Source organism: Dipodomys merriami, unplaced genomic scaffold (genome assembly GCF_024711535.1).
Source record: "Dipodomys merriami isolate MVZ:Mamm:240054 unplaced genomic scaffold, mDipMer1.0.p SCAF_24, whole genome shotgun sequence".
Lineage (NCBI taxonomy): Eukaryota > Metazoa > Chordata > Mammalia > Rodentia > Heteromyidae > Dipodomys > Dipodomys merriami.
Genome location: NW_027203826.1, coordinates 4,560,386 through 4,704,564, shown reverse-complemented (window position 1 = coordinate 4,704,564; position 144,179 = coordinate 4,560,386). Strand labels below are relative to the sequence as shown.

At 37.9% G+C, this 144,179-nt stretch overlaps 1 long non-coding RNA gene across 1 annotated transcript; it reads left to right on the top strand.

Moving 5' to 3' along the window:
* Positions 1-49,419: 49,419 nt before the first annotated feature.
* Positions 49,420-125,304, top strand: LOC138835584 (uncharacterized). The gene is made up of 3 exons (XR_011374658.1): positions 49,420-49,521; positions 111,795-112,037; positions 125,098-125,304. It is a non-coding gene; the product is annotated as an uncharacterized lncRNA (long non-coding RNA).
* The last annotated feature ends 18,875 nt before the right edge of the window (positions 125,305-144,179 follow it).

Below are 144,179 nucleotides of genomic sequence, written 5' to 3'. Positions count from 1 at the left end.
CTGCTGGTACTGAAAATAGAAATTTATTTCCTTACACTTTGGGATGCTAGAAGTCCCATAGTGAAGTGTTGGCAAGGCTGTTTCTGTTGAACTTTCCCTCCTTGGGTTCTACCATCTACAGATGGCTGATTCTTTGACATGTCTTCACATGGTGTTTTCTCTGTCTATGTCTGTATTCTAAATTCTTCTGTAAGGGTAACGGCCCTGTTGGATTTGGGGTTTATCCTCTTATGACTCATTTTATCTTAATTACCTCTCTAAAGCTCCTGGCTCCAAATAGTTACATTCTGAAGGTATTGCTTCAACCTACCAATTGAAATCATAAGGAGGCTTCCATACCATCCAGAAAAATGCCACTCCATGAATATGTAAGCTAAATAGATAATTTTTAAAAATCCAGAAGTCGCATTAAAGAAGAAATAAAATGGCAGATGAAGTTTTATAGTTGGTGTTGTAATGAAATACCTTAGACTGGGTAATTTTTAAAGAAGGTAGGTGTTCTGTTCATGGTTCTGGAGACTCGAGACTACTTCTGCTTTAGAGATGGCTCCTTCCAGCCATGAGCTCAGGTGACCAAATGGACAAATAGGCTTCCATTAATATGGTTAGAATCTGCAGGATCTAAACACTTCTCAACAACCTTACCTTCGAATGCTGCCACCTTAGGAGGTAGTTTCAAACACATGTTTAGAAGAACACATTCAGATCACAGAAGTTGCACTGGAATTGGACAGTCCGAGTACCTGTCATTAACTATTAGTGTCCTTCTTTGAAATACCAATGCTCCCCGTGTCTCCACCACTCTCAGTGAGGCTCCCATTAAATATACGTTTTATGTGGGCATGTATGTGGAGGGGAGGTGGGGGTTGTAAAGCCTAACAAACAGAAAAATCCCCCTTCAAAAGATAAAATTTTGAAAAAATATTATTCAACATTACCTAACTATTTCAGATTTGAAGTGCTCATACCACATTTCTACATCCTCAGCCCCTCCCAGGAACTTTACTAAAGACTATCCCTTGGGACTTACAGGCTGGGCTCAGAGCCAAGTCTTTATGTACTTCCACCCCACCTGCCCTCACTGGGTACTAATGTGTGTGGGCACAGCTAGAGATCTCATATCCTCACAGCAGGAGATGGGGGTCTCTTCTCCCTGCCCACTTCCAACTCCTCAACCCCACTGGAGTGAGAGTCTTGAGAATGATATTTTTGTCATAGCTTGCAATATGGCCCAATGTTCCAGGTGCTTTGTGGGGTACCTATATTTTTGGAGCTCTGAGGTTCTGTCTAAATCTAAAATGGTATTTCTGGAACATGAAAATGGCTACTCTAATGTTTCTTACATTCATAGACCATCTAAGGTAAGAAGTCATGGAAATTCACACCAAGAGGAAGATCAGAAAGGAGGAGTATTATGTCTTTATGTAAACACTGTTTCTTCTTGAAACTGCAGCAGTATAGATGGGGAGAAACTTTCAGGGTTTATATATTTATTGTGGTCTGAGCTTTGGACCCAGAACTGGAAGCATGCTGGGCAATTCCTCTACCACTGTGTAATACCCCAATCCCAGAAGTGCTTCTTTGAATGCATGAGGTTCATTCTTTCTTGAGATAATCAAAGGAATGGAGCTTCTACATTCACACTATGGTTTTCAAAGCCAGGAAAGCAAGAAATGCAAAATTCTGTCATTAGCATTTCTGGCCAACTAAGCAAATTTTGACATGATATTATTCTGCTCTTGGCTATACATTCAATAGGATCCGGAACTGTTCATTGTTTGATGGATGCCATGGCCATAATGAGGGCCCCATCCTTATAGTGTCATATCCCAGGGCAGGAGACACAACACAAAATATACACCAGAAAGCTCTATTAATACTATAAGAACAAAAACTAAAACACAAAATCCATGAAGAATGCAAGGAGAATATTTATGACTCTTCATTATTTTCTACCATGAAGTCATCTATGAACTCGTATAGTGCCTACTATCTGCTAGGTCCAGTTGAAAAGGATGGACTGAATCTAGTTCCTGGCTCAAGAATCGAGTTTCTGCCTTATACTAGAATTTACAGGTTAGGTGAGAATTCTTTTTGAGAGCTCAGACTCTCATCTTGTGTATTCTTTGTCTCCAAGATCACTTAGTAGATGTTATGTAATGACGTTCAGCAAATCTCTATATTGAGAAGGTAAATTAATGAATGAATGGTTTAGGAACAGGATTAAGACAGGTGCTGCAATGAGCCTAAGGCAACAGCTCAATCACACTATTTTTCTGGTATAATTGAAAAAAATGGGCTTAAAATTATGGCACATGAGTTTCTTGTCCCCTCTACTTCTTACTAGGTGGCTTTGGACAGCTCCTTAATTGTTTGAACTCACATTAATTTTCTGCTTTCTTTTTCTTTCTTTCTTTCTTTCTTTCTTTCTTTCTTTCTTTCTTTCTTTCTTTCTTTCTTTCTTTTTCTTTCTTTCTTACTTTCTTCTTACTCTCTTCTTTCTTTGTTCATTTCTTTCCTTTGTTCCTTCTTTGAGAGAGGGAGTGTGTGTGTGTGTGTGTGTGTGTGTGTGTGTGTGTGTGTGTGTGCATAGACTTGCACGCACATGTGTGCAGCACCAATACTGGGGCTTGAACTCAGGGAGTGCCACCTGTCCTATAGCTGTTTTGCTCAAGGCTAGCACTCATCACTTGAACCACAGCTCCACTTCTGGCATTTTGGTGGTGAATTGGAGAAGTTTCATGGACTTCACTGCCCAGGCTGGTTCTGAATGATACTTGTCAGATCTTAACCTCCTGAGTAACTAGTATTACTGGTATGAGCTACTATTTCATGGCTTGCACTTGAGCTTCTTTATCTGTAAAATGGGGCTTATAATTGTTCAATGTAGTGGTTAAGAAGAGCAAATGTGGCAGTGTTTTGTAAATGCTAAAATTCTGTGCAATGTTAATAGGTTATTATGTGTATTAAAGCATCCCTTCATTGATGGAGCTAATTGAATACCAACTCCACTAAAGGGAATTAAAATTAAACAAGCTGCATTGGACAATCCAGTGTAGAAGCTCAGTATGACAGGGGTTTGTATTAAGCCAAATGTATCAAGAAAGAGACCCTGCCAGAGAAAAGCAGCTAGATTTTGCTGCTAATTAGTACTTTTCCTTCAGGAGGTGGAATCTTCTCCCCCTTTTACAGATCGAATTACTCATGTGCTCCTATAAAAAGCATGTCAAAGTCAAGAGTGCAAGCAGACCCAGTGTAATTTGTGGTGGGAATGGTTGCAGTGAGAAGTTAGCAAGCCATTAATTCCCAATTAAGTGCCAATTGGCACATTGCTGGAAAACAGTGGCAAACTCTTTTGTTTCTCCCCTTAAATATGTCATTTGAATCTAAGGGAATCAAAATCTAGTAGGCAAGGATAAATAAAGACAACTAGAGATACAATCAAGGTTGTGCCAAGTGCCACAGACAGATCACTCACAGCACCAACTTGCTGGATCCCTCCCTGTCAGCAGGCAGTCTAATAAAACAGAGCAGCAGGGTAGATATTTATCATATCCATTGGCAAGAGAAAAACTCAATTCTAGTTAAGATTTTGCATTTAAGAAAGCTTCCAACAACCCAAAGCAAAGACATTGCAAATTTGTCTCGCTGAGAAGAACACATTCTTTTCTGCCATGGTCCAATCTGCTGTATAAATCCCAGAGTTTTGTTTGCCCTAGAGTCTAGTCTAGGATCTGTCCAAAATCACAGGCAAGTTATTTGCTTTCAAGTCAAAGGATAAAGTAGGGGCAGTGTCCTTATTCACACTGCTGTTAGGACCTGTGTTTCTACACATGTTTAAAAATCTGAATAAGATGAGTGCAACTGGGTCTTCAAATTAGTGAAACCTTTTCTCACTACAAATGTATTTATTTTTATTGTGAAAATACCATACAGAGGGGTAACAATTACATGGGGAAGGTAATGAGTTCATTTCTTATCAAGCATTGTTGCCTCCTCCTTTGTTTCCCCTTCCCATCTCCTCCACCACCACCACCACCACCACCCCACTCTTCTCTTCCCCCCTCCCCCTGGCCAAAGTTGTAAAGTTCATTTTTCAACATAATGTCTTGTACATCTCATTGTTGCAATGGGCCCAACTGTATCCCTATTTAAACAATTTGTTTTTTTTCCCTTCCCCTCCACAAATTATACCAACATCAAATACAGTGAAAACAGGGGGTATACCCTGGGGAAGAGACATACAAAACAACAAAGAAATAATCTTATAAATGTGTTAGAAACAATCGCAAGAAAGAAAAAACATTTGAGTCCTTATCTTGGGATTCATTTCGCCTAACATCAACATTTCTACTTGTCTCAGAAATATACTAGTAATTGCAAATAAGGAAAACCATGGGACCTATGTTTCTTTGGGCCTGGCTTACTTCACTTAATATAATTCTTTTTCCAAGTCTTTCCATTTCCTAACAAATGGAGCAATGTCATTCTTTCTGATGGAAGCATAGAATTCCATTGGGTATATATTCCACATTTTCTTGATCCATTCATCTACTGAGGGGCATCTGGGTTGGTTCCATATCTTAGCTATGGTAAATAATGCTGCAATAAACATAGTTGTGCTGGTAGCTTTAGTATGGTCTTGTTTTTGATCATCTGGGTAAATGCCCAAAAGTGGGATTGCTGGGTCATAGGGATGCTCTATGTGAAGTCTTTTGAAGAAGCTCCATACTACTTTCCAAAGTGGTTGAACAAGTTTATACTCCCACCAACAATGAAGTAAGGTTCCCTTCTGTCCACATCCCCTCCAGTATCTGTTGTTATTAGAGGTTTTTTTTTTTTTGGTCAGTCGTGTGATTTGAACTCTGGGCTTAGGCACTGCCCCTCAGCTCTTTAGCTCAAGGCTAGGGCTCTACCACTTGAGCCACAGTACCCCTTCCAATTTTCTAGTGGTTAATTGGAGATAAGCATCTCATGGACTTTCCTGCCCAGGCTGGCTTTGAGCCACAATTCTCAGCTCAGCCTTCTGAGTAGCTAGGATAACAGGTATGAGCCACCAGTGCCCGGCTTTGCTAAATTTTTGACCTGGCTAGTTAAGTTTGCTTGTTTACAGCATATGAAAATCTCAGGCAATCAATACCTCCAAAAAGATTAACTGGTTCTTCTAGTTTTCCAGTGGTTTATTGGAGATAAGAGTCTCACAGACTTTCCTGCCTGGGCTGGCTTTGAACTATGATTCTCAGATCTCAGCCTCCTGAGTAGCTAGGATTACAGGCATGAGCCACTGGCGCCCTGCCTAGAGTTCTTGATTATACCAAATTTCAAACTCTACTACAAAGCCATAGTAATCAAAACAGCTTGGTACTGGCACAAGAACAGACCTCAGGACCAATGGAATAGAATTTGAAACCCAGAAATGAACCCACAGACATATAGCCATCTAATCTTCGATAAGGGAGCTAAAAAAATAGAATGGAAGAAAGACAGCCTCTTCAGTAAATGGTGCTGGCAAAATTGGTTAATCACTTGTAGAAAACTAAAGCTAGATCCTTATATATCACCCTGTACTAGAAAACATTGCAGGATGGAATAAGAGAAACCCTAGGTCTCCTTGGCACAGGCCCAAATTTTTTAAAAGAGACCCAGAAACACAACAAATCAAAGAAAGGTTGGACAAAAGGGATTGCATAAAATTGCAGAGCTATTGCATGGCAAAGGACATAGCTAGCAAGATCAATAGAAAGCCTATAGATTGGAAGAAGATCTTCACTAGCCATACAACGGGCAAGGGACTCATATCTAAAATATACCTGGAACTCAAAAACTTAACTCACCCAACAACAAAGTCTCAAAGAAACAACTGCCCAATAAATAAGTGGGCTAAAGACTTAAAGAGAAACTTCTCTGAAAAGGAAAGAAGGATGGCCAATAGACACATGAAGAAATGCTCAACCTCGCTAGCCATAAAAGAAATGCAAATGAAAACAGCATTGAGATACCACCTCACCCCAGTTAGAATGGCTATAATCAAGAACTCTAATATCTACAAATGTATTAAGCATGAGGCTCAACTATGATTTTTTATTCTTGTATAAGTTTACTGCATTTCTGTTCTGAGCATAGAACTAAAAGATAGAAAAGAAACAGTCTACTTCCCATCTCCTTCCCAACAGCCTACAATTTAAATGGACAGTAAATTAAAAAAAAAACTTGGGTCTTTAGCAAGGGAAAGTATTATTCAGCTGTTGCTTGCCTGAAAGATGCCCTGCAAAAGAAGCGTGTGGTTTGTTGTTAGCCTGAGTCGGAGAGCACAATAGAAGGAAAGAAGTCAAGCAGAATTGTCTTGTGACTTTGGGCTTGCTTCCTTCTCTATCTCCTTCTCCAGTTACCTTATTTGCTTTCTTAGATTCTGATCTTTGATTTGGCTCAGCCACTCCATATTTTAGATAACCTAGCTTCTCTTCATATCCCCTAGTTAACTTGTGGATGATTCTTTGCTTTTTCTCTCATGCTACCAGTTAGCTACTTGATGCATGCATTGAGTCTGTGGATAATGTCCACCAACTCTCTTTCTTCTCACTATGAATTCCTGGATTTGATCATGCAGAATGCCATTCTTGTCCTATAAAAATAGTTCTGGAAGGTTCCTCTATAAAACTTATATAGGACTTAATGGTTTGTACATTAGATAGATAGATACATAGATACATAGATAGATACATAGATACATGGATAATAGTGGCAAACAGACAAGGGTAGTCACATTGCCTTCCAGCAGAGTCATCCAGGACATTATGTCTTTCTGGGTAGAAATAAGATATGTCATCCATTTTGTTATAGTGATTCAGGAGTAGAGTTGCTTCACTTTTTGTAGTGGGAAGTCATGCAAATAGCATCATGAGTCCTTTATAATTCCAACCAGCTGGGTATTTCAAACATCAAGTACACAACCCTTCTTCTTGGGATGGGAAATGTTTCTAACCTGCCTTTAGAAAAAAATCATAACAGTAAAATGACTGAGATACAGTGGAGCAATGAACAGACATGAGAATTTATGCTTAGCCATTTATCTTAGTTTTGCTGAATCTATGGGGCCTGAGACAACTCAAGCAACATATGTATAAGATAAAAACACACATCAAATTACCCCATGACTACTGGATGATTGATTTAAATAAAATCACCTGTGTAAATCAATGGGTTCTAATGTGATATTTGTTTTTCCACATTGCTGTGTACTCAATTAGGTCTGCACATTAAAGTGGTGCTATAAAACACGACTTAGTCCTATAAGTCCTATAAGACTTAGTGGTATGATTTGATGGGCTCTGGGGAAGGTCCTTTGTTAAAATGACTTCTTGTTATGAACTGAAACCGACTAACAAGTCAACTGAATTAGTAAACTATTAAGGATACATCTTATATTACCTCTTGATTTTAATGCCAACAAAGGAGGTAGATATTTATATTTACTGATTTTACAGGTGGGAAATACTAAATGATGACCCCAAGTTTATTCAAATAGAAAAGGCCAAAGACGACCTTAACACATCGTGTCCTCTGAGTCTGAGTCTCACATTTCCCTATTCCACCCTTCCAACATGAGAGAAACATCCTGGTTTAAAGGATTATCTTCAGGAAACTGTGAACATTCATGCTTTCATATTGATCTTATCCTCTCTTCTATCTTAACTATTTTCTTTCTTGCCAGTCACAGTGTGATTGGTTCATGACAAGTTGTGCTGCCATTGCCTGAGGAAGACATTATTAGAAAAGTAAAATTTCAGACTCTACCCCAAAACCACCGAGAAAGCAAAGGTGACAATTTGAAAGAGTGAAACAAGAAATTTCAGATGTGACTAAGTCAAATTTTAAGCAATTCATAAGGCTTTTTAAATTTTTTTTATTTTTATTTTTTTGCAGAGTGATCAATGATCCCTTGCTTAAATTTCCTGACAATGGAAACATTTTCTTCTAACTCCCCACACGCCAGGAAACTAAAAAAGCTTATATAGTCTTGGTACAGCCTCTTAACTTGTTCACTCTTTGCTCCTTTCAGGACACTGAAGCAGATTTGATGTATGCCTTTCTCTGTTTTCCTGTTTAGATTGAGGGCCATTTGGTGTGGTATTTGGAGCAGAGTGTAACATTTAAGAAGCATTTAGACATACTTATCCTCAATGTTCACGGAAGGTAATGATGTCTCTGAGATAATAACATAAAAACTGAAACGGGAAGAGAACAAGTTAAAGCTTGAGGAAGAAAAATTGACTATACAGAACAATTATTCACCACCCAGGATTTGTTGAGAAAAAGATAGGAGAAAGGTATGAAAGATGGACTAGTAAAGATTGTTTACAAAAACCATCAGAAACATGGGTCCCATTTCTCCAATATCAAGTCCTATTGTTAGATCAATATGCCCCTGTTCAGTATTTAGAAAAATCTGGTTGCCATATGTGTGTTTGATAATGACCATAGTAATCCATTGCCAGGATCAAAAGTGCTCTGGGAAGTCTCACAAGCAGTAGCCACAGTTTGCCTGAGCTGTATATCATTCATGTCCAGCTTCCTTGAAACTAAAGTGTTTGCAAAACACTGCCTATTGTTAGAGGGACAGAAGTTATTAGAAATGAGTATTACCTTCTTCTCTACAAATTCAAAGGCATGCGGTGGTTGCTTATTAGACATATGTATGTGTTACGACTGGACTGGTATTAAAGCAATGATATCCTTAAATCTCTGTAGTCCTGGAAGGAACAGAGTTCCAGTCTACATTGTAGTTTCCTGTGGCTGCTTCTATTGAGCAAGACCTATGGGTTCTGCACCCATAGAGGAAAGTACTGCTGCTATAGCTGACAAAAGAAGCAAGAGGCAAAAGAAAATCATACACTTAGCTTTGAGCTCAGAAGGTCTCAAGTTGTCATACCCAGGTAGAAACCTGAGGCTGGACTAAAGAGTCCAGATGTCAGGCTGCCTGGCTCATTACACTTATGACCCACTTCTGGCCACTGGAGGGCATTTCCACCCAGGATTGGCAACTGTGCACAGCGCTGTATTCTCTCTGGTTGGGTACCGCTTTCTCCCTGCTGCTCTCTTCTTCTTTTAATTTCTTTAAAAAATTCTTTTTTTGCTCATTTTTTTTCTTTGTGGTCTCAGCCTTTTCAAAACCTGAATATTTTTTTCTCTATCTAGAGAATCTCCCAAGCACAATTTCTGCTGTGACAGCAATTCATATCACTCACTCACTGGTGCCGCCTCATCTTTGCTCTCTGGGGTTGATAAATATGTAGTTCTAGCATGAAAGAGACTGGATGTAATCACTGGAGACTTCTTAGAGTGAAAACATCAGTGCTCTGTGAAGATACTGCCTAACTGAGAACAGCTTGAGAAAATAAGTCCTAGGAACAAAACAAGGTAGAGTGAAGGGGCTAGAAAAGAGGGAGGAATGAGTAAAATGCGGGGAATAAAACCCATTTCATACAAAAAATAATCTAACCCACCAGTATTCATTGTTTAAGAACTCTCTCTTAGGTGTTCTTTTTTTTTCATCCTTGTTCTACTAATTGAGTAATAGAGCTATCCTGAAAATAGGGTCTATTTTTCTTATATTTGTTAACATTTTATTTAGAAGGTAGGTTCTTATTTTTTAGAAAGACAATAGTGTGACTTAATTATAACTGAACCTTGCCTATTCATGAAAATCTAAGAGAGGACATATTATTTGGAACAAAAGATTCCAACATTTGCATAGCAAATTATTCTAACAATATATTCATTCAAATGTGATATAATACACTTTTCCCTGAAATAGATTATTATTCAAAGGGTTGTTTTGTTTTTGGTTCTAGTTCTGAGGCTTGTACCTGGGCCTAGACTGTGTCCCTGAGATTCTTTTTCTCAATGCTAGAGCTCTACCACTTGAGCCACATTGGATCAGAGGTTTTGTTGTTTAATGATTTATCTTTTCTTTAGAATTTATTTTATTCAGTGTGCTCTGGTTTTGCCATTAACAAAGCTAACGTATCACAGTGAAAATTCATCTATTTCTTGAAGGTGATTGAGTAGAGACCAGTATAAAGTCTATTCCACAGGATTTTTGGATAATCAGGGATTTCTGATTAGTGATTGAATACCATTGGCTATATTCAATCCCCATTGCTTTCCCCTTTGCTACGAATTATTTCATCCCCATCATAATCACTGAGCCTGCCTTTGTCATATGGTGCCAATATATCATTGCATGGAGTGTGCCCAGTCCACTGGGTTTTACTCCCTTTTTACCCTGGTTGACCAGCTGGATTAGGGGTAAATTAGAAAGCTAACAGAAATAACAATCATATTGGAAAACATCTAATATTCAATGAATGAACATCTCCTTTGAAAACAGTATTTAAAACTTATGATTCTGTCAGGCTGCTTGATTTTCCAGAGGCTTCCAAGTCCTTTCCTCTTCAATACTCTGAGGGAGCACTGATCAAAGGGCTCTCTCCTTCGCATCCCAATACAAGTTGGCACCTTTTCAGTTCCTTTCTTCTGCTGAAAGCTTTCATGCTTTGTAATCCCTTTTGTTCCAGAGATCTTTGGCCTTCTCTGTGGAAAGATAGTTAACCATGTGCCTTGGGAGACTGGAGCATGTGGCCAGCAGGAAGTAGCAGCCATTTCCTATGCATTTGCCTCACTAGAAACATCCAGGATTATTGTTGCAGGGAGGGTATGGAGTCTTGACATCCTGCCTAGAGGAGTCTAAGAGCCACATATATCGATGGTTTTGGAGGGCATTACTAAGACTAACTTTGCTAAGAAGTTAAGTGATCTGTTGTCTGGGCATTAAAGCAATTATTTATGTTACATAACAACTCTAAACTCCTGTATAGTTCTGTGATGTTGAGTTCTATGAGCCTATCGAAAAGTTAAGTAGAGCTATGCGAGGCTTTGATTTGAAAGATCAATTAGTACTTATGCTATTTTAGAGCTAACTATATATGTGGTTTTGCAGGTTAGATAGCAACCTTGAACATAAGGTTGAGAGGCCCACATGACAAGAAAGGACACATTAGAAAATCTTAAATAAAAGGGGGTTTCTTGTCTTGATATGCAATGTCAGAATAGTTTTTTTTAATGAAAGTTTTTAAAGTCACAGACTTCAGTTTGAACCTAAAACTTTTATTTAATTAATTAATACTCTAAAAATTGAATTTCCTCAGCCTTAAATTTGAGAAAATTGTATACAAGTTCAAAAGTTAAATAAAAATCTGTATCGTGGGGCTGGAAAGGTGTCTCAGTGGTAGAGTGTTTTCCTTGCATGCATGAGGCCCTGGGTTCACTTCCTCAGCACCACATAAGCAAAAAGAAAAAAGCCGGAAGTGGCGCTGTGGCTCAACTGGTAGAGCGCCAGCCTTGAGCTGAAGAGATGAGGGACAGAGCCCAGGCCCAAAGTTCAGACCTCATGACCAGCAAAAAAAAAAAAAAAAAAATCTATATTGTATACTTTTGGGATTGTAACAAATTGTGCAAACATATTTCTTATTGCCATCTTACGTAGCTAGGTCTGAACTTAAGAAAAGGCTGAAGGTAGCCAAGTTTGAACTTAGGAAAGACTTGTACCATCTTACTAGGTGTGCATCCCCTTCCTGTTTTCTGGCTTTCTGGTTGAGTGAACATAAAATGAGAAAATGTTCAAACATTTAATTTCTCCTGGGGTTCATATGGACTCCATGCTAGATACCTCCATGTAGATCAACTTAGTTCTCCCAATAATATTGTATTTGTGCTGCTGTCCGTACCAAAGCCCTTCCTGGTCATGTCAACCACCACTACAATGAAGGAGCCAGAGCAGGCCTAGTGTTCTAACACTAGCACAGGAAAAAAATTTTACTGTGAGTAACTTGTCCATTCATTGCAAGCACCTAGCTCAAGCCCTAGGTATTGCAGAGCACAGAAACACCAGGAAAAAGAGAAGTGAAATCCTCTAGCAAGGACTTAGCTTGTCTTCCTGGGTGCAGCTCTGCTCCACCTTCAGTGTACCATCTGTGGTTCATATAGTCTGCTTGAGCCAAGGTTCTTGTGTTAACATTTGTACCAATAGATTCTTTCTGATTATTGTCATGCTTTAACTCAACGCCTTTTTTTAGTATATATACAGAACCACCAATACCTGATGAATTATCAGTGCATATGCTCATTTCTTCTCTTACCCTGAACACTGGTAGGTATATATGTCACCTGTGTATAGGGCTGGGTTTGATCATCCTTTTTCTACTTTGACACTGGTGAGCCATGCTGGTGAACTTTCCGGTGGATGAGGCCTTTCACTTAAATTGTCATTGAGAATAAATTTCAGTTCAATCTCTGGGAGGTTTGTGAGAACAGGGAGGGACCATAGCATTGTGTTGCTGTTAGGAGGGACAATGGTAAGGGAACCATTGTCTGCAGTTGGGGGAATCGGTCCTGCATCTTGTCAGAAGGTCTTATCCAAAGGTCCTCGGCATTTCAATTTCCATCTCAGAAGTTTGAAATAGTATTTGAACAGATTACTTGATACAGATAGAGCATTTCCATGGCATTCCTGAGCTTAGCAAAATGCTGAGCATAGATTATAAAGTCAGAGTGTCTACACTTGTACTAATGAAAATGAAGAGTCATGTGCTGTAGTCTTTTTATAAAACCCAAATATTGACAGGTGGCGAGCAGGTGGAGGCATTCCTCACTTGTCAGTGATGTCTCTGAGCAGGAGGCAAGGGAGGGGGTGAAGATATGAGTGAATGATATCAGCTCAGTTGCTCCTTTCCTGTTGTTGTTGAGTGACACTTGGATATATCACTAAACATATAAAAATAGAAGCTCTGTGTCAGCCTTCTCCTTGTATAGGGTGCTGTGCTGCAGCATTTAAATCTGGATGTCAGTATGCCACTATCGTTATTTTTAGAGGAGCCCCATACTCACATTTTGAGAGAGGCAGAAGAAAGAGAAAGAGACTTCAGAGGACAGGTGCTCTGACTATTGTCTTGCATTAATTGAAAATGGAGCTTTCATCTTAGGTGAAATAAAAACTCGTTTCTATAGAGGACTGGCCATTTTGCACAAACACTTTCAGACACCTCCACAGTGGAGTCTCATGAAATTCTGTGAGGTAAAGCAGTTCCCTCTTTGCCGAAGCTCTGGGATATGGAGTTACTCATCTTAATGAGGTTACATGACTCATATCAGGTATCATTGCCTCCATATAGCAGATGAACAAAGGGACCTATGGATTGATAAGGGGGAAAATGAACATGTTCTGTATATATGGGCCATGACATATGGCATTCTCCTAGGCTCTGTATGAAAAACTGAACAAAGTCTTGCTTGTTACAGAGCTAGCATCCTGTGACTGTATTAGACGATGTTTAGGATTCTACATCTCCATAATGTGTATTTAGGTACAGAGTTGTTTCATACTATATTTGAAAATAATAAACTGGGTTAAAAAGTCATAAAACAATAACATATTTAGTGTTTTGAAATATTTAGCTAATATCTAGAAATTGTTTGTTCTTTCATCTTTGGGTGTATAGATTCTATACTGGTTCCATGCCATATTTTGCTATTCTGCTCAAGTTTATACCGTATCACTGAGCATTTTAGTAGTTACCCCATGGGATTCCCTGAGATCAACAAGATCCCTCCCTATAGTTCACATTACCTAAGTGGCTACAGATAGTCACTCTCAAATGTCTGTGAACTTTAGAATTACCTGGTAGGCTTCAAAAAGTACAGATTCCTTTGTCCCACTCTTGAAACTGTGATAAAATTGATTTAGCATGTAACCAGAATGTTTAAAAGGTCACTCTAACATGGAGACAAGTTTAGAAACTACTGAAGTAGTAGTTGGCTAGTGGGATGTTGGCAGGTGTTAGCTTATATAACAGACACTCTCATTTTCTTCCTTGCACACAGAACTTTGTTTAGCACAAAGAGTGCACAAAATTAAAGACTATCCCAGTTTAATGTTTGAAGAATGACTGTTCTAAGGCAACCATGAAAAGTGAATTCTTTCTGATAATGATTAGCTTAGAAGTATAACTCAGAGCTAACTAATGGGACAGGAAATCATATCTATGAAAAGGAATTATGGGAAAAGTTTCTTTGCTAGTAACAAAAGGCATTTGTGAGAGAGGGAGGTCATAATATTCATATTAGGATGGATATTATGTTCATAATATGCAGTCATAACATTCAGCATACCTATGTGAAGATGGAACAATGAATTTTAAGAGGATGGTTGCAATTGGGAGAATATGGAAGATGGAAGGGATGAGTTTGATCACAGTACATGGTACTCATAAAGTTATTTGTTGAACTATAACTCCTTTGTACAACTACTTAAAGATAATAAAACATAAAAATGGCATTTATGAGAGTAAATAGTTTTCTACCTTTGGAAATAATTATGTTGGAAAGTATGGTAGCATTTATAGACCTTGAGGGGAAAAATAGAGAAAGGATTAAGGTCACAGATAAATACAGAAAATAAAAGGTAGAAATAAAAGAATTTATTCTGTTAATAAATTAATGACTTTTTTTGTCAGTCAGGAAGCTTGAACTCTGGGCCTGGGCACTGTCCCTCAGCTCTTCAGCTCAAAGCTACCTCTCTACCACTAGAGCCACAGAGCCACCTCCAGTTTTCTGGTGGTTAATTGGAGATAAGAGTCTCACAAACTTTATTGCCTGGGCTGGCTTTGAACCACGATCCTCAGATCACAGCCACCTCAGTAGTTAGGATTATAGGCATGAGCCATGGGCACCTGGCTAAATTGATGAATGAATCAATATCACATATCTCCTTGTTTCTTGTTATTCATTATTTTTTGTTTTTTTGTTTTTTTATTTTATTGTAAAGGTGATATATAGAGAGGTTAAGATCAAATAAGTAAAGTAATGAGCACAATTCCTTTTTTTTCTTTTAGGAAGCAGAAATTTTTTTATTCTGAAAATACCATACAGAGGGGTTACAATTACATGAGCAAGGTAATGAGTACATTTCTTATCAAACATTGTTGCCTCCTCCTTTGTTTCCCCTTCCCTTCCCTTCTCATCTCCCCCGCCCCACAACCCTCCCTGCACTGCCAAAGTTGTAAAGTTCGTTTGTACATCTTATTGTTGCAATGGGTCCACCTGTATCCCTATTTAAACAATTTGTTTTTTCCCTTCCCCTCCACAAATTATACCAACATCAAATGCAGTGAAAACAGGGGTTATACCATGGGGAAGGGACATACAAAGAAACAAAGAAATATCTTATAAATATGTTAGAAACAGTAGCAAGAAAGGAAAACCATTTGAGTCCTTATCTTGGGGTTCATTTTGCCTAACATCAACTTGTCTGACCATTTCTGCTTGTCTCAGATATATACTAGTTATTGCAAATAAGGGAAACATGGGACCTATGTTTCTTTGGGCCTGGCTTTATTCATTACTTGTGTTACTTCACTTTGTATATCTGGAATTCATTTTCCAAATGTTCTAAATGATACAAAGAATCATAATTTTGGATTAAATCTTGCAAGAATATTGTGTCTCCTATTCAATAACTAAATAATGGCTGATCTAAATAATGTCTACTATTCAAGAACTAAATAATGGCTGTATGTTATTCATGAAAAGTGGCCTATCTACGTTTCAGAAAAAGATGATAGTTTTCCTTATATAGCTATAAATTAAAAAATCATGAATTTATTCAAAATCTCCTAGTTATTTTATTTGCTTTAGATCTATCACAAAACTTGACTAAAATTCTTTTTGAATTTCTTGACATTTTCTTATTGTGCCATTTAAAATGTTAATGAAAAGAACTACAGTGAAAAGACAAATACATCCTGAGATGCAACTTCTCAACAAGGTCACTGGGATATTTTTAATATCAGTTAAGATGTATTACTAAGGGGCAAGTGACTCTCTTCCACATTGCTTCCTCATAACCAAAAGAACAAAGAATAGTAAATGCTGATTTACTGGGGCTTGAAAGAAATTTGAGAGATGATGGTTTACCAGGTCTTAGATTTCAAATACTGCTTTCCCTTAAGAATTCTGTAATGCCAGCTTTCTGTTTCCCCATAGGATACCTTTACAATGATGTAAATAATTATAAAGCATCATTGTTGGATGATCACCCTGTAGCATCCATCATCATGTCTATCTTGTTATATACATCCTTTCAAATACTCCCCACAATCAAACTATGAGGACCATGTGTCTAGGGGAGCTGAAATGACTTGTGAATGTTTGTTTAAATGACTTGTGAATGTTCCTGAGTAGATGCATTGGGACTTTAGCCTGTCCTGTGCTCTCATCAACAGCATGGTATTGTTTTAAATCCACAGTAGGAAAAACCCAAACTTGGAGATCAACTCTGTTGTTTACTTATATGCATGTCTTTGAGTTTTCTTCACATGGTCCCTGTGTAAATTATATAATGTTCTTTTAAACTGGAATTCCTGTCCAAATGGAATGGAATATTCCAATACATGAAATTTGGATAATTAGTCAATAAATATTTAACATTCCTACTATGTCCTACACTGTAAGTCAGGGTCTAAGAGCACAATAGTATATAGGACATGAATTCCTTCTCAGACATTCCTGAACCCTGGCAGTTAGGTAGAGACCATGCTTCCCATTGCAGACAGGATGGGGGCTGTCCCAGTTCTTGCTCTCAGTTGCTAAGCCAAGCTAGCAGAAGCTTGTCAAGAACTGACACCAACAGTTCCCCAGCTGCCTCATGTTAATGTAATCAGCAAGAAGCCTGCACACCTGACAGTGGTTCAGAATATGAGGTGAATGATTAAAGTTTAAAAGGTCGTATACCATTGTAATACGGAAAAGAAACTTTATGATTCATCATTCCTGATGTAATGTCATCTGTTTAATAAAGCTGTATTTCACTCACAGCTCATTTTTAATGGGCCTATTTAAGTAATGGCATTAGGGAAGAGTTTTCTTCCCTTGCCTTTCAAGAAAGGTTTCTATGGAGTATACTTGAATAAAACAAAACAAAAAAAGGCCACAGTAGTTTAGCACTTAGATATTTACAATGTCTTTCAGCCTTTAGCTGACTGGGGATTATTTATGCCAAACCACCTTACGTACTTGGACTGAAATATCAGGCACAGGCAAACAAGCAGCTGGATATGCTAATACTCAGATGAACCATGGATCCCTTAATTGTGGATGGGGATTTATACTGTGGGCCACTACTGTTATCTGTAAACTACTGCAATGAGCAGCGGGCAGGATACCTATGGCCCAGGGTGCAGCTTCATGGATTGGAGGAAATGAACCCGTTGGATGGACTTCCTTATCTTAGACCAGTGCTTTTCCACTGGACGCAAGTTTGTTCACCAGGGAACATTTGGCAATGGCCAGGGAGATATATTTTAAGTTGTCACAGCTGGAAGGAGCAGAAGATGGCACTGCTGGAACCCAGTGGGAAGCAGCTAGAAATGCTGACAAATACTTTGTATGGCCTAAGACAGCTCCATGCTTCATGAACTGAGGTTTAGGCTTACAGGGTAAGACTTTGTACTGACTGCAATAGTGACGGTGGGTCTGATCTCATTTTCTTGGTCCTAATTATTATTGTTGGGTTTTTTTTTTTGTCAGTCATGGGGCTTGAATTCTCAGCGTCAGCACTGTCCCTCAGCTCTTCAGATCAAGGCGAGCACTCTACCACTTGAGCCACAGCTCCTCTTCCAGATTTCTGATGGTTTATTGGAGATAAGAGTCTCATGGACTTTCCTGCCCAAGCTGGCTTTGAACCACTATCCTTACATCTCAGTCTCCTAAGTAGCTAGGATTACAGATGTGAGCCACCAGCACCTGGCTATTATTATTATTTCTTTTACTTTGCCTAATGAGGCTTGAACTCAGGGCTTTGTGTTCTTCCTTTTTTTATTTTTACTTAAGCCTGTTGCTCTACCACTTGAGTCACAGCTCCACTTCCAGCTTTTTGCTGGTGAATTTGAGAAAAGAGTCTCCCAGAATTTTTGACTAGCCCAGCTTCGAATTGTGATACTTAGGTCTCAGACTCCTGAATAGCTAGGATCATAAGTGTGAGCAACTTCTACCTAGTTTCTTGGTGCTAATTTTTACTGATAACTTACCATCTCCTTAACTGAATGCCTTGAAACCAGATTCTTCTTATCTATTAACCTGCATATGTTGTTCTGTGAACATGGCATAAAGTGAGGATAATAGAGTTAGAGTAACCATAATCTTGAACTTCTAAAAACATTGAAAGTTGAAAGTCTGTACAAGGCTATCTAAATGCTGACAGAGAAAGAAGAAACAGGAGATCCAAAAAGGAGGAACTTCTGTCACAAACTAATCATGCTATTTTTGTTCTGATTTTGAAACCAATATGGTCTATCCCACACATTACTCCAGTTTCTAAATGCAATATGCGAGTCAACATCTTCTCCCCTAGCCTTCATTTTGCACTTCTTTTTCCATGCCCAAATCTGCTCCCTTCAAATTCTGTTTTTAAATACAGCATGACCCAAAACAAACTTGTTCTTTGCTAGTTTGGTTTTTGGTTTTTGTTTTGGGGGAGATTTTTGCTAGTTTTCTTTGTGGACTGTATTGGTAGAGGAATTGCCATTGCTATTTTCTGGATTTCTTTTTGCACATAATAGCTGGTCTCTGATGCTGAATACCATAAACTTTGTGATAATCTCTGAGAGTTATAAAATAAAGAACTCCTTTAGTCACAAGAGAGAGAAAGTGTGTACATTCTTCTGGCTTACAGAACTGGCATCATTTGAACTTTAGATTTATTTATGTATTTATTTATTTGCTGGTCATGGAGCTTGATCTCAGGGCTTGGGCACTGTCCCTGAGCCCCAGTACCACATCCTGTTTTCTGTGAATAATTGGAGATAAGAGTTTCACAGGACTGTGAGGCAGCCTCACAGCCATCAGCCATCTCCTTACCTGATTTTCCTCATTTGAGGAAAACAGCAATGTTAGGAATGGAGGTTCTCAAGCAAAAAGACTTTTGGAGATATTTCTTACCTTTTTGGTCCTCTTTCTACATCAAAATCAGTGATAAATCTGCTGGCTGTATCTTCAAATTGTTGCCATAATTTGAACACTCTCCCTGACCCCCACCCTACGCTGTTTGTAGCCACTCAAGTCTCTGCTACCCCCCACCATGTGACATACTATGATAATTTCTCAATTTTTCTTCCTCCTTTGACTTGGCTATCTTGTCTCTTCTCCATAGACAACTGGTACAAGATTTTAAATGTGTTCTTCAGCTTAAAGCTAGTGCTCTACCACTTGAGCCACAGCGCAACTTCCAGTTTTCTGGTGGTTTATTGGAGATGAGTACCATGGACTATCCTGCCCAGGCTGGCTTTGAACCATGATCCTCAGATCTCAGCCTCCTGAGTAGCTAGGATTACAAGCGTGAGCCACCGGCACCCAGTTCATTTTTGTCTTAAAATAGTTCTTGCCTCAAAAAAGGTAAAATACAAGCCCTTACTTAAACTTATGAGATGCTATTAACTTTTGTTTAAAATTGTGAAAATACCGTACAGGCGGTTACCATTACATGGGCAAGATAATGAGTACATTTCTTATCAAGCATTGTTGCCTCCTCCTTTGCTTCCCCTTCCTATCCCTTCCCAGCTATTAACTTTTATGACTATCTGATCTCAGCTCCCAAGAGATTTCTTTTTGTTTCCCCTACTGTTCCTTGTGTTCCTCAAACTTGCTTTCATCTCAGGACCCTGTGCATTCCTTCGCCTCTGTCTGCAACACCCTTTCTCTAATCACACTCTATATAACTGAGTCTTTTGTTTTTTACATCTAATATTGGGTTCCTGTTCTCCACAATTCCACCATTGACAATCATATTACCTTGCTCTACTTTACTTCATAATAGCATCTCATGATTGTGTCTATCATAGCTGGGGGGGGCAGGGAATTCATATTTGCTTTATTTGCAGTACTTGTGTAAAACAGTGACAAGCTCATGGAAGGCCCACAGAAAATAGTTTTAAGAAAAAAAGAAAGAAAGAGAGAGAGAGAGAGAGAGAGAGAGAGAGAGAGAGAGAGAGAGAGAGAGAGAGAGAGAGAGAGAGAGAAAGAAAGAAAGAAAGAAAGAAAGAAAGAAAGAAAGAAAGAAAGAAAGAAAGAAAGAGGAAGGAAGGAAGAAAGAGAGAAAGGAAGGAAGAGAGGGGAGAGAGGGAGGAAGAAGGAAGGAAGGAAAGAAAGGAGGAAAGAAAGAAAAAGATGGAAGGAAGGAAGGAAGGAAGGAAGGAAGGAAGGAAGAAAGAAAGAAAGAAAGAAAGAAAGAAAGAAAGAGAGAAAGAAAGAAAGAAAGACAAAAAGAAGAAAGAAAAAGATGGAAGGAAGGAAGGAAAGGAAGAAAGAAAACGATGGAAGGAAGGAAGAAAGGAAAGAAGGAAGGAAGGAAAGAAGGAAGGAAGGAAAGGAAGAGACAGAGTGAGAAAGAAGGAAGAAAGAAACAAAACCTCCTGGTAGGTCCTCAGGAAATAGTTCTTGAATGAGTGAGTGAGTGGACTAGTGATTTACTTGCGTTGTGTAACTGCTACTATCTCACGTTCTTCACATTTTATTCTTCTTTACTTTTTATAATAGTAAATTGAACACCTAATTCAACCTTTTAGGCATTCAGTTAGTTCTAGCTAGCTAACGTTTGAAAGAGCTGCTTCTGTGGCAAGTCTTGAACTTATTTATTTATTCCCAGGGATTGTCATTTGGCTGTAACCATGTTCATAAATCTACCTTTATTAATTTCTTTTTATTATTTGCCTGACCTTCCATGAGATTTTATTATACATTTATGCGTCACCCACATATTGGATGATCATGACCCGAAGTGTGCCCTATTCAGGACCAATGATGATATTACTTAGTATCCTCAAGGTGCAGCATTCAGCATCCTGGTCCCACTCGTTGACTCTGCCTTTCATTATCTCTCTTCCTTCAGTCCAATGGAAGCAGTGAAGCCCATTGGAACTGGCAAAGGCTGATAGAAAAGAGCTTTGCCACTAACATTTTGTGAGAGCGCCTGTCGCTAGTATTTTACAAAAAGGCAGAGATAGAAGATCCCTTGCCTTCCTTTCATCTGCTAATTTTGAAATTACATTGTAAAAGGCTATGAAGTTTGTCGGGTGTGATTTGTTCTTTAAATGCCCTTGCTTCTTAATCTTCACAAAGTCCTTATTAAGATGCTGAACGGTCCTTAAACAGTTCCTTTTTTTTAATGGCACAAAAAGAGGATGTATAACAACAGCATATGTGATGAGCAAACTGACATTTATCTGGAATAAGTGGAGAACTCTAATGAACCAACATAGTTCACCTCCAACTTCTGACCTTGGTGAAAGTTTAGTTAAGGACAGAACAGTATTTTGAAAATGAGTATGGCAACAACAAAAAATATCTGAAATTTCCCAAGTTTAGTGAATTCTCTTATTTGCTGGCCCCAAGATTTATATGCATTTGTATTAAGCTTTTAATTTTTCACAATATATGTTTCATCTGGTATGAAACCAGAGATAGGCCACTGGATTGGGTTTCAGAAAACTTAATTCTACTCCTGGTCTTGCTGCTTATTGACTGAGTGGTTTTTGATGGAAAGTCAGCGATTTTTTTTTCCATAAAGCATGAGATGGAAAACATTTTAGGCTTTGAAGGTCATATGGTCCCTGCTATGAACTGCTCCACTCTGCTTTTATAGGATGAAAGCAAGCAGAGATGATATATAAATGAGTGGTGCCATTGGTGTTTTTCAATAAAAACTTATTTACAAAGAGAGGCAGCTGGCCAAACTTTATTTATGAGTCATAGTTTGTCAACTTTTACTTTAAGTAATCAATTTAACTTCTATAGGTCTTATTTTTTTTCAAATAATGCAATTGAACTGGAAAGTGTTCAAATGATACAGTTATTTAACCCTACATCTTTGGCCTCATCTACCAAGAGTTTTTCTAGTGCTTGAAATTATGGTACACTGTAAGTCCCACTGGCATTATTATGACTGGGATTGTTCAACACCCAATCAGAGAGCAAATCTTCAATAAGGAGCTTTCTTTGTCATCCAAACACACAATGGGCCCCATCCCTGGATAAAGACCAAACATGTTTGGACTAAGTATTCATGACTATCATAGAAGGAAAAGCTTGAGGATTCCCCAAGAATTGTGGTGAAGAGATAATTGAGATGCAGAGATAATGCAAGAGCTCCTCATTTTAATAGCCTTTCTTATTTAATCTTACTTAACTTCTACCCTGCCATTTGGCTGAGCTCCAGCATTCCCCAATCAGGCTATTATATTTGAACCATGTCTCCACATGCTTTCAGATGATTTTTTTTAACTCACTAAATGTTGAATTATGAGGACAAAACTGTCACTCAATTTTTTTGTGTGTGGAGAAGGCAGGCAGGAGGTTTTCTCGCCTGTCATTCATTTGGAATATGAGCATCTTTAAACCCTTGAGTACATCATGTTCTCAGACCTCCAAGTATTCCAAGGCCTATATTCTTCTCCAATTCATTCTTCCAGTTAAAGGACCACAAGGAAGTACAGTACTGGAAACTTGCAGGAAATGCCTTCATTAACCAGACCCATAATCAAAGCAACCATTCTTTACTCTTTCTGCTAGAGAGAGAGAAATGTTCAGAAAATACCTTTTATATAAAATGAGACATTAAAACCTCTAGAATAAGCCAAGACGTCATGTAAGACTTGAAGAAGGAAAGGAGAAAGTTGACAGAGAAATGAAAATTTGATATATGCTGCTATTATGTTTTTGTTTTCGGTGTGCCCTGCATGAACAGTCAGTCTTTGGTGCTCATGAAGCAGTTACATTTTCCCATTTCACAGATTGGCAAACTCAGCCCTGACAATGATGAGTCAAGGCCAGCAAGACTTTAAATGACAGGACAAGATTTTAACCCCAGATCTCTCTAGACCCCTCAGCAATAATGTGTGCATGTCTAATAGTACTAAAAGACTTCTAGTGAGAACTAATGTGATTTATAGGGATCTGATTTCTCAATAGGTATTGATTGTATCATGGATTCCATTTTTGGTGGCAGAAAATGCCATCTTAATAAACAAAGGTAGTAACTGATTTCAAGTAAATAAAAGTAAGAGTAAGCTTCCTATGCTACTGGGGCAGGGACTTCTAAATTGTGAATGCCATTAAAACTTTAATTTTAATTAGGATAGTAATCTTCAGTCTGTTAGAGTGTCCACTAATACATCAACAGGAAAACTTAAGAAGCTAGATCTGTTGGATTTGTCAATATGGAGTAACTAGACTATATCCATATTTTTTTGATACAAAGTCCCCAGGTTTCTGCTGCACCCAGAATGCATCTCTTTGGTGTAAGAGATTGCAAAGAAGGGCAAGGAAGCTCTCCAAGACTAGATGATAGTGTAATGCAACCCCGAAATGTTTGGCAGAGAAAGTAACTTGGATTGTAAATACAGCTTGGACGAAGAGAGAGCATGCCCATATGCAGATTTGCCTTCTGCTGGCTTGCTAAGATCTTCCTCTCTCTAGGCTAATTATGTACTTACTTGTAGCTTGTAAGAGTCAAGAGTTAGATTATTAGTAATTGCAAGATGGCAACCTGGAAACCAAATTTACAAATCAGTCTTTAATACTACAAATGTTTTGCATTTCAAAACGGTGGTGTTTCCATCCGGAAGGGGTTCCCCAGTTCTCATGACTCAACACTCCATTGGCCATATTCCATGTATGCAATCTGCCCAGCCACTAGCAATCCTTTCCACCATCTTCCCGGAGGTCAGGTTTCCACAGAGCTACTATGGTTTATCATTCTCTAATTTACATGGCTTTACCTGTTTAGTAAGCAAAGGTCTGGGGACTAGATTCTGAAAATAAGCTATCTGGAAGTTGATATAACAAGAGAAATATCCTCATTAAAAAAACAAGGAAGAAATTCACTCAGGCAACCACCCCCCAATCCCCACAAATGCGTTCTCTCCTGGCAGTGGCAATTTCCAAAGGGAAGACAGGAAGAGAAGCATCGTGCTCTCAGTGAAGCTAAAACTAGAATGATGAGAAGCTGAGTGGAATTACCCAAACTGGAATTTAGCCCAGACCTAGGGCTATCACCTGGGCAAGTTGAAGTCACTTGACTGAGGAAATGATTGTAGTTTTCCTTTGATAAACGGGACTGTGGAGAGCTCAGGCACAGGGAGCCCATGCTGGGCTCTGTTAAAGCTTTGACAGAATACTTTCTTCTGAGCAGCAAGGGCCACTTGACCATCAACCTCACCAAGGAGGATTCATTTCCCTTAGTCAGCCTTGCTAACTTCAAGTTTAGTGAGATCATTTTTCATCAGCTTTCTTTTGGTATCCCCCGAGTATGGTTAAAAAGCTAGAGTACCCTTCCAAATTCCTGGGTATGAAGGGCTGTGGATCGCTCAGATCGCACTACTCTTAGGTTTGCAAACTATTAAATACACAATTTCATCCCTCCCTCCCCCCAAGACTAAGGTAGGTAGAAGAAGTACAGGGAGATTTGGTCTGCAGGCTGCAGGTGATTAAATGCAAAATCAGCTTCAGAGCCAGAACTTAATGTCTATTTCCAAATTTGTTATAGTGAGATAGATCTCTGTTCTACCATGGCACAAGTAACTAGAATTGTGCCCAGGCTCGTGGGAGTAGGCAGGCAAGTTATATCTGCTCAAAGTCAAAGCAACAAGAATAATCCGAACAAACAGCTAAAAATTAATATTGGGATTGGCAAGCACAGCCCTGCCACTAAAGCCTCAATCACGATTTCCTTTCTTGCTTTCCTTGCACAAGTAAGTGAAACCACACTATTAATGACTGACTTACCAATGCCAGAAGTCTGGAGTTCATCTTCAACTTCTCCTGCCCCTCCTGGCATAGTTTCCTGGTGATGTCCATGCTCTGCAGAACCATTTTCCCCTTCTTTCTTAAGAATGTCTGCTCCTCTTTACTGACAGTGTCAGTACATCGGACCATGCTATTTCTTCCAGAGCCTATTCAGATAGTCATTTTTTTTCTGGTGCTAAGGTTTAAACTCAGGATCTCATGCTCTTTCTAGGCTTGTTTTGCTCCAGTGGTGCTCTTCCATTTGAGCCACATCTCCAGTCTGATGTTTTGCTGGTTATTTTGAAGGTGGCATTTTGCAGACTTTTCTGTCTGGGCTGGCTTTGAACCACTACCCTCTAGCTACCCTGAGTAGCTAGGTACAGAAGCAAGCCACAGCTTGGAGAATATCTTTTGAGTGGTCTGTGTGGCTTCTGGCTGGAACTATACAATCTTTCTCGTTGTGAAACCTTTCTTGGTACCTTGTACCCTTCCCGGTGAAATGGACCTTTCCTGAATTGTTTCTACCTAGGATCCTTGTTACCAGTGCAGCATCTCTAATACATGTTGCATACAATCTTGACAAATCATTCTGCTTCCAGCCTAGGAGCAACTATAAAAAAGAGACTCCAACATATTTCTCATTGTATCCTTATTGGCTAGCTCAGTCTCTGGTGCTCATTTCATGTTTGGTGAATAAAACATATTTAAAACATCACCCAATAGTCCAGGCACTTTGAGAGACATGAAGGCCAAAAGCCAATGGTGGATAACCATGATAAACTCAGCAAGAACTGTTACAGAATTCTGATGAGGGTTTGGTAGGAACACAGGGTGGGATGCGAGTTTGCACCTGCTTTATTTTACCTTTGTCCAAAGGGAAGGTATGTGAAGGCACTTGCTCCTTGAAGCCCTTTGGCTACCTTGTTCCTCCCTGTTCCTCAACCAGAACTCCAGACATACTCCCAACAGGTTAAACTGAAGCATATCTCTGAAATGCTTGACTCTTCGTAATCAGAAATAGCTCAGAACCTCATGGTGAAATAAGAAAAAGGACTGCCCAGACACAGTCAGAGGAAAGATATCAACATTTCCTTTCATAGGTAGTATGCTCTCTCTCTCTCTCTCCTCTCTCTCTTTCTCTCTCTCTCTCTCCTAGTCTTTGCACTCTCCCCCCACAAGCAGCAAAATAAATGTTTTTCAAGAATCTATGACAAGAGATTTGAAAGTAAATCAAAACCTGGACAGAAGGTCAAAGAAAAAGGATAAAGCTGCCACTTATACATGTCTAAGGCAGTAAAAGGGGCAACTTGTTATATTATTTACAGTCTCCATAAAGACAAGGCCCTCGTTGCTCAGACAAAGCCCGGAGCTGGTTAATTGCCCACAAGGCCAACCCTACTCCCAGGTTTTCTGCTGTTCATGGGCAAAGTAGGGAAAGGGTTAACTCTCCCTCTTTCGCCTCTCTTTATTTTTTCCAAGCAAGCTTTTGGGGGCAAGGGGAAAGGTTTGTTAAGCCTCCAGATTTCTCTGCATTATGTCCAGGTGGCATGACGTGTGAACAGACGAAAGATTAAAATCACCGAGGAAATCGCTCTGTCTGAGTCCAGATCACGACGCCTGTCAGTGACCCAGCGACCCAAATGCTATCTGTCAACTTGTCCTTCCAGCGACTTTTCACCCCATGCTCTATGGCTGCTACTCCAGAAGAAAAAAAAAAGAAATCAGGAATTGGAAGGAGGGGGAAAAAGGGAGGGAGGAAGTGAGATAAAATACTGCCTTATTACTAAGGACTCTGCAATGTAGGTCAAATTCAGGGCGCCGAGCCTTTTAACAAACTAAATACTTTTTCCAGACCCTCACTCCCTAATATTTCCTCCATCTTGACTGAAATTCTCAGTTCCCTTAGGAAATCACAATCCCTGGTTTTCCCCAAAGCACAAAGTAATTCCTGGAGAGCCTACCAAGGCTGAATATTTGCCTAAGGCTCAAAAACTTTCCACAAGATCTGCTTGGCTTTTGCTTGGGTTCTCACAAGTCAGGAAGGCAACCAAGCTCTCTTTATCTTCCCCCTGCCCAGTGTTACTAGAGTTAGGATGCTAGTTTGGAGTGAGTAGTACCATGGAGAAAGATGAGGGATGGAGGTCAGTATCCACACTATGCAGATATTTCTGCAAGGTTGTCCACTCAAGTGGAGAGCCTACCAATTAGGAGCCTGAAGTAAACCTGGACTGGCAGCAGAGCCAGATGGAGATCTGGAGATGCCCAAACAGCAAAACATCAGGCTGCTCATTCCTCAAATATGTAAGGTTGAACCAAGTGCAGTTACATTTTTCAAATACAAAAACCAGTCAAATATTGACAATTTCCTGTGGCTCAAATTCATTCAGAATATAAATGCAGCCTCACTGCAATAAGTTAGAAAAATACCTTTTTCTTTTTAAATAAATTATGTTGGTGATTTGTCTCTCGGGTCACTTAAATCTGCGCATTGCCTGCCCTTTGGGTTAACCCAGCACTAGGGGGCAAACTTCTGCTATAGAATATTATAACAAATAGATCCACTTAGCTTTCTAAATAACCACCCTCCTTTCTCCCCCCACCACCCCCCGAAGACTTTGAAATGTAGTGATGGTTTGCTCTTTTCCCTTGGTATTATTCTCTATTACAAGATTCCATCCAGGATGCCATAGTACAGTTTTCATTATGTTTCTTCACGTACCTGTTAATTAGGACATTTTCTCAGACTTTCTTTCTTTAAACGACTTTGACACTTTTGAGAATTGGTCAGCATGTTTTCCATTTATTTATCATGTGTTTTTATTTAACTTAATGGGAGACATTATTTTCAAGGTGCTAGTGGGTTTTAGAAGCTTCATTTTTAAAGACTGCATGATATTCCACAGGTAATTGTGCTATTCAGATTTTTAAATTATTATCTTTAGGTAGGTGTACAAAGGAGTTGACATTTAACAAAGCAGTTTATGAATATAATACATCTTGATCAATGTTACTCCTTTCAACACTCTAGCCCATCCTTGCCCTCCCTACCCCTTTGTTCACTCTTCTTAATTTTGTTGGATATAAATTGGATTCTCTTTTGTTGTTGTTGTTGTTGGGTGAGGGACTTGAACTCAGGGTCTAGTTACTGTCCCTGAGCCTCTTTCTGTTCAAGGCTAGTGCTCTACCATTTGGGCCACAGCTCTACTTCCTGTTTTTGAGTGGTTAATTGGAGATAAGAGTCTCACAGGACTTTTCTGCCGGGCTACATTTGAACTATAAACCTCAAATCTCAGCCTCCTGAGTAGGTAGGATTACAGGCATGAGCCCCAGCACCCTGCCACATTGGATTCTTGCCTGCATTTTCTTCCTCCTCTCCTCTTCATTTGTCTACCCCTTTCCATTTGACTCCACTCCATCCCCCCTTTTAGAGTATCCACTTCTTGGTGCTGTATTTTGCTAAACTTTGGTTTTCCCCTTCTAATTAATTACATTATTTAAGATCCCCTTTGAACCTACCCTGTTTCAGTTAATTCATTTGTGTATATTTGCATACCACCCAATATATTTACTTATGAGATATTGTTTTTCTTTTTTAAAAAAAGCAAAAGGGTCTTTTTACTGTGTTTCTCAAACATTGAGTTCAACACTAGCCTTCAAAGAATAACACTCACTGGGAAAACATAGCCAAGTAACAAATAGAAACTGGTGGTGATCATTCTGATGTGCCTGTTTTTAACTTGTCCAGTACATAAACATAGGCAGACATATACACAGAAAATAAACTATCATCCTAGGGCATATTATCTTTATTCCTAACCCTAAAACTGTCCATCACCACTGCTTGTCTTCTGTGGCTATGCTCAGGGTTACAGAAGGTCAGACTTTCAAAAGTAGACAAATAGTGTTCAAATGGAAGAGAGTGCAGATCATTCCTGTGGACTTTTCATAATCTTTTACACTTTGCTTTTTAAAAAAAGGTTATTGTAAAGATGATGTACAGAGGGGTTACAGTCACATGAGTAAGGTAATGAGTACATTTCTTGTCACACATTTTTAGTCCCTCCTTTCTTTTTCTCTTACTATCCCTTACACTATAAAAGATGTTACACATTGATTTTTCTGGAATTGTTTATTCTTGGGCTTGGGATCATTCAATCATGTACAGTCATGTTCACCTTCCTATGAAAAGCTTGAGAGTAACAATTTTAAAAGATCTCTAAGCTATTGAGCGTCTCTCATGGTAACTACCCCTTTAAGTGCCTCAGCTCCTGTTCATCCTTGCTGATTCTCTTTCTCATTTTGTATTATCAAGCCTGACCTGCTTGTCCCTTGATATACCTTGTCTTTCTGCCATCAGTGTCATGCTCTCATCCCATCTCCTCTTTCTGGGATTATTACACTTGATCTCTAGCTGGCTCTTCTTTTTCTTCTTTTGATCACCTTTCTTTCCTCAAGCCCATGCCTGTTTTATATATATGTACATGTGTGTGTACATGCCTATGCCATGAACAATCAATACTTTCATACTCATGCACATTCAACTCATATTCTCATTCATATTCACAAGCATTCACATGTGCTAATGTTCACACAAAAACACATATAATACTCATACTCACATACAGCACACACATTTAAACTCACATATGCTCATGCACATTCATGTACATACATTTACACACATTCACAGACACACAGACACACAGACACACACACACACACACACACACACACACACACACACACACACACACACACACACAAACACATACTGGCTCTCTATCAATGCCTTGGTTAAGCTGTCTGCTATATTTCAGGTCCTGAACTTGATCTTTAAATGATCTTGGGCAAGAAATCTAACCTTCCTTGTCTCAATGTTCTTATCTCTAAACTGAAGAACACCATACGTGCCAACTGACATTGTTATAGGGATGAAGACAGGCTCTTAAGTGCAGACTTTCAACACAGTGCCTTGTGTGTGGTGTGCAATCTAGATGGTACCCATTACTATGACTGCTATTTCCATTGACAGATAAAGTATGAACTTCTGCTGCACAGAGGTCTCAGATTCAGTGACTTCTGTCTCCTTCAGCCTTACATTTCTTCCTGGTCATGACTTTGCTTCTGAGTTTTCCTATTCTCATAATTAACATTGTCTACCACCTCCTTTCTTGATGCCATTGGGAACAGCTTAAATTCCTTTTCCAAACTCATATTTGGTACAGCTTCCTTAAGAGGGAGGAGAGAGAGGTGGGGGTTACTATCTAGCGTTCATGGAGGTGGGGCTGGGGAGGGGGACTCTAGCAAGCTGAAAGTAAACAAATGATGTTCCCATCACCACATAGCTTAAAACAGGTAGTGAAGGTAAAGCTCAACCACAAGTTTTGCTAACGATACGTACTTTCCTTTGGAAATCACTAAGCTCCCAATATGGCATAATTGGCAAGGCCATCCTGGAAATCACAAAGCTCTATAATAGCTGTGGTTTTCATTACCTCACGGGACCAAAGGTTTTGACTTCAGCTGCTTGGGTATGGAGGGAGCTGAGCAGGAAGGGTTCTGTTTCCTCATCTATGAAGAGAAAATAGCAGAGATGTCTTTTCTGTGGTCTTCTGTGTTCATGTTTAGTCATGGTGTCATAAACCCAGGTGGAAATTGGGAGCTTCATATCTGCTTTGATATTGATCTGGCCACCTTTTCTTTGTAGTTCCTTGCCTCTCTTCTCTCATTCTCAGTCTTAAATAAGGGGCTTCACTCAGAAATACCTCCTCTGGGGAATGGAGGGGACACTTCCAGAGCCAGGTCCTGTCAATAATGTCTCCTAATTCCATTAGAGCAAATTCCCCACCCCTGCTGCTCTGATATGTATAAACCCCCCATTCTCATAACAAATTTGGCCTTAGGTCATCCTGAGACCATTTCACACCCTGCTGGGGTTTATTGGCTCAGAGGATCAGTGCACAGACCTGCTTTGTTCCTCCAAGTGAACTCAAGCACCAGGCTCCCCGATCAGATAACAGGCAATCTGTACCTTGTCACTGGCCATTCCTGCCCTCTCTATCAACCTCCCTTTCAGGGCCCAGTGATAATATTAATTACAACCTCTCATTTCAAAGGAGCTCCTGCCTGAAGGTCTCTGAGCATAGTGGGAGGGCGGGTGGGGGATTCCTTTTTTTTTTTTTTCAAGAAAGAAGAATCATTCCTGATTAAGTCACAAAGCAAAGGAGCAGCTGGGCATGCTTTTCTACAACTAACGTGGCCAGGCAGCTGGGATATATGTAAGAAGGAAGGAGACAGACACTGCTCTACACAGGAAGGAATCTATCCAATTTAGAATATGTTCCTCTTATTTTCAGTACCTGGTATATATTTTCCAGGGTGATTTCTTTACATAAATACACATATATTTATATATAAATAGATAAATAGAGATAGATATATGAGGAAGAGAGAGAGTGATTTTGACAACTCAATAGCCATGTGATAGGGAAAAGCATTTTATCACTGTTTCACTGTACCACTGTGCCACACCCCAGTTCTTAATGTTCTTATTTTTAACAAAGACTTTTTAATCTAGGTTATTCTTACCATCCTGGTATGTTGACCTGGGACTATTTTGTTTTTCCCATTGGCAAAGCCAAATAGAAGTACAAAAAAGCTGTGTATTTCCTGCTTCATCAATCTGTTTTCTTCTGAATTCCAGCTCTTTCATTTCTTTGCTCTTTAAGGTGAAGTCCACTAATAGGCCATTCTCACCTAAACCTCCTCCACCTTCCTACCTATCAAGGTAGAAGTTTTCTATATGGACAGATGATGGAAAAATACATTAATCCTAATCACAAGAAAACAAATTTAGTGATTTTTTTCAATCAAAGGGTAATGAGTGATCCTCATTTTCACATAGATTCACTTGTTTCATTCTTAGGGAAGCCAGAAAGATGCTTCCAAGTCCATAGGATGATGGCAATGGCCTAAATTAGGATCTCTTCACATACCCCAAAGAAAACACATAAGTGACACAAAAATCCAGATGAACAGAGAGAATGTAAAATCACCACAGCTTGTCTTGCAACAACAAAAGTAAAGAACGTCACAAATTTTCATCTACAGCTGACTGGCAAAATAATAAGTATATTGGTAGGCATTGGTCTTTGTTTTGGATTAAAGGGTTAGGTGAGGAAAATGGAAGAGAGGAGAGTGGGGGAAGTTAGATATAGAGTGTGTCATTTAAAGCTGAGCCAGAACAGTCAAAACAAGAGAGAGAGAGAGAGAGAGAGAGAGAGAGAGAGAGAGAGAGAGAGAGAGAGAGAGAGAGAGAGAGAGAGAGAGAGAGAGAGAAACATCCTAGCCATTATTATAGGGATTAGTATGATACAACAATGTAGTCACATTTATGAACTTTCCCAAGAAAAATAATCCAAAGCAAAGCAAAATCAGGAACATCAGAGGTAGGAGAGAAGGAAGTGGGAAGAAGAAACAGAAGCAGAAGAAAGAAGCAGAAGAAAGAAGCAGAAGGAAGAAGCAGAAGGAGAAGAAGCAGAGAAGCAGAGGAAGAGGAAGAAGAAGAAGAAGGAGGAGGAGGAGGAGGAGGAGGAAGAGGAGGAGGAGGAGGAGGAGGAGGAGTAAGATGAAGAAAGTATATATGATAACCAGTTATATATTGAAACTAATGTAACAAAGTTGAAATAAATCATTCTGGTCATGCCAACTAATGTAAATGGATTTAATACACAGATTAAACGAAAAAAACATTTTCAACATAGATCACAAAGCAAAATCAACCATGTTCATGATACAACATATGCACCTCGAATAAGATAGTGCAGAAAGCCTGAAAATAAAGAGCTGATTATATGCTGGATACTTGCAAATAAAATGAAATGAGAGCTTGTGATCTTGCTGCTGACAATTCAGAACTCAGGCAAAAAAGAAAGAAACAACACTGAGAGGAGAGCTTTAAAGGCAAAGGGCAAAATTTGAAGGAAAGATAAGATAAAATTTTCTACATATCAGTCACTTCCCTAAAGCAGAAACTACAAGAAATGCAAAGAGACAGACAAATACAAACCTTGTGAGAAGTAATGCAACTTGCTTAGCCTGAGAGTCATCCTGCAGACAGAAAGGTAAGGACACAGAGACCATAACAAAATAAATAAAACACATGAATTTGTACTTAATTAATAGTCAATATTTCGTAAATCTTCTTTCCTAAAACATATTTGACATTTATGAAAATTTGCACATTCATCACATATTAGATCATTATAAAATAAAACCTCAATAATGTATGCAAAGCATTAACAATTTGAAAGTATTTGTATAAAAAATACTTAAATTAGGAAACACTGCAGTCTCACGAACATCGCAAATATAATAACAATGATATATATATTAATCTATAAGTCTTTAATCCATTCAGTTAAAGCAGAACAGAGGAAACTACATTGCATTAAATACATGTCAGCAAGAATGGACAATGGCAGCAAATGAATTCAATTCCTAATCTCAACTTTTGGGAATCTGAATAATGTAGTTAATAAAGAGAAAAAAGGAAAGGACATACTAAGAATAACAGCAAAAATTAATAAAAGAGAAAGAAGAAAGATAACCACTACATAATTATTGGTTTAAAATTGAATAAAGTAGCTACTGTAATAAAAAAGAAATGTAAAATTATTAATTATGGGAAGGAACTGAGAGAAGAAAACACACAAAAGATAAACAATGACAAAGATAAATAACTATTGTAATTGGAGAAGTTTTAAGTAATGCAAGAGTGAATAATTTCCTAAGAAAACAATTTGCCAAAAGTCATCCCAATAAAGAAAATGAAGTGATTATAGAAGAAATAGAGAACATGTAAACCATGGTAAGTAAATAAATATTGATTATTGTTTATGTGTTTTATTGAAATAGGAGTTAAATTTTGCAAATGCTTTTTCAGTGTGTATGAAGATGTAAATACAACTGTAATCTCAATAGAAAAATGAACTTGGAGGACTTACATTTCCTGGTTTGAAAACATCACAAAGGAACAATTTTCAGAACATTTTGGTACTGGCATAAAGACAAATGTATAAATTGTTGGAATAAAATAGACAGCCAGAAAAAATCTTTTGAACAGCAGTGCCATGCTCAGCTAATGGGAAAAGAATGGTAACTTTAATAAGTGTTATTGGGAAAACCTTACATGTGTTTAAAAAGAATGATGCTGGATTCTTAATTTACCTCTTTAAAAGAAATGGTCTGAAAATAGATTCAAGATCTACACATAAGATCCAAAAATTAAAAGCAAAAAACAAAAAAGGAAAAAGATTGAGAAAGAAGTGCATGATAATGGATTTGTCAATGTGTGCTTGGCATAATCAGTGAACTAAAGAAAAAAAAGTAGACAAAATAGGATATATCAAAGTTAACTTTTGCTTGTTAGATGAGATGATTAACAAAGTGAAAGGCAACCTACAAGAGAGAAATATTTGCGAACCATTTATCTGATAAAAGTGTAATATACAGAATGGTTAAAATTCTACAACAGCAAATCAAATGACCCTACTTAAAACTGGGCAACAACTCTTCAATGAACATTTCTACTAAAGGCCAAAATGTGTGGGGAAAGATGTTTAACCTCACCAACCATCAAGAGAATTATAAACTCAAACCCCAATGAGGTTATCAGCTAACACCCAGTAGATGTTTAATAGAAAAAAATGAAAATACCAAGTGCTCACAGAGATATGGAAGAGTGGGAACCCATGTAAGAGAGGACTAAGAGCTGCAGCCTCTGCTACCAGAGATACGTGAAACAAAGATGGCAGAACAAATGATTAGACAGACCAAGTAATGGAACAATAAAGTAAGTCCAGAGGTCAATGGGCAAAATAGCCCATTCAAAACAAATGTAGAGACCTAGAAGGCACTTAGTAAAATATAACAATGGCAAAGCTTACACTATCTATCCATCAGCACAATTTCCAAATTAGTCAGTCTAAAACTTTAAAAAAAAAAGTGTTAAGAAATGTTGGTACATTCCCATATAAACTGAGAATAGAAGAAATGTTCCTGAATATGACTAAAACTTCCATGAAAAGACCAGAAAGTAGTGACACTCTATAGCAATAAGCACACTGAATCAGGGCCAAACATTATTTTATGGGTATTATTTCTCCTCAGTGAATTCTGGCAATTTAGAGAAATGGCTGGATCCTAATCTGGGGCAGTGAATAGATGGAGGAAACATCTTGTTTGTGGGCAGAGGAGACAAGAAAGCTCTCCAAAGGGCCAAAGCCATAGCACTTCGATTGGCACCTGGTTCTAACCATCCCCCATGGCTAACTTAATCTAGGAAAATCTGTACAGAAACATAATAATCACTGTATATGTTTATAAAATAACAAACAAATGAAAGTCTGGGAGTTTATAGTGATTTCTTTCACTCAGTATAAAAATCAGTTGTGATTATGATGGCTCTTTCCTTCTTAAAACTCCACCATGATTCCCATCTGTGACCTTTAGCATCTTCTATGACATGTTTCATATTTAGCTACACCTTTATCTCCAGTGTTCTCTGTCTTCCTCAGTGAACTCTAAAGAAACAGGCTTTCTTTGTCTTTCTAGAACAAGCCAAACCCCTTTGCTCCTTGGGAATTCCAGGCCTCATTTATTTCCTCTGTGACATTTATAACAATATTCAATTATCTGGTTGCTTCCTTTGTTTGTTTATTTGTTACTTTACTGTCCCGGGGGAATATAAACTCCAAAAGGGCAGGAAAGTTTGTCTTTTTCACTATCATGTTTCAGCCAAGGATGGTAGACTGGCAAGTGGTACTGAATATTTCCAAATAAATCATTAATGACTGTTGAATACATGAATGGATTAGTTATTCTGGCTTCTGGTTTCAGTGTTCTTCCATAATAGGTTTCAGTTATTTCTTCTCCCTCTTTAGTTCATCTCTGGATGTGTAAAAACCATTTGCCTATGAAATAAGATCTTTTTATGCAACTATCAATGAAATCACTATGTGTTATTCCTTAGTTTTCTTTTAGAAAACTTGAATCTACATATAAGAAAACTGAAGTTTTCTGAGTTATGTATATTGCCTAAAGTCACATAGCTAATTTGTCCTATACCTGAAATTACAACCCATATCTCAGAATTATCTAATATGTTTCTCTTCTTCATACTGGTTTGTCCCTTTACCCTGGGCTTCTTATTTCTCCCCCAACACTCAAGTGAACACAGGAGGAAATTATATAAGTGGGAATTTAAGTCCTCACAGTGTCTTAAAATCATCCGATGCCCCCAGGAGATAGAGTTTCATTGTGTTCCTAAACATCACTAAACTCCTTAACAGCATTTTTGAAATCACTAGTGTGTCCTCCAAGTGAGGTTGGCCTCAAACGACATTGTGTCTTAGGAGGCTAGATGCCAAGACATCCCCAGTGTAAGCATTTATGTCATCTGCTGTTCCCAAAGAACCATTTTGCCAACTGCAGAGATGGAAACATTATACCCAGAATTCCATGGCAATTATTTCTGTATTTCCCATGTTTGTTCGAATGATAAATGTAAAACGATCATCTATTTTTAAGCTATTTAAATCTATTGACTCAAACAAACAGGAAAGCCCTGTCAGGACATTTCTTTTTGATGAAATACTATGGGTGGGGGCTTTTTCTTTTTCTTTAAATAAGTAAAAAGTTTAAGGTTATTTTTCGCACAAGATTTGTGTGGTGAATTGTAGTTGAATGTCCTTGCCTTTCTCCTCAGTGAAGCCCATTCTCAAGATACAGTTGCTAATCCTAAAGATTGGGAAGTCTCTGAGACAATAAAGTATAAGTAAAACAACATAGCAGAACTATGCTATTCTGCCTGAGCACTGTTGGCTCATGCCTGTAATCCTAGCTACTCAGGAGGCTGAGATCCGAGGATTATTGTTTGGTACCAGCCAGAGCAGACAATTCAATAGACTCTTTTATCTACTTATGCACCAAAAAGCCAGAAGTAGAGGTGTGGCTCAAGTAGTAGAGTGCCTTCCTTGAGTGAAAAGCCCAAATGAGATCAATCATAAGCCCCAGTACCAGCAAACAAACAAATAATCAAAATTCTAAAGGCATGGTTCCCATCAAGAGAGCATGGCGTTATCTTGTGAAAGAAAGTTTATTTTGTTATTCATCTACTGTCCTATTTGGGGATCCTTTTCTCACTCTCCATCTAAACTCAGCAATTCACGTATCAACTGCTGCCCTAGATCATTTGTGCTGAGGGAAGCTCAGGCAAAAGCAGAAGGCTCTATTTGAGAAACACATTAAAAGTAAAAGGAATATGGCATGGCTCAAGTAATAAAGTGCCTTGCGAGTGTGACACCCTGGCTTCAAGACTCACTACTGCCAAATAAGTAAGTAAAGTTTCTATTATAGTTGACATTGAATAAAATTAACCCTCTAGACAATTTAACCAGTAATAGATAAGGTCTTGGGCAAGGCCTCTCTGCCTTAGCTGAACAATTGTCTGGAATCTTGTTTTGATTCCAGAGCTTTCTTCACTAAAGAAATGTAGACTACTTCAGACATTTGGGATCTACTGATTAAGGATCTTCCTATAACGTTTAGTCTGTGGTCTCTGACAAGTTTTATTTTTCACATGAATAGATCCCTCTTGAACACAAAATGTCCTATGTTTTACTCATTTTATTTAGAGAACAAATGAACCCATAGAATGAGAGAATCAGTTTAATGAGTGAATTACTCCTAGCTCTTTCACGCCTCCTCAAATGCAAATAGATTGCACTTGAGACTCTGGTTATGTTTCCACTTGAGACTTTGGTTATGTATCTACAGTTCTATTTGACCTTCTATTCTCCTGCAGTTTCTGCTAATGACAAGATATTTTGGTCCATTAAGGCACTTTTTTTGGTTCAGTGGTGGTTGGATAATTTTTAGAGTCCTAACTCCTGAAAACTAATTGTCCTCAAATAATGATAAGTGAAATTTTTTAATTTGCCTTTTGACTTCTTTTGAATTGTGTTTGAGGTGACAAGGATGTAAAACTTCTAAATGATGGAAGTTCTCTTTTCACCAATTTCCAGTCATTTGATTACAATCTAATGCTTGCCTTTATACTAGATTTTATACAAGATAAGAAATGGAAGACCAAGAAATAAATTTCTCTCAAATAATAACTCAACTACAAATACCTCGATACTTCATCTACTGTAACCTCTGATTAGAGCATTGACCTTAGTCCTAAATGAATTATTTTCTAGTATATTGGCTTTTGATTAGCTAAAATAAGTCTGGCTGGATGTTGTAGCACTCACACACCTGCAAACCCTCATACTTGTAAATACTCACAAAGTTAAGATCAGGAGGATTATAGCTGAAGGACAGCCAGGGGAAAAATTTGCAACATCCAACTGAACCAGTAAAAATTGGCACCCATCATCCCAGCTACAGAGGAAGGATTAATAGAGAGATCACACTCCAGGCTGTCTGGAACAATAAAAAAATGCCTATTCAAAAAATAAAAGCCAAAAGCAGTAATATCATGGCTTACGTGGTAGAGCACCTGCCTTAGTAGACCTAAGGCTCTAGATTCAAGTCCCAACAATACCAGAAAGTCAAGTAAGTGAGTCCCAACTATGGACAATATATTATTAAGTATCACGGACAGTTTACGGGTGTGAAGCAGTGATTTGTTCCTTAAAGTAGCTTATTAGCACAGCAGGGAAGCCATTCCATGCATGAAAAAAAAGTATTAGTGGGAAGTCAGTAATAACTGAGAGTTAGCCAGGATACAGACAGCATGAGACCTTTGTGTTTAGGGAAAAAGTCTTATAGGGTTGGGATAGCAACAGTTAGTATCAAAGAAAGGAGGCCATGCTCCTAACAGGCAAACAAGTTGATAAAAATGAGCTCAGATAGTATAATTCTTTAGAAATGCCAAGTCAAAGCCCAATGAAATAAGTACCGGGGAATAGGTATTTGCAAGAAGAGGGCTAGAGCCAAGGAGAGAGAGGTAGACAAACAAAGGGAGGGAAAGAAGGGGAAATGCAGCCAAAATTCATTGTATATACCACAAGATAAAAAGAAGGGAAGGGATAGGTTAAAGGGCAGGTAAAAATGTTGAAGGGATGGCACATCTGGGTACATTCTATACATAAACTGCTTTGTTAAATGGCAAAAAAAATCAATACATACTTTAAAAAACAAGATAAGTGCATGAAGGAGTGGGTTGGAAGAGGTGAATGACAATGTTGAAAGGGGTCATATTGGTCAAGATGCACTGCATTCATAAACTGCTTTGTTGAATGACAACTCCTGAGTATAAACTACTTTAAAATAATACAAACAATATTTTAATAAATAAAATATTTCAATAGATAACCTTACCAAAGGTACATAGATGGACAAAAAGCAAATGAAAGATGTCTAACATTGTATTTCAGCAGAGAAATGCAAATTAAGATAGTGAGATACCATTGAACAAGGATGATAGTGACTAATTCAAAACACCTGCAACACCAAATGCTGGTGAGGGTCTGGTAAAGGAGCTTTTGCTATTTCTTGAGGCCATGCAAAATGGTGTAATCATTTGCAAAGACAGTTTGGCAGTTTCTCCCAAATCCAAACACATTCTTATCATACAACCTTGCAGTCACATTTCCAGGTGTATATGTGAAAGAGTTAAAATTTTATGTTTGCACAAAACCCTCCACACAATTAGTTTATAGTGGCTTTCTTCACAATTTGCCAAACCTGGCAACGACCAATTTTCCATTCAATAAGTGAACTGAAAAGTGAACTATGTATGATATGATGAAACGTTATTCAGCAATGGTGTGAGTCTAAAGTGAAGTGTGCCATGAAAAGACAGGAAAGAATCTTAAAATACAAATTTTCAGTGAAAGAAACTACTGTAAAGGCTACCTTCTCTACAATTCCAACTTTATGACATTGTGGACTAGAAAAAACAATAAAGGTTGTTACAATGACCAGTGGTTGCCTGGAGTTGTAATGGAGGAAGGGAGGGACAAATAGATATAGGTTTGGATGTTTATGACAGTAAAGTACCTATGTGACATGGTAATGGTGGATGCAAGGCATTATACATTTGTCAAAATCACTAGAACATACAACACAGATTGAACATTATTGTGAACTATAGACTTGAGTTGGTTCTAATGCATCAATGTTGGTTCATCAGTTAACAAATGTGTCACACTAATACATGACATAAATAATAGAAGAGTTGTGCAGACAACTCAAACCTTCTGCATTTTCTCATCAGTTTTTCTATAAAGCTAAGATTCTGTAAAACAGACATGGAACCAACCTAGATGCCCCTCAGTAGATGAATGCATCAAGAAAATGTGGTATATATACACAATGGAATTCCATGCCTCCATCAGAAGAATGACATTGCCCCATTTGTTAGGAAATGGGAAACCTTGGAAAAAATTATATTAAGTGAAGTAAGCCAGGCCCAAAGAAACATAGGTCCCATGGTTTCCCTTATTTGCAATAACTAGTATATGTCTGAGACAAGCAGAAACGGTCAGATAAGTTGATGATAGGCAAAATGAACCCCAAGATAAGGACTCAAATGGTTTTTCTTTCTTGCGATTGTTTCTAACATATTTATAAGATGATTTCTTTGTTGCTTTGTATGTCCCTCCCCCACAGTATAACCCCTGCTTTCACTGTATTTGATGTTGGTATAATTTGTGGGAGGGGAAGGGAAAAATAAATTGTTTAAATAGGGATATAGGTGGACCCATTGCAACAATGAGATGTACAAGATGTTATGTCGAAAAATGAACTTTACAATTTTGGCGGAGGGGGGGAGGGGTGAGATGGGAAAGGGAAACAAAGGAGGAGGCTACAATGCCTCATAAGTAATGTACTCATTACCTTGCTCATGTAATTGTAACCCCTCTGTACAGTATTTTCACAATAAAAAATGAAAAAAGCATTGTTTTAAATTATGATTTGTAAGGTTTTTTTGGCATGCTTGAGACGAATATAGAGCCAAGGGTTTGGAGGAAGTATCAGGCAAGGGACTCAGCAGAGTCTAAAACCTCAAATGAAGAGGCTGTATCTACAGTGGGACAGAGAGGAAGAAACATCACCATACATCTAGTTCTGCTATTCCAGCCCCTGATGTTCTCAGCATTTCATACTTGGCGTCATAAGAGCTGCATTGGGTCCTAATTGTACTTATTGTGGCATATAGGTGACTTATAGGAATGTTTAATCTTTCTGAACTGCCAATATGGAGAAAATAATGCATATACAGGATGCTAGGCAGGCTCAGGTAAGATAATGTATGCAGAATTTCATTTTGAGTTGCATGCTGTAGAAATGTTTTATCATAAAAGATGATTACTTTCTTGGTGGTTCTCTTTTGGCTATCATGTGACAGAGACAATGTATCTAGTTGTAATGGAATCACCTGTTTCATCTGTTTTACAGTGAAGTTTCTCCTCAAGATTGTCTTCGCTCCCTTTCAATATATATTTGGCCAATCTCTTGCTGGCACTCAATTCCCTGGTGGCCTCAGATTGTCCCAACATTAACTTCAGGGATATTAAGAGGTATAAACTTGGAAAAGCTGGGTACAGACTTTGAACTTGATCATTAGTTTCACACTTACCCCCCTGTTCTTCCCAATTATCATACTCTGTACTCCTTCCTTCTACTAGCAGTTGTATAATGTTCTCTTCTCAAACCTCTGTTTGTGAAAGTACAAAAAGATAACACACACACACACACATTATCTTTAGATATTTTTAAAATCAGGGCAACACTTCTGTTTTACAATTGAGAAATTACATCCAGCCAAAGAGTTCAAAATTACCTATATGTAATCTCCACAAATGTAGCATATCCACTACATGAGAAACTAAGTGATCTCATGTCATCTTTACAAACCTTAGGCCAATGTGTGTTATTCACCAACTAAATTCTACTCATTGTAAAGCAGGTTCAGTTCTCCTCTGTGATTCACCTTAACTTTAGACTCATTCCACAGAGAGGAAAACCTCACTGCACCTCTGCTGCCTCTAAGACAGTATCCTGTCTGGTACAGTCTTACTCCACTACTTCTTTCCTACATTGTGGTCTCGCAAGCACAATAAAGAAAAAGAATCCCAGCTAATTGAGCAAGATATGTCAGTATTTTCATTCAACATACGACAGACATTTAAAGAGGTCTACTTTGTACCAAACTTGTAGTAAGGATTGTCGTTTTAATGGCAAACAAAACATGCTTCCTGGTATACTGAGACTTTCACACTTATTTCTCAGAAGGTCATTGAGGAATACAGTTTTGTGACAAAGTCAGCCAAAGACTGTGCTTATTAAGAACAAGCAAGAGGGCAAAGAAATGGTTGTGTGTAGGAGTAGGAGCAATGAGAGAATGAAGACAAAGTAGACGGGTGAGTTGGTGAGTATATGTAGATGGGGTTTTGATTTCTGAACCATGAAAATATTGTACATTTTTTTTTTTTGTTGGTCATGGGGCTTGAACTCTGGGCCTGGGCACTGTCCCTCAGCTCTTCAGCTCAAGGCGAGCGCTCTACCACTTGAGCTACAGCGCCACTTCCATTGTACATGTTTAAAAAGGAGCCTGACTTAAGAAAAAGAATGTGAACTTTAACGTCAAAGCTTTTGTTTGTGTCATTTTCAAAAGTAGCTTTCAGGTGTTTTATCATAGTTTAAAAAAGATTAGTTAGGCTGGGCACCGGTGGCTCATGCCTGTCATCCTAGCTACTCAGGAGGCTGAGATCTGAGGATCGTGGTTCAAAGCCAGCCCAGGCAGGAAAGTCCGTGAGACTCTTATCTCCAATAAACCACTAGAAAACGGGAAGTGGCGCTGTGGCTTAAGCAATAGAGCGCTGGCCTTGAGCTGAAGAGCAAAGGGACAGTGCCCAGGCCCAGAGTTCAAGCCCCATGACCGACCAAAATAAAAGATAAGTTAATGACTGAATGGTGAAACTACAGTCATAAATTTCCTCCAATCAGACAACAAAACTATGCAACCTTCTCAAATGAGAGATTGCACAAGGAAGGGCAGGGCTGAAAAAAAAATAGAAGAAAAAGATGCTTTGCTAGATTTTAAAGTGTGATCACTGGCAAAACCTTTTATCTCTTTCAGAAATACTTATCAATGGAGCATAACTTCCTGGGTAGTCTTGCTCTACCCATTGAGTCACAGGGCGACTTCCGGTTTTCTAGTGGTTTATTGGAGATAAGAGTCTCACAGCCTTTCCTGCTTGAACTGGCTTTAAACCATGATCCTCAGCCTCCTGAGTCGCTAGGATTACAGGTGTGAGTTGCCGGCGCCCAGCTTCCCAGTTAGTCTTAATCATTTTCTCTTCTAGGAATCTATAGTGAATTGCCCCAAACCTATTCCCTACCCTATAGTTATATAATTTTGGCTATCATTTTAAAGAATGACTCTGAAGTCAACAATTGGTTTTCCTTCACAATTAGAACATATACCTAGATCTGAAATTTAGTAATTGATCTTTACCAATGTTCTATTTACCGTAACAGATTCACAACCTATATCTTATAACCCTTGGCCCTTCTTTCTCGTGGGATGGAGAGAGAATTGCTTAGAAGAATAACCTTCCTAGTTGGGTCAACAAGAGTTGCAACTGGTTCTAAGGAGGGTGTCTTATTGCTGTCAAATTGACCGGGGTTGTCACACGTGAAGCCTGCTGTCACTGCATCTTGCTCAGAACCAGCCCCTTAGCTGGCTGAGTCAAGCTGTGCTGACTACCGGTGATAGAATTTTAATGTGAGGGATGACAGAGGCCTTGGAGTTAATGTGTGCATGGAGGTGACAGTTTTGAATGTCAGCCAAAGCACAAAGACCTGTCTGAAATTAATTTTGGGGGAATGGCAGAAAGTCAGGAAAAGATGGAGAGAAATAGCATAATGGAGAATTGAGATAGGTTGAGTCAAATCTACCACCATCTGCTACAATGAAAGCATCCTTCTGTGTTACAGATACAGGAGAGCTGAGCTTGGGCAGTGAAGTGCTGTCCTCAGATAATTCTGTTGGGTGAAGTTTTAATCGACCTAGTGTACAATTTGCTACACCTGGAGGTCAGTGACCCCTTTATTAAGATGGAGTTGCAGAGAGTGACTGTGGATCTCCTGATAATATGATCCAGAAATTAATCATTTCAAGGGGAAATACTCTGATATCTGATGACAAACAAAGTAAAACGGTATGTTAGGTAACTAAGTTTTCCTTCTACATATGGTCAATGTTTAAAAAGAATCTTATTTGTCCCTACTATTAAGAGGAAGGCATTTAGGTGGAATAATGCCAAAAGATGTCCATATCTAGGTCCCTAAAATGCATGAGTATGTTGTATTGCCTCAACACTTGGGTATCTCTCTTTCTAGACTGACACTCTGTTTCTGAAGCATTTATATATACATATATGACACTTGGCCCTCCCTATCTATGGATCTGCATCTCAGGATTCAACCAAGTTTCTGATGGAAAATTGTATTTGTACTGAACATGTGCTGACCACTTTGTTACTATTCCTTAAACAATACAATATAGTAAGTGTTTACATAACACTTCCATTATGATAGGTATTAGAAGTAAATTTCCTTCTAATTTAAAGTGTGTGGGTAGAAATGCACAAAGACTTGAATATCCCTACAAACTTGATGTTAGAAGCGTGTCCTAAAACCATCCCTGTGGATAACAAGAGAAGACACTATGTGTATGTAGGTAACTGTAGTTCATCTGTAGTCTCTAGAATAAAATCATGGCAGAAAATGTTACATCATAAAATTCTTTGACAAGTTTACCTCATATTAACTTGAATAAAAATTATTGGACAATCATAATGCATATTCTTCTATATATTATATTCTTCTATGTATTATATTCACAATGAATATTCTTACATATAAATTTTCACCTGTACATGGTATTTCAACACAGTCAATTGTAGATTCTTTGAGGTAAGAGAAAAATTTCATGTGTATTTACTCCTCCATAGATATCACACATAGCACAGTGTAGATTTCATAGGATAAATGAATATTCATTGGTTAAAAGTTGTGGACTGAAAATGCTTCCTATCTTCACATGGGTAGTATTTACTATTGGTAAGCTTCCAGATTTTAACAAGTAAGCCCAACAATTATTTCTGTACAAAGACTCTTTTAAAACTTGTGCCATAGAGCCATTTTCATAGTGACTAGGTTATTATAAATCCAGAGATTTGTCAATTAGCATCAAAATTACTTGTTAAAATGGGAAAGGAGATAAACAGAGATAGAGTCCTTGTTAACTCATTAATATTCCCTATAATGAAAAATGTTGCAGGAAAGAAATGGCCACGGTAATACGTGTAATCAATCTAGCTGGGGAAAGTGATGCAATTTGTTATCTTTACAGAGTTCCTCTGTCCGCTAGTCAGCTCACAGGCATATTTATCAAATGTCCAGTTGGTGCATAATAGTGTACTGCTTCTCTGAGCTGCAGATTACTTGCACTTCATTCATTCATTCACATTTTACTCTTCATTTATTTACTTTCTCCTGCATTTTGTGTGCTTGTTATATGATATTCACTGTTACACATGCTAGAAAAAGAAAGAGCAGCAATTCCAGTTTTCTTTCAAGACAGTATAGCTGGACACATGGCTGTACTGGAAGCATGGCTTATATGGTAGAGTAAGTGCCTAGCAAGTACAAGGTGGAGTTCAAACCCCAGTATGAGGGAGAGGAAGAGAGAGAGAAAAAAAAGAAGTGAGAGGGAAGGGTGAAGAGACAATGGGAGGAATAAGAGAGGGAGGGGAGAGAGGGTTAGTGGATGGAAAGTCTCAAAAACAGACAACAGGTGCAAGAATGTGAAAATGAATATTGGGTGTGATGTAATATTTCTATTGTTATTATAAAGGTGATGTACAGAGGATTACAGTTAGATAAGTCAGGTGAAGAGTACACTCCTTTTTGGACAATGTGGAAATGAATTTTGATGAGACAAAACAGTCCAGCTAACTCTGACCCTCAAAGAATTCACAACCGAGAAGCAGGATGGATGCTACATACTGTGGCCTTCTGTCGGCAATGCCAGGCTGCAGAATGACTGATTTGTTCAGCAACAGCATCCTAAAATGGGCTAAGTCCATAGCAAAGATGGAACTTACAGTGCCAGGCTTTGTGACTCAGGAGATACCACAACCGGCAGCAGAAGAGGCAAGGATTTATAAGGAAATGTATGTATGTATGTATGTATGTACGTACGTATGTATGTATGTATGTACAATGAAATATAGTCATGGTGTATTTTGTGAGTGAACTGCTCTAGCTGGAGTGGAGAGGATTTAGAGATCTATGGGAAAGACTGGGGTCTAATTCTAAAGATAATAACACGTTATAGCCAAAATTTCCCTCTACAGAAAGAGAACCCAGATTATTTGGTAAGGTTGTTTTTTAGGAGGGTTTGTAATTTGTTCTGATTCTTGATTCTAGTCTTTTGATAATCCTTAAAGAAGATCCCCTCTTCCCTTTAAATAATTCGCCCCTCACTTTAAAACTCATATAAATCTTGAACTTACACATTTTGGGACTCTATCCTGCTAGTGTGATATTATTAAGGGGTTTATTGAATTTTTAACTCATATAGACAAAGTGTATATTTCCACATAGTTTTGGAATCACTTGTCATGCCTGACTGAGTTTGCTTATATTTTATCTGATCAATATATGTGGACCAATGGTCCACATTGGAGCGACTCCCTGTAGGAATCCTCAAATATTAACTATCACTTTCACAGGTGACTTGAGAACATTTCTTAACTTTCACTAGGAGAGCTACACATGAGGGAATCTCTCTTCAGATGAAATGATTGAGCTGTCACTTTTTCCATTTCCCTCTGAAGTCAGGTGAGAAAACTAGAAAGACTTCCCAGCCTCCCTCTGACAATATTGGGCATCTGTCTGTGCTTCCAATATCATCTTCTTTGACTTTCTCATGGGTTTCCTTGATCTGCTTCCTTCCTGACATCTATTGCCTTAATGACTTTCCTTAGGGGAATCCATTCATGAGCAGACCTGGCTGTGTCTCTCTTCCTGGGGTAGTCACTGCTCTGAAGGGGCTTCACTAGTGTTCTTCATGCCAGGTATCTCCAGCTTCCTAATCAAGATCTCTGTATTCAGCTGGTGTTTTCTCATCGGTCCTTCCTTTAATTTAATGAAGGATCATTTCTACCCAATACTTGATACCATTACTACTTATCTTCTGAACATGACTTGAAGTTTATCTTTCATGAAGAGTTCTGTGAGATAGCTGTTGCTGACAAATATACTGAAGATGGAGAAGGAAAGATATTCCAGGACCAGGGGCTTCTTCATTGGACATTCCTTGCCTGGTGCAGCAGGATCTTCCACAGCATTCAGGAAGTAAATGGTGAAGCTCCTATACTCTTGCCCCGAATTTTTCTATATCTATTGCATAGATTCTCTTTTTTCATACTTTAAAACTAGATTGCAAATGAGCACCATACTGCAAGCTTAGTTGCAGAGAGACAATTAAGACAAAGGCATTCACAAGTAATTCTATAGGCATCCAAATAGTAGAAATTCAGTGGCGTGTTTTCTTTTCCTATATATTTTATAAAAGAAGGAACCATCTATGGCTATCTGCTCTTGTATACTCAATAGCTAACTCTAAGACAACAATCTGCAACTTGGTCCATTTCTTTCCCTCCAGGTTGTGTAATATATGTTACTAATGCACTCTAAATAGTATGTATGTAATAGAATTTGTGCTACCTTCTTGTCACTGCCCCAGGAAATTCCTGAAAATTGATTGAAACTGGCAACTTGAAACCTATTTACCATTCTCATAGTTAACACTCTACAAATATTTCTTAATGATTGGAAGAATATTTTCCTCCATGCACAGCCCCTTTAGCATCATCTTTGAAGAATTGCAATTCTACTTCTGTTTAAACACCTCCACATGATGAAGAACATATTATTTCACAAGACAGGTTCTCCCACTGTGATTATAAATTAAACACAAAGTTATTTATATTGAGCAAAATCTTGCCTTTGTTAATGTATAAATCTAGCTTTACTAAGATCAAGAATAATCTGTTATAATTGGTCAACACTTATGAAAGGATTAGCTACTACCAGATAATTTCTGGTAAGTTAGTCATCTCTGGCCATTCTGATTGGTGCTCCAAAGGCTCTAATCAAATTTTAATAATTTTAAATTAAAATCTTTGAGTGGCAGCCACAAATCCAAACATGACAGTAAATATATATGTAAAAAAGTAAATATATAAAAGTAAATATATATGCTATATAAATGGGAAAACATGAAATAAAACATTTATGAAATCAAATATATAACCATTTAAAATACATAAGCATTAAAAATATTCTATAGATACTAATATGGAGACTCCTGTAATTTTAGCTACTCTGGAAGCTGGGATCTGAAGGATTTTGGGTCAAGACTGACTAGAGACTCCATTTTCAATTAACAAGTAAAGAACAGAGTAGGAAGTGTGGCTTACCTGGCTGGTTGAACACCAGCTTAGCAAACAAGCCAAGCAAATGCAAAACCCTGAGTTCAAACACTGGTATTGAAAAGTAGTTGAAAATAAAATGATACAGATACAAATGCCATGAAGAAGTTCTAGTGTTAAGTATCCAAAATCTTTACTTGAGGCCTTGGTTAAGTAATCAGCCCAGTGGGAAAACCTTTCTCTTTCCCCTCTCTCTCCGCTCCCTTTCCTTTGTCTTCTTGGATCCCTGTGTTACCTAGTTGTCAATCCCTTCCATTTATCACTTCTGATTTCCAAAATGCTAATTATGAGAAATAGTTGCTCTGCTATGGCACCATGTTCTTTCCTCATAGACTGTTGGTCCTGACTACATGGAATTCCTCACTAGGATTTCCATGGACCATGCATTCTTTGTTTTTCATTTGTAATGTTCCTGCGCAGCTCTTCAAAATGCTGCTGCAATGACAAGGGTTGTGTACAACTCCTGTATCTGTGAGGGAAAGGAAACTTGGAATATCTGTCTGGGAGAATCAACTATTAATTGAAAGGGCTTTCTTTGTTCTCTGTGGCTTCATAAAAATGACCATATTGAAAACAACTGCCTCTATTAAGGCATGAGGTAGAGGCCATGAACAAAGATGGAGCTTCCATCTTTAAAACTACTTCATCTCTACATGAGGGAGTTATATGTTCTTCCAGTGAAAGTGATTTCACTGATGAATTTTCTTTTTATCTATGTGACATCCATGATGGAAAAGGGTAGAGATTTTCCCTCACTCTTTGTTAACTACAGACAGTCCTCTAGTGATGTAACCTGTGTTTAATAGTTGGTGAAAGAAAGAGCCTAGAAACCCAAGCTTCCTGTTGCTTTGCCTATTATTAGGTCACTACTTTTACTAGTCATTCTGATGGAAAAGTGGGCAAAACCCCTTTCCCTTTTGATCTATAAGCATTCTAACTCCAGAGAGATTGAAAGTAGGACCTGCAACAAGGCATTCCTCATTTCTGAGTCTTGTGGAGGACACCCAATGAACAGTTGTGATACGAATGAGGCATAGTCAGTGCTTTATAGGTAAGTGGCAAAAATAATGTAACTGTGGCTGTGCATCAGCAGTTGAACTCAGAAGCTGTGAAGGTAAAGCATGCTTATCAAACTGTTAACATCAAATCGCCTCCTCACACAGGGCCAGACTCTGACTCACAGATGACAAGACAATGTGACTTCCTTTCTAGGACCAAGAATAATTGGTGTGTGTGTGTGTGTGTGTGTGTGTGTGTGTGTGTGTGTGTGTGTGTTGTGTATCTGTGATACTTAAAGCTGGAATAACAAAATAACCTCAATCTGGTATCTGAATAGTGAGGTGGATCCTGGTGGAGGCGAGGCGAGGCTGGGAGATGGGAAAGAAGGCAAGTATTCAGACATTGTCAGAACCACTCCTTTGTACATTCCCCCACTGGCATGCTAATTTAAACATTCTTCATCTCTCATTGGATCAGGCAGATCTGGCGTTATTTCTCCAGAAATGCTATTTTCTAACTTTTTATCTCTCAAAGACGTACATTTTGGAAATAAGATCTCACTCCTCCAGGGAAGCTAGGATCTCAGTGTTTTGCCACAAAACAAAGCGATGTCTGCATTAATGAGCTGCCTGTCTTCCAGGCAGTGTGGAGAACTTTCCTTGAGTTTTTTTTCTCTCCTCTCGACATCCCTGAGAGATGACAGGTGGCAAACACTATTAATCCCATTTTGCAGATGAAGCAATGCTGTGAATCTTATATTTGTATTTGAAGAACATGACATGCCCTGGAGTATGTGTCAATTTATACATCTGTTTGCTTCCACCAAACATCTGAGAAATACCGTCTATAAGCTCTGAGTTCTCTCTTTTTTGTCTTCTTCGGCTTTTAATTTGTCATTTATGTCTTTGAATTTCTGAGGATTGCTAAATTTAGGTGCTAAATGACATGGTCTGAAAAGAAAGGAAGAACTATTATAAAGTAGGGGGACTTTTTTCTGATATACTTAGCAGTGCAAGATAGGAATTCATATTAGAAGAACAAATCTGAAGGGTGATTTAACATTTATTTTAATCAGAAGTGAGGGAAACTCATGAAGACAATGGCTGATGCTGAATGAGCTAGAGCTTAAATGGATGACATATACCCTTTAATCAATGGAGTAATACAAATTCCTCTACACTTGGCCCAGAATTGAGCAGTGATGACTCAAAATGGGTTTAGGCAGCGGGAGAGGTCAATCAGAATAACGAAGCAATATACTCACACCAAAGTTCTCAGAAATCGAGGCCTTAAAATCAAGCATCAGAAAATTTTAGTATTCGGCATTAGCTTATACATGAAAGCAACAGCTAATCATAATGCAAAACTTCTCTATGCTTCAGATTCTCTTGGATAGCTTGGATTATCTTGAGTCAAGAAGGGAATGAGAAGAGCCAAGGTTGAATACTATATTAACAAGCTCCAGTAAACAATCTGCTGTAATCTGCCACCACAGAGCTGTACTAAAACCACATGATCATATAAAGAAGTAATGAAATAGCCTTGGATATCCTCACTTCCTGTTAGAGGTGGACTGTAGATGTTGGAAAAACTCAGAAAATTAGAATTTTAAATACCAAATCGATGCGTGGAGATTGTAGTTGTATTTTAACACTGAAACAATGCAGCATTGCTGTACTGGATTCTTGGTGAGCCAGTAGAAATACATTTATCACCTCTCAAGTGAGTTGTTTTAGTCATCTTCTCACTGGTCTCACAGGCTGCACACTTCCTACTCTAATTTATTCTCATCTGCTGACAATATGATCTTTCTATAATAAGAATATCATTACTTCCCTCTTATCTTAAATATAGTCTTTGCAAAATAAGGATTTGATGTCATTCTACTGTCTCTTGGATCAAATGCAAGTGAGGAACATCCCACATCTGGTCACAAACTGCATTTGTGAACCACTGCTTTAACATCACCTCTATACAGCCAAACAAAAATATAATAGAAACTTCTATATGTTTTTCTTTTAAGATTATTCATTCTCTATTTCTGCATCTTTTTCTCCTTTGAAAGATGATGTTATTGAGCTGTACATTCAAAGCAAACAGTTTGCTCTGGTCTGGTGTGGGGGGGTCAGTATTGCACATCTGTAATCTCAGTATTCAAGATACAGAATTGGGAGGATTGCTAGTTCAAGGCTAGCTTGATACAGAATTCAAGACATGCCTGGGATATGTAGTAAGACAGACAGACAGACAGACAGACAGACAGAAAGAAAGAAAGAAAGAAAGAAAGAAAGAAAGAAAGAAAGAAAGAAAGAAAGAAAGAAAGAAAGAAAGAAAGAAGGAAGGAAGGAAGGAAGGAAGGAAGGAAGGAAGGAAGGAAAGAAGAAAGAAAGAAAAAGAAAAAGGAAGGAAGGAAGGAAGGAAGGAAGGAAAGAAGGAAGGAACAAAGGAACGAAGGAAGGAAGGAAGGAAGGCAGGCAGGCAGGCAGGCAGGCTAGGATATAGCTCAATGGTAGAATCCTTTCCTAGCATGTGCAAGGCTCTGGGTTCAGATACTCAGCAATACACAGAGTGTACTATTCAATTCTTGTATTATATCCACAGTTGTGTAACCATTACCACAATAGATTTTTGTCACTGCCCCCCCCACCAAAAAGTTTGTACCCATTAGCAATCTCTATCACTTTCTACTTCCCATCCCACCCTCAACTCCCAGCCTAGTGAATTCTTTTCTGTTCCTAAAGATTTGTCTATTCTGGATATTTTTATGGGAATGTAAATTTTACAGTTCATGTAGGACAAAGGGTAGTAGGAATAAAATGCAGGACTTTGTGAATGCTAGGTAAACACACTATCACTGAGCTACATTTGTAGCCCCTTAACACTCTGTCTTTTTCTTGACAAATAATATTCCATTGTGTGGACTTAACACATGTTACGTCTCCACACCTTGGTTCATTTGTATGTGCAATTTTCTCCTTTTTCTGTTATGAACAGGATTTCATAAACAGTCATATATAAGATTTGTACAGGGTGTGTGTTTTAGTTTCTCTAGGATAGGATTGTTAACTCTCCTTGACTTCCTGAGAGACTGCCAAGCTGTTTTCAAAGCACCTCTACCTTAGAGATTTCTACCAACAACGGATGAGGACTCCAATGGTGCCATAGCTTTGACAACATTCCTACTTGGTGCAAAGTAACTCGTTGTGGTTTTGATTTGCATTTTTCTCATGATAGGAAGGTGTTTTTAATGTCCTTATTGAACATGTGTATATTTTCTCTAGACAAATGTTTGTTCAGATTCTTTACCAATTTAAAATTATGACCTCTATTTTTTAAAATTAATTTACTTTATTGTGCTAGGTTACATATATAGATTATATATTCATATATTTTATAAATTATAGATAATTTACTTTATCATTATTATAGACTACAATTACATGAATCGGGTAGCGAGTTTATTTTCTTTCATACAGTGGTCTTCTATTCCTCACTCTCTCCCAGCTCCTCCTCCCATCTCCACCCACGAGTTGTATAGTTCACTTTCACCAATGTCCAATGAGTTTCACTGCTGTTCTTTTTACCCTTTTCACCTTGAGTTCTGTACCCTCCTCCAAACCTTCCTGAAAATATACACCTGACTACTCCATGCATAAGGAAAAGAAGGCAGAATCACCAAAAATAAAAATGTAAAAAAGAATGAAATATTAAAAGAAAAAAAGAAGAGAGGTCCCTTGCTTATATTATTTTATGTTAATATGAAGAGGCAGGTGGGCATTGTGCCTTTGTGTTTCTCTCTGTAGAGTATCCTCTGGATATTGTATATACATTTATCTGAACTAGGGAAGGAAAGGGGAACAACAAAATGGTGAGACAAAGGACAAAGGGGGAACCAATGCAACAGCGATACTCACAAGACAATATGTTGGAAATGATCTGTACATCTGGTGGGGGTTTGGGGGGAGAGAAAATGGGAAAAAATGAGGGAGGGGATAACAAATTTGACAAGAAATGTACTCACTACCTTACATATGTTACCCCTCTGTACATCACTTGACAATAAAATAAAAAAATATTTAAAAGATTATCCCCCTTTAGTGTCACTGTATGTATCTAGAATCCTGTATAATTTATCCCAGTGTATTTTAGATCTAATTTCTGCCTACCCGAATGAATATGCATTGTCTAGCTCTCTGAGGCTGGCTTAACTCACATAACATAATTTGTTCTAATCCTATCCTTTGTCCTGCAAATGACATTATTTTATTCTTCCTAATGGCTGTGTAAAATTCCATTGTGTATAGGAACTACATTTAGGATCTACTCCTCTATTGTGGGGCATCTAGGCAGATTCCATATCTTGGCTATTATGAATAGTGTGGCATGAGCATGGATGTGCAGGTGCTTTTTTGTTGTTTATTTTTGTTTTTTCATATACTGGCTTTGTTGTTAAATTACAAAAATATATTCTGGATACAATATCTTATTCAGCTATGTGATTAGCTTATAATCTCACATTTTGTGAGTCATCTCACTTTTTTGGTGGAATTTGATGGATGTACATTATTTTCATCAAATCGAATTTATTTTTTGTTTTGTTCTGCTTTTTCAATTAACTTTTTTTAATCTTTCTTTTTTTATTGTGAAAATACTGTACAGAGGGGTTACAATTACATGGGCAAGGTAATGAGTTCATCTCTTATCAAGCATTGTTGCCTCCTCCTTTGTTTCCCCTTCCCATCCCTTCCAATCTTCCCCCACCCCCCACTCGCTCCCTTGCCCAGCCCTACGCCAGAGTTGTAAAATTCATTTCTGTTATAACATCTTGTACATCTCATTGTTGCAATGGGTCCACCTGTATCCATAAATGAGCTGATACAACTGAATATCCACATTAATAAGAAAAAATATCTGGTTCTTCCCTTCACTGAATTGTTTGAAAGTAAATTGTACAAGTTTTTCAAAAAGTTAAAAGCACAAAACTTACATGTCTTTATTAAGTTTATTGCTTAATACCATATGCTGTAAATTGAATTATTTTTAGAAATCTTCTTTTTCATTGTTCATTCTTCCTTTGTATAAATAAAATAGATGTTTTTTGTGCATTGATCCTGTATCCTGAAGCCATGCTAATCATCAGTCCATACTAATAATTGCTTTAATGGGTTCTTTAATATAGTCCTATCTTCTAGATAATGTCACCTGTTAGCAAATTGGCATTTTCCCTTTCAGCCTGCTTTTATTTAAATTTTTTCTTTTGTCTAATTACCCTCTTTAGAACCCAGAACAATGTTGAACAGAAGTGCTAAGGATACATATCTTTTGCACATTCCAGTTCTTGAGAGAAAGCAGCCAGTCTTTCAGTACTAAGTTGATGTTAATTGTAGGGTTAGGTGAATGTTTTTGTTAGATGCTTTATCAGGTTGAATAAATGCTCTATCATTAGATTGTGCAGGGATACTTTTATTCTTATCATAAAGGAGTGCTGCATTTTATCAAGTATTTTTTTGAAATTCATCGAGGTGATTATATGGCTTTTATTTTATATTTTATTTCAGATGTTAAACCAACCCTAGGTGCTTGGGAGTAAATCCTAACTTTAACAGTTTATTGCTATGATTTTTTTGATGGCTTACAAATTTCAGTTTGATGCTATATTATTGAAGACTTCCATATATATCCATAAAAGATAATGGTCTATAGCTTTCTTTCCTTTGATATTTTTGCTAGCTTGTATTTCAGGGTGACAATGGACATACAGACTGTATTGAAAGTTTTTCCTCCCATTTTAGGAGGAATTTGTAAGGCATCTCATACCTTATTTTTAATATTTTTTATAATTTAAAGCTTTTGTAAACTTCACAAATGAAATCATTTTACCCTGAGGTTTTCTTCATGAATTGTTTAAACTGCTAATTCAGTCTCTTTGTGACTAAGTTCAGAAGTTCTATTACTTTTTGAGTCACTTAGCATTAATCTTTCTAGAATTTGTCCATTTTGTGCTAATTTATAAATTAATTATTTTTGGCATGCTATTGGTTATTGGTAACAATCCCAATTCTTTCATTCCCTTTTCTCAGATAATCTATTTTTATGTACATATATATGCATGTATGTATGTATGCTGTAGGTATTTATTTTTATTGTTTTTTTGTAAAGGGTGCTTTAAAGCCATAAGACACCTTTTCTATAGACATGGAAGGCAAAAATTGGCAGTGAGGAAGATTTAACAAGGATGAGAAAGACATCTCATTATGCTTATAAATACAGTTTCAGTAACTGAATCTTTCAATTGTCCAGTTACTCAGCTAACATTTTTCCTTCCTCCTCTTTCTCTTCCTCCTCCTCCTCTTCATCCTCCTGCTCCTCCTCCTCTTCTTCCTCCTCCTGCTTCTCCTCCTTTTCCTCTTCCTTTTCCTCCTCCTGCTCTTCTTCCTCCTCTTTCTCCTTCTCCTCCTCCTCTTCCTCCTTCTCCACATGGTTTACTTTACTTCTTGAACATAGTTGCACGAGCTCTTAAAAGCTTTCTGCTGTGTTTACTCCCTTTTCATTCTCTCAAGGACAAATTTCTATTATCAGCTTATCTTCCCTACAGATTGGTCATACTTGTATAGTTTTTTCTCCCCTAATGTTTCTTTTTATGTTATTACAGAAATTTTGAAATTTTAGATAGCATATTGTAGCAATTCTGAATATTGCTCCTTCTTCTGAGCCTATCTGCTTGTTGTAATTGTCCTCCGGTTGTTTGTTTGTATGTTGTTTTGGTGAATCAGTTGGACTAGTTCAGGGAAGACTTTTATGAGAATTACAGCCTCTGATGTTTTGTCTATAGTTTCTAGATGCTGGCACATCCAAAAAGATCCTGGACATCAGAAATAACTGTGGCATTGTCTGTGCTCTCCTTATCCCCATTTCCTTGTCTATTTTTGTCTTATGTTTGTAACCACAGATGCCTAAAGATGTGTTAATGTGTCATCTCCCCTGGCATCCTTATTCTTCTACCTAATACATCGTCTTTTTTTGCTGTTCCCAAGTCCTTTCCTTTCTCTGCTCTACCTATTAAAGCCAATTTATTCTTCTATTAGAATCATTCTCAACTGTTAGACTCCACTAAATGCTAATTTATCAAAGCAATCTATCTATCTATCTATCTATCTATCTATCTATCTATCTATCTATCTATCTATCTATCTTTTTTCATTTTTGTCGATTCTGGGGCTTGAACTCTGGGCCTGGGTACTATCCCTCAGCTCTTCAGCCCAAGGCTATCACTTTACTACTTGAGCCACAATGCCACTTCCAGTTTTTTCTGTTTATGTGGTGCTGAGGAATCAAACCCATGGCCCCAGGCATGCAAGGCAAGCACTTTGCCACTGTGTCACCTTTCCAGCCATCTATCTATCTATCTATCTATCTATCTATCTATCTATCTATCTATCTATCTATCTATCTATCTATCTATCTATCTATCTATCTATCTATCTATCTATCTATCTATCTATCTATCCCCTTACCCCTGTCAAATCCTATTGCATTCAAAGACTGACCCTGAAAAGTGCAGTCTTTGAGGTTGGCATGAATGCTTCTGGGGGCAAACATCTCTGAACTATAGAACAGAAGATAGAGGTAAGTGGTAGAGGCCTTTATATTCAGTGTTTCTTATTTGTTTGCTTGCTTAGTGTGTGTGTGTGTGTGTGTGTGTGTGTGTGTGTGTGTGTGTAACCTTTTAGCCAGAGTACATGTATGGGTGTGGTGCCGGAAACCACTTGTACAACAGGTTACAGTCACCTTCTACTGTGGTAGATCCTTGGAATCTGTGGGTATATGGTTCCAAAGCAACTGCCATACATGCTGGAAATGTATAGAGTTCAGTGCTGTAATGCAGATGTTTGGTTCATTTCTCCAATAATGTCAACCCAATTTCAACTAACAACACAATCCCTTTCGTCAAATCTAAAAAAATCCCTTTATCCCTTTGACTTCTTTTAGCTGTGTATTATTTTTCTCATGCTTTTGAAGGACACAGCTTACTTTGTTGGAGGCAGATTTTCACAAGATTAAAGGCAAGGAAACATGCAGCACATCATGTTATAATTTAAACATTCAGACTGAGAGCATCTCCACATTAACTGAGCTGTGAAATGCACAAGGGAATTTAAAGTTTTTGTTTCTGAAGTTCCTCCCATTTTTCTTCATTTATTATAAGTATTTTGGCTACCCTTGGCCCCAAACTGCTTGCTTTGAATCAGAAAACAAAGTAGCTGTCTTACTGTATAGGCTTCCCTACCCTACATCCAGGGAAAATGGAAATTATTAATGTACAACAGCTAACACATCTAACTAGAGTAGCCTTTACTGTAAGGTGATGGAAGAGATGCGAACTGCCCAATGGAACCGCCCAGGAGAACTGTAGAGGAAAGAGGATTTTTCACTTTACTAGTTGCCTTGCTGAGTTCCATCCTAAGTTGCATGTGTTTAGCATGGAGGGATGGTACACATGGGTGATTCCTTGGCTTCTCAATATGGTCTTGCTACAGGATGAATCTACAAAATGTCAGATCTACTGATACTCACTGGATGTCCAAATCACTCTGAGTAACTGTCCACCTCAGGGAATTGGGGAAGAAGGGAAATTCCCTTTAGTTACTGAAGTTCCTGGAACATTTTGGACGCAAACTATATAGCTGAGTGCAGTATCTACTGGTCAAACCAGGTATAGCCTACCTAATTCTCCTCGATGCTGTTGAATAGGTATTTTTTTATTTATTTTGACCATTTTTAATACATTCCTCTGTAGAAAGAGGTTTCTCCAAACTGCACCACCATTACAGAATTCTTATATCTTATTTATTTACTCTTTTTCTTCCTGATTCCTCTGCTGAGTCAAGGCAAATATTTCTAATAAACTCTGTATAGCCCATGAAATTCTACCTAATGAAATAACACTGGTTATTAATCATCTAGATATCTAAATATCTATCTGCCTGCATACAAAATATAGCCATTGATAAATGTTGTCTGTGGCATAAAATAAATAGATATAATTCAGATACATAAAGCAGATATATAAGAACTTAGGGCACTTAGAATCAGACTTATTTAAGTTTACACCTTTGTTCTGCTACTTAATAACTCTGTGATCTTAAGTAATTTGCTTAATCTTTTAGAATCTTTTTCCTCATTTATATAATGAGAAGAGTGATAATAGTGCCTCATAGGGTTGTTAGAAGATTTAGTAGAATAATTCATATAAAACAGCCACCACATTCTAATTTCACAGTGGAGATTTGTACTTATTAAGACTTCATAACTTCTTGACTATTGTAATTAATAAAAGAATAAATTTAATAAGATAAAATTAAATCTGTGGGTATGCAAAAGTAAAAAGATGCTTTGGGCTGAGAAGTGATCGTGCATCACATCTTTGTTCTTTGAAGGCAAGGTGCATATCTGATTGCATAATTTAATATTTTATCTACTCAAATCATACCTGTGAATTCACAACTTTGTGCTTCATTTAATGAAATGCCAGTTCAGTTATGATACCGTTAAAGTTTTTCCTTATATAGGTTGTCTTGGCTTTGTGTTTTTACTGATAGCATTGACATTTGAGTTATCTTTGTAGTATGCATTCTTTACCAAATCCCCCTCCTGCATGTGTATACAGACCCGATCCTCACTATAGTCTTTAATATAATACTCATAGTTACTTTGTATCTTTTGTCCAGGAATTGAAGTATATTGGTTATATGTACATATTATCTTGTTGATTTCTAAGCCTCTTAGTACTGTATTGGTTCCCCCCCCGCTTACCTTGCTTACATTTCTTGCTTATATTTCTTTTTGGTAGAAAGCCAAATATTCTGTGTAAGTAAATAAAACTGAGTTAAGCTGTATTTATTTCTGGAAAGTTATCTTCTGGGTGATGTTAGGGATGAGATTGAATCAGTGTGGTCCAAAATGGGTCTGGGTTGGGTTTGTTGTTGATGTGATTATCTTGAATGCTTCACCAGGTTCCCATTCATCTTGGTTTGTGCTTAGCAAGGATCTGGTTAGGCAGCAGTCTTCTCCTGTAAGCTACAATCTAGGATGGTATGCTAAGGAAGTTTTTCTTGGCGTTTCTTTCCTTTTCTCCACTCTTTTTATCTTTCTTTTCTTTCCTCTTCTATTTTTGGTGGTACTGAGGTTTGAAATCAGGTCTTTATGCTTTCTAAGTGTTCTATTACTTCAGTCAATATCCCTAGCCTCTTCTGCCTTGATCTTTTTCTACCTTTGCTCCCCCTCATCACTGGGATAATTAACATTTGCTATCATGCCTAGTCAATGAGTAAGATGATGAAATTTCATGAACTTTTGTACCTGGCTAGACTTGAATTGAGATCCCCAATTTCCACCTCCCAAGTAAATGAGATTACAAACTTGAGCCACTGAGCCTGGCCCTCTCAATCTTTCTTGTAAACATGAAGCTCATGGGAAAATGCCAGCAAGTGATACCAACTTTTCTTAGGTCATGGCAACCAGAAACTTGCCCCCTCTTGAGCCTTAGTAATTGGTTTAAAAACGAGGTGAAATTTTCAATCAGTTGTGTGACTAGCAGGGTGTTATATTCTGCCACTGAGAAGCATTTGTTTTGGTACTAATTTTCTTTGGCAATGACTGTCTTTCCTTAGACATGAAGTAGGTTGGTTATCCTCTGAGTTAAGTTCTCTGATGGGTTCAAGAAAAGATCATGACTTTAGAAACTGACTCTTTTCCCATAGGGATGGAAGCAACATTTATGATATTTTTATGCAATAAAAGTGGAAGCTGGAAAGTCCTCCTGTGGTTTTATTCCACATATGAAATAAATAATTGAGAATTTCCAGTTATCAGAAATGAATAGCAAGATGAGAAAAATGAGAGACTTTGGTATTCTTAGATTTTTTTTACCAGTTACTACAATAAAATTGTAGATACATTTAGTGCTTTCTTACCATTAATAGTTATTTCACCATAATCAATAAAAGAAGTATAATGGTACAACATTCAGTTTATGAATGTGGAGACTCAGATGTCCTTCAAATGACTTTTTAGAGATCTAACATTAAAAAGAGTAAGAGGGCTAGTTTGGTGGCTGTTAAATAATGAAAGACAGACAAAATGAGTGAAATGGCAGGGGTTAAATGAGAACTCGGGTGATTTTCTTCATAAATCTGAGGGAGTCTTTTTCTTAATAAGTTTAACACTTCTTGGATGTTTGTAATTGGAAATGAATGTGTTTATAATTTGGAGAAAAGGTGTGATTTACATCTAAAGGTATTTACCCATAGCCACTTTTCTACAATTAAGTTTTCCCTTACTTTTTTCCTCTTTGATTGACACCTAATTTGCCACATTTGCTAGTGACTGTGTGTGTGTGTGTGTGTGTGTGTGTGTGTGTGTGTGTGTGTGTGTGTGTGTGTGTGTGTGTGTGTAACTTGGTCTGTGCTCTTAATAAATGTTAATGGGAAAAATTGCTATGTAATTCCTCACTAATGCACACGCTACCCAAGAGTAGAAACCATATCTTTTTTTGTCACAATTTCCATAATCTCAAAGCAGATATTCAGTAAATGTAGCTGTGATAAAATATGGTTCACATGCATAAGCTACATTGTAAGAATAATGGAAGTGTCTCCTCTATGAGGTGAGGAAAGATCTCAGGTCATTTCCAAAGTAATCTCTGTTCCTGGGCTTCAGAGCAGAAGGTCGCAGAGATCATCATCTTGAACTGACAGTTGTCATAAGTTTGCCAAAGATGTCACCAAGGGAAATCTTCAGAGGACTGTTGGTCTTCAATACTTCTCAAACCCTACTCTTCTCTTTGGGGAGTATAAAATAGTGATACATAGCTTGCTACAAAAGTTTTCATGCATGTAATCAGTCAAGTCCTTTTCTCCTCTACTTTCTATTTTTGTTTCTCACATGTAGAACTCTCAAGGCCAATATTTATAGTCTCCAGGCTTGTGAAGGGAAATTGGGAATGATAGTGACACACCTTATTTCTCTATCATGCATTTGTTTCATGTGGATATGTGTCATTAAATTGGGGCTGGATTTAATAATTTCCCTGCTAAAATTCTTCACTTGACCGCCAAAGCTGAGAACTAGAATTTGACCTTTTCCATTTTCGTTAATAATTGAAGCATGCCTTTTCATTTTCTTTACCGTCGCAGACAGATCTCACTTGTGTTTTTACCTCCTCATGATTCAGGCATTTTTAGTTATTGAACAGTTGGCCTGGAAATTCAATTTTTATGTGTTTGGTTTTACCAGTGACATTTCTCCAACAGTCTAACCTGCTCAGTTGGCAGGTATGGAAGAGTCAGATTACTAGAGCAATTGATTAAGTCAAATCTCACCTGCATTACTTAGCAAAACACAATATGCAGAGATATCTAAAGCTTCCATAGTGTTTAGCCAGCAACTTGAGACATTGCTGGGGGAGGACTTTACACATAGATTGACAGCTGGGACATTAGAGAAATGTAGACACAGACCTTTGAAGTAATCCTTAGCTGTCCCTTTAGATTACTTTTAACACAAATAATTTCAACCTAAGATAGCTGCTTTGTGTGTATACAAATCAGTAAGACAAGGATTTCTGGATATTTCAAAGTCTAGAGTATCTACAGATAATATTTTATTTTTAATCATTAGCTGATCCTTCCCTATCCTGACTTTCAATTCTTTTTTCTATGTGTGGATATTAGTCACTTAATTACCATGATTTTCAGAAGTCTGGAGCAATGTCACCACAACTTAATATATCTCAGTGGTAACTCTATTCATCAATAAAAATGTAGCCAAATTTAATCAGAAAATGCAATTGTCAGGTTCTATAGAGAAACCTAAATATTACAAATCCTATGTATGGAAAAATAAATAGAAAAATAGAGAAGAAGGTATCTGAAGCCATAGCATCAATCCTGTATTTGAAAACATCTACAAATGTGTTTGAAAAGCTATAAAAGCAGTTATGATGTTGATTCCCATAAGAAAATATAATTCTTCTTGGACACATAGAAGACAGAAAAGGAGAAAGAAATCAAAGACAAAGAGAGGAGCAGTAACTGATACTGTTCACACACAGTACCATATTCACAAGTATTGATTCACTCAACTGTCACACACTAAGAAATTACAATGGGTCACATATACCAAAAATCAACCAACTACATAAAAAGTAATGTTTAAGCTAGGTGCTGGTGGCTAATGCCTGTAATCTTAGCTATTCAGTAGGCTAAGATTAGAAGATTATGTCTAGAGGCCAGGAAACTCTATAAGATTCTTATCTCTGAATAACCACCAAAAGGCTAGAATTGGAGCTGGCTCAAGTGTTACAGCCAATAAATGCTGATTCGTTGTCATCTTGAAGAGATACAATGGCTGGCTGAGAGGAATCCCTGAAGGAGATGAGAATATATTCCAGAAACAACTTGTGAAACCACTAAAACAGAGAGAAGCCAGCAGCTCAGACTTCTCACATCTGCTTAGTGTTCCCAAGTCCCCTCTCATCTTTCTGAAATGGAAGGCTTACTAAAGAACTATTGTATATACAATTTTATCTCTTTGATGTCTTTGTGTGTCCCAACTTTTTGCTGTCTAGTAACATTCCATGTCTGTAGGTAAGGTTGACACTAGCCTAGCTATTGCTTTTGCCTGATGTACAAAGGGAAGGTACATGGGCAGCAGTGGTACACAACTATAATGCTAGCTACTTAGGAGGTTGAGGTAGGGAAGATCTCAGATCAAGCTCAAGCCCAGGCAAAAAAAAAAGTTCACAGGCCTTCTCAATGAAGAGTTGGATGCAGTGATGGGTGCCTGTTATCATAACATGGGAAGCCTAACATAGGCAGGTTGCATTCAGGCACCTGCCTAAGAAGAAAGGGACAGATTACCTTAAGAATTAATCACAAAAATCAAGATTGGAGGTGTGGCTCAGTGGTAAGAGAATGTGCCTAACCATGAACAACAACAAAAATAGCTTAGCTTGGATAGATATAACTATCCTACCTGTTGGTACAAACCTAATAATGCAACGGTCAATGGAGTTGAAAATTCATTTGGCTTCAGAGACAGGCAATCTCAAATAGCTATGATCTTCAGGTTTTGTGGTTGTTGTTTTTCTGTTCTCATTTTGGCCTTTGTCACTTTGCCACAGTTCACTGAATGAAGATAGTACAAGCATGAGCTCAGACTATATGGACTCTGAAATCATTACAAGCGATTTAACTCTTCCTTTAGTTCATTATGAGATGTCCCCTTAGCTCCACATGTCTCAAGATGTCCCTTCAGAAATGCTGTTTGGGAAATATGAAAATAAAGGTTCACATTATTCTGAAATAGTTGCAAATCTATTGTTGCTGTTGTTTTGGTAGGCAAATGATTCTTTTTTTTTAAAATTCTCCTTAATTTGACCCAATGAACAATTTTGAAGTGAAAGGTCAAATCCTGCCATTTTCCTGTCAAATAACATTCAGAGAGGAAGTTGATTACATAATTCAAGAAAAATCTTCCATCCCTTATTAAAAATATTTTAAGGTAATGAGTACATTTCTTGCCGAACACTGTTACCCCCTCCCTCATATTTTCTCCCACTTTCCCTTCCCCTTGGTTCCTCCCTCCCAAGTTGTAAAGTTCATTTCCAACATAGTATTTTCTGAGTATCACTGTTGCATTGGTTCACCATTTGTCCTTTGTCTCATCATTTTGTTGTTCCCCTTCCCATCCCCAAATCAGATAAATGTATATACAAGACACAGGGTACCAAGATAAAAAACAATGACAAAAAGGGATAAATCAAAGAAAAAGAACAAAAGAAATAATTTCACACAATACATTAAAGAAAAAACAAAACTCTTGGCCAGGTGCTGGTGGCTCACACCTATAATCCTAGCTATTCAGGAGGCTAAGATCTGAGGATCATGGTTCAAAGCCAGCCTGGGCAGGAAACTCCATGAGACTCTTATCTCCAATACACCACTCAGAAAACCGGAAGTGGTGCTGTGGCTCAAGTGGTAGAATGCTAGTCTTATGCTGAAAAGCTGAGGGACAGCACCCAGGTGCAGAATTCAAGCCCCACAACCAACCACCAAAACAACAACAACAACAACAAAATACCCCAAACCCTCTTGTTTCCTTTCTTGGAGTTCATTTTGGTTAGCATCATCTCATATGGTCATGTGGATATAGCTATTGAGCTATTGTGATGTTCTTCTAGGACTATCCTAGACATACACTAATTATTACAAATGAGGTTAAACCATGGAACCTATGTTTCTTTGGATTTGTCTTATTTCATTTAACATGTTTTTTTTCCAAGTCCTTCTATATCCTTCTAAATAGGGCAATGTCATTCTTTCTGATGGAAGCATCATTGTACAAAGGAATTGCCATTCACTGAAGTAGTTTATGAATACAGTACATCTTGATCAGTGTCACCCCTTTCAACATTCTTACCCACTCCTCATAATCCACCCTTTCCCTTATTTTAAGTTTAGGTTCTGTATGGATTTTTTTTGTTGTCATTTAACAAAGCAGTATAAGAGGTGAGAAGGCAGGCCGACCTCTGCCTTTTACACATTGGCCTGCATTGCATTTTGTTAGCCTTTTTAATGCAGCAGCCCTGCAATTTCTTAACCACTTACAGCTCTTACACTTCTTGCCCTTCCCCTTTTAGTTTGCTTTATTCTTTCCCCATTATTTCTCATTCTACCTTTCTTTCGTTATTCCTAATCACTGGCACTAGATCAATCATGGTCATCATTGATACTCATGCTTATAAAAGTCAGATAGAGTAACTTACATGCTAAAAGGAAGCCCTGGGAACTATTGCTTTTTTTTCATTCTTTTCAACAATCCTAATACTAAATGATAGCTTCTTTAAGGTCTTTCAATCCAGTAGCCTGGCTAAAGTTGGCTTCCATAAATTTCACAGAATTATATTGAATTGAATTAAAATTACTAAAGGTCACAGTTGACACTTATGGAGGAATTCATACCTAGAAGTGCCAGCTAGCCCAAACATTGAAGCAGAGACAAGCTGGCCTTGGCTTTCACTAGCTTGAAGAGTGTTTTAATCTAATCTTGCATATGCTTTCTAAAATCAGCAAAATGGCCAAAATTCTGTTGGCATTGTCCTTACCCAATTCAACATTGCCAATTGCTCTCTCTCTTCATCATTCCCTAGTTTCTCATCCATCAATTTCCTAGCCTGAATGAAACAACATTTGCCTGCATTTAACTGTATTTTTTTTGTCTTTTCTTTTTTGGTACGGGGGATCGAACCCAGGACGTTGCACTTGCTAGGCAAGCGCTTTGCCACTGAGCTACATCCCAGCCCCATTTGCCTGCATTTAAATTCAATGTATTTTGTCTGCCACCTGTCCTGTAACACCAAATTCCAAAACATGAATACCAATCAGATCAACTTGATCTAGATCTAAGAAATCTAACAAGAAATCTGCCAACTGCACACATGCAGGTGATGGAAAGTGTGCGGTGGGGAGGAGGGAGAAGAAATGCTATTATGATGTGGTACAGAGAGATAAAGAAAGGACATTTTTTAAAAATTAGAGTATGAATAATTTCTTTATCTCTAACTCAATATTCTTCCTCCAAGATATGGTTTATGATCTTTGAGAAAAATCTCTCAAAATGTTTTTAAAAGTTTCTTTTTTTCTCATAACTTGAATTAAGTCTTTTTGCTACGGTTTCCATTTTGTGTGTTGACCACATTACCTGATGGATGTTTACTTGTTGCCTTGCTTGTATAGCAATGCTGGGATTAGTTAAACCTCTGTGGATAGCTTTGCTGTATAGCCTGGAGTTGACTATGAGGGAAATGGAGAGAGGTGGAGGGATCATCAGCAACTTCTCTACCTTCTACCACCATGTGTCTTATAGAAAAAAGCAGCCATGATCCCTAGCATGGTAGAGCAGGTAGATAACTGATATCTCCTTTGGCTTTCACAGGAAGATCTGGTTTCTTTTCTCTTTGCCAGAAAAAAAAGTTTGTGGTAGACTCAGACTTTGCATATCCTAGGATCTGGGTAGACAAGAGAAAGAAGATGACAACATTAGCCTCAGATCTAGACAGCACAAAGGTGAGAGTTTATGTACTTCACTGAGATCAAAGCCAGACAGAAAAGGCAGTAGTGTCAATCATCTGAATGAGGGAAAGGAAGAGAAAGACAGAGACTAACTCTATTAGGGAAAATTAAGTCAAACGGATTCACATTTCTAACAATAGGAATAAAAATTGCCATAAAAATTGAAGGAAGGACTGGGAATGTGGCTTAGTGGTAGAGTGCTGGCCTAGCATTCATGAAGCCTTGGGTTCAATTCCTTAGTGTCACATTAACAGAAAAAGCTGGATGTGGCCCTGTGACTCAAGTGATAGAGTGTTAGCCTTGAGCACAAAAAAGCTCAGGGACAGTGCCCAGGCTCTGAGTTCAAGCCACAGGATTGGAAAAAAAATTGAAGGAAATTTTAAGAAAGAGTACATATGATTGCCTCCTTAAAATCATGAAACTAAAAACCATATATTGAGAAACTATAAAGAAATGAAGTAAAACTATAAATTAAAGGAAAATGACAAGGCAAGTATTTAAAAGAACTTGAGGATGATATTGGCAGTCCTCCAGATAATTTTGACTACTTTGGTAATATTCTATTTTATACTGGGTTTGAAGTACATAGACATTGAAAATATTCTTGATACTATATATATATATATATATATATGAATTAATGTACTCTTTTGTATGAAACATATGTGTATGTATATTTGCACATACATTATGTGTGTGCCTATATGCTTACTTATGTGTGCACATATATCATAGAGACAAGTTATGAACCATACTTAAACTCAAGTGTTTCAGCTTTGTTGTACTAGATAGGAGCTGCAGGCTGGGAAATTCCCTGAGCCATAGAATATAGTTACAGCCCCTTTCATAGGGCACTTAGAGTTTTGCGCATGAGCAGGAATAGAGCTGTTATGAGCAATGACCCATTTGGAACATAAAATACCAAAAGGAGGTGAAGGGAAACCTGGAAGTAAACTAAAAATAGATTTAAAGACTAATTTCTAAAAAGAAATGCTCTTTTAATTTCTCTATAATCATGCACTTACCTTCTGAAGATGAATAAAGCAACTATTTATTTTCTAATATCTCTGTGTCACTTGTAGATACTTGAAACACAAAATTGGTAATCGTTACTTATACATTTAATCTTAATTGAGACTTTTTTTTTCCAAAATATAGGCTGGCTTAGGAATATTGTGTGTTAAAAGCAGATTGGTCCAGCCTCCAGACGTCAGGAAGAATGTGGGAGTATATAGCACCAGGGCTTGGAATGTGAAGATGTGACTGTTCACCCTGACTCTTAAAGAGACTATTGGTAGATTCTATATAGAGTATGGAAGGAAACTGGTAAAGTCAGATTAATTTGGAACAGCTGTTTTTATTTGATCAAGAAGTATGGTCTCACCTAGCAGACAAGGACAAGAGCAGAAAGAATTGTATGAGCCTTGTGATGATACCTTACTAGCTAAACAAGTAGACAGCCACAATTTCAGGGATGCTAGCAAAAGACATGAAACACCTGAGTCAGAGATAAAAGACTTATTTATAAAAGCAGTGGTAGTCTGTGTATCAACATTTGTGCTGAGTTTCCTCTAAGTCAAATTCTCACAGTTTAATACAAAGAGAGCCAGGTGTCAGCTGCACATGCCATGAGTTCTCTAACTGGAAAGAAACTTGGAGCTGTGGAGCTAAGAATGTCTTGCATTAACCTGTAGGGATCACATGATTCATATGGTGATGCTAGATCTAAGACACTGGGGCTCTCAGCTTCAGAGAACTTTCCTGTCTCCAAGTAAGGACAGGAGAGATTGAAATGCTTTCTTGCTGCTAATCAGTTTGACATAACTTCAGGAGGCCCCTTGTCTCATGTTTATGTTTTGTGTTTTCTTGGGATTTTTGTTTGTTTGCTTTTAGTCTGTCCTGGGGCCTGAACTCTGACCCTGGGTGCTGTTCCTCAGCTCTTCAGCTCAAGGTGCTACAACTTGAGCCACAGAGCCACTTCTACCTTTTTCTGCTCATGTGGTGCTGAGGAATCGAACCCAGGGACACATGCATGCAAGACAAGCACTCTACCACTGAGCAACCTTCCCAGCCCATGTCTCATGTGTTTTACAAACAAGATACCCCAATGTCTTTGAACAATCTTGGGTATTTGAAGGAAGGAAGTCATGGCTAATGTTGAATTCTAGCAGCAATGAACTCAGATTTAACTTAATGAATAGAAAGCAAGTAAAAAATGATTCCTTGTGGTTTAGTGATATACAATGAAATCTATAAGATGCTTATGTATAAAGTAGGAAAAAGGTAAATAGGTAGAAAGTATAGATTGGATTATAAATGTACAAGTGGTCCTTGACTTGTTTGACTTTTGGGGTGTTTTTGTTACTTTACATTGGTGTGAAAACAAAAGCAATATGCATCTGGTAGAAGCCACATATTTAACTTGGAACAGTCTGCTCCTTTCTCAGGCTAGCAATGTGTGATATCAATACTCTCTTGTGATTCTGAGCACCAGCATCAAACTGCAGCCAACCACAGCTCAGGATAGGCTGTACAAGCATAAAAATAAATATTCTGCAGTGTACTGTGTTGTTACATTATATAATTGTAGGTTAGTCATCATGGTATTTCTAGTTTCCAAAAAACTGATAACCCCATTATAACTCCATTGTAAACCAAAGGGCATCTATAGTTTCCAAGATGACATATCTATAGGCAGTAAGTAACACTTATTCCAGATGCATCTAGATGAGTGTGTGGGACTTAGTTTATATTGTCTATCATTACCAGGATGGATCAGGGTTAGGACAAGTCAGAATCTTGGGACACCTAAGTAGTCAACTGTAGGATGGACACGATAGGGGGAAGATGGAAAGGAAGGCATGAAGGATTTATCCCTCCTGTGGCTTTCATACCTACCAACAATTTTAGACTTGGAGATTAGTTTATGTTTGCTTAATATCTCAGAGAAATACTTTAATTGCATGCAGATGAATCCAGCGAAACCAGATCACTCTTCAGAAGCTAGTTAACCTGATGGATGAAAACATTGTTAGAACCACAAAAACCTCTGAAACGCTCATGAAAGCTACAGACCTGGCAATTGTATAAGATTTTAGCTGCATTTTGGAACTTCTAAGGAGATTTTGAAACCTATTACAGGCTTCATTCACCAAGGTTTCTTAAATGTTAGTGGGCCCTTTAAACATTTCAGAGACTTCTTCAGATGGAAAAATCACCTGTTGTTCAGCCAAATCATTTATTGTCAGGTCTAGAATAGGAATCTGAACATACATATAAACATTTTGGAAACAAGTGATAAGTTAAGCAGCATTAAGCCATGCACTATTTTATGAGAATGAGTATCTTCAAAATTTGTGAACCTTTCCCCCCAAAACACAAATCAGGCATCATTTTCTAAATGCTAAATGTGTTTTTGGATTATTTATGAAGCAGCTACTCTTCCCAAGTCAAGTATCATTGTGTATATAAGGCCAATATATTCACAAACTCAGCCACATTCCAGAGTAACCCTGGCTGTCTGAATTAGTAAAGTTTGATGAGAGGTTCTGGTGCTCTGGCGCAGGGACTTCTTTCTCCACCAGATGTAGTTGAGTTGTGGGGCACATAGCAACCAGAGATACAAATCTTCAGCCCTCAGACTCAGCCATCACAAGAGTTAGTCTGCTTCCATGTGAATCAAATGGAAAAATGATTCTATTCTTTCTGTTCTTGTTTACCTTGGACCTAAGAGCTGGCTGTACTTCCTCAATTTTCGGCAAAGAATTCACTTTATTATGAGAGCAGCTGCATGGATTTTGTTGTCCTATAATCACATCTTTACAGACAGCCCCGCCAGCAATTGTGGGGAGCAGCCTTTGGACCATGATTACCCTGCAATGATTACGTGCCGTTTTGTCAGTCGTTTCCTAAAACTGGATCTTCCTGGCATCTCCCCATACCATGTTGCTCTGTGTAAGGTGCAGCTGCATGGCTAGAGCTTACATCTGTCTTCAACACATATTCATTGTGTTTATATTAGGGACAATCCTGTGATTTTCTATATTCAGTGAACAATTATAATAATAGGACATAATAGAGTATAATGTGAGGGGGTTGAAATGCCTAAAGGAAAGGTTAAAAATGAACAAGAACCCTCATAAAGACATTCTATAACTAGATGGTGATATATATAAATGTGTAAATCTTGCTTCTGTTCATTGTTATTTTTTAAAAGTTATACTGGAAGGATCAAGAATAAAAAAAAGTGTGAAGGAGTAAATGTTTCTTGCCTGCCTGCCTTTCTTTTTCCTTTCCTTTTCTTTTCTTCCTTCCTTTCTTCATTTCTTTCTTCCTTCCTTTCTTCCTTCCTTTCTTCCTTCCTTTCTTTCTTTTCTTTCTTTCTTTCTTTCTTTCTTTCTTTCTTTCTTTCTTTCTTTCTTTCTTTCTTTCTTTCTTTCTCTTTCTTTCTTTCTTTCCCTTGCTTTCTTTTGCTTTCTTTCTTTCCTTCTGTCTTTCTTTCTTTCCTTCTGTCTTTCTTTCCTTCTGTCTTTCTTTCCTTCTGTTTTCCTTCCTTCCTTCCTTCCTTCCTTTCTTCCTTCCTTCCTTCCTTCCTTCCTTCCTTCCTTCCTTCCTTCCTTCCTTCCTTTCTTTCTTTCTTTCTTTCTTTCTTTCTTTCTTTCTTTCTTTCTTTCTTTCTTTCTTTCTTTCTTTCTTCTTTCTTTCTTTCCCTTTTCTCTCTCCTCCCCAGCAGGACTCAGTTAACAGGCTTTTGCTCACTGGCTAGTACTCTACCAACCAAGCCATGCCTCCAACTCCACAAATGGTTCTTATAGATTTTACTTGTCAAGCAAAACATTTAGATGGAACAAGAATAAATAGATCAGGCAGCAGGAATGTAGCATTTGTGGTCCAGAGATAATATTTCAGGAAACTGTTTAAAGCAGAATAGGTAAAAGTAAATACCTCATAAGAGAAAACGATTCAGAGTATGAGAAAAACTCAGGAGCAACACTGACACAGTGGAAGGTCACACGTTGATAATGCTGACTCTTCTCATGCACTCATTTAGCCATTCATTTTGCAAATATTTATCAGACAGCTGTTCTTTGTTAGGCTAAGTGGTAAGTGGCAAAGAAGGCAGACATCATCCCATGCTTTCTTTCATGGACTTTAGAATCTAGTGTAAAAAAGGAAAGGATTAAAAAACATACTTAGAAAAACTATGAGGAAAGATTGGCTGTTTATAGCAAGGAGACTCTACTTAATGTAGAGTTTGGAGAGGGAAGCAAAAGTTTAGTATTGTAAAATACAGTTTAATATTCCAAAGGGTAAAATTGTAGGAATGGAGTAGCAGAGAGAAAAGGGCAGGATTTGAAAATACAGTGAAGTGTATTCTAGGCTCAGGAATAGTATTGTCTGATAGCTGAGTGAGTTGAAATTTGCAAAAACTCAAAGTTCCCCATGGTTGAGATACACACTGTCTGTGTCAACACCCAAAGTGGGTTGGAAAGAGTAGGGCTAGAGAAGGAAGCTAAAATCAAAACAATAATTATATGTGTAATTCATTCAATGTTTATATCCAACAGATGCTTCATGTAAAAATGAATGGCTATAAAGAATAAATCTATTTAAATTTTATTTTATATTATTTATTTGTTTATATCATTAGATCTTCCCCACAATCCTGTGGTCAAAAAAGGTAACTCATTTGGAACTTTGCACCTAAGGAAGTATATAATAAATATCTATTGCTTTAAGGTGACAAATCTATGTCCATTTATTATGGCATTAAAAGAAAAACCAATATAATTATGTGTGTCAGCTATTTTTAGGTTGCTTTTTTGGTTAATATTTTATTATATCTAAATATCAGTTAATTTTCAGTTCTCTTATTTGAGAGAATCTAAGTTTACTCTTAGAAATGAAGCTGAGGCAAACACTATTCTACAGGTGTAGTGATTGTATACCTGCAACTGGACAAAGGTAATTATCTGGGATGAGAAGTGCTGGATTATAAGGTAGATGTAGGTTTAGTTTCTTGGAAAACTGTTTGAAAGGTTGCAAAATTACTTGGATCACTTTACCCTTCCATCCAAAAATGCATGAATATCTGGTTGTTCCTGCTTTAGGTGTCATTCAGTGGTACTATTGTTTTTGAGTTTTCAACATTCAGATAAGTATGTATGTGGTTTTATTTTGGAGAAATATCTGTGTGAGGTAAATGTATTATGAATATTTTCTCCATGTATTATACTGCTTGGGCAATTTTGTAAATATCTTTGAAAAGAGTTTTATTTATGGAGTCAAATTTATCAAGTAAGTCACTATGACACATCTAATAATCCATTCTTGAAACCCAGATTTCACACATAAAAGTTAGTTTTGGTCCTTATGTACATTTGTGCAATCTTCTTTAACTTTTTGCATATAGTCTATATATTTTTAACATATGCATACCTATTTACTGCAGCATCATTAGTTGAAAATACCTTTCCCCTCAATGTTGGATGAATTAAAACCAATAAAGAACAAAACAAAACAAACACAATTGTCAGATGATGTTTCTGGGTTCAATTCTGGCCTATCAACTTTACTACTTTAACTTACTTTTCAAATCTTATGCCATTATCATAATATCATGATTATTTTTTACTTAATAAAAATATTGAAAATTAACACTTTATTCCCCAACTTTGTTCTTCTTTTTCATTTTTTGTGAATAGTTCATTAGCTTTTGCATTTTGGAATGCTGTTTTTATTATTATATATTTGAAGATAGTTATCATCACATTTTCTTCTTTGGCCCAGGAATTAGTTAGAACTCCCATTTAATTTCTAAATTCTTCAAAATTTTTGACTGTATCTTTCATTTATTGACTTCTAGCTTAATTCTATTGTGGTCAAGAAATACTTTCTACATGAATTCAAATACATAAATAAAAAATTGTTTTATGGTGTATTATTCAGTCTATCTTGTTGAATATCAAAATGTTCTTGAATGGAATTTGGGTCTTAGAGTTTTATTAATGCAGGCAAAGAAATAGACATTATTTGAATCATTATTCCTCTTCAGCTTGAAAGAGGAATAAAAGAAATATTTCTTGTATTACTCAACAAGTTTACCTTTCTTTCATACACCTGTCTTTATTTCTTTATTCCCAAAAGTGTTTTATTACATATAAAATTCTGAGTTGACAGTTTTTCTTCTAGCATCTGATTCATTATTTAGTGAATCCTGATGTTGGTGAATAATTAGTGAATATTTATGAATATTTAGATTTTCATAGTCTGGATTCTATTTTTTCCAATGAGCAGTTGAATTATCATAAATGCTTAATTATCATAAATGTTTCTCCCATTTATTCCAGTCTCAATGATCTTTACTCCAGCCTCATAGCTTGTGCTCCAAGTGGAGAATTTTTCAGAGAGAAGACACATTTCTTAAGAGGAATTTGAAAATTCCTTCTGCATTTTCTATTGGAGGTGACCACCGAAGTTTCCTGTTCTGTCCACTTCCCAATGTCTTCAGACAGCTGCTTTATTGTCAGGAATGTCTAAGCTTTGCATTATTATCTTGGAATGAATAAGTCCATTGCATTCTTTGTCAATCATCAGTGAAAGTATACATTCTCTCTCTTATTGTTTGCTTCTAGTAATTGCTATTGGTGTTATAACACACATACATAGTTTGCTTGTTAGAGTCTGATTGCAGTTCCTACAGAATTTCTTGTAAAATGTAGAAGGCTTGTAACTCTAGAGTTCTGTTTATCATTTCCAAATCCCTAATTCTCTATTTTATCATGCATATTAAATATACATACTTTATTATCCCCAGCAGGCAATGTTTAATTAAAGTGAAAAATATCTTATAACTTAATAAAGCTATGAGAAAAAATAGACTTTTATATTTATACAGGTATTTCATTTTTAATTTCTTTCTGTAATTTCCCTTTAGGTAAAAGAACTTGCCTTTTGCTTTCTTTGTGAAGCAGAGTTCACTGTGTTTTTCTGATGTTATCTGATAATGCTTTATTTCCTTTTTATTCCTATTTGTTTTATTTTATTTTATTTTATTTTTTTAGAGGGTGTATGTTACCTAGACTTGTTTCAGCCTTGTGAGTTCAAGTAATCTTCCTGCTTCAATCTCTGGTTCCTGAGATTTCAGACCTACAACATCATAACTGTTACTTCCTTTTTGTTTCTAAATAGTATTTTTGCTAGATAAAAATTTAATGTGAGTAGAGTTTTTTTTCTTCTTTCTTTCTTTTTAATTTTAATTTTGACACCAATGACTTTGGTAAGTTTGATTGTAATATTATTAGGGTTTTTCTTTATGATTCTAATAAGCATCTTGATTGAATCTGTGAATGCTTTTTTAATCATAATAGAAATGTTCTGCATGTATTCCCCAACAATATTTTCTGCTTCATTCTGCCTCTTCTCCTTCTGTTACTATAATTTAAAATATATTAGATAGGGTTATTTTTTCCCCTCATAGATCACTAAAATTCTATTTCCTAACTACTCGTAAGGTTGAGATCTGAGAATTGCTGTTCAAAGTCAGCCAGGGCTAGGAAGTTTGTGAGACTCTTCTCTCCAATTAACTGTCAAAAAAAAAAGCCAGAAGTGGAGCTATGGCTCAAGTGGTAGAGTGTTATCCTTGAGCACAAAAGCTCAGGGACAGAGCTATTTCCAACCCTCAATTCTGTAATTTTCTGTAATTAGCCTTCAATTCTGTAATTAGCCTTTTTCATCAGACTGACTAATGTCTGGTCTTTCTTCATTTTAAGGAGCTTAGCTTTATTTCATCTTCATCATGCTAACTCCTTTAAGTGAATATTTTATCTATTAAGTATCTTTAATTTTAGGATTTACATTCAATTTTTAAATTGTTTCTTTTTTCCTCTGAGATTTTCTTTTTCTTTCTTTCTATCTTTTTTTTTTTTTTTTTTTTTTTTGGTGGTGGTGGGGCTTGGACTCAAGGCCTGGGAGCTGTCCCTGAACTCCTCAGCTCAAGACAAGTGCTTTACCACTTTGAGCCACAGCGTCACTTTCATTTTTCTGGTGTCTTATTGGAGGTAAGAGTCTCACAGACTTTCCTACCCAGCCTAGCTTTAAACTGTGATCCTCAGATCACAGCCTCCTGAATAGCTAGGATTACAGGTGTGAGCCACTGTCACCTAGCTTCCCCTGAGATTTTCTATCACACCATTCATTGTTATCCTGTTTTTTTTTTCCTTTATGACCACTGTTCTAACAGGCACCTTTAAATATTTCATTTTTTAGTTTTCTCCTTTCTTTCCTCCCTCTCTTCTCTTCCTCCCTCCCTCCCTTCTTCCCTCATTCCCCTCCCTTCTTCCCTCACTTCCCCTCCCTCTCTCCCTCCCTCCCTCTCTCCCTCTCTCCCTCTCTCCCTCCCTCCCTCCCTCCCTCCTTCCCTCCCTCCCTCCCTCCCTCCCTCCCTCCCTTCCTCCCTTCCTTCCTTCCTTCCTTCTTTCCTTCATTTCTTTCTTTCTTTCATTTCTTTCTTTCCTTCTTTCTTGTGGTTCCAGTATGTCACACTTGCCTGTGCTCTACAAACTGACCTATTCCTGAAGCCCTTTTCTGTAAGTTTTGGTTTTTCTAGCAAGAGTTTTTTACATTGACCAGTTTAGCCTGAAACTCATGATGCTCCTGCCCCTGCCTTCCAAGGAGATGGCATTAGAGACATATGCCACTATACCCAGATAAAATTCTTGGGTCTTCGCTCAAATATCCATGATGTCATAGTTGGTTCCCAATTGTTCACATTTTGCTTGAAATTATATCACATTCTGTCAGTACTGTCAATGTCAAGCCATTTTGAATTTTATCCCAATCATTAGGAATGTTGTATTATATAGACTCTGATTTGTATTCATGTTGTTTTGGTATGCAAGTATGTTCTTAGGACTCAAATTCAAATATTGTATTTTGGATAGCCATTCCAATATGACTTAGGAGCCTTTGCCTGTGGCTGAATTGCCTTTTTAAAAGTTTTATTTTTAGTACCTTTAAGTAAGTATATGAAGAAGATAACATTCAACAAATCGATTTGTAAGTACATCTTAATCCATGCCACCTCTTTTGTCATTTTCCCCATCCCTCCCAACCCTTCCCCTCAGTTTGCTTAGTCTCATAGGGTATGCATTAAATACTATGTCTGCATCCCCTTTCCTCTCTTACCTCATCTACCACTTCCCCTTAATGTTCCCCATGCACCCCATTTCCTGCATAAAGGATTCAGAAAAACAACCATGATTTGGGATAGAGTTGTGGCCAATGTATGAGGGGTTTTCTTCTTTGGCTCTTTTCTTCTGAATTGTTCCTTCACTTGTTAGCATTTAGTTGACATCCTTCCCACTGGTTCCTCACATCAGAATGACTTCAGATGATTAGTCTGTGTTGTAGATGCCCATCGCAGCACTATCAATTGCCAGCCATTGGGATACAAGATGTAAAAACAGAACCATCTGCTCTCAGTTGCTTCTCTTCAAAATTTGTTTTGTTCTCTCCCCAGTACCTCCAATTTTTAAATATATTTTTCCAAGAATTTATCAGGTATTTCAAAAGTGAAATGTATAACTGTTAAGAACCTATTCACCCTTTGGATCAATTAGGAAAAATATCTTCATAAAGTTGAAGCAATTTGTTCAGGTTGTTGGGTTGAAAAATGTAGAAAAAGAACCTTAGCCTGAAGTTTCTGGCATCAATGCTTATAAGACCTATCTATTCCTTTACACTGCAGAGTCCTTTGTCTATCCTGCCACAGATGAGTGATAGTTTCAAGAATGGATGCAGAATCCCATATAGCAGCTTCACTTTGAGTAGAGCAGGAGTAGGGAGATGGCCTCAGCCCTAATGCCAAACTAAATGATACAGGGAACTGGAAGGTATACATAGATAATAATAGGCAAGTTATGAATATGCTGCTAGATTCTGCTAGTGATTTACCATTTATTCTTTTCCTTTCATAAAGCTGTACATGGGTGGTATGAACTTGGATTTATGGGGCTGGTAGCCATAATGTTACCTGGATGCAGTGTATAAGTCAAAAAAATTAACTATTAGAAGTTGTGTTTGCCATTGGTAGAAAAAGAAAGCATAAGAAGTTTCCTTGTAAAAAGCAAGAAGATTAAAGGATACATATAAGAGGAAAAGGGGAATGGACATCCCTATAAAGATGAAGTACCTGGTTGCATTATTTTCTTAAGTAGCTAGGTATATTCTTAAACTAAAATAATTTTTAAGATTTTTCCCCTCATTTTGCCCTTTTGGGTTAACTTGGTTTCATTTACATGTTCATTATAATCAGGATTTCTAACCAAGATATTATAAAATTATTGAGTTTTTCCCCATTAAGCTCTCAGTGCTAGTGAAATGAAGCCTGGCACTTCAGATTCTTCAGAACTTCCAGAATGTGGCAGTGAAATTGTGTTCTATTGACTAGAATTGAATTACAATTCACTAAATTCCTTTGCACAACCTTTAACTACCGTATTTACAATAAAATGTCCAAGATGAAAAGGATACTTCCTCCATATAATATTTTTATTGCTCTAGCCCCAAGACTTAGACAAATGTCTGACACATGATAATCTTACTTTACATTTGTTAATGAGTGATTGATTGAGATAGGTCCAGAAAAATAATAGCAAATCATTAACTGTAAATTTCAGGCTTCAAGGAAATGCAGATCTACAAGTTACCAAAGGAAATATTCAAGATTATGAAGATATATGTATATTCAGTGGCTTCCACCACAATCTTTCAAGTGCACCACAATGGAAAGTTACTTAGCTCATTTAATTGTGGGATGGAGAACCAGAGAGCTAACCAAAATGGTACTATAGAATGTCAACTTTGAAAAATTTTTATTGTGTTAAAATTATTAGTACTATAAATGACATTCTCTTATAGCTTTGAATATAATAATAACAGTGGGATAAAGACATCAACATTGCTATGATAGTATCTTTGATGATAATGACTCATTAACTTGTTTCCTTTGCATTTTGTAAGATTCCTATGTTAAGCAGAATTCATTTTGCCTTGTTGTACCAGGATCAGGATTCGAAATAAGGACCTCATACTTGCTTTCTACAACTTGAGCATACCTACAATCCAGCTTCTTGCTGGGTATTTTGGAGATGGAATTTCATGGACTTTAGTGCCCAAGTTGTCTCCAATTACCATTCTCTGGATCTCATTCTCCTAAGTAGATAAGACTACAGACATGAGCCACCAGCACTTGGCTGAATTAGATTTATAATTAGTAAAATTAAATCTTTGAAATCCATATTGCTAATGAGATCTCAGTCAGATACTAACATGACTACTAATTAATATAATATAATATAATATAGAGAGTTAACATCAGTAGTCTGTAGTAAAGATTTAGCTGGATCTTGGTGAAAACCTTAAAAATAATATTGAAAGAGTAGAATTCCATTACACACACACACACACACACACACACACACACACACACACACACACACACATACACACACACACAACACATCATATTATTTTGATCCATTCATCCACTGAGGGGCATCGATATTGATTCCATATCTTGGCTATAGTAAACAGTGCTGCAATGAACATAGTTGTGCTAGTAGTGTGTCCTTGTCTGTTGTCTATTGGATAAATACCCAGGAGTAGAGTTGTTGGGTCATAGGAAAGCTTATGTTTTAGTCTTTTGAGGAACCTCCATACTGTTTTCAAAAGTGGTGGAATAAGTTTACCTTCCCACCAACAATGTAGTAGTGTATTAGAGTTCCCTTTTGGCCACATCCTTGCCAGCATTTGTTATTGTTAATGTTCTTGATAATGGTCATTCCAGTTAGAATGGTGGAATTTCAATGTTGTTTTGATTTGCATTTATTTTATGGCCAGAGATGTGGGGCATTTCTTCATGCTTGTCTTTGGGAGGGTAAGGTGGGGGGGGCACAGAAAAGGTGGGACAAGTGGGACATCACAATGGTATTCACTAGAAACTATGTAGAAAATAAACTATACAACTTGTGGGTGGGACAGAAGGGAAAAAGTGGGAGAGAGTGAGGTTCAAAAAGAAATGTACTCATTACCTGAGTATATAGGTTTAACTTCTCTGTACATCACGTCCTCAATAACAATATAATATATATATATTTTTTGGAGGGGGCAGTCGTGGGGCCTGAATTCTGGGCCTGGGCGCTGTCCCTCAGCTCTTCAGCTCAAGGCTAGCGCTCTACTACTTGAGCCACAGCGCCACTTCTGTTTTTTTTTTTTTTTTTTCTGCTTATGTGGTGCTGAGGAATGGAACCCAGGGCCTCATGCATACAAGGCAAGCGCTCTACCACTGAGCCACCTTTCCATCCCCAGTATAATATATTTTTTAAATCATATCAATAGTATCTGACAATTTCCATGGTGCAAATCTTTGTGCTATGGATAATTTCCAACTATTGACATGACATCATTGGACCTGAAGCTGAGAAGTGAGGTGCATATTAGCATCAATAGCCTTGCCATGTAGACTACATCAGGCATGAAAGTTTCATTTTCTTTCTTTCTTTTTTTTGGCCAGTCATGGGGCCTGAACTCTGAGCCTGGGTGCCGTCCCTCATCCTTTCAGCTCAAAGCTAGCACTCTACCATTTGCGTCACAGCACCACTTCTGGCTTTTTCTGCTTATGTAGTGCTGAGGAATCAAACCCAGGGCCTCATGCATGCAAGGCAAGCACTCTACCACTGAGCCACATTCCCAGCCCAAGAGTTTCATTTTCAAATTAACATAGACCACAGCTGTAAAACCTTTACAAATAAGGTACCAAAAATAGTCAGTCAATATTTTAGGGTTTAAACGCACATGATCTCTGCCACAACTACTTATATCTACCATCTGAGTGCAAATTCAACCAAAGCCAAATGTGTTAAGTGAAAGAGAAATAGCTGTGTTCCATAAAACATTGCTTACAAAAACAGATGTCAGGCCAGATTTGGTCCATGAGTCAGTTTGCTCATTCTGCATAAAACATAACACACATGTAAACTTACTCAAAAGTGAACTCAAGGCAAGATAATCGTTAGAAATTCTGAAAACTTTTAAAGGTATCACTTGACCTCAGAGACAGGGCTGTGAGCATCTGATAGTATTTGCCTGCCAGTGTGTGGAAATGTGGCCTGCTGGGGGTGAGATGCCAATACAATAATAGAATGCTTACTCTGCTCTGCTTTTAGGGAACTGAAATGTTTTTCTTTCAGTTCTACCAACTCAGTTGCACTAGAAAATGTGAACAGACTGTGAAAGATATGAAAGATAGTAAATTTACTAGGTGTCTCCGGTCTACACTGAACCTACCAGGGAGGTTATTCATGTGATATATAGGTCTTTTCTTGTAAGATATGTAATTATTAGTGAATGTGGAAATGTGGGCAACAGATCTCTCTTTCTCACTTGCTCGCTCTCTCTCACTCACTTTCACTCTCACTAATTTTTTTCACCATTATAAAACCCAGCTTTAGCACCAATTACCATATCTTTGCAGGGCACATTTGGAAGATCAATTGACCTTATTTTTAGGGTCAGAATCTATGAAATTCTACACTTTTTATGGAATGTTGTCCCATCATGGCTACCCTTGGAAAGTTACGCATGGGTTAGAGTAGGGCTCTGTTCACTCCAAACTCATCTTTCCGCTGTAAAGGATTCTCCCTCTCGTCAGACATCATGGTTGCATATGCCTGTCATTCAAGCACTTGTGGGGAGATTTAGTCAGGGAATTAGGAGTTCAAAGCATGTTCAAATGACCCAGGAAAACCCTAATAAAAAACACAACCAATACTCATACCATTTAATCCTCCAGTGCTTATAGGCAGAGGTTTGAGCTGAATAGTTTTCTTTACTTAACTTCAGTACCACTCTTATTTATTAGGGATTTGGTAATGGACAGAGGGATTGTGATGTGAGTGCCCTAATGGGCAGAAGGACTGTTAAAAAGCACTTAACATTCCACTCACACCATGTAAGTATTGGATGAACAACAGAGTCATCAGTTCCATGAGGTTGCCTACCCCTCCATTGGGTAATGTTGGTTTGATAACATTAAATCATACATATATATACAAGAAGGCTCCCTCAGCCCTCCCTCTTCTTCCTTCAGTACATACAGGGTACATACAGTAAACCTCAACAATTTCCCTGGGGGATTCCACTGTGAGTCATGAGAGGACTTGATATTTCTGTAACATCCTTTTATTAAGGTACTTCCACTTCACTGATTTTTATCTTCCTAATCTCTAGGGCGTCTGCAGGGAGCCAACTCCTTCAAATGTGGGAAAGCTGAGGCTCCAGGAAGAGTAAGAGACTTGCCAAGAGTTGTTATGTCATTCATTAAGAAGAATGAGATTAGGATTTCATTTGTTGTAAGAGTGCTATTCTCAGGCTAAGAAACATTTTCCCTGAAATGTTTCCTTGAATCTACAAAGGCATTTAACCTCAGGCCAAACCCGTGATCGTCTCCTTGTTAAACTGTTAGCAGTTTGCTTAGGGAATCCTCTTTCTGGCTTGTGCCTTGACCTGCAGTTCCAAGAATGGGTGGCCATAAATCCTGAAAGAAAGGTTTATCTAGGAGAGAGAAAGAGAGGGAGAGAAATGGCTGTCTCCTTGAGACAGAACAGAGCTGGATTCTGAAAAGGCTTCAGAGTGCCCTTAGGCATAGCTTAGGCAGAGGGTAAGAAAGAGGGTCTGGAATTCAGGATGTGGCTTTTAAGAAATCTCTGAGTTGGCTTTGAAAGGGGACTATGTTTTGACTTAAGGAAACATTTTCCCAGAAACCAAAGTTGAATACAGGTGTGTCTCATTTTATATGCTAAAATATGGCTGTCCAAAACTCCATGAGAATAAATGTGTGACATCATAAGTACAGACTCTTTAACCTTACCCACCCCAGCAGGAGCAGCTCTACCTACAAGAACTTTTTAAACCTTATTTTTACCAGGTCAATTTTACTTCTAAAACAGTAAGCAAAAGATTTTATTAGAAGCTGGGCACCGGTGGCTTACGCCTGTAATCCTAGCTACTCAGGAGGCTGAGATCTGAGGATCGCAGTTCAAAGCCAGTGAAAGACCGCGAGACCATGAGACCATGAGACTCCTATCTCCAATAAACCACTACAAAACCAGAAGTGGCGCTGTAGCTCAGGTGGTAGAGTGCTCGCCTTGAACTGAAGAGCTGAGGGACAGCGCCCAGGCCCAGAGTTCAAGCCCCATGACTGACAAAAAGAAAAAAAAAAGTTAGAATATGGAATTATTTTTTTTCTGGCTACAAATCCATTGATTTAGCATATCCTATCCCTATGAAAATAAAGAAAATAATGGAACTCAGTAGATGAATGGATCAAGAAAATGTGATATATATATGTGGGAATTCTGTGCTTCTGTCAGAAAGAATGGCATCATCCCATTCATAAGGAAATGGAAAGACTTGGAAAAGATCATATTAAGTGAAGCAAGCCAGACACAAAGAAACATAGGCTCCATGTTTCCCCTCATTTGTAATTAATATACGTGTAGTCTAGTCCTAGCAGAGGATCACAATAGCTCAATAGCTATGTACACATGACCATATAAAATGTGCTAATCGAACTGAAAATCCAAGATATGGAAACAAGAGGTTTTTCTTTGTTGTTGTTGTTTTTAATGTACTGTGTAAAGTTATTTTTTTTCCTTTCATTTTTTTCCTTTGGTTTATTTTCTGTTGTCACTGTTTTGTATTTTGGTACCCTGTGTCTTGTATATACATTTATCTCATTTGGGGAAGGGAAGGGGAACAACAAAATGATGAGACAAAGGACAAAGGTGAACCAACGCAACAGTGATACTTACAAAACACTATGTTTGTAATGAACTTTACAACTTGAAGGGAGCAAGTTGGGAGGAAGGAAAAGTGAGAGAAAAATGAGGGAAGTGTAACAATGTTGGGCAAAAAAATATACTCATTACCTTACCTATGTAACCAGAACTCCTCTGTATATCACCTTTACAATAAAATTAAATTAAAAATAATGAAATTGAAACAGACACATAAAGTGACTTTCTCAAAGGACACACCACCATAGCAATAGAAATATTACTTGAGTTTCATTAAGGACCCTTCTGTCATAACCTTTTGAAGGTGTCACGGCCATATCAGAGGTGTTTCCTACATCTATAGTCCCAAAGGAACTGAAGGAATCTGAAGAAGGTATGCTCTTCCAGGAAGCAGCTTTCTGTAACTGAACTGTGAGGTTCAACTCTTCAAAGATGAGTGTTTTGTCTATAGGCACACAAGTAGCAACAAAGAGCAAACCTAGCAACAAAGATCAATTACTTATGAATCTATCACTTCTGATGGAACACTGTCTTTACAGGATCCCACCGAGTATGCGTCTTTGGTCTGTTTCTTCCTTTGTCAGTGGTTCTTGAGTCCTTAGCTCCATTTTTATGATTTCTGATTCAGAGGCAAAGTTCTGAAAACCTAATATTTAAAGACTTTTGCTAAAAGTAGGATATGAAATTTGATATGTTGAATGGAAACCCTTTTGTACAACTGTTGAAAGATAATAAAGCAATTTTAATTAGATTACAATAATAAAGCAATTTTAATTAGATTACAATGTAAAATTTTGTTGGAGATCCAAATACATGGTAGAGAAGTTTTTGATCTTAGCAGGAACCTTTATTATTTTTAAAGGCTAAATAATTCTTATTTTAAAAAAGATAAAAGTAAACCTTAAGAGTGATTTGGACATGGTGATGCCCACCTGTATTCTCAACACTCAGGAGGCAAGGCAGAAAGATCATAGGCTCAAGGCCAGCCTGTTCTACATAGTCAGATCCTATATCCAAAAGTTAAAACAAATAGTGATTATGTGAGCAGTGTTTCTTTGCACTACAGCATGCTTGATCCACATCAGGGTTCCATTTGAATTTGTGAACACATTCCTCCCATCAGTATAAGCAGATTGCTCCCTACCTGGCCCCTTGTAAACCAGGTAATCATTTTAGTGATTGTGCCTAAGCTACTAGTTCTCTGAGCACAGTGACTCCTGATCTATACACCAGAAAGTCTTAGAATGATGGCCATTTATGTGAGTATCCTAATATTACAGCTATAGACTCTGTCAGTAAAAGATGTGTTTGTTAAGGGAAAAGAACATTCAAAGAATTTCAAACCCCATCCAAGAGGTTTTGTTTGTTTGTTTTGATGCCAAAGAAGACAGAAATGGGATGTAGTGAGTTTTACCCCTTGGGTACTTACTTGGCCTTGTAACTTGAAGTCTTCCCATTGGCCTGGTGTAGTACCCATAGCAACAACAGGGATGAGGAGTACAATATATTTTAAAATATTTATTACTATGGCACTTCTCATTATTCCATGCAAAATCAGAGAAAATTCCTATTTTGGTAACTTTATCTCCTACTTGATACTCATTATCTAAACTTCAATCCAACTGGTTTTCTGGCTGACATCAACACCTCCTCATTTGTCCTGCCTGAGGGACAGTGTTAGTTTATTCAGTCTAAAATTCTCCAGTACCACATTTTTCTCTTGCTATCTACTTCTACTCAGATCTCTGTACAAAAGAAATATCCTCCAAAAGCATTCTTGGACTGTCTGATCTAGAATAACTAGTCTTCATGCTAATGTTTGGTTTGGATTTTTTTGAAAAATGACACTATCTTATCCACCTATGTATTTATCAATTTGTTTCTTCTCTTTTCATGGTATGACTTACAAGGGAACAGGACCCTTTTTATACTAAACCCTAGAATTTGAAATGTACTTATTATGTAAAAACTAAGCTCAAGAACTTTAATCGTTTTTTTAAGTATCTCAGGCTGAGCCAATTATGTGACTGGTACAAAGTCACACAGCTGATAAGCAGATCAAGTATATACTTGATCCCCACTTTTTCTAATTAGCATTATGTCCACAGAACTATAGTGCTTCTTGTAAGAAAAAAAAAAAAAAAGAAAGAAAAAATAGTGATTAAAGCTGGGCATCCATGGCTCATGCCTATAATCCCAGATCCTCAGGAGGCTAAGGTCTGAGGATCACAGTTCAAAGCCACCCAGTCAGAAAAGTCCCCATTAACCACTCAAAAACTGAAAGTGGCACTGTAGCTTAAATGAGCAAAAGAGTCCAGAGACAGCTCTGAGTTCAAGCCTCACAACCAACAGCAACAACAAAAAAGACTCCTCAGTTATTCAATATGCCATAATGGGAAATTATGTACTCTTTTTGTTTATTTAGTTTATTCATCTAATTAGGGCAATACAAGTAACTACTTTTTGAAGTTATGGTTACAGTTTAATGTACTGGTATATACAAAGTGCTGAAATGTTGTTGGCTCACACAGGTAATACTAACTACTTAGGGGGCAAAGGATTGAGGATTGTAGCTTGAAGCTAACCTGAGCAGTTAAAGTATGTGAGACTCTTATCTCCAATTAACCACCAAAAATCTGGAAGTAAAGGCACCCTTGAGTAAAAAAAAAAGGACAATGCCCAGGTCTTGAGTTCAAATTCCAGTAACCCAGTGAAGGCACAATACATTAATTAATTAATTAATTAATAGACAAGCTAATACATAGCCTTGAGAATCTAGCCTGAGACAGGAAATTCTATTATTCTTGTGGAGCCCCTAGTTGAAAATTTTTATTTGGTCATTTACATCCCCAGTTATCTTTTCCCCAATTCCTTCAGAATGGTGTCACTAAAAGAACACAAGGCTTGAGTTCTAGTTCTGCTTCTACCACTAGCTGAGTAGGTGGTGTGAACTTGCATCTCTTCTTCCTGGCCCTTGCATTTTTCTATATTAAGTGAAGGGGAAGATAAGGATTAGAGTATGTAGGGTGAGAGTTCTTTCCAAGGGTAAATATTGCAGGGACAAGGCTTCTTATATGGTGATTGTCTGGATGATTAGACATGAAATCCTGTCTACCCTGGAACCATTGTATCCTAGCAAGGCTCCATGTGCAAGTCTATTTCAGTGAACACCTTTCAAAAAATATAAATAATATTTGAAAGGAGCTTTGCTGCTCAACCTATCAAGATGGTCTTTTCAGCTATTGACAATAGGGGGGAAAGCAAAGAAAAACTTCTGACTCTAGTTTTCATCTTAGAATATGGGAAAAGGCCCCTTCCAAATCTGCCCCATACCATCCTTCCCAATGGCCTGTTGTCCTAAACATCATCCTGCCTCCTTGATGAAGTGGTCTGACCCCCTGACAAGAGTTTCCACACCATCTCTTCACGCCTTGTTGGTTTAGTTTCACATGATGGATGGTATGACACACAGTCGGCAGGGCTGTTGGTACCTGCTCTGTAAATGACGCTGGTATCAGGCTGCCAAAGGCAAAGTGACCATCTCTCAATTCTGACTGAGCATTTTGACTTCAGGTTTTCAGTATGGAGGCTTGTGATTTATGAGACACAAAAGAAGCATAAATGGTCGTCCATTCCTTTTGACAAGGCTAGACTCTCTGTAAAACCCCAACCCTGCTCACTTGGCAGGATAATATTCCTCTGGCAGGAAGCACAGAGCATCCCTTCTCTATCACAAAAGCCAAAGGTGTTTGCACAAGCCCATTGCGTGTAGACTTGGGCCTGGCCTGACTGTAGACCATGTGGTAACTAGATAAACAGAATTGGTCCTAGCCGAGTCATTTCTATTTATCTCAGCTAATTGCCAGGAGTCTTGTTCCAAAAAGAACTGCTTTGGGAGATGATGACAGGGGTGGCATTGATCAAGATTCATTGCATCTATAAAATATTTTGTTGATGGCATCTCCTTTGTACAACTAAAGATAAGAGAATAAAAGACTGGTTTGGGTGCTGAGAGTAGAAACTGGTTGGGCACTTGCTTGCCATGCATGAGGACCTGCTCAGAGTCCCTAATAGCCTTTTTTCTAATGAATGACTTGCTTTGTCAGGAATGAGGGTTCACACCTGTAATGCCAGTACTCAGAAAGTTGAGACAGGAAAATCATGAGCTCTAGATCATCCTGGGATACACACAAAAACCACAAGAACAAAAACAAAATAAAGCAAACTACAAGGAAAGAAAATAAAGGAAAAAGGAAAAAAGTAGAGAAAAGGAAGGAGAGAGAGTGAGAATGAGGAAGGAAGGGAGGAAGGGAAGGGAAGGAAGGAAGGAAGGAAGGAAGGAAGGAAGGAAGGAAGGAAGGAAGGAAGGAAGGAAGGAAGAAAGGAAGGAAGGAAGGAAGGGTGTTCTCAGAAGGAATTGTTTCTTATGAACAGATCTGTACTATTTGGCCCCAGGCTGGGCACGCTGTAACAACAAATACATCTTGAGCAGTTGTCAAATGTGTTGATTCTGTCATAAGCCTGTTGCTTCTTGCTCTCACACTCAGGAGTGGTTGGCATTTCTTTGAGTGATAATTTCTTGTAAAAAAGAAATTCATTGTTTTTATTAGTAAATGAGTGTTACAAAACCATTTAGGGTTAGAAAACATTTCAGACACCTTTTCAGACAAAAGACTTGCCAGGCAAAGAAAATTTCAGGGACTCTTTCTTTCTGTTCTTAGGGTAAGCATTCTTTTGAAGGTTACGTAATTGATTCTTTTCTGATTTATTTAGCCTGGATTCATCTAAATGTGACTTTAATAAGATACACTAACTGTCTGAAAAGCAACTTGAGATTTAAAATAAGCCTTTAAAACATCTCTTGGCTTTAGGGGCAGGAAATGATATATCACTCCAAACAAGCCTCTAACTCCACGAATAAAGAATAAAACAGAAATGATAGGACAACAGGAATGCATAAGGAAATCCTAAACTTTAAAAATCTTGTTCCTTCAGATAAACTGAAAAACCAGAGAAACATTTTCTAATTGTTGTTACTAATCTCTATTTCACCCAACCCAGGAGGAATGTTCCCTACATGGAAATATACAGAGGTGAGAGTCTGATTCCTCCATATTCTTTAGATAGTTTTGAAATTCCATCATCAAGAGGAGTGATTCTTAGATCTGAGAAGACATTGTGGTGTAATGATTTAGAACAAATAACCAGTACTCTGACTTTCAGTCCCAGTTCTGTCACAATCTGTGTCTGTGAATTAATGTGGTTTGTGTTGTTAATGAACAGTTCTTGGTTGTTTTAATTATTATATTGTTTAGAGATGTAATCTCCTTATGTATCCCAGGTTGCCCTCAAACACATGATCCTCCTGCCTCAGCTGCTCAAGTGCTGGAATTTCAGGCATGCACAACCTCATGGGTTACTATTTTTGCCTCTCAGTTTCCTTGTCTGAAAAATGGGAAATCGGAAAATTATTTTCTTATAGAATTGCTGTAAAGAGTGAATAAGTTTGCGTATATAAAAGACATAAAATAATGTCTGGCAAATGTGTGGTAAGGAAACATTACTTACCAGTGTGTGTCAAATTCTTTTAAAACCCTGAGCTCTAAGACCCCACAAAGTCAGAATCTAATGATTCTCAAATCTTATACGCACATTAAAGTTATTCACAATGCTTTTGAGGCTGTCTAGGCTTCATTGAGCAAAAGACACTTGGGTGACTGAGGGTGGAGAGTCTGAGATCTGTATTCGTTTATCACTTGGGTTTCTGTGATTCTGGGGCAGAGAGAGTAACTGGGAAGATGCTCTGAGCTCAAGCTCGAGAGCCAATGCTGAGGAAGGGCGCCTGGTGTCACACGTCAAGCTGTTGTACGTGTATTTAATTGTTTGAACTCCTAACATTTTCATGATTCATGCCTCCTTTAGAGGCCTTTGAGTAGGCCTACATTATGGTGTCTAAGGCTGTAATTTTCCTGATGCCAGGGTGTCCCACCTTGCCACTCAAGCTCAGGGATCTAACACAAGAATGTGCATTGTGATGGTGATAGCAACAGAAGCGGGAGCAAAAAGGAAATAATTGCTGGATTTTACCATCTGTCTTCAAGATCATGATAACATTGCTTTCTTTCTAAAGTGTAAGTAAAGAAGGTCGGGCCAAGCAATATATAACTCAGGAGTGTTCGGCAAAGCTCCCCATCCCTCACAAAGCAGGTCTTCGTTCTTTGAGAGGCTTGGCTCTTTCCAGTGCTTAATCCCCATCTTCATCCAATTTCCATCCTCCTAAATCAAAAGCAGATACCATTTGTTATCCTCTATAACAACAGGTTTTGCCTGCCTGGGTTATTGCATGCTGGGGGGACAGGGGGTCTTGCTCTCTGGAAGTGCCAGGTTGTGATCAGAAGTAGGCATGTGGGCAGCTGTATCATGCCCAGCAGGAAGAAGACCCTTGATTTGTTTGGCAGGCAAAGACAATCTCAGGATCTACTACTTCATAGAACTTGTTCACTAGACACACAAGTTTGCTTAGGTAAATTCTAAACAAATCATTACACTACTAGACCCTGTCTTGTTCTCTGCCAAATCTACCAAGCCAGTCACCCAGAAGGCTTTGTGGAGTGAGGACTATCGACCATAAACACTGGTGAATCATTTCTTGTATAAGCTTTTCCAGGTAAATGCTTCCAATCTTTCCTTTTTTCTTTTATGGTTCTGAGGTCTTCACACTTGCTCAGCTGATACTCTACCACTTAAGTTGTTTCCAGCCCAGAGTTTCACTGTTTTTCTTTCTTGGGGAAGGAATGGGGGTGGTCAGGGTCTTCTGAACTTTTCTGCCAGGTCTGGATTCAGATTGAAATTCTCTAGACCTCAGCCTCCTGAATAGATAGCTATGATGGTAGGAGTGAGACACCCACACAGAGTGACAAGTCCATCCTAATGTGTGCTCTGAGACTTCAGCTGGTTGCTAACTGCAGTTGGTTCATTTTAAACAATAACCCTGCGAGAATCAATTGTGAAACTCATACAAAATCATATGTGTGTATAATTGTCACATCTTTTGTAAAAGGAAAAATTGTTCATATGATTTTCCATCAAATCACTAACTACTTTCTAGTGTGGCTCAAAACAGATAAGGTATAATTGTTATTTGCTGTGTAGGCTCTTTAATGTGGAGAAAACAAATAAACCATTGGAGTTTTTTCTGTAATAATCTAGTGACCTGGGTTCTCTCTATAGATGGTAGAAAATGAAAAATCCAACACTGTGACTCACAGATGGTTGATCAAAACCAGAGTGCTCAACAGCGAATGACAGAGGAGGCCAGGCTTTCACAGCACTGCTGCTCCTAATTGTCCTGGAATGCTGGAATAGCCAGTCTAGAGCATCTTGGTACAAGTAGTCACAGTCACCAGAGGGGAGATGTGGGTGTAGAGACAGAGAGAGAGGGAGGGAGCCAGAAAGGGACAAAAAGACAGACAGAGAGAGAGAGAGAGAGAGAGAGAGAGAGAGAGAGAGAGAGAGAGAGAGACAGAGACAGAGACAGAGACAGAGACAGAGACAGAGACAGAGACAGAGACAGAGACAGAGAGACAGAGAGACAGAGAGACAGAGAGACAGAGAGACAGAGGGGGGGCAGAGAAAAAAAGAAAAGGAAAAGAAAACAGAAAAGCCCAAATCCATGCACAACTCCTACAGTAACCTAGCAATCAAAGCATTAGCAGCCAAAAAGCTTTTCTTGTGGAGGGAGAGTTAATGGATTTATATTATTTGTGGTTATCTGGATTTCAGATTGATACCATAAATATTCAGACTCTGAACTCAGCTGGAAGCAGCTGCCACTGACTTTTCTGTGACCTAGCTGGAAACTCTAAATCAGCTGTCTCCTTGACTTTCAAGGGAATGACATACTCCAAATCCACAAGATAGCATCTCCTTAGTGTTTTATTGCCTCCAGAGGACTCAGTTCAGCATGGTCTGTAACTAGGGCTTCTTATAAGAATGCTGGGTCCACTAAAGATTGTTAACTCACAAATTGCTCCATGTGGGGGTAGAGATGGTTTAAACTGAGCATAAATGCAAGCTTATCCTACAAAATACACAGAGCAAAGCTGCATCTGAAGCGAGCCCTGTAACATATCTCTGATAGACTGGGCATGGACCTCTATAAATGGCTTTCTGCCCAATAGATCTTGCCCCCAAGTACTTTTTGTTTCTTTTTCTTCTTGTTTTGATTCATCTCTGAGAAATTGATTTACAGAGCTGCTATGCAGGTACAAGACCATTTTCTTCTCCATGCCATTTCTAGTTCACATGTTCAAATCTTGGCAAAAGTATGATTTCTCTTTCTAAAATGGGGGTTGGACCTCTCTGCTTTACTTCAGAGCTGACAATAGGATTTTGGTGACAGGAAAATAAGGATTTGGGTGACAGGAAAATAAAAAAAAGAAAGGAGAATGGTTCTCTGCCTTGCCAGGATTGAGGAACCTTCCACTGGCAACAGGCTTCTTTTTGTCCCATGACAAATTGTGTTGAAGGTTTGACAACACCAAATCCATCATAAAGATCGGCCAGCTCCTTCTCTCTGTCAGCTTAACAGATGTGGCAGCAGCCACAATGTCAATAAAGGTTATGTCCTGCTTCAGAGAAAAAGGGGCCAAAACACCATTTAAGTAATTGCTTGTTGGGTGGGGGGAGGAGGGGGATCAAGCTATCCTTCTAGGCTGGCGATCACATTATCTGGATGGGTTTCACACATGGACTGCTTCCCTTTTTCTTTCCCCTGGTTTGTTAAAAGGTGTTCTCAAGGGAAGATATGTGGGTCTGTTTACCAGGAAGAAGAGCAAAGTATGAGCAGTTGCAAGTTGTGACTCTTCAAGTCCCATCTACTCAGTGTTTGGAAATTTACCAAGAACTCTTAATTCTACCATTTGAACTGGATTTTAATTCACCCCATATGTTATAGAATTTCCTTTGCCTATTTGATATAAGGAAAAAGAGGAGGAGAGTGGGACTCAATAAGGAACTCAGTAAAATGTTAAGCTCTTTTTTATATTGTTAAATTCTGAATTTTACATGATATACTTCAATTAAAAATAAAGTATGTTTAGGCCCACTGAATGTCTTAACCCTGAATCAAATAAAGTATATTCTAGAAAAAAGAGAATAAAATGAGCAAGTAACTGAAAGGGAAGCATCACATCTGGAGTGAAAACTCATAGATAGGGAGGGGCAGGTCATGAGAATGGAAAGTAGGCAACAACAGAGCCCAGACCAGCAACTGTCTCATAAAGCCTGGCCTGGCTGTCATGCCATTATTCCTTTGGTTATGGGACACTCCTGCATAATTTTTAATAGGAAAGTAACAGGATTGCATTTGGACTTCTGACAAATCTCTCTGATGGTTGTGTCACATATGGATCTGAGGAGAACAGAAGGGAAGCAGGATGACCAGTTGAAGGGATATTGAGCTGGACTTGGCGAGGGAACTAGAGATCAAGATGGAAAGAGGCGGTCAAATGTACATGAGTACTGTTCAGGGTTAAGGCTGATGTCACATGGTCAGATGGTCTCATTGAGCAACTGAGGAAGAAAGCTCTACCAAGAAACCCTCACATCTCAGTGTGTGGGGCGAACATTGTGATCCAACCATCAGAGAGGAAGAATGCTGCAGCTGAAGCAGAATGGGTGAAATAGTGATGAACTTAGCTCTAAAATGGTTTAATTGAAAACTCAGTTAGAATGTCTATAATCAAGAAATCTAATAACAACAGATGCTAGAGGGGGCATGGCCAAAAGGAAACACTACTACACTGTTGGTGGGAGTGTAAACTTGTTCAACCACTTTAGAAAGTAATATGGAGGTTCCTCAAAAGACTACACACAGAGCTCCCCTATGACCCAACAATCCCACTTCTGGGCATTTACCCAAATGATCACAAACAAGGACATACTAAAGCTATCAGAACAACTATGTTTATTGCAGCATTATTCACCATAGCTAAGATATGGAACCAACCCAGATGCCCCTCAGTAGATGAATGGATCAAGAGAATATGATACATACATACATATATATATGTATATATATATGAATTCTATGCCTCCATCAGAGAAAATGACACTGTCCCATTTGTTAGAAAATGGAAAAACTTGGAAAAAAATTATTTTAAGTGAAGTAAACCAGACCCAAAGAAACATAGGTCTTATGGTTTCTCTTATTTGCTATAACTAGTATACGTCTAGGATAATCTTACCAGACAAGCAGAAAAGCTCAAACATTATGTACATATGCCCATATAAGATGATGCTAAGAGAAATGAACCCAAGATAGGGATACAAGAAGTTTTATCTTTCTTGCTGTTGTTTTTAATGTACTATGTGATTTTTTTGTTTCTTTTGTATGTTCTTTCCCCATGGTCTAACCCTTGTTTTCATTGTATTTGATTCCAGTGCCCTATATCTTGTATATACACTTTTCTAATTTGGGAAGGGGAAAGAAAATAACAAAATGCTGAAACAAGGGTACAGGTTGACCCATTGTAACAATGAGATGTACAAGACACTATGTTGAAAATGAACTTTACAACTTTGGGCGGGGGGCGGGGAAGGAGGAATTGGGGAGGTAGAAAGGGAAGGGAGAGTAGGGGAAAACAAAAGAGGGGGTAACAATGCTTGATAAGAAATGCACTCACTACCTTACTCATGTACTGTAACCCCTCTGTACAGTATCTTTACAGTAAATATATATATTAAAAATGAATATTCTGATAATACCAGTACTACTTCCCAAACCGACTTCCAAATATTTGCTTCATGTGCTGATCTAGCGATGTTGCTGGAAGGAAATGACCACTTCTATGGCAGAACCACATTTTTGTAATAAATAATTTATTCAATTTGTAGCCTGTATTTTGAAGACTTGGGATTCCTGAGACAGCACACTGCTCTCTCTGCTTGCTGAACTGACATACACTCTGCTGTGGTCTGCTCTAGCTGCAGCATAGGGTGACATTGCTAGGCAAGCAGGAGGAACTCTGGAACAGAAGTTAACACTCAGCCCTTGAAGTCACCAAGAGTAGACCTTACTTGTAGGTTGGTGGATTGATACCATACCAAATTTTAATAGCTTCTACTTTGTAGAGAAATCCTGGTGCTAGATCTATTGGCCATCTATATTTGGTAGAATTCTTCAATACAAAAAACAAATGGCTGTTTCACTTAGTTGAGAGAGAAAGTGAAATATTTTGGCACAATAATCATACTCCCTTTTTCCCCCCATCTTACTATGTTTTGGAGTTTGAACTCAGGATCTTCTCCCTTGGCAAGTACTCTATGACTTGAGCAGGTGTTCTCTGGCCTTCTTCTCGTATCTTCAATTGAAGAACTCTGGGCTTCCCTGGATAGTATTGTGCTTTATTATCTCTAGTAGAATTATAGAAGCAGAGGACAATACTTCTGTCCCCAAAAGAAATATTGTTCTCAAAAGAAACACCATGAACCTACTAGTTCATAGTAGGTTATAGAGACAACTGTTTGTTAGAAAAGTTGACAAAGCCTTGAATGCACTATTCCATCTCAAAATTTTCTGTAAGAGCAACAAGAATTTAGTTATGTAAGCACGAAGTACAGCCTGGCTCTGAGGAGAATATGAAATTGGGTAGGAACTATTACTGAATACCTCACTCAGTTTCATGACTCACTCACCCATGATCCAGTACCATCAGATATGTGCATCTGGTGAATCACTTAATAAAATGTTGTGAAATTATTATTTATGTGCCTGTCTGCTTCTCTAGACAGTGAGTCCCTTGAAATCAGTGACTGTGTCTTCATCACTTTTGCCTACCCAGTGCCTGGCACAGAACTTGGCACATTAATTCAGTGGCATTTCACTGCTTGCTAGAAGAGGGGGGAAAAACCTAAACATTTCTTGGTTTGAAACCATGAAGTCACAGAAGCTACCAGACTTTCAAGCAACAATGTGAAAATGGGGGGGGGGGTTCCACTGCATTTCAGATAAATAATCTATCAAAATGTAAGATGATTCTTAAATTCACAGTGTTCCTCCCATATTGATTCTCACCCTAGGGGCTATTTACTGATATATTAAATAGATAGAACTGAAGAAGCGTAAGTAATTGGTAGTCTTCTTATGCATTTTACACATGAATAATAATGCTATCATTGAAATAAATAAATATGATGTTATTAAATTAACACTTCCACATTGTTGTGTTTGGGGCAAGTTAGTGGCAGGTGTGGTTTAAAAAAAAATATGTGTTATAGCTGGGCACTGTAATTCTGGCTACTCAAGAGGCTAAGATCTGATAAATAGACTAAAACCAGCCTGGGAAGGAAAATCCACAAGTTTTATCTCCAATTAACTAGCAATAATGATGGAGATGGAGTTGTGGCTCAAGTTGTAGAGCACCCACTTTGAGCTAAAAGAATAAGAGAATGCCCAGGCCCTGAATTTAAGCCCTAATTCCAGCACACACGATTGCGTGCATGTGCACACACACACACACACACACACACACACACACACACAGAGAAAGGGGAAAAAAAGGATATGTATGCTGACTTTCACATTCTACCTTCTTTTCTTTATTTAAAACAACACAAAACTGTGACACTGTTGACCACTGTGCAGGGAACACTTGTGAAGCTAATTGCAAGGCAGATAAAACACATGTGTTTTTTTTTTCTCACTAGCAGGATCCCATAACCAGTAGAGCTAATCAGATACCAGAGGCTGAAGGAAATGTCTAAAACTGCTGCAATTTTATGACTTTGAACTGTTCCTTGCCATTACTGGTTCATGCACATTTACACAGAAAGAGAGGAAAGAGCTTTATGGCATCTTCAATATCTTTGGCCTATGAAAGAGACCACTCCTTTCCCCCCCCTCCTATTTCCAACACATTAGAACCTAGGAAATTAATTTGAGTTGATCAATGGACTAGCTTCCACCCCACTGAGGAGCTTGTCATTTGCAAGAGCAACACTTAGAATGAAAAATCTTGCCATATGTAGATTCCTAGTTTTATTCCCAAAATAACTCCTGGTGTTGTTGGCTCCTCTCCTTCATCTCGTTACCATCTGGGGTTTGTGTGTGTCTGTGTGTGCACACGCGGGAGCAATAATACCTCCTCCCCACAATCTGCCAGGCACAGACACCCTCCTTCCACCTCTCCCACGCTGTATTCTCATTGAATCAGGGATGCAGAAAGGATTTCAGACCCACTTAAAAGGCCCAGTTTCTACCTTCCTGCATAGATTCTGAGTGTACTTCATACTTGCCAGGAAAGAGAGAGAGAAAGAGAGAGAGAGAGAGAGAGAGAGAGAGAGAGAGAGAGAGAGAGAGAGAGAGAGAGAGAAAGGAAGAAAGAAAGAAAGAAAGAAAGAAAGAAAGAAAGAAAGAAAGAAAGAAAGAAAGAAAGAAAGAAAGAAAGAAAGAGAAAAAAGAAAAGACAGAAAGAAAAAAAGAGAGAGGGGGAGGGAAGGAGGGAGGAAAGAGGGAAAGAGAGAGAGAGAAAAGAAAGTTGATTTGTGAGCAGAAACTAAGGAGACTAGTAGCAATAATAAATTTGTGAAGTTCTAGGGAATAGGTGGTGTCTTGGTGATTAAACCAATGTATGGAAGTCCTTAATGACTTGGAGACTACAGGTATTTTTTTTTTTTGTATAAACTTAGCGGCTAACTCAAACCATGGCCTGTTTCTTTCTTGCTTCAGGATCGTATTTATTTCACATTTCTTTGGTTCCAAAATGACCTGGGCATTGAACTAATTAAAAAAAATAATTTAATATGTAGGAATAAATCCTATCGCGGCTGAGACCTTGTCAGCCAATTTCAACCTGGAGTGCAACCTCAGAACAGAATAGTAAATCTCCTATAATAGGGGCTTCCAGATCCACTATATCACAGAATGCTTTGCATACTTGTCAGGAAGTACAATTCACCTCCCCAGCTGCCCTCACAAACTTCCTGAAACATGAGGTGCGCCATGTGTTAATGGGGAAGTACAGGGACTTGTGGAGGGAGTGAGCTGGGGAGGCTGGATATAAGGAATGACACCAGAGGAAAAGCAGGGTTCACCCAGGGGAGTCAGAAGGAGCTAGGGACTCAATAGAAGTGAAAAATGGAGGTGGAGGAGGATGAAACCAGAGACCACTCTCCCTTCTTTTCCTCTGGTGAAACACAACTAACTCACTCAGGAAGTAGCCATCCCAGTCTTTGGTTAATTTATCCCAGAAAACAGGTCAAAAAAAGGACAACCCCTCCATGCCGCAAAAAAAAAAAAAAAAAGACTTAGGAACTGAGATCAGAAGAGGTGTGAAAGAGAAAGGCTCTATTCATAAGCCGGGAAGTCTGCTATGTTGAATAAAGGATGGTAAAAATGTAGGCTCCTCTCTGGTTCTACTGGTGTGAAATGAATGATTTTGCCTGACCACCTTGATGTGTGCTGGAAAAGAACTCTGTGGTGCTTAGTGCTCATTGTACACCTTCCTTCAGCACCCTCTGCCCCACTGGATAATCCTCCTTCGAAACATGTGTGGCTTGTCTCACAGGGACAAGCTATAAGGATTTGGGATTTTCAACTATGAAAAAATTCCGTGACCTTGGATTTTTGTTTGCTAATGTCAAAAATATCCCATTTCAGGTTCAACTTTCCTGGTAAAGGCTTCATCCATGATTTAACAAAAATAATAATAAAGGGAAGAGCTGAGTAATTTATGAGTGAATTGTTTTCAAGAATATTTCCTGATTTCCATAGTCAGGTGTAAGAAAGAAATAGCTTTGATAAACCAGGTGAAACTTGAGGAAGTCTGCATTTATTATAGTTTACTTTAGAAAAAAAAAACTTCTGTAGATCTGGTGAAGACAATGAACCAACAACAGCACGCATTTCCTGATTTTATTTTAGTTTTAGGAGAATCCTAGCTTCCTAGGTCCTACAAAAGAATAACACTCATTACTATTCAACTCAAAGGAAGTGGGGCTGTGACTGGCCTTAATAGTTTAGGACAATAGTTTCAAATTATTTAGACTCCATTAACTTCCAAATAAATGCAATCAGATTTAAGTCATAACTACTTGACTTGACGAGGGTTCTAGGAATGCCAGAGAAATTCTAATTCTAGCAGGTCTGCAGGGTTTTCAGTCATGTGGCTCATCACATGACTAACAAACATCCAGTTTCTGTGGAAGTCAGGGATATGAAATAAGTTTCTAAATCCACACCATCATTCATTAAAGTGTTATTTTTCTTTGAAAATGATGCATGCTCATAGGGCAGAGAAAGCAAAATCAGATACCAGATGCCCCCACGAAGACTCTTGAAGATGACAATTTAAGTATTTGTCTTATCCATAAGATTTCAAGCTCCTAGAGCAACAACAGGTTGTGAGGGATACATGAGACAACACCTTCCTTTAATATTAATGGCAGAGTAAATCCTGTCACTCACATTGAGCACATGATTTAATTTTGACTATAATGAAGAAATCACAAGCACCAAGATTTATCTGCCTAATGCCTTGACTCCTTGATCAGAGTCCTATTTGGAATTGACTTGAGATTGCCTGGCCCCATGATCCACACAAGAGCAGTGTCAACCTTGACACAACACTCATCATGAGCATCCAGGGATGTCTACATGACATGTGCTTTCCACACAGGCTTTTCTCTTAAGTTCTATGGTCTTCTACATTCTTCCCTTCGAAAGACACCAGAAAATGGGTCTCAAAGAAAAGATGAGCAGGATGTGCAAGAAAAATTGTGATTCTTCATTAGGGTTAATGGTGTAAATTTCATAGTATCCACACCATAATTTCTCTGGAATAAAATGCTGTCATTGAGGATGATACAGATAAAACATGAAAAGGAGAGAAAATGTGAAGGAAAAACAGTTTCTTTGGTGATAGGTTGTTTAGGCTGAATTAATAATTTTACTTTAAATGCACGAGAAGTACAGATGCAGGATCTGTAGTAATGTTAGTACATTTATGAATCAACTATTATGGAAGATTATATCTTGTTGGATAGAGAGACTTACAAACATTACATGTATCCAACTATAAAGGTTTATATAGCATTTCTAGTTTATGCCAAGAGGGATTTTACTAGTCTTTCCAGACAGCAGTGCCTATATTTTAAAAGGATACCTATGATTAATTACTCAACAGATTTTACAGGCAATGATTGTTGAAATATTGCAGAGAAAGGCAAGATCCCTTTAGGCTGGCACTGACAGTGGCATGATTAAGGAAAATAAAATGCTTTAGTTGACTCTTATAAGGGTAGGAAGTGATTTGGATAAGTAGAGTGAAGTGTTGTGAATCTTAAGTGAAATGGAAAGAAAGTATTATTTACCTGGTGCTTATTACAGTTGTAGTTCAGTGTTGTATACTTTCACCACAATAATCCAGCAAAATGGATATTATTATGATTCTCAATTCATAAGAGACAGAAGTAATAGAGTTGGGTAACTTTGCTCAAGGTAGCTATCAGAAATGAAAGAGTGGTGCCTATCTAACATGATATATTAATGGATTAAAAAGAAAACCACATAAAATTCAGGAAACCATATAACACTGTTTTTAATCATCGACCAATAGACAGTGAAGGACTGTGATCCCTGAGAAATGTCTAAAAATGAAAGAAGCCCTGTCTTGCCCCAGCTTGCTAGTACAACTTTTCTGTAGGAGGATTTAACCGAGGCTCATGGTCTTGTTTGATAGCAAAGATAAAGATTGTTGTTTGGGGAAGGTATCTAGATATTTTCAAACAGTTCCAGAGGAGAAGAAATTTATAGTGACTGGTCTGCAAATCTTTCATTGAATCACTGATTGAGTAAAAACCCGTGGATACATAAAGGAAGGAAACCAAAACTTCCTTGGTACAAGCAAACAACTGGGGGAAGAAAGTATGCAGATACCTTTAGAGCTGCCAGAAATCTGAGAGTAGTTTCTGTTTTCAAGAGTCAGAGTAGAAGGATCTGGTAAAATATGGGTCATTTAGCAGTGCCACAGAAGAATTGCCTTGTTAGTGGGAATAGATTAGCTCTAGACTAAAAATGCCCTTATTTTTCTCTAACAAAGAGTAAAAGCAAGACTCTAAAGCTTCAACCACACAATTGGAACACAATCTAAAACTGACCAAAGAATAACTCCAACATGCAGCATTTTGAAATAAAAGTTAAACTGTCCAATATAAAACAAGAAGTATCAGGCATTCATATAAGCAGGAAAATGGGCTCACACAAGGAGAAAGTCAATAAAAATAGACATAGATATGAAAAAGATAGTAGAAATCACAGCAAAAGAAAGCAAAACACATATAACATAGTTTCTAGGTAAAGAAGCCAAGTTGAATATTATATAATAAAAATGTGTATTTTTTGTCCAAACAGAAATCTTAGAGATAAAATTGCAACACAGTTTACAAATATATTAGACAGAATGGATTAGCATTGCTAACTACAAAAGAAGAGATCAGCAAAGCTGTTCAGGAGGAATAGGAATATGTTGGACAAAATGAAAATTTGTTTGAGCATATTCTGTGCATATATAGAAATATCACAGTGAAACCTCACATTAATTTTTTTAAAAAAATAAGAGTACATGAACTATAGAAGCAACAATCAAATCAAACAAACCCACCATTGTTCAATTAAGAATACAAAACTATATCTGATAGAACAGGAAGTATATATTCATACTTATTCTGAAATATGCTTATAGGTTCTTACAGAATATTGATAAGTAACATTCAATACTGACCAATTGGCATTTATTGATCATTATATCCAATAGAAGGATGTATATTCTTTTCAAATGCACATGTAATATTTATCAAAATCAGACATAATTATGGGTAAAAATGCTTCTTCAGAATTTTAAAGGATTCAAATCACGTAAAGTATATTCTCTGACAAAAAATTTTAAATAAAATAAAAATTAGGAAGGTATCTGGAAAACTCCCTAGTTTACAAAGTTAACATACACAATTTGAAATAAAACAAAGGTGGAAGAAGTAAACACAAAGGAAATAATGCTGCATATTTTAAAACATTTACCACTATCAGCGTTGACACCAAATAAATGATACATGCTCAAATTGTAAACATTGATAAGATGGTCATTCACAAGTGTTATAATCATCATATGGTAAACTTGTTTCCCAAAGTTTTCACACTCTCATTCTAATATCATTATAAAAAATAGACATTTCTTTAAAGTTCTGCACATATAAATTTCTCTTATAGTCCATTTTTGCAAATGAAATAAAGCAAATCTTTACAAGGATATGAATTTCAATTGTTCATAAAAGGTATATTTGTAATTGTCAAACTTTCTATTTAGCTTAAAGCTATTCTTTAATTGTAGCAGGGTTTGCCATCTGGAATCACTGGGACTTTTCATAGCTAGAAATACCTGATTAATTTACATTAAATGGTCCCTCTTTTTTTTTAGCTTAGGACTGTTTTTCTCTTTCTTAAATATAAAATATGGAAGTAGGGTAAACACAAAGGTATCTACACCCAAACACATTAAACTAAAAATGTTGCAAGAGAAAGATGAGGCTCCACCTAGAAAGCAGCAAGGGAAAATAAAGTCATGGATGTAATATTCAAAATGCTGAAATAAAAAAACTAAGCTTCTAGCCATTAAAGCTATATTTTTAAAAATGAAAGAGATTGCACTAAAGAAAGCATATGCATAATAAGCCTGCCTAGGAAGATACTGTTAGGTTGTATCTCTAAGAGATTTACATTTAAACAGTAATGAGTTATATTACTCATCTATTACAATGGTAAAAAAGCAGTACACTGACAATGCCAAATGCTGGCAGGAATGTGGACATCCATGTTGGAAGACAATCTATGTTGGAAGAAGATATTTAAAAATCATGTGTCTGATATGGAACATACCTACAATACATAAAAATGTCTTACAACTCAGAAGTAAAAAGATAAATGACACAATTTTTAAAAACATCTGAATAAATATGTCTCCCAAAAAGATATAAAAATCATAGAAAAGATGCCCAACTTCATTAGTCATCAGAGGAAGGAGAATCAGAGCATAGTAACACTTGCCAGGAGAGTAACAATGCAAAAATCCAACACCCCAAAAAACAAGACAGTAACAGGTGTTGCTGCAGAATTTGAAAGGTTGGGATCCTCATATATTGCTGGTGAAAAAAAGGTTCAACCACTGTAAAAAAAATCAGCAGTTCCTCAAAATATCTAAACACAATCATATATCCCAGTAATGCTAACTCCACACAAAGTTTGGATACATGTTCATGCCAGCATGAACAAATGTTAGCAAAAACCCAATGTCCATAAGTTATAAATAGATAAACTATGGTATATTCAAATACTAGACTCTTATTATGCCATTAAAAATGGACCACTAATACATAGTTCAACACTGGTGAACTTAGAATATTTACACTAAGTAAAAGGCACCATTCATAAAAAGACACATATTACAGGAGTCCATTTATATGCAATGCTGAGTAGAGGGAAATCCATGGAGACAATATGTAGATTAAATTAGTGTTGTCTGGCACATGGTGACTAAAATATTCTAAAATTTGATTATGGCAATAGTTGTACATCATTGAAAGCATGGAATTGTAAACACTAAATAAGTGAATTGTATGAAACATGAATTATATCTCAATAAAGTTGTTAAAATAGAGTTGATTTGCTTTAGAGAAAAGAAGAGAAATATATATACAAGATGCAGGTTACCAAAATCAAGTACAGTGACAACAGGGGATATATCATAGAGGGATGAACATACAAAGGAAACAAAAAAAATCACAAAGTACATTAAAAACAACAACAACAAAGAAAGACCTCTGTGCCCATATCTTGGGGTTCATTTTGCTTAATATCATCTTATATGGTCATATGTAAATAGCTTTTGACCTTTCCTGCTCATCTGATAAAATTATTTTAATTATTGCAAATGAGGGAAACCGTGGGACCTATATTTCTTTTGGTCTGGCTTACTTCACTTAATACGACTTTTTTCTGTCTTTTGATTTCCTAACAACTGGGGCGGTGTCATGCTTTCTGATGGAGGCATAGAATTCATATATGTATCACATTTTCTTGATTCATTCATCTACTGAGGGGCATCTGGGTTGGTTCCATATCTTAGCTATGGTGAATAATGCTGCAATAAACATAGTTGTGCTGGTAACTTTAGTATGGTCTTGTTTGTGATCATCTGGGTAAATGCCCAAAAGTGGGATTGCTGGGTCATAGGGAAGCTCTATGTGGAGTCTTTTGAGAAACCTCCATACAGTGTAGTATTGTTTCCTTTTGGCCACACCTGCTCCTGCATCTGTTGTCATTAGATTTCTTGATTATAGCCATTCTAACTGGAGTGAGGTGGAATCTCAATGTTGTTTTGATTTGCATTTTTTATGGCTAGAAAAGTTGAACATTTCTTCATGTGTCTATTAGCCATCCTTATTTCTTCTTCAGAAAAGTCTCTCTTCAAGTTTTTAGCCCAATTATTAATGGGGCAAATGTTTTTCTTTGAGGGTTTGTTTTTGAAGGATTTCATTTTTTGAGTTCTAAGTATATTTTAGATATGAGGCCCATGTCTGTTGTATAGCTAGTGAAGATCTTCTCCCAATCCATGGGCTTTCTATACATTTACCTAATTTGAGGAGGGAAAAGGGAATAACAAAATGCTGAAACAAGGACACAGGATGACCCATTGCAACAATGATACTCGTAAGACGTTAAGTTGGAAATGAACTTTAAAACTTTGGTGGGGATGGGGAGGGACTGATGGAGGTGGGGGAGGGAAGGGATAGTGGGAGAACAACAAAGGAGGGGGTAACAATGCTCGACAAGAAATGTACTCATTACCTTACTCATGTAACTGTTACCCCTCTGTAGAGTATATGTACAATTAAAAACAAAACAAAACAAAAAATACATTGTGCATCGAGCCTCAAAAAAAAAAGGAGAAATGTCTTTTTGTTTGTTTTTAACCATCCAGACCATTTGATATATTACCTCAGTTTGTTTCAAACAAACTATTAAGAATATTCTAGCGGAATGTGACTAGTACTAGACTATACAACATATCTGTTTGGATAGGAGGGACATAGGTTTCATTGCTCTGGTATTTATCTTCTATCTTCTGGTATTTATTCTTCTATCTTTAGAAATTAGGATGACACCTATGCTTCATTCAGTGATGACCTCTTACAAGGTGCTAAAAGTGAGATGTTTTCCTAAGCATAAAGAAACTAGATATATTTTTATCCTTTTAAGTGTCATAAATCTCCTGGGAGAACATTTAGTGTCTAGTTAATCAGTCCTGAATATGATATCATTTATAGCCATGCTTAATGATTCAAAGTTATAGGTTTCAAAGAATTCTGGGCCAGAAATTAAGATTCTAGGATGTAAATTTTCACCTCCAGAAATTTGTTCTGTGTTCTTGGATTACTCTAATCTCTTTAGTCCCATCATCAATTAAAAAGAAACATTTTTAGCAGATTTTTTCAATATTAGTATTAGTACATTGACTGCAAAATTAAAATGTAGAATATCATTGTGCCTATGAGGCAAAAGTACTGTAACTTATTGTGATACCAAATTAATAAAATAAAATAACAATAATGGCTTTTTGCCTGCTGAAGTTGACCTTGTATATGCACAGTGCGTGGAGAGCTACATGTTCTAGTTCTCAAGATGATGTTGCAGTGACTTGTGTTTTTTTTTATATTAAGTTCTGCAATGGCCACTTATGTTAAGGATGTAGCTTGATTTATCCTTCACTAAACTCTTAAGTTCATCAGCACAGGGATGAAGGTCAGTGTTATCTACCTTAACAGTCATTAGTATGATTAGTATGAATAGTTTCTGACAATGAAGTTCTATGAGAAATAACCCAGGCTGTTAATAGAATATGTAACGGATTTCAGTATTTGATAATTCTCAGAGAAGAGTATGGAATACATCACTAAATAGAATATGTAACAGATTTCAATATTTGATCATTCTGAGAGAAGAGTACATGGAATACATCACTAGTCAGATTCATCATCTCCAGTGGTGCAAGGAAGACTTCCATATAGTCCTACGGGTATGAAACTAAAAACAAGAGCCCCTGCCTTTTTCATTCAGGGCCTAGGTGCTGTCCCTGAGCACCCAAAGCTCAAGGTTAGCCCTCTACCACTTGAGCCACAAAGCCACTTCCGTTTTTGAGTGGTTAATTGGAGAAAAGAGTCTCATGGGGACTTTTCTGCTCAGGCTGGCTTTGAACTGCCATCCTCAGATCTCAGCCTCCTAAGCAGCTAGGATTACAGGCATGGTCCACCTGTGCCCAGTGCCCCTGCCTTATCTCTGTTTGCTGACCAATAACAACTCCTACATTATATCAGTCGAATGACTAAAAAATGTTGGAAATCCTCAGGACTGGTCCTCAAGAAGTTCTTGTTTACTCTTCAGTTCTTGGCTATGGCAAAGCTCTCATTCAGATAGTCCCCACTCTCTGGGCACAGGTCAGGAGAGGCTTTCAGATGCTGAAAGAACACTTCTGTGGGGAGGCTGTGAAGGTGTCAGAGACCATGAGTCTCGGCCTTGTTTTCTAAAACGTGAAAGATCTGGGCTGAATTTTTAACCTTCATCCAGCCCCTCCTGCTTAATTACACAATTATTTTACTGTCCATTAGGTATTAGAATCGGTTCAGAGATGTACTAATAGTCTAAAGATTCTGTGGCCAACTAAGTCCAGGGAAAAATGGACTGCTGAGATGTCAGTGGGTTTGTAAAACATGCAGCATTTATTCCAGCAGGCACAGTTCTTAGCACACTGAAACACAATTGCCTGTGTTGATTTTAAGCTCCTAAAAATCTTGTTTTAACCTTTGTGCCTATGAGAGAGAAGTCACTAAGTAAATACTTGATGAATAAATGATTGTCTTGTAGAAGCAGGAAATGGTCTCTTGATCATAGCATTGGAATCAATATATTCTAATTCTGTAGCCTTCTCTTCATGTTTTCAACTCTCTGGGTCTTACAAACACCATTCCCACATTCCGACTCAGCAGGGTTCCACTCCAAGCCCCTAAAGTCCCAATGGGCCTCTGGGTACTGCAGCCAATATGCTACAGCTTGAATATTAAAGCTCACTGCTCTCTCTCTCTCCAATTTAACCCTGGCTTCTCAGAGTTGGCCCTCTGGGATTTCTCCAAGCCTTTCAAATGACATCCAGGCAAACCAGGCTGAATTATGAAATCATAGCATTACTAATATCAAATCCCAAGCCTCGTATTTTTAATATCCTATATGAAGTTCTGTCTAAAGACCAAGATTAATTTAATATGTAAAACAATAGATACCTCCAATTAATACAAAACATTGTAATACAAATGACTTTTATTCAGACTTGAATCCTGCACACAAAGGCTATAAGTAAATTAGTTTTATTGATCTATATTCATAGAATTATTTAAATGCACCCTCTGGTCCTGAGAGCCAGGGGTTTTCTGATGCTTGCCATTAATGCATTTTTCATTAGTGGCTAGTGCTGGGAAGCCCAAATTTCATTTGGCTTCAAAAGATTAATTTGCTTTTGACAACCATGGCCAGATTAAAAAAGAATGGGAGAGCAGAAACAGTGACCTCCAGGACAGTTCTCAGAACTATGAATTAGAGGACCAGGAAAACACAGATTTAAAATTCAAAAAAAGTTTAAATAAAAAAATAGTCAAAATTATGTTGTGATATTTTTGTTGTTGTTGTTGCTCCTTGACTGTGTTTTTACTAGGGAGGAAACAGACATTTTGAAGAAAAACATATCAGTATCTGTTGTTTCCTATCCTTTGTCGAATATGGTTATTATGTGTCACAACCATTGTAACTGACCTATTTTCAGTCTCAGAAATATAAACAAGAAACCATATAGGCAATTAATTGACAGATATTTTTGGTGTTGGGGGGGTTATTGTTGTCTTTATGTCTTTTCTCCTTTATTTTCCTGTTGGGTTGTTTCTATGAAAGTATTTTCTCATCAACTACATAAAAGAAAAAAAGTATATGTAATAATAGTAATAATATAATTTAGGCTAATTAAAGCTATTCAAATTAATGTTCTTTCAGGATTTACTGAAAAATTTGGAACTCCCATTGAGATAATTGATAATCACCAGGGAGTCACAAAACTAAACCCCTGAACTTGAGTGCTGCTTGGATATACTCACAACTGAAGTGGCACCCTGTCCTCGCACCCTCTCTGGGTAGAGCCATCTTGGTATCAGCTCCTCAGGGACACTCCATCCTTGAACCCTACACCACCAACCTATTCATTGAACAATGCTGATATAGACCGTGAAGATGGGAAATGGGAAAAATGGGAAAAAATTTTACAAGTAGGCAGAACAAACAGTCATTTTGTGATGTGATTTGTGAGCTATTAAATGCTTCCTTACTTAAAATTCTCTCTATCTCTCAGAAACTAATCCTAATGCTAAAAAAAAAAAACCCTCCCTCCCCCATAAAGGAATATTACTGAGGTAGAAAAGGTCTGCATGTTTTGGAAAAATATCTTGGAAGCACGAATTCCTCTTAGAGTATTAACCTTATCTATAAACCACAATCAAGGATTAATACCAATTGCATTTTAAACTTACAGATTTTTGCAGACTTCGGTAGGCACAAAAATGGTCCCTCAAATATATCCACATTTATCCCTGTGCTGATGATTCACAGTTGTAATCCTAGCTACTCGGGATCTGAGGATTGAGGTGTGAACCTCAATCCATAACACTTCTATCTCCCATAACCACCTACCAAAAAGGGAGGAGGGGTCCCTAAAGCAAAGCTGTGGCTCAAGAGGTAGAGTGCAAGATTTGAATAAAAAGGCCAAGCAAGACTACAAGGCCATGAGTTCAAGCCCAGAACTTTGCACACACACACACACACACACACACACACACACACACACACACACACACACACACACACACACACACACACACACACTCCATATTCTGTTTTCTAGCTGTTACAAAGTTACATGACAAAAGGGAATGGAAGTTTCAGATGGATTTCAAATTTTTCCTAAGTTAACCTAGATAAGAAAGTTACCCTGGATCACCTGGTTGGATGTGATCTAATCACATGAGGCCTTGTAAGGACACAGCCCACTGTTGTTGGAGGGATGGAGCCATAAGATAAGGAACGTGGCTTACAGACCCTAGAAAATACAAGGGCATAGTGTACTCCCTAGAACCACAAGAAAGCCCCACTGAAGCTTGGAGGTTAGCTCTAACTTTTGAAGTATTCAATAATATATTTATGTGGCTTTAAGGCAGTAACTTTGTGGTTAGTTTTTGATAGTTATAGAGGAATTGGAGAAGATGAATTTTGATAAATGTACAAGCAGGTAGAGTAAATGGGAAAGAGGAGGGGCTAGGGCAGGCACTTCAGAAAATAAACACTATGGAGGAATATCTTGTGTGGTGGCCTTATGCGGGGGATAGTGATATGAGAGGTGCTGAGCAAATGCATAGTTCATGTGGACATCGGACATATGACATGGACATATGTAGGGAGGGCCACATCAAGGGGGAAAGGAGTGATAAGCAAAATAAGTTCAATGTCACTAATTCCAAATTCCAAAATCTGAGAGGGTACTGAGCTAATATGATAGTTTTAAGAACATGAAACATCTCAGAAGCAGTCAGTATAAAACTGTTAGCATATTGTTACCAACAATATGTTGGTATAGTGTTAGAGAAACAGACTCAGCATATAGTTTTGATGGTATAATATAAGCTAAATTTCACACATTAAAAAAGATTCAGTTAAATACATTTATGTGGTGCTGGGTGCTGGTGGTTCATGCCAGGAGGCTGAGATCTGAGGATTGCAGTTTGAAGCCAGCCCAGGCAGGAAACTTCATGAGACTCTTATCTAATAAACTATTCAGAAAAAGCCAGAAGGGGTGCTGTGGCTCATGTGGTACAGCACTAGACTTGAGCACAAACAGGCTCAAGGACAATGCCCAGGCCTTGAGTTCAAGCGCCAGGACAAAAACAAAACAAAACAAAACAACAGATAACTTTATGTGTGCAAAACAAAACAAATCCTTGAATAAAATAAGCCAACATGGTGTTTGTTTGCAATTTTTCTTCCTTTGTGGTTGAGGTTGAAAATTACCAACTCAAAAATCAACAGAAAGACAATTCTCAGTTAATGCTAAATAATGCTAAGTAATGATTTTGCACTTTTTGCCACAGAAAGGAATACTTACTTAGTTTTTATCAAGAAAACTAAATCATGCTCAGTTTCTCTACAGCTTGTAACTGATATGTTTTATATTATTTTTAATTAGGTAAGACTCTTACATGTACCTTTAGAAACCATGGAAGGTGTTAGGGAGAATAGAACAACGTGACTAGGACTAATAAAACTTGTTCATATTTTGGAAGATTGTGTTATGAATTTGGGTTGGTGGTGGTTATTCCTTAACTCCTTCACTCTAGGGATGAAGGGGCCTAATTGCCAGTATAATACTCCACTCTCTGATGTGATGCTAACTCTGCTATGCCCTTGGGACAGGTCAGGTGAGTCTTAAGAAGCCTACCTAGAGAACAAGTCTAACCTTAATCATTCTATAAAGCAAATGAAAAGCTCTGTATGTGTGAGGATAGGGGTGGGGGTGTATAGTTTCTCCTTCATTAGGACCATTCCAAAATATCCCCCAAATCTTGAATAAACTTGGACTGAACAGGATAAAGAAATCCATTTTAAGCCAGAAGACTCTTAATTTTCTTCTTTGCCTACAGTGAGTAATTCGGGATGGAAAGGTTGTTCTTGGGTAGGTGTTAAAGTGAAGGGAATTATGAGTATTATGACAAAGAAAGGCAATAAATAAAAGATTATTCAGGATCTATCTCTATCTATCTATCTATCTATCTATCTATCTATCTATCTATCTATCTATACATATATGTATGTACAACTTGTTAGCATCTCTGCACTCTCTGTTAAAAGCAGATTTTATGCTGAAACTTCCATACTGTTCAGCCAAAAAATGAGAAAAAGCACTATTTAAAAAGTATCTGTTATTATTTGTATATGTATTGTGCTTATATAACTCCTATATTACATATAGACTGGCCAATGGCTGCCTCTGAGCCAAGGGAAATGTGGAATTTTGCAAAACAGGCTTGCAGGAAATTTTCTGTGATAAACTCTGACAGATCTGTTAAACATTGTCTCGGTCACTTTTCTCTACCTTTCCCAGGATTGACCTGATTATAGATCTAGAGCAAAGGCAGGTACCATGACTCAGTCTGATCTGAATTTTGGTCTCCATGGAGAACAGCCGAAATGATTTAATAGATCTTTGTTCATCTCCAACTTCCACAGGGTTTCACATGACTCTGGCAATCATTGATTGCTTTGAAGAAATAATGTCTAGCCAGATCGTGATTATTATTGTAATTAGTCTACTGAGCAGTCTAACAACTATACCTTACCAGTAAGTATAAAACACCACTGAAAGATGAATGAACCCCCAAGTTCCATGTGTTCAGTACAGTTGTCTTGATCTCACTTCCCATTCTTTATTTACCTATGATAGATTCTATTATAAAGCACTGCATGGATTTATTCTTACTATGAGTTAGTTCATTTGCCATGAGTACATAGTGAATGGTAAAATCCTCTATCATTCATAACCTACAACAACAGTGACCTTTCTTTTTAGAAAGCCTTTTCTAAGTATCTTAGGTGGATTGAATATCTCCCCATTTAACACATTGCTTATTCCTAAATGATAGCATGGATTTTCTTACATTAACAGTGAAAATTTGCATTTTTTTTTGTTTAGGAGAAGATTGAGGGCAGAGATTGAGCTATTTCTAAGTGTTCAGCATGTGGTAGTGGAACATGATACTAGCTCAATAAGTATGTCTCCAATAAAATGGAAAATAAGCAGCTTATTTGTTGTTATACATATGAACATGTAGAAAAATGAGATCAGGATTTTTTTCCTGTCTGGGGCTTGAACTTGGGGCCGGAGCACTGTCTGTGACCTTCTGCTGCTCAAGGCACCGCTTGAGTCATACCACCACTTCTGGCTTTTTCTCTGTATGTGGTACTGAGGAATGGAACCCAGGGCTTCATGCATGCTCAACAAGCACACTACCACTAGGCCACATTCCCAGCCCCGGGATTTTTTTTAATCAAGTTTAATTTCTATCACATTAGAGGACACTAAAAGTGGATTATACTGTGCCAAAGATTTCCCCCAGAGCTATTTTCATCCTTTCTTCCAACACAGTTACCTGAGGCCCTGCTATGTAATGAACACTGTTCTGGTATTGGAGAATGTGAGGTGGTGGCATAGAAGAAGGATTTTATTCACCAAGCTTATGTTATTCACTCAACAACACCATGGTTGAATGAAGCGGTTTTGTTTTCAGTTTTCAAATGTCATCTCAAATAAAACTGTACAATGCTGCATCCTCTATTCCACCTCCTCTAGACCTAGGCTCTGACACCTCCTCTGAACTCTGGAACGCAGGTAAGCATGAAATAACAGCTATAGTGCATTCACAATACATTAGCTTCCTTTTAAGTGTTGCTTAATTTTGTGATATAATTATGTGCTTATATACTTATTCTATAGATTCATTTGGGAGTCTTGAATTTTATCAATTATGAAAATATTTTGGATATAATCCCATGAAGACATGACATACAAGTCACTGTCAGGTTCTTCCTGCAGGAATCCTGTTTCACTTCTCCAAGACATGTCTGGATATTATCATGAAAGATCTTAGCTTTTAACACCTGCAAAATGGGGGTTCACAATATGTGCTTTACAAAGTTGTTATGAAATTAAATAAAAATAGTGCTAGGACAGAGTCTGGCATGTGTTGAGTAGCCATCAAATAACGGCTATTGTGATAGAAGCTGCCTGCTTCCTAAGGAACATCTGTTTTCCTTTTCATTCCGAAGAACAGAATTCACACCTATTGAATTAGGAGGAAGATGGCAGAGGAGAAGCTGGAAGCTTAAACAAGCTCTTACATAGAAGCAGTTTTACTATTCCAGTGAACATTCCTAGGCTAGAGACTCACATCAATTGTGCCATCACAGTACAAAGAATTTGGCCAGACAATCGACTTCAACAATTCATCCAAAAAATCATACACCACGATCAAACAGGATTCATTTCAGGGATGCAAAGCTGGTTCAATATACGCAAATCAATTAATATTATTCATCACATCAACAGGAGCAAGAACAAGAACCACATGGTTATCTCAATAGATGCAGAAAAAGCATTCGACAAGATCCAACACCCCTTTATGATGAAGGTTTTGGAAAAATGAGGAATCCATGGAACATTCCTCAATACAATAAAGGCTGTATATGACAAACCTACAGCCAGCATTATTCTCAATGGTGAAAAACTAAAGCCATTTCCTCTTAACTCAGGAACAAGACAAGGATGCCCACTCTCTCCACTTCTCTTCAATCTAGTATTAGAATGCCTAGCTACAGCAATAAGACAAGATGCAGACATAAAGGGGATCCAAATAGGGAAAGAAGAAATAAAACTCTCCCTCTTTGCAGATGACATGATCTTGTATTTAAAGAATCCCATAGACTCCACTCCCAAATTACTCAAGCTGATTCAAAACTTTGGCAAAGTAGCAGGTTATAAAATTAACCCTCCAAAATCAATGGCTTTTCTGTATGCCAACAGTGAGAAAAGTGTGGCTGAAATTAGGAAAGCAACTCCATTTGTAATAGCCCCACAAAAAATAAAATACCTAGGAATTAACTTAACTAAAGAAGTGAAGGACCTCTATGATGAAAACTTTAAAATCTTGAAAAAGGAAATCAATACAGAACTTAAAAAATGGCAAAACCTCCCATGCTCCTGAATTGGCAAGATTAACATCGTGAAAATGGCAATACTTCCCAAGGCTATCTACAAATTCAACGCAATACCTATCAAAATTCCACCCTCATTCTTCAAGGAAATAGAAGAGGCAATCCAAAAATTCATATGGAACAATAAAAGACCCCGAATAGCAAAAACACTCCTCAACGGAAAGAACACTGCTGGAGGAATATCAATACCAAATTTCAAACTCTACTATAAAGCCATAGTAATCAAAACAGCTTGGTATCGGCATAAGAACAGACCTCAGGACCAATGGAATAGAATTGAAAACCCAGAAATGAACCTACAGACCTATAGCCATCTAATCTTCGATAAGGAAGCTAAAACAATAGAATGGAAGAAAGACAGCCTCTTCAGTAAATTGTGCTGGCAAAATTGGTTAACTACATGTAGAAAACTAAAGCTAGATCCTTATATATCACCCTGCACCAGAATCAACTCCAAATGGATCAAAGACCTTGAACTCAAAGCAGACACTCTGAAAACATTACAGGATGGAATAGGAGAAACCCTAGGTCTCCTTGGCTCAGGCCGAAATTTTCTGAATAGAGACCCGGAAACACAACAAATCAAAGAAAGGTTGGACAAATGGGATTGCATAAGGTTGCAGAGCTTCTGCAGGGCAAATGATATAGCTAGCAAGATCAATAGAAGGCCCACGGATTGGGAGAAGATCTTTACTAGCCATACAACGGACAAGGGTCTCATATCTAAAATATACTTGGAACTCAAAAAATTAAACCACCCAACAACAAATCCTCAAAGAAACAACTGCCCAATAAATAAGTGGGCGAAAGACTTAAAGATAAACTTCTCTGAAGAAGAAGGATGGCCAGTAGACACATGAAGAAATGTTCAACATCCCTAGCCATAAAAGGAATGCAAATCAAAACAACATTGAGATATCACCTCACTCAAGTTAAAACGGCAAAAATCAAGAACTCTAACAACAACAGATGCTGGAGGGGATGTGGACAGAAAGGAACCTTACTTCATTGTTGGTGGGAATGTAAACTTGTTCAACCACTTTGGAAAGCAGTATGGAGGTTCCTCAAAAGACTTCACATAGATCTCCCCTATGATCCAGCAATCGCACTTTTGGGCATTTACCCAAATGTATACAAACAAGACCACACTAAAGCTACCAGCACAACTATGTTTATTGCGGCATTATTTACCATAGCTAAGATATGGAACCAACCCAGATGCCCCTCAGTAGATGAATGGATCAAGAAAATGTGGTATATATACACAATGGAATTCTATGCCTCCATCAGAAAGAATGACATTGCCCCATTTGTTAGGAAATGGAAAGGCTTGGAAAAAATTCTATTAAGTGAAGTAAGCCAGGCCCAAAGAAACATAGGTCCCATGGTTTCCCTTATTTGCAATATCTAGTATAGGTATGAGTCAAGCGGAAAAGGTCAGATAATGTGATGTTAGGAAAACGAACCCTTAAATATGTATTTTAATGTTTTCGTTTCTTTCATGCATGTGTTTCTAACGCATTTATAAGATTATTTCTTTGTTGCTTTGTATGTCCCTCCCCCACAGTGTAACCCCCGCTTTCACTTTATTTGATATCAGTATAACATGTGGAGGAGATGGGGACAAACAAGTCGTTTAAGGATTCAGGTGGACCTGTTGCAACAAGGAGAATTACAAAATGTCATGTCAAAGCAAGCTTTACAATGTCGGTGTGATGGGGGGAGGGGGGTATGAATGGGTGGGGGGGAGGGGGGAGGCTGGGAAGGGAGGTGAAGGGTAAACAAAGGAGGAGGCTGCAATGTTTGGTAAGAAATGTATGCATTATCCTGCCAATGTAATTGTAACCCCTCTGTACAGTATGTTCTCAAATAAAATAAAAGTAATTAAAAAAAAAAAAAAAGAATTTGGCCAGAGAGGGAAAATCCAGGCAAGGAAACAGATCTGAGCACTTGCTGGCAGCCAGGCCTTCAGCAGCAGTGGTGGCAGCAGTGGCAGCGGTAGCCCCCATACCTTCAGAGAGAGTCCGGGACAAAGGCGCCAGAGACAGCAAGCAAACGGATTCTACTCAATACCAGCAAGAACTGAGAAGGAGCAGATATCTTCATCCTGCAGGTCGCAGACCAGAGATGGCCCAGGAACCAAGACTCTGGCATGTGTAGAACTCTGACATCCTCACTCCTCAGGGAACAGAGGAGGGAAGGCCCTCTGCTCCCCTCCTACCACCACCGGAGATCTCCATCTTTGATACTGACAAAGGCCTGGCTGAGCAGCTAGCTCCAACTCAGGCCTTGGAAGAAAACAAAAGAGTCATTTAGCAGGTCACAGGAACCTAACCTGACCTGCCAGGCTCAGCTCCACCCAGGGGAAAGTCACCCAGCCCAGGCAGAAAAGGCTCCACCCTGGAGGGGTGGCTTTCTTCACTGGGTAAACAGAGCCAGAAGGCTGTCCCTCCCTTCAGCAGCCTAGACAAAACAATTGAAATTCAGTATACATAAACCCAGAGAATGGCTCCAGGCTGGACTCTGTGCATATCTCAGGAGCTTGCCCCTCAGGGAAAAGCTACTGTTAGCTGAAAGGCCTCAACTCTACCCAGAACCTAGCCTCATCACAGCATCTCCAAACTAGAGGAAACAGCCATCTCCCTCTTTTGTGATACTCAAAGCAGATCTCCCTCCCACTGAACTAGCCTGGGAAAAGGATCACAAAATCCTGCATAACACAGAGCATTTTTATGCCTGCTCAAACAAACAGACTTAAGAAACCAATCAAGCGAAAGGAAAACCAAACACCACATGCAGACTAGAGACTCCACCAAGAGACTGGTTAAGGACACAAGGGAGATACAGGATCTTCCCATCCCCTCCCCCAAAAATCAAAGAACTCTTTTTTGTACCTTTTTTTAATTTTTATTTTTTTAAATTGTTTTCTATTAATCTGTTTTCCTATCATAATTTTTATTTTAGGTGTATATTGTGTGTAAGGTATGTGTGTGTGTGTGTGTGTGTGTGTGTGTGTGTGTGTGTGTGTGTGTGTGTGTGTGCTTTCTTTTTAATCTCTTTTGACCTTTTGGTCCTTTTTACTTATTCATTTTTTATTCTTTTCATTTTTTTCTCTTTCTTTTCTGCGTGACTTAATTGCTGTTCTGCTGATACCCAGATATATACCTGTCATTGATTATTAGACCCTATCCCCCACTGTGTACATATTAATCCAGAAATTCACAACCTCTTAGGCTTAAATTCTTTAATAGCAGTATTATTTCTTTATACCTATATAATTTTCAAGAAACTAATTTTAAGAATTTTTATTTTTTAGTTTTTCATGTTTCCTTTCTATCCCTACCCTCCACTCATCCTATCCTTTTCTTCTCTCAATATCATTTCTTTAAACTTACATAATTTTAAGTGTTTCACTTTTTAAGTTTAAATTTTTGTTTTTCCATTTTTTCTTTATTTTTTTAATCTCTCTCCTATCATTCTGTCTAATCCATTTCCCTCCCTGAGATTATGACTTGGTTAAATTCACTCTCCTTTTACCTCTCCACATTCCTCTAATCCTATTTTTCCCCACATTTCTTCCTAAACCTAATACTTTCTGGTTTGCCAAATCCTTCTTTGCTGTTCTTAGCCCATTAATCCATAGTTGTTTAATGTTGAATAGATTGTATCTGTTGAACTAGATTGTATCTGCAGCCATTTTGAATGTGCAACTGCAGGACTCTGGTTGATGCTTGCCTTAAAATAGTGGTTTAGCACAAAATTGGTGTTACTTTCATACCAAATGGGCAGAACAAGCTGGAAAAACACAAGAAAAATGGCAAGTCCAGGTATCTCAACTCCCACTCATGATAATCTGGTGACAGACCACTTAATGAATTATCCAGAGGAGAGTGCCCAAAAATCTCTACAAATACTACTGGTAAACATGGTGAATGAAAAGACTGAAAACCTGCAAAGGACTCAGTGTGAGCATGATAGGGAGCAAGAGGAGGCAAACGAAAAATTAATACAGGAATCTTGTGAATGTGAGGAAGCTACTCAAAGATTAATACAGGAATTGTGTGAGCAGGTTGAGAAAAGTCAAAGAGAAAGACAGAAATTGTGTGAGCAGGCTGAGACAGTCGAAGAGAACTATAGGAATTGCATGAACATGAGGAAACTAATCAAAGAGTAATACAGGTATTGCGAGAGTGGGGTGAGAATAGACAAAGATCAATAGAAGCATTCATGGAATCCATAAACAGACCACTGAAAGAATTCAGGGAAACTACAAAGGAAATGCTGAATGGAGGCCGACAGAAGGAATGGGAGTCCAAGGAAACCATAACCAATCAACTATGTGATTTGAGAATAAACACTGAACACCAAATTAAGGAAGTAAAGAAGTTCATACATTTTAAAACAAAGCTCCAACAAAGAATTTGAAGCCATCAAAGCCGACCAATTAGAAGGAAAAGAAATAAAAACAAAGTAGAAAGTTTTGACAGTAGGTTAGACCATGCAGAAGATCGAATCTCAGGGATTGAAGACAGCCTAGGTATTATAGATAAAGAATGTACAACTATCCAAGACAAATCCAAGAAATATGATAGATCTATTCAACATATGGAAGACACCATCAGATGGCCTAATCTAAGGATAATGGGTATGGGCGGTGCACCTAGAGACAGAAGTTAATGGTATAAGAAATTTAACAGGATCCTAGCAAAGAACTTCCCAAATATGCAAAAAGATAGGCCTATTCAGATACAAGAAGCTTTCAGTCCCCCAAATAAACCAGACCAGAACGGGACATCAAACCGTCACATTATAATCCACACAGGATCAATTCAGACCAATCAAAAGATCCTTAAAGCTGTCAAGAAGAAAAGATCAATCACCTATAAAGGGAAACCAATTAGAATCACCTCAGATTTCTCAGCAGACACAATTAAAGCAAGAAAATCCTGAAATGATGTATGCCATGCCCTAAAGAAACAACTATCAACCAAGAATACTGTACTCAGCTAAACACTCCTTCATAATCAAAGGTCAAATAGAAACCTTCCATAGCAAAGAAAAACTGAAACAATATATCTCCACAAAACTAGCACTACATAAGATACTTAAAGATGTCCTACACATAGAAAACCAACAAGACCACAAAAAGGCCAAGAAACCACACTCAAATCCAAGAACCATAGGAAGAACCCAGTTGACACAGCCCCCAAGAAGGTGGATAACATGGCAGGATCTGCCAAACACCTCTCAGTACTAACTCTCAACATTAACAGACTTAACTCTCCAATTAAGAGACATAGACTTTCTAGTTAGATTAAAAAGCAAGATCTTTTTCTCTGCTGCCTTCAGGAGTCACACCTTGCCCATAAAAACAAACATATTTTGAAAGTAAAAGGCAGTAATAAAATCTACCAAGCAAATGGCCCCCATAAAGAGGCGGGAGCTGCCATCCTAATATCAGATAAAATGGACTTCAAATTAAGATTACTGAGAAGACATAAAGAAATTTGCTACATACTAATTGAGGAATCTCTCAGAAGAGATTCTAAATATCTATTCGCCAAACAATGAGCACCCAAATTTATACAAGAAACTCTACTTTCCTTCAAATTTCATATAGATTCAAAGACATTAATTGTTGGGGACTTTAACACACCACTATCTTCACTAGATAGATTAACTCGGCAAAAACTCAACAGTGAAACCACAGATCTAAACAACTGCATAGATCAACTAGATTTAACAGACATCTACCAAATATTTCACCCAGCAGCATCAGAATACACATTTTTCTAAGCAGCACATGGAACATTTTCCAAAATAAACCACATTTTAGGTCACAAAGCAAACTTGTCCAAATTCAGAAAATCTGAAGTTATACCTTGCATTCTCTCAGACCACAAGGGAATAAAATTAGAACTCAACAGCAAAAGTCACCAAAGAAAGTTCTGTAACACATGGAGACTGAACAACACACTGTTGAATCACCAGTGGGTCATGGAAGATATTAGAAAGGAAATTCAAATGTTCATGAACACACAAATTACCAGCTCCTCTGGGACACAGCAAAGGCAGTACTCAGAGGTAAGTTTATAGCTCTGAGTTCCTACATCAACAAATTGGAGAGATCAGAAACCAAAAATTTAATGAGACATCTCAGCCTCCTTGAAAAAGAGCATCAAGATAAACCCCAGTCCAGTAGATGGAAAGAAATAATTAAAATTAAATCAGAATTAAATGAATTAGAATCCAAAAAACCATAGAAAGAATCAACAAAACAAAAAGTTGGTTCTTCGAAAAAATTAACAAAATTGACAGACCCTTAGCAAATCTTATCAGAAAAAGAAGAGAACACACTCAAATAAACAAACTCAGAGATGAGAATGGAAACATCACCACAGAAAAAAACCAAGCTTCAGAACATTATAAGGGAATACTTCTCAAAACTTTATGCTAATAAGTTTGAGAACTTGACAAAAATGGACCTTTTCCTTGCAAATATCGACATGCCAAAACGAAACCAAGATGAGTTAAACCATCTTAACAGGCCCATATCAAGCATTGAAATAGAAGCAGCAATAAGAGACCTCCATCTAAGAAAAGCCCAGGACCAGATGATTTTACAGTGGAATTCTACAAAGCCTTCAAAGCAGAGCTCACACCAATACTCCTCCAACTCTTCAATGAAATTGAAAGAGAAAATTCACTACTGAACTCATTCTATGAAACCATCATAACCCTCATCTCAAAACCAGGCAGGGACTCATCAAAGAAAGAGACCTATAGACCCATTTATTTGATGAACATCAATACAAACTTCTCAACAAAATTTTGGCCAATCGACTTGAACAATTCATCCAAAAAATCATACACCACGATCAAACAGGATTCATTTCAGGGATGCAAAGCTGGTTCAAAATACACAAATCAAATAATATACTTCATCACATCAACAAGAGCAAGGATAAGAAGCACATGGTTATCTCAATAGATGCAGAAAAAAAACATTTGACAAGATCCAACATCCCTTTACGATGAAGGTTCTGGAAAAATTAGGAATCCATGGAACATTCCTCAATACAAAAAAGGCTGTATATGACAAACCTACAGCCAGCATTATACTCAATGGTGAAAAACTAAAGCCATTTCCTCTTAACTCAGGAATGAGACACAGAAGCTCACTCTCTCCACTTCTCTTCAATTTAGTATTAGAATGCCTAGCTACAGAAATAAGACAAGATGCAAACATAAAAGAGATCCAAATAGGGAAAGATGTAGCAAAACTCTCCCTCTTTGCAGATGACATGATCTTGTATTTAAAAAATCCCATGGATTCCACTTCCATATTACTCAAGCTGATTCAAAGCTTTGGCAAAGTAGCAGGGTATAAAATTAACCCTCAAAAATCAATGGCTTTTCTGTAGGCCAACAATGAGAAGAGCACAGCTGAAATCAGGAAACAACTCCATTCGTAATAACCCCCCCACACACACACAAAAATACCTAGGAATTAATTTAACCAGAAAAGTGAAGGCCCTCTATGATGAAAACTTTAAAAATCTGGAAAAGAAAATCAAAACAGAACTTAGAAAGTGGAAAAATCTCCCATGCTCCTGGATTGAAAAGATCAACATCGTGAAAATGGCAATACTTCCCAAGGCTATCTACATTTCAATGCCATACCTATCAATATTCCAACCTCATTCTTCAAGGAAATACAAGAGGCAATCCAAAAATTCATACGGAACAATAAAAGACCCTGAATAGCAAAAATGATGCTTAACAGAAAAAACAGTGCTGGAGGAATATCAATATCAAATTTCAAACTCTACTACAAAGCCATAGTGATCAAAATAGCTTGGTACGGGCATAAGAACAGACCTCAGGACCAATGGAATATAATTGAAAACCCAGAAATGAACCCACAGAGCCATCTAATCTTTGATAAGGGAGCTATAAAAAAAAGAATGGAAGGAAAGCCTCTTCAGTAAATGGTGCTGGCAAAATTGGTCAATCACTTGTAGAAAGCTTAAAGCTAGATCCTTATATATCACCCTGCACCAGAATCAACTCCAAATGGATCAAAGACCTCAAAGTCAAAGCAGACACCCTAAAAACATTGCAGGATGGAATAGGAGAAACCCTAGGTCTCCTTGGCACAAGCTGAAATTTTCTTAATAGAGACCCAGAAACACAACAAATCAAAGAAAGGTTGGACAAATGGGATTGTATGAAATTGCAGAGCTTCTGTATGGCAAAGGACGTAGCTAGCAAGATCAATAGAAAGTCCACACACTGGGAGAAGATCTTCACTAGCCATAAAGCAGACAAGGGTCTCGCATCTAAAATATACCTGGAACTCAAAAAATTAAATTCCCCAACAACAAATCCTCAAAGAAACAACTGCCCACTAAATAAGTAGGCTAAAGATTTAAAGAGAAACTTCTCTGAAGAGGAAAGAAGGAGGGCCAATAGACACATGAAGAAATGCTCAACCTCTCTAGCCATAAAAGAAATGCAAATCAAAACAACATTGTGATACCACCTCACACCAGTTAGAATGGCTATAATCAAGAACTCTAATAACAACATGCTGGAGGAGATGTGGACAGAAGGGAACCCTACTACTGCATTGTTGGTGGGAGTGAAAACTTGTTCAACCACTTTGGAAAGTAGTATGGAGGTTCCTCAAAAGACTCCATATAGAGCTCCCCTATGACTCAGCAATCCACTTTTGGGCATTTACCCAAATTATCACAAACGAGACCATACTAAAGCTACCAGCACAACTATGTTTATTGCAGCTTTTTTTTTTTAACCATAGTTTAGATATGGAAGCAACACAGAGGCCCTTCAGTAGATGAATGGATCAAGAATTCTATGCCTACATCAGAAAGAATGACATTGCCCTAATTAGGAAATGGAAAGACTTAGAAAAAATTATATTAAGTGAAGTCAGCCAGGCCCAAAGAAACATAGGTCCCATGGTTTCCCTTATTTGCAATAACTAGTATATGTCTGAGTCAAGCAGGAAAAGTCAGATAAGTTGATGTTAGGGAAATGAACCCTAAGATATGTATTCAAGTGTTTTTTTTCCTTTCATGTGATTGTTTCTAACACATTCATAGGATTATTTCATTGTTGCTTTGTATGTCCCTCCCCCATGGTATAGCCCCTGCTTTCACTGTATTTGATGTTGGTATAATTTGTGGAGGGGAAGGGGAAAAACAGATCGTTTAAATAGGGATACAGTGGACTTACTGCAACAATGACATGTACAAGTTGTTATGTTCAAAACGAACTTTACAACTTTGGTGGGGGGGGTGGGGGGCAGGAGGATTGGGTAAGGGGGCAGGGGGAGGATGGGAAGGGATGGGAAGGGGAAACAAAGGAGGAGGCTACAATACTTGATAAGATACGTACTCATTATCTTGCCCATGTAATTGTAACCCCTCCGTACACTATTTTCATAATTAAAAAAAAAGGAAAACGAACTTTACATCTTTAGGGGGGAGGGGAGATGGGGGGGAGATGGGAATAATGGGAAGGGGAAACAAAGGAAGCCACAAAGCTTGATAAGGAAGTACTCATTATCTTGCCCATGTAATTGTAACCCCTCTGTACAATATTTTCACAATAAAAAAAAAAAGAAGAAATGTACTCATTACCTTGCTCATGTAATTGTAACCCCTGTGCATGGTATTTTCACAATAAAAAAAATTTAAAAAAAGAATTCACACCAATTGGAGGCAAAAATTTACATAGAATAAATGAATCAGTGAATTAACAGCCCTTTTCCCAATCTGAAACACAGGTAGTGGTGACTGATGAGATAATGAAATCTGAGGAAGCTCTTTAAAGAAGACTTAGCCAGCTTGCTCAAAGATGGCCTGTGGTTCTTCTGTCTTCTGCAGCTCAAACCTCTCTCCCTGGCTTCTGGCAGTTTATGGTGGAAGCTGTAGTATCCACCATAAGACACTTGATGAGTTCAAGGATAAGAGACATGCTAAAGATGGCGGAGTCAATTTTTAAGATTTGTGTCTTGTGATCTCAACTCTGGATTATATATCTTTAGGGTACCTTCACATGATAGGAAAACATAGCTTCTATTTCATTAAAGTAATAGTTATTGAAGTATTCTTGTTTAAGCTCCCGAACTCTTTTAGTGATGGATTATTAGCAATTTTAAAAGGCAGACTGAACTCCGCACAACGTCATTCTGATAGCCTCACTGAGTAGGAGTATGATGCAAGCACATGGGTATGGTAGAGTGAGTTGAGATGAAAAGATACCCATGTTTATAACTAAACCTACAAGAAAAATGACATAGATAAAACCTGTCCATTCAAAGCCAATCTCTCTCCTTCCCTCCTTCCCTCCCTCCCTCCCTCCCTCCCTCCCTACTTCCCTCCCCTGCCCTCCCCTCCCCTCCTTCCTTCCTTCCTTCCTTCCTTCCTTCCTTCCTTCCTTCCTTCCTTCCTTCCTTCCTTCCTTCCTTCCTTCCTTCTTTTCTTTCTTCTTCCTTGCTTTGTGGTACTAGGGATCTTAACACAGAGCATAATACTACTGAGCCATACTTCCAACAATTTTTCACTGGTTATTTTTAGGATAGAGTCTTATTTCCTGCTCAGGTTCTCACCTGATCCATAATCTGACTACTTTTCAGCTTCCCATAATTGCTGGGATTACAGGCACACAGCACCACTGCCAGTTCCTCTTTTGTGAAGACTGTTTTGCAGACTTTTCTGCTAGACCTAGCCTGGCACTGTGATCCTCCCAATCTTAGTCTCTTAAATTGCTAGGATAACAGGTATGAGCCAATGCCACCTTGTTGGTTTCATGTCTTATGTTAACCCATAAAGATGCTATAGTGAAAAGAAAGAAAACCTTCTAAATACCTATCATCACCCAGAAATTTATTAATATTTGGAGTGTGATTAATAGCCTTTTAGGAAGCAAGCAAGTCTTCTAGCTATATATGTAATTTATGCTAGTACTGGGCTTGAATACAGGGACTGGGTGCTGTCCTGGAACTTTTTGTTGTAGTTCAAGGTTAGTGCTTTACCAGTTGAGCTATAGCCCCATTATGATTATTTTTTGGTGGTTAATTGGAGATAAGAGTCTCATACACTTCCTGCCTGGGCTGGCTTCAAACCACGATAATCAGATCTACAGTTTTTCTAGTCTCCACAAATTGTTTATCTTCCTTACCTCCAATGTTTTACTCATCCACCACCTGTCCTTCCTTGAGATCTCAACTAGCAGTATCCTTTATTAAGAAGGCTTTCCTTCTCATTTCCTCTTTGTCAATCACTAAATATCATGCTGGATTTTACACTGTCTTCTAGATAGTATTTTCTGTGGTAGTAGGGACCAAACCTATCATGTTACCAGCCCATCGCATATTGTGTTCAATGTCTAGTCACATGCTTGATACTCCAAGTGCACTTGTTAGATGTTGAATGACTGAATGGAGAATATTTTTCTTGTGGCTTTCCCATAGTCAAGTATTGCTGGACAGCTGACAAGAGCAGTCTAGTTTTCAGCCTAAACTTTACCAGGACCAAGAGACCAGTAAGTGATACTATGATTGTATTGAATGGAGTTTAGTCTCAACAGTAGCCACTTTTGACTTTTCTGTTCAGAGAAATAAAAGACTCCTTAATCAATTTTCTTAGATGAAACGTGGAGGATTCCCGATGAACACTACCACCCAGAAGATAGAGAATTTCCTGCCTCCTCATAAAGCAGACACGTATCTCAGAGTACTGACAAGGAAAAGCAATTTGTGCCTTCTGACTGACAGCCCATTTTTCCAACAGCCCTCAGCCAAATGGGCAGCTAGCAAAAGAGCCAGCTGAATAGGGTTGACTGCACCTGGGAAACCTGATCATCTGGTGAGAAAAAAAAATAGTGTTCAAATTGGTTCAAGTGGAAATGGGGCCGGGTGAGCAAGATGAATTTACTATGGTCTGTACAATGCTCCTGAATGCACCCCATTTCCATAGTTTGCTCCTCTTAGGTCTGACATTTCAGATGGACCCAGATGGGCAGATTGAGACTACACAGACAACCATTAGATTCAAAGGATAGTCTTGGATTCTTTGTTAATATCCTGTTAACATTCCTGCTACATTCAGGCTGTGTTTTTACATTTTCTAAAAAAAAATAGAAGCATAAATTGTTATCTTTAAGCTGATGCAATTAAATTATATCTTTTTATTTCATCTTTTTTATTTAGTAAAGTTTAAGATAAATCAGGTGAAAAGTATGAATAGAAATTTAGAATATTTCCTATAGCTTACTATAGGAATAACCCATGGGGATTCCTCTTCCTAGGAAAATTCAACATGCATTCTAAGAAAGGATTTTCAATTTTTGCAGCTTTAAATCAAGAGCAAGTTCTCACAGTACCTCAGAAGCCAAACGGAGCCCTCACTGCTGATCACTCAGAATGCCATCAGAATGTTTTTTTAATGTTATCACTCAATCACTTTGCTAAGTGTCACTGATATAAAACATGAAATGTTCCATCTTATGTCTCTTCTTTAAAACCCTGACTTTCAAAAAAAAAACCAAAATTCTTCTTATGAAAATTTAAGTGCAATCATACAACTCTAACAACTATTGCTGTTTGTCTTTTTCATCTGTGTTTGACATCTCTCTCCAACCTTTGTTAACTTATTTTATTTGTGGCATTGTATTGTACTATATTTTACTAGAGTAACTTGAACCAGTTCATGTCCTCATCTTATTTCCAAATGCTCCATTTGCATCTCCTAGCTACTATATCAGTGAGCTCTTTGTCTGTGGTTTTGCTTACCCAGTCGTCAGTTACCCAAAGTGACCCATGTTCTGCAACACAAAATGAAAAATTCTGGAAATAAATACTTCATAGGTTTTTAAATCACAAGCAGTTATGAGTATGGTGAAATTTCTCACCACCCTGCTCTTTTTCATGTGGGATGGGAACTGTTTCCTTGGCCACAGTGTCTATGCTGTACAAACTATCCATCCACTCGTCAAGTATTGTATTTGATAATGTATCCAAAGTGCCTAGTCTCCCTTCATTGTTTTATTTGCTTTTCATATGCCCATCTACTGATTGACTTATTTTAGAAAGCATGGTAAGGTAGTAAACATTCTATCTCTGTCTACTTCTGGTACCACTGAACTAGTTTCTGTATTCCTTGTATTTCCTATGGACTAAAAATTAGAGGGGAAACTTAGATTGGATTCTGATTGATTTTTATTTTGGAATACTTCATGATTGGGATTGTCTTTTCTGTAATACTTTATCTTTGAAGGCCAACAATGTTTAGCCGGGATAACATTGACAGGGATTTCAGTCACTCCTATGTTTGGACTAAATTCCTTTTCACAACATGAGTCCCAGTCCAGCTCTTTACCTCCCATGCTGCTGGCTCAATGATAGTAGTGACTCAATACTACATTTCTGAACACAATTTGAAAACACCACCTCAAGTTCTGAATCTAACCTGGCTCATGTACATGATTTACAGGATAGTATATCATTGGCTTCTGGCATATCTCTGTAGGATTTTAGAGAAAATTATTCTGATAGTGTAGAATTGAGCTTAACTTTAGGAGTCATAAGAGAGATTGATGGAGATTGAAAAACACACGTGGAGCTGATTCTTTGCATTGTCTGGAATAAAATGCCACATTACTCTCTTATTGATAAATAAAGAAGATTTGGACCAGCAATATCTGTGTCCTTTTCAGTTACAGAAGTCTGTAGTTTAATGTTCTACGGGCAGCAACCTTGGACTCGCATTTACGTTCAAGAAATGAAAGGTTTGTGTCTAAAAGGATGTAAGTTCAGTGTTGGAAATGCTGCTTCTCCTCAGTAAATGGAAATGTATATTCCAGAGTCTAGTATGATGTCACACATTTGAGTTATTTGCTCATGCTGATACTTTCAACTTCTGGTTTCTCTATCAAAAAAGAATGGAAGAATCAGAAAAAGGAAGAAAACAGAAATTACAACTGAGATGCTGTGAAGGAAATGGACAATGAATGAAAAATATCTTCCCTTACAGCTAGGCCTCCAGCAATTCCTGGGCTCTCATAGACTTTGCAGTCTGGAGAAAAGGCTGGCTGAGAAGAGAAAGACCACACATCTCCTTCTTCCAGTTCTTCAACCCACATCACAGATTCTGGACAGACAGATGGAATAAAAATTATTGGAGAGTTCAGATTGAACAGAAGAGAATTTGGAAAGACACAGGGCTGTCTTTAAATGCCTGAAGGTTGTGTAGAAAACAAATTGGGATAATGCTGAATAGCTCCCTAGATATAAAATAGCAAGAGCCAGAGAGAGGGGGGAGGGAGGCTGAATTCAGCTCAACATTGAGAAGTACTTTCCAAAAACAAGTTTATGAGCTAACCCTTAGACATAGTTGGACAACTCCCTTATTAGCAAGAATCTCTATATATGGAAATGTTCAAGTTGAAGCTGGATGCCTGGTTACTTAAACTTCATGGAGAATTCTGGCTTTGGGTGGTATATTGGACTAACTGTAATCAATCTACTGTCTGTAGTCAGCTATTTGCTACTGACATGATTTACTCATCTTCAGCCCCATGTCTCCATGAACATATTGCTCTAACTTCCATTTTATCTGATTTTCTTGTACATCTTTTCTTTGTTTCATACATTTACCATGTCTCAGATCAGCACTTTGTCACACATTGTATTTAGATTTGTCTCCAACTGCTTCATATATTTTTGCCTCCACTTCCCCTCCTTCCTGCAAGATTGTATGCTCCTTTATATTGTGGAAACTGTGTAATATGTTCTTTTTTTATGTCCCCCATGGTACCATGTTCATGACTGAACACATGTTTGTGTTCAATAAATACATGTTGAAATGGATTGAATTGATGTTTAGGGACTTCCATCCAAGAAACAAAGCTGCACAGTGAAGGTTTCACTCTGAAGGGGAATAAAACCAACTGTATCCTCCATCATGACTTCTCTTTACACTTTCATAGCTGTTCAGTGACTTCTAGTTTGGTCACCACCCTTTTTCCTTTCATCTCATCCCTTCTTTAACCCACTTCCATTTTTAAAAAAAGAAGTTGTTGTCTTTAGCTTTACATCTTTCTTCTCAGTTTACTTATTTTGTTTAAACAGGGCAAAGGAAGGATCTTTGTATCAGAAACTTTTGCTGGAGAAACTGAAGTAAAAATTGTTTTTTTCTTATTAACTCTTGGGATAAAAGGGATACAGTAAAGAAGCATATAAATATACAAACACATTCATGCAAAGGATTCTGAAGCTGTGATCTTAGTCTTGTCTCTGTAAGTATGCTTGTAGTATGATTCCGTGCAAATTCTCTTATCTCTCTGAGCCTTTGTTAATGCACTATAAAGGGATGTGATGATACTTACCCTCCTGACTCACAATAATTCTGTGGCCCTGCAATGGATGAGGGATGTGAACACACTATATAAATTATACACAACATCGATATCAAATGTTCTGTTATATTTATTTGCCAAAGGAAGCCAGCTTTCCCTTCTTCTGAAAGATTTGTCATGTACAAATGGAAAGTATATGATCTCCAGTAAATGATTGAAATGTGTTTTACTCACAACGTCTTGTGAAAAGAGAGAGATCCCCAAGCAAATCTGAAATCAAAGGATCTCCTCATCAATTTCTCTTCCAATTTCAAGTGGATACCAATGCATTGTGAAACCATGGAATCAACCTCATGGATACTGAGGAAAATCAATTCATTTTCTTTGCTTCTGAAGAGCAGAGTTTTCAATCCCAATCTAAGTGTAAAGGCTTTCATTTTCTGTTTTGCTTCCTAATGCTTTCATAAATCAAATGCAAACCCCCAAAGCTGATAAAGTGGCTTTAAAAATATTCTTCTTTTCACAAGGACACAAAGCTGTTACTTTGAGAGATGAAGAGTGGTGGTTGAAATGCTTGCTAATGCATTCAGAAATAAAAAGGTAGATGTATCATACAAGTGAAAAAAATTAAATTATTTAAATGGACAACCTCTTGTTATGAGAGAAATAAATGGGAAAATGTTTAATTGAGATTTTTAAACTATCTTTGGATAGTTTCAGCTCTTCGTAAATGATAAACATTCCACTCAATTTAAAGTGGTTTTTTGTTTTTTTTTTTGCATAGAATTAAATCATCACATTCATGGATGGCAGTTCTGGGGTCCCCAAACTCTCCTAGTGACAGAACTATTGATGACATCCAGAGTAGCTCAGACTGTGAAATAATTCTGACCATTCCTAGTGGCTCCTGATTCCCCTCAAATGATGGGCCCAGGCTCAGCTTTGCAGTTACACAATGAAACTCTGGAGTGCCTTTAACAAATCCTGAAATCTGTAGGCTTTCAGCTCTGTTATGTCTCAGCAGTGACTTCATCCTCTGTGCGGATGCAGTTTTCATCACCTGTCTCCGTCTTGCTTTCCTCTCTTAGCACTTTGTATCTTACCAGAGAAGAGTTTGAAGATAAAGGCCTGACTATTTGGATAAAGCCCTGGGAAACTACTGTGTCCTTCAGTTGACCCTTCCCTGGAATCCTGAGGACCAATCTCCATCCTCCTCACAAAACAGCTAAAGTTTATGTGCCCTGTTGTGATTGTATTATTGGCGACTTATCCCAGGTTCTTGTCCCTCATGATTGATTATTACTTAGGGCCTCTCCCTTCATGATACACTCATGTCCAAAAGTAAAATAAAATGTGAACATAATAAACATACTCTTTAAGTCAATTATGTTTATGATGGGCTCTGTCCACCCATAGTGGGAGACATTTCTCCTACAGGTGGATTTATAACTGAACTCTCAGATTGTAGGCCCCATGTTATAGCCTATGTCTCTGTGGTCCAATTCCAGAGGCTAGTGTGAATGCTTCTCCTCAGCTGATAATAATGCACTTTCTTTCCTAGTAGGTGGGTTAGTAGTACTTCCTTCCATCCTTGGATTCTTCTCCTACTCTCCAGACTATGATAGCATGTTCATCTACCACACTACAAAGGAGAAGGGAAAAAAGATGAAAATTCCATGTAACTGAGCCTGTAGATTTTGGTAAGACTATCTTTCAGCCTAACAATGCATATCTTTTATGTGATATGACCAAACTAAATACAGTCCTGTGATGGTCTTCTTCATGAATAAGGTTTCTTTGTAGTTCCATGGAGAAAGTTTAATCTCTTAAAAAAAAAGGCATCATAATTAATTTACCCAATGTCTCCTACATTGATTTAAATGGTCTTTCAAGTAGTCACTGAGTAAATAGAACATAATGAAGAGCAATTAGAAGATCTTTAAGATTTAGGAATCTGGGCTCTTATATAATTTTATCTTATGACTATGGTTAAATTCTTCATTTTAAATAAATTGTAGTCTTATTGTCCATTAAAAAAGTCTCATTCACTATCTTATATGCCAAGGCCCTATAGTACTATTTTTTAATAAGGGGATTTAATTTAAAATCCAAACAGTTGCAGTCATCAATGTTATCAATGAGAAATTTCAGTTTATTCTGAATTAACATTAAACACTGATATTGGTATTTCATTAGAGCTGAAATTACTGTATTGTATATCAATACAACATTTCTTGGACAGAAGTATGGCAATTCAGGGTTTGAAAGAAATGTGTACTTATTTCTTATTCTCATAGAATAGAGGTTGGACCTCAATTTCCCTGATTTTAAAGACATCATATGATGATCATAGGATGGTTATCTGAAAATATCTATATACTCCAGACAAATTATTTTACTTCTTTAAGATCCTTGTGTCTTTAGCTAAGAAGTGAACACATCTGTAATGAGCTCATTAGTTCACAGAGTCAGGAGACCTGTGACTGGTGAGAAATCAATTGGTAATATAAAAATATAAAATCAATTGGTAATATAAAAATGTGAAAGATTCCTAAACTAACCAAAGGCATCCTTGTTATTTTGTGTGGCAACATTGGCAAACTCAATGCCTAAAACTCATGGAGAGGGCAAGTGATACATGGTGATGAGTTTCTTATACTGACCTCAGCTTTGCAAAAGCAATTTTAAGTGTAGTAACTGTGGCTAGACAATATATGTTCTAGTACTAGAAAATTAGAAAATTCATGTTCTGTTTAAACTACTAGTATGTATAATTGAAATCCATTTGTACAACTACTTACAGGCAGAAGGAAAGTAGGGAGGATGGGAGGAAGGAAGGGAGGGAGGGGAGAGGGAGGAAGGAAGGAAGGAAGGAAAATAGAAAGAAAGAAAGAAAGAAAGAAAGAAAGAAAGAAAGAAAGAAAGAAAGAAAGAAAGAAAGAAAGAAGGAAGGAAGGAATGAAGGAAGGAAAGAGGGAGGGAGGGAAGGAAGGAAGGAAAATAGAAAGAAAGCAAGAAAGCAAGCAAGCAAGCAAGCAAGCAAGAAGGAAAGAAAGAAAGAAAGAGAGAGAGAGAAAGAAAGAAAGAAAGAAAGAAAGAAAGAAAGAAAGAAAGAAAGAAAGAAAGAAAGAAAGAAAGAAAGAAATTAATGGCTACTAATCACTACTATGTAGAAAGGCTAACCTAGTATGAGATCAGGAAATCCAGCATTGGTGTGGGAGGTGCATGTGGAAATCAAGATTATAAACTAGTTTTCAACACACACACACACACACACACACACACACACACACACACACACACACACAGAGAGAGAGAGAGTAAAAAATACTGTACAGAGGGGTTACAGTTACATTAGTAAGGTAATGAGTACATTTCCTATCAAGCATTGTTACCCCCTCCTTTGTTTTTCCCTTACCATTCCTTCCCTCCCTACCTCTCCAACTCCTCCCCTTCTGAAGTTGTAAAGTTCGTTTTCAATATAGTGTCTTGTCCATCTCATTGTTACAGTGGGTCAACCTGTATCCCTATTTCAGCATTTTGTTATTTCCCTTCTCCTTCCCAAATTAGAAAAATGTATATACAAGATGCAGGGTACCGGAATCAAATACAGTGAAAACAGAGGTTATACCACAGGGGAAGAACATACAAAAAAAAATCACATAGTACTTTATAAATATGTTAAAAAACAAGAGCAAGAAAGATAAAACCACTGAACAACTGCTCAACTTCTGTAGCCATAAAAGAAATGCAAATCAAGACAACATTGAGATTCTACCTGACCCCAGTTAGAATGGCTATAATCAAGAAATCTAATAACAGATACTGGAAGGGATGTGGCCAAAAGGGAACACTACTGCATTGTTGGTGGGAGTGTAAACTTGTTCAACCACTTTGGAAAGCAGTATGGAAGTTCCTCAAAAGACTAAGCATAGAACTCCCCTATGACCCAGAAATCCCACTTCTGGCCATTTACCCAAATGATCACAAACAAGACCATACTAAAGCTACCATCATAACTATGTTTATCACAGCATTATGTACCATAGCTAAGATATGAAACCAAACCAGATGCATCTCAGTAGAGGAATGGATCAAGAAAATGCTATATATATATATATATATATATATATATATATGTATATATATATATATATATATACATACACACACACACACATATATAATGAATTTCTTTTTTTAATTTAATTTTATTTTATTTGTGAACTGTACAGAGGAGTTAAAATTACATGGGCAGGATAATGCGTACATTTCTTACCAAGCATTGCAGCCTCCTCCTTTGTTTACCCTTCACATCCCTTCCCAGCCTCCCCACTCCCCCCCAATCCCAATCCTTCTCCTTACCCCCCCTTTCCTCCCTCCCGCCCCCCGCACCGACGTTGTAAAGTTCGTTTTGGACATGATTTCTCATTGTTGCAACAGGTCCACCTGTATCCTTAAACAACTGGTTTTTCCCCATCTCCTCCACAAGTTATACTGACATCAAATATAGTGAAAGCAGGGGTTATACTGTGGGGGAGGGACATAGAAAGCAACAAAGAGATAATCTTACAAATGCGTTAGAAACACATGCATGAAAGAAAAAAAAAACATTAAAATACACATCTAAGGGTTGATTTTCCTGACATCACATTATCTGACCTTTTCCACTTGACTCATACATATACTAAATATTACAAATAAGGGAAACCATGGGACCTATGTTTCTTTGGGCCTGGCTTACTTCACTTAATAGAAATTTTTCCAAGTTTTTCCATTTCCTAACAAATGGGGCAATGTCATTCTTTCTGATGGAGGCATCGAATTCCATTGTGTATATATACCACATTTTCTTGATCCATTCATCTACTGAGGGGCATCTGGGTTGGTTCCATATCTTAGCTATGGTAAATAATGCTGCAATAAGCATAGTTGTGCTGGTAGCTTTAGTGTGGTCTTGTTTGTAAACATTTGGGTAAATGCCCAAAAGTGGGATTGCTGGGTCATAGGGGAGTTCTATGTGAAGTCTTTTGAGGAACCTCCATACTGCTTTCCAAAGTGGTTGAACAAGTTTACATTCCCACCAACAATGAAGTAAGGTTCCTTTCTGTCCACATCCCCTCCAGCATCTGTTGTTGTTAGAGTTCTTGATTTTTGCCGTTTTAACTTGAGTGAGGTGATATCTCAATGTTGTTTTGATTTGCATTCCTTTTATGGCTAGGGATGTTGAACATTTCTTCATGTGTCTACTGGCCATCCTTCTTCTTCAGAGAAGTTTATCTTTAAGTCTTTCGCCCACTTATTTATTGGGCAGTTGTTTCTTTGAGGATTTGTTGTTGGGTGGTTTAATTTTTTGAGTTCCAAGTATATTTTAGATATGAGACCCTTGTCCGTTGTATGGCTAGTAAAGATCTTCTCCCAATCCGTGGGCTTTCTATTGATCTTGCTAGCTATGTCATTTACCCTGCAGAAGCTCTGCAACTTTATGCAATCCCATTTGTCCAACCTTTCTTTGATTTGTTGTGTTTCCGGGTTTCTATTCAGAAAATTTCGGCCTGAGCCAAGGAGACCTAGGGTTTCTCCTATTCCATCCTGTAATGTTTTCAGAGTGTCTGCTTTGAGTTCAAGGTCTTTGATCCATTTGGAGTTGATTCTGGTGCAGGGTGATATATAAGGATCTAGCTTAAGTTTTCTATATGTAGTTAACCAATTTTGCCAGCACCATTTACTGAAGAGGTTGTCTCTCTTCAATTCTATTGTTTTAGCTCCCTTATCAAAGATTAGATGGCTATAGGTCTGTAGGTTCATTTCTGGGTTTTCAATTCTATTCCATTGGTCCTGAGGTCTGTTCTTATGCCAATACCAAGCTGTTTTGATTACTATGGCTTTATAGTAGAGTTTGAAGTGTGGTATTGATATTCCTCCAGCAGTGTTCTTTCCATTGAGGAGCATTTTTGCTATTCGGGGTCTTTTATTGTTCCATATGAATTTTTGGATTGCCTCTTCTATTTCCTTGAAGAATGAGGTTGGAATTTTGATAGGTATTGCGTTGAATTTGTAGATAGCCTTGGGAAGTATTGCCATTTTCACGATGTTAATCTTTCCAATCCAGGAGCATGGGAGGTTTTGCCATTTTTTAAGTTCTGTGTTGATTTCCTTTTTCAAGATTTTAAAGTTTTCATCATAGAGGTCCTTCACTTCTTTAGTTAAGTTAATTCCTAGGTATTTTATTTTTTGTGGGGCTATTACAAATGGAGTTGCTTTCCTAATTTCAGCCACACTTTTCTCATTGTTGGCATACAGAAAAGCCATTGATTTTGGAGGGTTAATTTTATAACCTGCTACTTTGCCAAAGTTTTGAATCAGCTTGAGTAATTTGGGAGTGGAGTCTATGGGATTCTTTAAATACAAGATCATGTCATCTGCAAAGAGGGAGTGTTTTATTTCTTCTTTCCCTATTTGGATCCCCTTTATGTCTGCATCTTGTCTTATTGCTGTAGCTAGGCATTCTAATACTAGATTGAAGAGAAGTGGAGAGAGTGGGCATCCTTGTCTTGTTCCTGAGTTAAGAGGAAATGGCTTTAGTTTTTCACCATTGAGAATAATGCTGGCTGTAGGTTTGTCATATACAGCCTTTATTGTATTGAGGAATGTTCCATGGATTCCTCATTTTTCCAAAACCTTCATCATAAAGGGGTGTTGGATCTTGTCGAATGCTTTTTCTGCATCTATTGCGATAACCATGTGGTTCTTATTCTTGCTCCTGTTGATGTGATGAATAATATTAATTGATTTGCGTATATTGAACCAGCTTTGCATCCCTGAAATGAATCCTGTTTGATCATGGTGTATGATTTTTTGGATGAATTGTTGAAGTCGATTGGCCAAAATTTTGTTGAGAAGTTTTGCATCAATGTTCATCAAAGAAATGGGTCTATAGTTCTCTTTCTTTGATGAGTCCCCGCCTGGTTTTGGCATGAGGTTTATGATGGCTTCATAGAATGTGTTTGGTATTGAGCTTTCTCTTTCAATTTCATTGAAGAGTTGGAGGAGTATTGGTGTGAGCTCTGCTCTGAAGGCCTTGTAAAATTCTGCTGTAAAACCATCTGGTCCTGGACTTTTCTTAGCTGGGAGGTCTCTTATTGCTGTTTCTATTTCAATGCTTGATATGGGCCTGTTAAGCTGGTTTAACTCATCTTGGTTTAGTTTTGGCATGTCAATATTTGCTAGGAAAAGTTCCATTTCTGTCAAGTTCTCAAACTTATTAGCATAAAGTTTTGAGAAGTATTCCCTTATAATGTTCTGAATCTTGGTTGTTTCCATGGTGATGTTTCCATTCTCATCTCTGAGTTTATTAATTTGGGTGTGTTCTCTTCTTTTTCTGATAAGATTTGCTAAGAGTCTGTCAATTTTGTTAAGTTTTTCGAAGAACCAACTCTTTCTTTTGTTGATTCTTTCTATAGTTTTTTTGGATTCTAATTCATTTAATTCTGATTTAATTTTGATTATTTCTTTCCGTCTACTGGATTGGGGTTTATCTTGCTGCTCTTTTTCAAGGAGATTTAGATGTGTCATTAAATTGCTAGTTTCAGATCTCTCCAATTTGTTGATGTAGGAGCTCAGAGCTATAAACTTGCCTTTGAGTACTGCCTTTGCTGTGTCCCAGAGGAGCTGGTAATTTGTGTGTTCATTTTTGTTGAATAGCATGAACATTTGAATTTCCTTTCTAATCTCTTCCATGACCCACTCTTGATTCAGCAGTGTGTTGTTCAGCCTCCATGTGATACTGGACTTTCTTTGGTGGCTTTTGGTGTTGAGTTCTAATTTTATTCCCTTGTGGTCAGAAAGAATGCAAGGTATAACTTCAATGTTTCTGAATTTAGACAAGTTTGCTTTGTGGCCTAAAATGTGATCTATTATAGAAAATGTTCCATGTGCTGCTGAGAAAAATGTGTATTCTGATGCTGCTGGGTGAAATGTTCGGTAGATGTCTGTTAGGTCTAGTTGATCTATGCAGCTGTTTAGATCCGCGGTTTCTCTGTTGAGTTTTTGCCGAGTTGATCTATCTAGTGGGCAGAGTGGTGTGTTAAAATCTGCAACAATTAATGTCTTTGGATGTATATGGGATTTGAGAGAAAGTAGTGTTTCTTTGATAAATTTGGGTGCTCCATTGTTTGGCGAATAGATATTTAGAATTGTAATACCCTCCTGAAGGAGAGATCCTTTAATTAGTATGTAGTGACCTTCTTTATCTCTTCTCACAAATTTTAATTTGAAGTCTATTTTATCTGATATTAGGATTGCAACTCCCGCCTGTTTATGGGGGCCGTTTGCTTGGTAGATTTTTTTCCAGCCTTTAACATTGAAAATGTGTTTGTTTTTACGGGCAAGATGTGACACCTGCAGGCAGCAGATAGAAGGGTCTTGTTTTTTAATCCAACTAGACAGTCTATGTCGCTTAATTGGAGAGTTCAGTCCGTTAACATTAAGAGATAGGACTGAGAGGTATTTGGAAGTTCCTGCCATGTTATCCACCTTCTTGGGGGCTGTGAAAACTGGGTTCTTCCTATGGTTTTTGGATTCTCAGTTTGGGTGCAGTTTCTTGGCCTTTGTTGCGGTCTTGTTGGTTTTCTATGTGTAGGACATCTTTAAGAATCTTTTGTAGGGGGGCTGGGAAGGTGGCTCAGTGGTAGAGCGCTTGCCTTGCATGCTCAAGGCCCTGGGTTCGATTCCTCAGCACCACATAAGCAAAAAGAAAAAAGCCAGAAGTGGCGCTGTGGCTCACGTGGTAGAGCGCTAGCCTTGAGCTGAAGAGCTGAGGGACAGCGCTCAGGCCCAGAGTTCAGGCCCCACAACCGGACCCAAAAAAAAAAAAAAAGTATCTTTTGTAGGGTTGGTTTGGTGGAGATGTATTGTTTCAATTTTTCTTTGCTATGGAAGGTTTTATTTGGCCTTCAGTTATGAAGGAGAGTTTAGCTGAGTACAGTATTCTTGGTTGATAGTTGCTTGTTTTTAGGGCATGGCATATGTCATTCCAGGCTCTTCTTGCTTTGATTGTCTCTGCTGAGAAATCTGAGGTGATTCTAATTGGTTTCCCTTTATATGTGATTAACCTTTTCTCCTGGACAGCTTTAAGGATCTTTTCCTTGGTTTGAGTTGATCCTGTGTGGATTATAATGTGAAGGTGGGATGTCCTATTCTGGTCTGGTCTATTTGGTGTTCTAAAAGCTTCTTGTATCTGAATAGGCCTATCTTTTTGTATGTTTGGGAAGTTCTCTGCTAGGATCCTGTTAAACAAATTTCCTAGACCATTAACTTCTGTTTCTAGGTGCTCCTCTACACCCATTATCCTTAGATTAGGCCTTCTGATGGTGTCTTCCAGGTGTTGGATAGATCTATCATATTTCTTGGACTTGTCTTGGATGGTTCTATGTTCTTTCTGTATAATATCTAGGCTGTCTTCAATCCCTGAGATTCGATCTTCTGCATGGTCTAACCTGCTGTCAAGACTCTCTACTTTGTTTTTTATCTCTTTTCCTTCTAATTGGTCAGCTTTGATGGCTTCAAGTTCTTTGTTGAAGCTCTGTTTTAGGTCTTGTATGAATTTCTTTACTTCCTTAATTTGGTGTTCAGTGTTTGTTCTCAAATCACTTAGTTGATTGGTTATGGTTTCTATGGACTCCCATTCCTTCTGTTGGGTTCCATTCAGCATTCCCTTTGTGGTCTCCCTGACTTCCTTCAGCTCTTTGTTAATGGATTCCATGAATGCCTTTAGTGATCTTTGTGTATTCTCTACCTGGTCTCTCAATTCCTGAATTACTCTTTGGTTAGCTTCCTCCCATCTGTGGGATTCCTGCAGTTCTCTTTCCTCCCGTTCGTGGGATTCCTGCAGTTCTCTTTGAGTGTTCTCAGCCTGCTCGCGCCATTCCTCCATTTCTCTTTGAGTATTCTCAAGTTGTTCACGCAAATCCTGTATCAGTTTTTGAGTAGCTTCCTCACGCTTATGATATTCCTGTATAAGCTTTTGGGATGCCTCCTCTCTCTCCCTATCACGCTCATACAGAGTCCTTTGTAAGTTGTCAAACTTCTCATTTATCATGTTTGCCACCAGTGTTTGTAGAGCTATTTGGGAACTCTCCTCTGGATTGTTCATTATCTGATCTGACCCCTGATTATCAAGATTGGGAATTGAGATACCCGGATTTGCCATTTTTCTTGTGTTTTTCCGGCTTACTCTGCCCATTTGAGATAAAAATAGCACCAGTTTTGTGCTAGAACACTATCTTAAGGCAACCATCAACCGTTTGCATTTATACAGTCAATAGTCTACAGATACAATCTAGTTCAACAGATACATCTATTCAACATCAAACAACTATATGTTAATGGGCTTTGAACCGCAGAGAAGAATTTGGAAAACCAGAAATTTTTAGGGTTAGGGAGAGATGTGGGTAAAAAATAGGAATAGATTGGTGTGGGGAGGCACAGGGAGAGTTAACTATGTCCTAATCTCAATGCAGGAAATAGGTTGGGTAGGATGCAAGTAGAGAGAGAGAGAAAAAGAAGAAAGGGAAAGGGAAATGAAAAGAGACCAGAAAAAAAAATAGAAATGTAAAAATTAATATAGTTATGGAGATTGAAAGACCATCTATTTAGAGAGGAATATGAATATATTGAGAAAACAGGAGGGAGATAGAGGAGATGTGAAAAACTTAAAAAAATGCTTAAAATATTATATAGGTATAAAGAGGTAGTACTGCTATTAAGGAATTTAAGTCTCAGAGGTTTTGGATTGAGTAATAAATTTGTGGATTAAGTGTGTACACAATGGGGATAGGGTCTAATAGTTAACTATGGGTTTATCTGAGGATGTGCAGGACAAGAGTTAAGTCACATACAGAAGAACAAAATAGAGGAAAAGTTGAGAAGGATAAGAAAGGGAGAAAAAAAAGATCAGAAGTTCAGTAGAGCTAGACAAAAAACAAAAAGATAATTAAGAAAGAAAGAAAAAGAGAAAGAAGACAAGAAAAGAAAGGAAAACGCACATTCACGTATTCCTAAAATAAAAATATAAGAGGGAAAAAAAGTTACTGGAAAACAATTATTTTTTTCAAAAAAGGTAAAAATTAAAGATTAATAAAAGTTTTAGAAAAGGAAAAATTTTTTATATATATAAGGTACCAAAAGAAAAAAAAGAAAAAAGAAAAGAAGAAGAAGAAAAAAAAGTTCTTTGATTTTTTATTTTTTTTAAATTTTTTTTGGGAGGGGTGGGAAGAATCCTGTATCTCCCTTTTGTCTGTAACCAGCCTCTTGTTGGAGTCTCTGGTCAGCTTGAGGTCCTGTGGCTTGATTGGTTTCTTAAGTCAGTTTGTTCGAACAGGCAGAAAAATGCTCTGCTTTACCCAAGATTTTGAGATCCTCCTCCCAGGTTAGTTTAATGGGAGGGTGATCTGCTTTGAGAATCACAAAAGAGGGGTGATGAGGCTAGTTTCTGGTAGAGTTGAGGCCTTTCAAGAAACAGTAGCTTTTCCCTGGGGCTATTTTGTGAAAAACTCACAGAGCCCAGCCTGGAGCCATTCTCAGTGTTTCTGTTTTTCAATTGATTGTGGAGGCTGCTAGAGGGAGGGGCAGCCTCTGGCTCTGGTTACCCAGTGAGGAAAGCCACTACAATGGCTGGTGCCTGAGCTGGGTGACTTTTCCCTGGATGGAGCTGAGTCTGGCAGGTCACTTCGCCGTTAAGTTCTTGTGACCTGCTAAATGACTCGTTTTATTCCAAGGCCTGAGTTGGAGCTAGCAGCTCCTCCGAGCTTTGTCGGTATCCAAGATGGAGATCACCGGTGCTGGGGGGGAGGGGTGGCCTTCCCTCCTCTGCTCCCTGAGAAGGAGTGAGGATGTCGGGCTTGTACTCACGCCGAGTCTTGGATCCTGGGTCATCTCTGGTCTGCAAACTGCAGGGTGAAGATGTCCGCTCCTTGTCAGTTCTTGCTGGTGTTGAGTAGAATCCTCTCGCCCGCTGCATCTGGCTCCTTGGTCCCGGACTGTCTGTGTGAGCGCTCAGGTATGGCCGTGGCTGCGGTAGCTGCTGCGACCCTGCCGCCGCCGCAGCGGCTGCTGGCAGGCGCTCAGATGTGTCTCCTTGTCTTGGCTTCCCCTCTCTTGTCTAACTCTCTGTCCTGTGATGGCACACTTGGTGTGATTCTCTGGCTTAGGACTGTTCACTGGAACTCTAAAACTGCTTTCTATGCGAGAGCTTGTTCAGATTCCAGCTTCTCCTCCGCCATCTTCCCGGAACTCTATAATGAATTTCTATGCCTCCATCAGAAAGAATGACATTGCTCCATTTGTTAGGAAATGGAAAGAGTTGGGAAAAAAATATATTAAGTGAAATAAGCCAGACCCAAAGAAACATAGGTCCCATGGTTTCTCTTATTTGCAATAATTAGTATATGTCTCTTACAAGCAGGAAAGATCAAAAGCTATGTACATATGACCAGTTTTAAACTTCTAAACAAGCTTTAACTACCCCTATATCTTTGTTCCCTAATGAATACTCATAAGAGACTTCCCATTCATTGCTAGGATTTCTTCATGCATTTGATAATAAAGCTCACAAGGGATTGAGTTTTGATTTGTGTGAAATCAGAGACCCCTGGAGAAATAGAGGATGACAGTTCTAAGAAATATAAAACATAGGATTGGTGAGCCAACTTACATATGTCTTACCACTCAGTAGGGAGATTACTTGAATGCCCATAGGGAAGTTTCCAAATGATAGCTTGAGCTATAGACTCTCCATAGCACATTCAATTTCTGTAGCCCTTCTAAGTTTTCTTTTACTGGTGCTACAATATAGATCCTTTCTGAAACTATCATGTAATCTTACTATAGAGTAGACCATGCTTCCTGGAGACTTTATTTTTCCATCTTTAAATGTTCCATGCTGTCAAGTGTACCTTACACATATGCCCAATAAGCCTTGTTGCATATTGAAGGAATCTATAAATTCCTTCAGAACAAAGTAGTGCTATGGCTGGGTATGGTGGGGCATGCCTGTATGGGAGGTTTAGGTAGAAGTCTTATGGTCCAAGGTTGGTCCAGGATAAAAGTGAATAGTAACTAAGGTGAAAAGCCTAGACACACACCTTAGTGGTAGAATATTTTCCTAGAAAGCCCTTAATACAAGCTTCAGTTGTACCAAAAAAAGAGTAAATTTTCAGAAGACCATGTGTTAGAGAAAAAGAAATCCAACATAATGAAAGAAGAGATCAAATTCTTGTGCACATCAACATCTGCAAACTGGATTCTACTATAATTTCTTCAATCACATAGCAGATACTCTCAAATAAACCAGTACATACATGGGTCCCAAACTCAAAGGTTCAGTTATGTGCAGATTTTCCTTCTAACCAACCAGCTGAAGTTAAGAGTGAACTAGTGAATGCAAGTACTTCTAGAGAAAGTGAGACTTCTGTTTACTTTTTGCTTTTAAAGAAGCATGAGCCACACTCTTTAATTTGGTCCTGAGATTCATTTTCTGATACAGCTCCAAAAGCAAAGTATTTGCTCCTTCCTTTACAATGGCTTAAAAACAAACAAACAGTAAACAGTTCTCAGATATATTTCCCTCTGTTCCATTTATGGGCATGTGAATATACCTGATCAGGCAACATTTTCATCCAGGTCTACCTATCCTAGAGGTGAAAGGAAGAGCCAAAAAACAACCTGTAAGTGGGAAATTCCACGAAGTGAAGCCTAACTCTGGAACGGCTGTAATAAAGTTAACTTTGAGGTGTGTTTTCCTTACTTCTACTCAGAGAGAGAACTACTGTGGAAGACAGAAGACAGGTGTTCCCGGAATTTCAATAGATGCCTGACAGGCCTGCATTCATCATTTAGTCCACTGTGAGAAATGGTGATCGGAGACTGATGTTATCAAACTGCTTAATCTCACTCTCATCACATCCTCTTTTCCTGAACCTTGCTACACAGTGTTCCGGAAGAGAGACAGTCATACATTTGCCTCTGATGGCAGTTTCTGATCATGAGCTACCCAGGCCAGCCTGGGTCTACACATGGAGTAGAAGTCTATCTTTAGTGTTAGAATTCCCTTTATATGAGTATTTGGTGATTCACTTACATTTATGTTTTCATTTAATGAATATTTATTGACCACACTCTGGGGCCGAAAATAATTCTGTTCCTTGGGATCTAAGTAAACATCCTCCATTTATGAATGAATAATGTGTGAACAAATGACCAAAGCATACAGACCTTGCCTCCTGAGCACTCCCAAGTCCATCCAAGGGGTAGAAGATAGACCGGTCAAGACAGTGTTACAGTTCGTGATGGTCAGTGCATGGTAAAGCTGAATACAGTATAATAAGGCCCTTATGGGGAAATGAACAGTCTTTTAGAGGTTCATTGAAGACTTTGCCAAGGGAAGAGATCTTGTGGGTAGTTGTGGGCTTTAAAGTCCTAATTTGGTAGACATCTGGTTGAACCTTGCAGTAGATCAGATCAATGGGGATTGAGGGTCAGGGTAAGGTATAATGATAGCGCAGTCAGAAACCCAGGTAATAATACACAGAGGTACAGCCTGCATCTGAGCCTCTACCCAAATCAGTATTACCTGAATTTTTTTTTTGTCGGTTGTGGGGCTTGAACTCTGGGCCTGGGAGCTGTCCCTCTGCTCTTCAATTCAAAGCAAGCACTCTACTGCTTGAGCCACAGTGGTTTATTGGAGATGAGAATCTCATGACTTTCCTGCCCCAGGTTGGCTTTGAATGTTGATCCTCAGATCTCAGCCTCCTGAGTAGCTAGGATTACAGGTGTGAGCCAGTAGTGCCCAGCTTGACCTGAATTTTTTAAATGCATTGTTATTGTTATTGTGAACATGATCTACAGAAAGTTTACAGTTACATAAATTAGGTAAGGAGTACATTTCTTTTTGAATGATGTCACCCCTTCCCCCACTCTCTCCCTGTTTTTCCTTCCCATTCCCATTTCTATGACCCCCACCCCACCCTTCCTGAAGACAGATACACCAATAAACAAGAAAAAAGGAAATGAAAACAAAAACAGCAACAATGAAAAACAAATCCTGAATTCTTAACATCACTACAGACACTTTGCATTTTTTTTAAGTCCAAATACTGTCTATACTAATCCATTTACTCCCTGGGTTTTTTTCCCCATGTATAGGAGACAGAGGTTGATATTACGTAAATTGTTAGTCCTGACAGAACCATGGGACGTTCTAGATACTGCTCATATTATACAGGTGACCCTGGCTGAGATTCATTGTAGAATTTTACACACACACACACACACACACACACACACACACACACACACACACACACACACACACACA